The 135,839-nt window shown below is 41.8% G+C and overlaps 2 protein-coding genes across 4 annotated transcripts; both read right to left on the reverse strand.

The window, feature by feature from the left end:
• Positions 1-203: 203 nt before the first annotated feature.
• Positions 204-18,260, reverse strand: RASL10A (RAS like family 10 member A). The gene is made up of 4 exons (XM_089655443.1): positions 18,107-18,260; positions 16,941-17,260; positions 13,452-13,573; positions 204-3,182 (listed from the first exon to the last, which is right to left on the reverse strand). Exons 2-4 carry the CDS (start codon positions 17,205-17,207, stop codon positions 2,921-2,923), a joined length of 651 nt encoding a protein of 216 aa, XP_089511569.1. The 5' UTR covers positions 17,208-17,260; positions 18,107-18,260; the 3' UTR covers positions 204-2,920.
• Positions 18,261-35,495: 17,235 nt separating this feature from the next.
• AP1B1 (adaptor related protein complex 1 subunit beta 1) lies at positions 35,496-80,449 on the reverse strand. 3 transcript variants are annotated; one of them, XM_089655444.1, is made up of 23 exons: positions 80,303-80,449; positions 60,362-60,423; positions 60,172-60,277; positions 57,840-57,975; positions 56,564-56,809; positions 56,289-56,479; positions 55,156-55,377; positions 54,941-55,061; positions 52,127-52,222; positions 51,896-52,011; positions 51,544-51,709; positions 49,281-49,379; positions 47,537-47,796; positions 46,240-46,444; positions 45,932-45,952; positions 45,645-45,677; positions 44,890-45,024; positions 44,648-44,793; positions 44,406-44,535; positions 42,251-42,335; positions 42,046-42,132; positions 39,370-39,524; positions 35,496-35,939 (listed from the first exon to the last, which is right to left on the reverse strand). In XM_089655444.1, the coding sequence occupies exons 2-23, from the start codon at positions 60,396-60,398 to the stop codon at positions 35,865-35,867; spliced, it is 2,868 nt and encodes a 955-aa protein (XP_089511570.1). In that variant the 5' UTR covers positions 60,399-60,423; positions 80,303-80,449; the 3' UTR covers positions 35,496-35,864. The 3 variants fall into 3 exon arrangements, with proteins under 3 accessions (XP_089511570.1, XP_089511571.1, XP_089511572.1); XM_089655445.1 differs by lacking the exon at positions 80,303-80,449 and adding an exon at positions 80,139-80,197; XM_089655446.1 differs by lacking the exon at positions 45,932-45,952 and having other exon boundaries at positions 80,303-80,448.
• Between the last annotated feature and the right edge of the window lie 55,390 nt (positions 80,450-135,839).

The raw sequence follows: 135,839 nt of genomic DNA on the forward strand, positions 1-135,839 counted from the left end.
CTACAAAGATGCTTCCTCACGACTTTACAGATAAATGAACATATGTTGATGCATGCTTCACGTAAAAGATTGTTGCTCAAGCAATAATGTAACTGAAATAAAAATACTTGTGCTAATCCACTTTTTCATTTCAACACAGAAAATATTAGCTGTCGGTAACTAACAACTGAAATGTAATAACCCAGTAAAGAAAGTAATAATCATTTTCTGGCTTTTTGATGAATATTTATTTTTTCAAATATTGCTAACAAATCTTGTGAAAATGACTCAGATGCAGATATCAAATAACATCCTATAAATTTTCTATGCATATACTTTAGTATTCAAAAAACAGGATGACATATAATAACTATGCTTTGCTTAAAGTGATATTAAACCTAAAAACAAAAATGTATTAGGCCTGATGTACACAGGACGTTAAAAAAAACTTTCCTAGAAGCCGTCCTCCTGGCAGCAGCGTTTTTGCAGAAAAAAACGCCTGACGATTGTTAAAGTATATAACTCTTTTACAAACGTTTAGGCGTGTTTACAAGCGTCAAGTGCTTGGGCGTTAATTCATTTAATTGGCCAGAATGATCATTTATTCTGGCCATTGAAATGAATTAATGCTCAAGCGCTAAATGCGACTAGTGTTTAGTCGCATTTAGCCACGTCAAGTGTTCTTTCAGCCAAACCACTGCTGCTCCTAGACGCACTGGACCTGGGTTTTTTTCTCCTGCTGGTAAACGCTACTGCTACTAAAAGCTTCTGAAAGTCTATGTGTGTGTTGACACATAGGATAACATGGAGGGCCGTTTGGAAGCAGTAAAATAATAAACGCCTGATGCCCATAAAAGTGGCTGCAAAAACGCTCTGTGTGCATGAGGCCTTGTACTGCAGCTTACCAGTCCTTAGATGTGATGTCTACATTAGTTTTGTTTTTAAACTTTTTTTCCTTTATGTTCACCTTTCAGTCTGGTCAGTAATTCTGTTATTTTTACCTTCTTTTAACAGACCAGGCTGTCCAGCTAAACTGTCAGAGGGTTGAAACAAACCATTTAAAATGGACAGGGATGCTTACAATGGTCACCTTTTATTCATTTATGTAAAACTTTTATCCCAAAAGGAAAAGAACTGTTTACAGTAACTATAAGACATAAATTCAGTTCAGCAGATGACATGTATCAACCTTGTTGGCCTTATGTAGGCTATAGATGGGTCGAAAATTGGCCGATTTTCGCACTGTTAGTGGGTTAATTGGTCGGCTGTTTTTCGGGATTTTGGCACATTTATTGGAAAAAAATCAGCCGATTTTGCTGATCGGCCGATTTTCCCAGCAATGATAGGCAAATCGGCTGATCTTTTTACCGATAAAAAAATCTGCGCATGAGCCGTGACCTGCAATAAGAAGAAAAAGAAGAAGAAGAAAAAAAAGAAGAAAAAAAAGAAGAAGAAGAAGAATTCCAGGCCACTATTATATTTGACATGAAAAAGTCTTGTAGTTGGAACAATGTATCTATTTGTATACGAATAAAAACATCTGTATCCGAATAGAAATGGATACATTGTTGCAACCGCAAGACTTTTTTTCATGTCAAATATAATAGCGGAGCCCTCTGCAGGGACAGAAGTAATTAAATGCCGAAAATCGCCTGTTTTTTTTTACCATTGGTAGTAACGTCGGCCTATTGAACGACCGATTTTTTCGTTGTTTTTTTTTTTAAAAACTGCCGGTTTTCGACCTGTCTATGGCCTGCATTATTTATAAGGCCAACAAAGCTGAAACACGTCAACTACTGTACTGAATTTATGTTTCTTGCGGAGAATCAAAAAATTCAAGAATTTGAAGAGCATATACGGAGTTGCGGGTCATTTTCCTACATGATTATGCTCACAGCCATGTGACCGTCTATCATGAACCCGTCAGACCAGAAGGATTGGGATGCACCTACTGATGTGTTCACAGTAACTGCCTAAAAGTGTTAGCCTGATTTTAGCTTTCATTTTGGTAGTCAAGTGCATGTAAATCTGCTAGAGCATCTAACATTACCCTCCTCCCAGATTGCCTATGATGCTGTCATACTGGCCAGATCACCAGGTGAAAATAAAGGGAAAAAAGCTTAAGGGCCAGTGCACACCATAGAAACACAGTCCAGATGCGTTCCAAATGTTTTTCTGCATGCATGTTTTTGATGTTTTTTGGCGGGTTTATGATGCGTTTTGACGCATTCCGGTGCATTTTTTATGCTTTCTGGTTAATTTTCCCCTCTTTTTCAACATAACTAGGGACATGTGCATTTCAGTGCATTTTTGGTGCATTCTGGTGCGTTTGTGCTGCATGTTACCGCATTCCAGTACAGTTCTGTGCAGGAAAAATACAACTTGTTCTACTTTTTTTTCTGCAACCGAAACGCACTGGATCTACAAGCACTGATGTGAACTAGGACATTGACAACCATATAACCTACTTTCTGTGCATTTTGGTTGCAGAAAAAAGCACACTGAAATGCCTGTAGTGTGAACTGGCCCTAAAAAAAAAGAAAATGACTGCAGCCACCATATTTAAGGATTGCTAAGCTACAACATATTGTTTTGGGTTTAAAATTGCTTTAACATTATGTATAAATGACCATAAACCCCTAAATCTTGCTGGTATATAACAAATGGTCACTGGTATGGCAGTGCTTTACTTTGTGTTGATGGAGGAGCCCTTTTCTTTTTGTGTGACATGACAGATAGAAGATTACTTGCTTCTGTGTGTGTTCAGAGGTCTAGGATTTGGCTGTGGAGCCCTTGTCATGCAGACTGCGGCTTCCTCACTCCAGCACATGGCTGAGAAGACCTCATATCTAACACAGAAGCTTGAACCCCCTTATTCTATTAGTGATGGCTGTGTCTTTGTAACTTTGAGGCAATTCTGCTTCTGAATTACTGCTTCTGCTCACATAACGCTGCAGCGCTCTCTATGCAGTGCCCCCTGCAGGCAGATGCTGGGAGTTTTGCTTCTGCTTCTTGCAGTGGTGCTGATGAGAAGTTCCTTGAAGAGTAAAAGGATGTGCCAGTTATTGCGAGCCGAACACTCCAGGTATCCACATTTCCAATTCTTCTTCACCAGCACAGAGAGAACATGCCGTGGGGCGAATCGAAGCTTCTGCTTATCTCTCTTGTTTCCAACCACAACAACCACTGGGGGTTTACTTGTGCTACAGCAAATGACATGCAGAAAACAGTGTGAGATATTTGCTCTGACAGACACCAACTGAGAGGCAAAGGGCAATATGCATTATAGATGTGTTGTGATTAGAAGTTGTACTGTTTAAGGTAAGAGATATCATCAATAAACCTAAGCCGAGGGATCAAAGCAAATTAACGCATTTGCTATATGCCAATCATTTGTCTTCAGTATGTACCAATATTTTTTGCTTACTGCAGAAGGAAATTACAACACATATGTTTTTGTCTTCTTTCCAGTTACCTACACACAGAAACACATGCTAACATTATTATTTTAACACCTTGGGGTGTATTTATAAAATGTTTGCATAGCAATTCACCCAGTGAAAGCGTGTTTACATATGTTCTCTGAAAATGAGGGAAAAAATGAATGTTATTAGGCTATTTCCTGTGCTAGTTGAATGTTTTTCCTTGATTTAAACCAGAAAATACTGTGCATGACCACTAGATGGTGCTAAGTGTAATAGAAATTTAGTATGATACTTAAGGCTAACTAGTGGCCAAGGCAGTATTTTCCACTTTAAATCAATTAAAACATTTGACCAACACGGAAAATAACCTAATAATATTTGTTTTTTCCCATTCGCACATAATAGATGTACATACACTTTCACTGGCTGGATTGCTATACAAATCATTTTATAAATATATCCCCTTTTGTATGATATAGGCATAATAATGGTCACAGATGGGCTCTGACTCGTAAAACTTACAAATGCATAAACCTGAGACTTCCCATTCAGATAATAAATACAAGTTTCTTTAACCATAGACAAGCACATTATGTATAATATACAATATGTAATGTCCAATAAGAAAGTAGTTTTTGTCTAAGCCAATCCTTTATTTCTGCTAACAGCTATGTATTCCATTACTTAACACTCTGAATATAACTCATGGGCCAGCATGTCATGACATTGTAGTTGATATGTTAATGGGGGTGACATAACCACTCTTCAGATAAAAATCTACATGTAATTATTAATGGAAAAAAGGACTGCCAGCATATACACAACTGAGAATCAGATGGCTGTTTTTCAAATATTTCTTAGTCAAACCAATCCTAGGTGAGTTACAGCCATACCCTGACCTTTATGTGGATATTTAGATTGCAGATTCGGGCAGCACAGTGGCTAAGTGGTTAGCACTTCCGCTTAGCAGCACTAAGGTCATCAGTTTGAATCCCAACCATGACACCACCTGCCTGGAGTTTGCACATTCTCCCTGTGCCTGTGTGGGTTTCCTCTGGGTACTCTGGTTTCCTACCATACTCCAAAGACATGCTGGTAGGTTAATTGACTCCTGTCTAAATTGGCCCTAGTATGTGTATGTATGAATGTGAGTTAGGGACCTTAGATTGTGCGCTCTTTGAGGACAGGGACTGATACGAATGTATAATAAATAAGTAATGTGCTGTGCAAATTGACAGTGCTATATAAGTACCTGTAATAAATAAATAATAAATTGTAGGTGCAGTTCCTTAAGCTATAATAAACATTCTTTGGCATGACAATTATAATAAAAACAAAAATCACAATCTGAAAAAAAAAACATTGTTATGGTGTATGATACATACACTACAGCATTTCGGGTTTGTATTAACTGATGGAGTGTCACAGCTATCCCACTGATCTTCCATATTATATATTGTGACAGTGCTGTGCCTTGTTAGTGTCAGAAGGGTTAGATGTCACCTAGATGTCACTGGTTGAAGGACTCCAGAATGTCTGTTCTGAGCAGGGAAAACTGGTTTTCAGTTTTCTCTAGAATTGGTAACTACAGAATTGGGTTCTAAAGCCCTGAGGCTTTGGAGAAACTTGGGAGGAATGAATGCTCTAACCCTAGGTCCACATTTTACTGGAAGCTAGCCTCCTAATTGTGCAGGTATGTACAGATTTTTAGTATAGGTTCTGTCTATGGCTCAGGGCTCCTTCCCTAGTGACAAGCTGCTTCATGACCTTGGGCAAGTGTCTGTTCTGTCGCCTAATGGAGGTATTAAGAGACAGTTGGGTAGATTTACTAAAACTGGTTCACTCAAAATCTGGTGTGCCTGTGCATAGTAGACAATCAGCTTCTAACCTCAGCTTGTTTAACCACTTGCTCTCCAGAGGATTTACCTCCCTTCCTGACCAGGCCATTTTTTGCTTTACGGTGCTGCGTTACTCTGACAATTGCGCATGTCATGTTTCACATGACTGTCATATGCCTTTAAGTGTTCTTTGCATTTTGTCTCTGCTCCTCCCTTTCCTTTGGTTTAGTTCTTGCTGTATAGATAGCCCACCCCTTTTCCCAGAAATGCATTTCAGCTTCATGCCTCATGTCTTATGAAAGCAGATCGCATTATGATCTTTTGACCTATCTGATGTTCATTGTTGTAAGATTCTTTCATTTTATGGAATAAACTTCACAAGATCTACAAGGTGTCATCTGATCAAGTCACTATCTTAGTTATTCAACTAAGATTGGAGTAATCGCTATCTCATCACAACTGTAAGTTACAGAGATCACACTTTCAATGCTTAGATTGGAGAGACAGAACAGAGCGGTCATGCAACGCCACACCCAAATGAATTTTCCATCCTTTTTTTTCCCACGAATTGAGTTTTTCTTCAGTGATATTTGGTCACATGTGCGTGTTTATTTTTTGTGCTATAAGCAAAAAAAAGACCAACAATTTTGAGAAAAAACAATATTTTGGACTTTGCTATTAAACATGTTCAGTAAAAAAATTTTAAAAATCAAATTTCGTCATAAATTTAGGCCAAAATGTATTCTGCTACATGTCTTTGGATAAAAAATCCCAATACGTGTAAATTAATTGGTTTACATGAAAATTATAGCATTTACAAATGGCGGTATAGATACTGGAATTTTTTTTTCCTACTAGTAATGACGGCGATCAGCAGCTTTTAGCAGGACTGTGGCCGGCATTCTGACACTGGGGGGAACTAACTTGGTGTCACTGACATCCCCAGTGACACCAATTCAGTGATCAGTGCTAAAAAAACAACATTGACACTATACTAATGACACTGGACAGGAAGGGGTTAATGTGAGGGGCGATCAAAGGGTTAACTGTGTGTAGGGAATGTTTTACAAGGGGGCGGGGGGGGGTGTGCTTCACTGCAAGCACACTAATCGGGATGGCTTTGAAGTGGGATTGACGGTAATCACGGGACTCTGGCGGGCAATCAATGGCTGTGACCCGGTGATTGACATCCGCGGCCGCGAATGGTGGCGTGGGCAGGGCTCACGCGTGCCCCCTACCCGGTAATGCGAAATCACATATATATATAATATATATATATATATATACACACGTGATTTTGCGCACCCGTGCTACCGGGTAGCAGTATATCTGCTATACAGCGGCGGGTAAGCGATTAATTAAGCTTTGGCAATAAAACCTGGAAACTAATTGGTTTCTGTGCTGAAGTGCACCTAATTTTGCACTCTTCAGCTTTAGAAAATAAACCCTTGTGTGTAACTAGGCTGGAGCCTGTGAAGCCGCAAGTTGGCCAGTTTGTCACAAGTGAGATGAAAAAGTAATGCAGGCCATACATGGGTCAAATTCCGAACAAATTTTCTTTAGAAAATCGGACATTTTGTGCATTTTGTAATCCGATGGTGCCATCGTTGATTTCAAAATTCGAACAACTAAGCTTTCAATTTCACCTCATGTTGCTACAGAAAAGAATTTTCGTGGCCAAGAATTTTCTTTTCTTTCAAAGGTCAAAGCTCGTGCTCATTTCTTTTTCAATTACATCTCTCACACGATTGATGGGAAATTCATTTGTTTTTCAAAAAATTTCCAACATGCCCGATCACTCAAATTTGATGGTCGCTCGAAAATTGACCATTGCTGTGGCCCACTAAATGGTGTGAAATTCAAATGAAAATTCTTAGAAAAGATTTTCAAAAGAAAATTCTTTCGGAAGTCGACTCTTGTATGGCTGGCTTAAGTCTGTGCTAATATATATATATATATATACACAGTATATACAGTATATATATTGTCAAAAGTATTGGAACGCCCGCCTTTACACACACATGAGCTTTAATGGCATCCCAGTCTTAGTCTGTAAGGTTCAATATTGAGTTGGCCCACCCTTTGCAGCTATAACAGCTTCAACTCTTCTGGGAAGGCTGTTCACAAGGTTTAGGAGTGTGTCTATGGGAATGTTTGACCGTTCTTCCAGAAGCACATTTGTGAGGTAAGGCACTGATGTCGGACGAGAAGGCCTGGCTGACAGTCTCTGCTCTAATTCATCCCAAAGGTGTTCTATCTGGTTGAAGTCAGGACTCTGCATAGGCCAGTCAAGGACAAGATTGTAGACCTACACAGGGTTGTACTGGGCTACAAAACTATCGCCAAACAGCTTGGTGAGAAGGTGACAACAGTTGGTGCAATCTTTTGCAAATGGAAGAAACACAAAACAACTGTCAGTCTCCCTAGGCCTGGTGCACCATGCAAGATCTCACCTCGTGGTGCGGGTGAGGAATCAGCCCAGAACTACATATGAGGAACTTGTCAATGATCTCCAGGCAGCTGGGACCACAGTCACCAAGAAAACAATTTGTAACACACTACGCTGACAAGGATTGAAATCCTGCAGCTCCCGCAAGGTCCCTCTGCTCAAGAAAGCACATGTCCAGGCCCATCTGAAGTATGCCACTGAACATCTGAATGATGCAGAGGAGGACTGGTTGAAAGTGTTGTGGTCAGATGAGACCAAAATCGAGCTCTTTGGCATAAACTCAACTCGCCGTGTTTGGAGTAGGAGGAATGCTGCCTATGACCCCAAGAAAACCATCCCAACTGTCAAACATGGTGGTGGAAACATTCTACTTTGGGGGTGTTTTTCTGCTAAGGAGACAGGACAACTGCACCACATCAAAGGAATGATGGATGTACCATCAAATTTTGGGTGAGAACCTTCTTCCCCTAGCCAGGGCATTGAAAATGGGTCATGGATGGATGTTTCAGCATGACAATGACCCAAAACACACGGCCAAGGCAACAAAGGAGTGGCTCAAGAAGAAGCAAATGAATGTTCTGGAGTGGCCTAGCCAGTCTCCAGACCTTAATCCGATTGAAAATCTGTGGAGGGAGCTGAAAGTTCGAGTTACCAAACGTCAGCCACCAAACCTTAATGACTTGGAGAAGATCTGCCAAGAGGAGTGGGCCAAAATCCCTCCTGAGATGTGTGGAAACCTGGTGGCCAACTAGAGGAAATGTCTGACCTCTGTGATTGCCAACAAGGGATTTGCCACCAAGTACTAAGTCATGTTTTGTGAAGAGGATCAAATACTTATTTCCCTCATGAACATGCAAATCAGTGCATAATTTGTTAGACATGCATTTCTTTTCAATTTTTTGTTGCTATTCTGTCTGTCAGTGTTACAATACACCTACCATTCCATTTTTAGACGGATCATTTCTTTGTTAGTGGGCAAACATTCAAAATCAGCAGGGGATCAAATACTTATTTCTTTCACTGTACATCAAAATATATTTGTTAGCTATGCAAGCTTAGCTATGAAGGAGGTGGCTGATTCATAAAGGCTTCTTGTCTTGGCTGTGAACACTTTCCACAGATAAGCAGCAGCAGGAATGCACAGGAAGGAGGGATGTGTCAGGCTCTGCATTCCTCTTGCTGTTGCTTGTCTCCAGAAACTGGAAGGGGAGGGGGTTATATCTCAGTAGGATGTGAGCAGATAAGTGGGAGACTGGGAATAAGACAGGGAGTGCACCAGAGAGGGGCTCTTCATGCCCCATAGGCAGGTCAGGAGAGTGGAAGGGAGGGGGTGGAGGTTGAATGGTTGGTAGAGTTGAGGGTAAGGGAATTTTTGGTCTGGTAAAACCAAGTATTAAGGAATTTCGGTAAGTGTCATTAAATTAGCTTGTCAGGCTTTTCATACACCTGATGTCCTCTACCTGCCGGATCCATTTCTATTCCAACATAGGTGTAGAGGATTTCCACAATGATGAGATGCATAAGTGGTCTGTGTTAACATGACTTTTTTCTGGATTCCAAGTTATAGTGTAGGAAGAAAAATGCTGGCATTTTCAGGGTCTTCCGGTTGGTGAATATTTTAACAATCTCATGGATCGAAAATTAAAAGGCTTGTAAGGCTGAACAGGACCAGAAAATATGTAACAGGTCCCACAGCTCTTGCCTACATCTCCAGTAGGTCTCTGGAATGGCGGGATAAATGGCATTGAGGGTTGTAGGAGTACAAAACCATATACATGTAGGGATTTGCTGCCCTCTCCTGTTATCTGCTAATGGTGTTATGTATAATTATATATTAGCACTTCCTGTCTCTGGGGGAATGGCTCATAAAACTCAGAAAGAGGATGTAGAGAAAGAAGAGCTGACACCACATCCACATACAGGAGCTGCATTTGCATTACTGCAATACTGTATTTTATCCAGGCCAGAATCAAAGACTGTTAGTTAATTGTTCTGGCTGTTTAACTATAGCTTCCCATAACTTCTTGATCTGAATCCTAGTAACAGACAAGTCTCTGCCCTTTTGTTATTATCTCACATGCACAGTGCCAGATAGCAAGGTCTGTGCCACTGTATGTATGTACAGTCAGGTCCATAAATATTGGGACATGGACACAATTCTAACATTTTTGGCTCTATACACCACCACAATGGATTTGAAATAAAACAAACAAGATGTGCTTTAACTGCAGACTGTCAGCTTTAATTTGAGGGTATTTACATCCAAATCAGGTGAACGGTGTAGGAATTACAACAGTTTGCATATGTGCCTCCCACTTGTTAAGGGACCAAAAGTAATGGGACAGAATAATAATCATAAAGGAAACTTTCACTTTTTAATACTTGGTTGCAAATCCTTTGCAGTCAATTACAGCCTGAAGTCTGGAACGCATAGACATCACCAGACGCTGGGTTTCATCCCTGGTGATGCTCTGCCAGGCCTCTACTGCAACTGTCTTCAGTTCCTGCTTGTTCTTGGGGCATTTTCCCTTCAGTTTTGTCTTCAGCAAGTGAAATGCATGCTCAATTGGATTCAGGTCAGGTGATTGACTTGGCCATTGCATAACATTCCACTTCTTTCCCTTTAAAAAACTCTTTGGTTGCTTTTGCAGTCTGCTTTGGGTCATTGTCCATCTGCACTGTGAAGCGGCGTCCAATGAGTTGTGAAGCATTTGGCTGAATATGAGCAGATAATATTGCCCGAAACACTTCAGAATTCATCCTGCTGCTTTTGTCAGCAGTCACATCATCAATAAATACAAGAGAACCAGTTCCATTGGCAGCCATACATGCCCACGCCATGACACTACCACCACCATGCTTCACTGATGAGGTGGTATGCTTAGGATCATGAGCAGTTCCTTTCCTTCTCCATACTCTTCTCTTCCCATCACTCTGGTACAAGTTGATCTTGGTCTCATCTGTCCATAGGATGTTCCATAACTGTGAAGGCTTTTTTAGATGTCGTTTGGCAAATTCTAATCTGGCCTTCCTGTTTTTGAGGCTCACCAATGGTTTCCATCTTGTGGTGAACCCTCTGTATTCACTCTGGTGAAGTCTTCTCTTGATTGTTGACTTTGACACACATACACCTACCTCCTGGAGAATGTTCTTGATCTGGCCAACTGTTGTGAAGGGTGTTTTCTTCACCAGGGAAAGAATTCTTCGGTCATCCACCACAGTTGTTTTCCGTGGTCTTCCGGGTCTTTTGGTGTTGCTGAGCTCACCGGTGCGTTCCTTCTTTTTAAGAATGTTCCAAACAGTGGTTTTGGCCACGCCTAATGTTTTTGCTATCTCTCTGATGGGTTTGTTTTGTTTTTTCAGCCTAATGATGGCTTGCTTCACTGATAGTGACAGCTCTTTGGATCTCATCTTGAGAGTTGACAGCAACAGATTCCAAATGCAAATAGCACACTTGAAATGAACTCTGGACCTTTTATCTGCTCATTGTAATTGGGATAATGAGGGAATAACACACACCTGGCCATGGAACAGCTGAGAAGCCAATTGTCCCATTACTTTTGGTTCCTTAACAAGTGGGAGGCACATATGCAAACTGTTGTAATTCCTACACCGTTCACCTGATTTGGATGTAAATACCCTCAAATTAAAGCTGACAGTCTGCAGTTAAAGCACATCTTGTTTGTTTCATTTCAAATCCATTATGGTGGTGTATAGAGCCAAAAATGTTAGAATTGTGTCGATGTCCCAATATTTATGGACCTGACTGTATGTATATATGTATATATGTATGTATGTATGTATGTATGTATGTAGTGGTCACCTTCCAGGATATTAGTAGGTAAACCTGTTTATTGCAATAAAGTTTATATGCAGCTCCTGTTATTTTAGTTAACCCTGTTCCTACTGGTCTGGGATTCTATAGCTAGTTTTAGCTTAGGGCATCGCTAACCAGCAGAGGCTAGAGCCACCTTTCTCAACCAGGATTCCCAGGCACCCTGGGGTGCCTTGAGGTTTCTTCAGGGGTGCCTTTGCAAAATGTCTAAAAATTACCCAAAACCCAAGCCACCAGGTGGAACAAGCCTGCCTTTTAGTTACACAAAGTCACAGGTTTTCATTGTGCATCATTGCAACCTTCTAGCCGCCGGCGTCCTGACAACCAATTACATCATCAGTTGATAAGGAGGATGTCAGCTGCCTGCACAGCATCCTAGTTTGCCCCTCCCCTGCCCCTCCCCATCATTGCTGGGGTCACATTAGCTCAGTGATGGAGAAAAACAGCCAGAAGAGAAACACTGGAATAGTAGTCAGTAGCAGTGTGCAAAAGTGTATTTGCTTTGAAAGAATAAATCCCCTCTAACGTTGGGAGTCCTACATGTGTGGATGTTGCTGCATTGTATAAGCTATTAGAATAGTTTTTCACATTTTAGAATGGGGTGCCTCAAGAATGTCCATAATTTTAAAGGGTGCCTTGGGTCTGTTCATAATTTTAAAGGGTGCCTTGACTGAAAAAAGGTTAGAGCCATGTTAGGCATCCGATGACCACTTCTGTGCTATCCAGTGCCACAAAACAGTTTCTGCCTGTGAGAAGCTATGTTCCAGACTGGCTGGACAAAACTTGGAGGATCTCTCCATCACCGCTGACCTTATCTTCAGGTCTCCAACACAAAGATGGACACTGCATTGTGATCATCCTCAGGGGCCCCTGCAACTGAACTTTGCTGCAACATTCATCTGTATACCCGGGTATATGTGCACAATTCCACCAGGACTCCTATCGGACCCTTTGCTGAGAATACCTGTTTTTACTTTGGATGTATCTTTTTTATATAACAGCTGTATTATTTCCATACTGGTGTGCATCTATATGCTTATGGTTACTGTTATATGCTGGTTGCAGTATTTCCTCTGCTCCTAATTACTGTGATTAGATTACTGTTAATTTCCCAGGAAGGGAATGTCCTCTGTTCAAAGAGGCCCTGTCCTGGGAGGAGGTACTGCCAACTTTATTATCAAACCGACTCTTCCACCTAATGAAAATTTTGATTCTCTTATTTACCTACAGGATGAATGCACATTCTTGTTTGGGGAGGGTCATTTCTCATAACCCTTACCAAAAGAAGGCTACATATGTAACAAGTTTGTAACCTGATTCCTGGTATTTGTTATTTATGGAAGATTTGTAATACAACATTTGGTTTAGAGCACCAGACAAAATTGTTCAAAGATTTAAATTGTTCAAAGGAGATTTAATGGGTTTAAAAGGTATGTGATTCAGAGTTGTCTGAAGGAGGTAGGGTATGCAGGGTAAGATATTTTGTTGCACCTCCCCATTTAGTATCTCCCACCCAGTATATATGCTTTTATCTGGAGGGTGGTAGTGTTACATTTGTCTTATAGCTTTAACATGGTTATAATCTCTAACAACTTTATAATTTCCAGTAAAGTGGTATGGAAAATTATATGACCCAAAACAATGATGGTACTGTCCATTTGGAAGGTAGCCATACTGCGGGACTCTGGAATGTATTACTGCCAGTAAAGAGAAAACTATTGATTACCAGTATCTCATAAATTATTTTTTTTTATAAAGCAAACTGCACAATATAACTTTTGAATTTTTATGTGTGCATACATTTTCTTTAAAAATTTCCAATATCCTTGTATGGATTTTGCACTATACATTTTGTATTAATAAAATGTAGATGACACTTTCACCCAGAATCCATTAAAACTTTGGAATATTAGTGAGATCCTGACCTGTCCAAGATTTGCTGCCTCAGCTGTTTTACATGGTGGAAACTCTCAGGGCTGCAGATGTCAAACACCAAAATGAAGACTCTGCTGTTACGGAGCCCCCGAAAACGTGGATCCATCCACTCCTGTGGGACATAAATAAAAAGACAGGATAAGGTATGTCAATGCAACATGTTCACTGCTAAAAAACATTTGTGACATCTAAATCAAAGAGGACTTAGTGTACATAAAGGAAAATGGCTTCCATTCTTGAACATTGCAAGTAATCATCATCCCTATGCAATATATAGACCATATACATCAAAATATCTTATCAAATCAATGGGAGGTGTCCTGATTCAGATCACTAAACTGCTAGTGCCAAATCTGATTCCTTTCCCTGTCCTGGCTGACATTTAGAAGCAGAGCACCTGTACTAAAGAGACAGCAGCAAACTGAAACATGTACCTGCTCTGGGCACTGCATCAGTGCTGACTGGCTCCTTCTGATACTTCCCCCTTTCCCAGTCTAAGCTCTTCTGTACAGAAATTGCACTGGGGAATCCAGCTGTATTTCAGGTAAATCCCCAAATTTTCAATACTTTCCTTCCAAAGAGACAATGCTACTTCACATTGTCAGGAGGAGCCACATGTATTAACTGCCCCCCAACTGGAATTGTAAATGTGCCCCAAGAGCTTTATAAGACTATTCCTGTAACAGCTGGCTAATACTGCAACTTGCTGGGTAGGACACACTACATCAGATTATCAAGAACCCCAGGCTCTCCAGGACAAGGCTGCGAGGAATCTGAATCAGAGATGGTAATTGGCACCTCAGGAACACTTAGAGGTGGTGGTCTAATACAGGTAGTATCGGATTCTGTCTTGGGTGGTGCCAAAGTGTGCTTAGAACCTCTGGGACTGTCCACTCACAGGCTGGGGAGGAACATTTTGCACTTTCTGTTTATTGTTATTAATGGTTTAAAGTTGTTCCATTGATAAAGTAATAACCTGTTATATATTTTCATTGTTAACTCCAGGCATAATTTAAAGCCAAAACTTTGTATTTAGTTTTGAATAGTTTTAAAACAGGTTAATATTGTTATCTCTGTCCCTACTGGTCACATTCTCACCCTCTATAATTGTGTAAGTGAAAAGGAAAATGCTAAATTTTCACCAGAACATGATTAAAAGGGGAAATCTTCCAATTGCGACACTTGTTTTGATGACATATGTCTTGACTTAGAGGAATTTTCCTTACGTTAGAGACAGTTGCTTTCTCGATCCTATGTTTGTCTATGGGACTCCAAAGGGACAGAGATAGCAAAAAAAAAAAAAACAGGAGTAACAACCATTCCCCACACTATCCAAAACAAAAAAAAGTTGGCTTAGATGTATGTTAACCTAACCATTTCAAAAATGACATTTGGCCTGAAATTTCTGTACTTACCTTATGAGCACTGAAAGGTAATGACCTGACACCAAAAAAAAACAGCACATAGTAACGCAACTCTTTGCTCATACACATGCATGCTTGACTGATAAAAACAAGCCCTGATCACACAGTAATTGTATCTTACAACAGCTATCTCATACTTTTAGGCCCTGCTCAAAGCTCAAAAAGGCTCAACAATCAAAATCCCATTCATTTCAGTGGACCCTGTTCATAGCTGAGTGTTTTGTTGCTTGTAACAAAATGTGTGTTGCTCCAAACAGTACATGAGCTATTTTTAGGTAGAATTGAGCGGTTTTATTCCCATAGACGCCAATGAGAATGCCTGAAAACGCTTGATTTGAGTCGTTTCTTTTTAGCCTATGATCTCCTCCCCCTAGTGATTTCCACTGACTAAAAAAAAGCCTGATACTTGAATATGCATGAAATGCCTGTAATACTCTTCTAAAAACATCTGTATACACTTGCAAAAATTCTAAAAAAGAAAAAAAAAGCACATATACAAACGTCTGAAAATCGCTCTGCTCAGGTGTAAATGCAGCCTTAAATATGTTTCTTTTTTGACACATAAAGAGGAACTAAACCCTCCTTTCTTTCACAACCATGGAATTCATCTTAGCCTCTATTTGATCTGCAGCTCTCATGGTGCTACACATGTGATCAGTTATGACACCAGCCATTTGATGGCTTGACACTTCAGTTCAGAGCACAAGCAACTGTGAGAGCACAGGCAAACACATGAGAAGGGATCAGGAACAGGACTGCAGCAAGGAGATGGAACATGGGTACTATGAGTACTACTGAGTACTCCTCCTCAAGGTCCTGATGACAGCTAGGAGCATTATCCACGAGGCTATGAGGACATCTTAAAGAATATATCCAGGCTGGAATAGCTTTCCTTGGATGGTGTATACCCATAGTGGTATTAAAGTGCTGTTTCTTTTGCCATCTGGTAAGGGTATTCAGTCTTTACACTATAGAAGTGGGCACTACTACCAGCACTTTGATTTTTTGGATCACTAGAGTGTTTCACTAGCACGTTTTCTCACGTTGAGCACACGGATCACATATATGGTTACATATGATGTGAAGTGACACATATGTTGTATATTATTGTATATTATTGGTATAAGGATAATACACTATTTTAGCTTCTTTTTTGAGGATCACTTTGAAGTTTGGAGTCTTTTGGGAATGTGTCCGTAGAGAAGACTTGGATTTGCATCTTTAGTGTGTGACTTTAATATTTTTTGGACACAATTATATCGCCTTGGAATTTTGAACACTGCGTTTGTAATATTTTATTCGTTTTTTAATTTAGCTGATTTATTTGATTTATATTGATTTATTATTTTGTGCATAGTTTATGTAGTGTAGTATTTTGTTTTGTTTTGGCAATAGGGTGAGCATATTGATGTATTATCATTTATCATACATGGCATGCCTTGGATGTAACTGTTTTGGAAATCAGTTAAATTGTTGGGTTTTGTTCCACTTTAAATGTACACTATTGTCTAGAAAAATAAGCACTGAGCTTTGTTTACAGTAAAAAGTATATGGTCACAAAGAGAATTTAATGTGCAATGCTTTCAGTTTTTATGGTATCTTCTTACATTTAAATCAATGAATCCCTAGTTGATATGAATGTCCCTTTGGCTCACAATATTGGATATAAAAATTCCATCTGGACTACATTCTTCTGCTATTATAACTAAACATACCTTTAGTCAAATGTGCATAATCCAGAGAACAGGTCATTGGTGACCAAAATGTTGGAAAGGATTTAAATGTGATTAAGTGCAAATATATAAATAAATATATATATATTCATATCATATTTCACTTTACATTTTTTTATTTCCTGGATACAATGGCATAGTAAAAGAATCACAGGTCAGCACTACCACAGTATGTTTCTGAAAGGTTACAGTGTATTTATTTTGGTCTGCAGACATTTTAGCAACAAAGAACCACAGGAAATATTCCATATTCAGTAATTTGGCAGATTCCACATACTAGTTTGGTAACTTGTGAATATAACAAACCTCATACTGGCCTCACCTGTCCTGCAGATCCAGGGTATCTAGGCAGGTTGGGTAAATCCAGGATGAGCAGCTCATACATCCTCTCGCTGAGCACTGCAGAGGCTCTGTGCAGCTGCCTACTCTCAGTTGGGGTGTATTCCTCCTGGAACTCCTGGGCTACAAATTGCCGGATGATAGAGGTCTTGCCAACCCCAGGTGCTCCTAGCACTGCCACCTGCACTGTCTGCACCATCTTCATACAAGCACACCTGCACCTATCACCTGTTCTTACATCTGCAGCCATGAGCAGCTATTGTCTCAGGATCATGAAATCAAGGGGCACCCTCATTCTGACATCTGTAACAGCAAAACAAATGACATTTAGAAAAAAAACAGCAGTAGTACATAGAGGCATATGCCTAAAATCTCATTAAGACAGGTAAAAGAGAATGTACATTTCATAGCCTCTATGGGTAGAACCATTCATGTCCTGAGGATCTGAAATAATGATGGCCATAATATGAGTTTTTAGTAAAATGAGATGATATAATGATATGAAGATACCTCCATTTAGGATTGCCGCATCATCCCTTTAAAACCAAACACATTATTATTTACACAGGTTCTGTGGCTGATTAAGGTGGTAATTAAACTCACGTAGTGCCTTATCTGCATTAAATTAGTCTCAGAACCTCTGTGTTTGGTTTTAAAGGGATGAGGTGCCAGCCCTACCTCCATTACAGAATAAAAAAAAAAATCATTGTTGTCCCAAGTAAAGAAAAATGGCATTGTGTGCTTGAGCATTGACTGGTCAGACATGGATGACACAATAGAAGTGGTAGCACCATTGCTGTAGCGGCATAAAGGACTAGATTTGAAGTAATAATCAATGGGATCAGCCTTGTAATTTATCACAACGGAGGATGGATGGATGAGGTGCTGGCAGCTGCAGATGGGTTATTAGATGTAGAAGTCATCAGTCAAGGTCATCGCTGCCCTGGTGACCGAAAGCTTTGCCAAGGAATGAGTAAGGGTGCAAACATGATGAAAAACACGAAATAAGAAGTAACATTTTATCAGCCTTTCATCTCAATACGTCAAGACAAAAAAATAAAAAGATAAATAATGACTCTTTGTATGGATGGGTCTATATTTTGTCTACAGGATTAGTGATGGACACAATACATAGAACCATGTTCTTACCCCCTGTGCCTTTCTGCGCCCAAACTTGACACGCAACCATTAACCTTTAGCACCAGGGACAGCGACAGCACATCCAAGCCAGCATCCTCCTATGAACTGACTGTATACCTTTCCCCTCCTCCCCCTTGTTGTATTCTTGCTGAGCACAGCAGGATTGTGGGGCACGTGCTGCAGAATACAAATAAGCCCCCTCCCCCCTGGTCTAAACTGCGGCATCCTATCATCAACACTTCCTACTGAGAGACACTGATCATTTTCATTCTGCAGATCTGGTCCTCCAACTACTTCACAGTTACCCTTCTAGAGACCACTGCAACTACATTGTAAGAGACCCCTGCTCCAAGCACAAGTCTTCACAATCCCTTCTTAATTCTACTAGAATAGCACAAGCTTTTATCCAATCTTCCACTATTTAATCTGCAACTATATTTCCTCACCAAAAAATAGAAAACGTAAATGTGGTCAATTATAACTAATAATTTCTATTACAGTTATATTCTACTATATCTCTTGTGGAGTTCTATGGAGACACGTGAGTTTTAATTATATTGATTTCAGTAATAGGTATGGTTGCATTAAAGTGTTACTAAACCCAGGACCCTGCATTCACTATATCTGGTCTCCCACAGTACACAGAACATGGAAGTGCAATTATTTTACTAAATATAAAGTGCTAAATACCTTTTCTCATCAGCAGTATATATAGCAGTTTTGTGACACTATCCGTGTCCAGCAGAGCATTAGTTAATCTTGTAGGAGGAGTTTTCATTCTTCCCTGATCGTCCTATGAGGCTGCATATCCCTGGACCCTCTGTCTGGACAGCGCTGATTGGCCCTGTGCTGATCACATGCACTCTGCCAAGAAAAAAAATAACTGTCCAGCAATACACCAAACTGAGCATGTGCAACTTGCCCCCAAGGCTCTGTTCTATCAGCAGATAGATTGGGGACAGTAGAAGAAGGGCAGGATCAAAGAAGACAGCATCAAAAAGCCTTTTTGCACAATGCAGAGGATTAACCCCTTAGGTTCCACAGTGAGTATAACAAGCTTGCTTTACTGCATACACAGACTGATTTAACTTCCTGATCACTCACAGCTGACCTCCACTTGCCATGTGCGAGATCCAGACTGTAGGGAGACTTGACCTGTAGCCTCTTGGGTATGTGACATTATCTAGAGAGGCTGTAGGCAGGCAGGGGCAGAGGGGCACTGCAAAAAAAAAGAATTGGTAGCGGCCATCACCAAAAAAGGTACTCCCTTCTCCCCAAAAAAGGTGATTGTGTAAGAAGCTAAGGGGGAGGAAGTGGGTAATGATGAATGTAATATTTAGGTGAAGGTCTGCTTCAGTAGCTTTTGTTCCCTTTTAGAATCCATTGCTGCTCCAATGCAGCTTTCTTTGAGGGCCATTGTAGAGCCTACAATGTAAAACCATGGTTTTATGCTGGAGGTATAATATTAGCTTTCCTTTAGCTGAAGAAAGGTGACAAGTGACAGCCAGAGCTGTGGCCTCAAGGGAAACATCTAACCTTCCTTGTATCATAATGTGTAAAAATGAACTAATAGCTTCTCGAATAGGTATCAAATATCCACCAAGAAGAAAAAGCACAACAGTGTACATTTGCTAGAATAACTAGTACATCAGGATTTTTGTTCTGGTGTCTGCACTTTTCTAATACCAATTCCAAATATAAACCTAAACTATACTCAGTAAAGCAGATTTAAACTATTCACAGAAGGTGAATCTGACTTCATTTGACATACTACTTTCCAGGACTGGTTAGAAAGGACCCATAACATGTGATTGTTATAGTCTACTTTCTTTCTGCATTTGTGCTTACTGGGCTCCATAATGTGTGCATATGTTTGCTCATGAATGCATTATAAACAGCTGTTAGTACAAACCAGAACTGAATGAATTCAACAGAGCAGTATAATACATTGCATTGCATCATTATAATACTCTTAAAACGCTGACAGGACAATATAGACTTGCCTTTCTCAACCATTTTACCCCAGAGGAACCCTAGGAGTAATAACTTTCAGGTCTTGAAGAACCCCAGCTAAAATGAATTAATCGGGGTCAGTGGGAAGAATCTCTCTTAAATTGGTGGTAAGTGGGAAGAATTTCCCTTACAATGGTGGTCAGTGGGAAGAATGTCCATTACATTGGTGGTCAGTGGGAAGAATGTCCATTACATTGGTGGTCAGTGGGAAGAATGTCCTTTACACTGGTGGTCAATGGGAAGAATGTCCTTTACATTGGTGGTCAATGGGAAGAATGTCCCTTACAACGGTGGTCAGAGAGAAGAATGTCCTTTGCATTGGTGGCCAGGGAGAAGAATGTCCATTACATTGGTGGTCAGTGGGCAGAATGTCCATTGCATTAATGGTCCCCTTACAGTGATGATCTGAATGACAGACTTACAGACACCTAAAAAGATTATTGATGTCATGCTGGTGGCTCTGTCAAGTGGTGTTGGACCTGGACCCCATCAGGTGAGAAGTCAGTCAGCCACAGCTAATGGAACCCCTAACAACCTCTTAAGGAGCCCTGGTTGAGAATGGCTGGTATAGACTACATATGATGCATACCAACTCATCCAGGTTCTTGATATCATATATGGTACGTGGTGGTTGAACAGGAATCGGTGCCCGTGGATACTTGCGCTGTTCTAGATTCGGTTTGCCCCGACTAAGCTCTTCATTGATCTCTTCTTCCATCTGAATGAGCATTGGTGCTGGCATCCCAAATCGTGCCCCACATCGGGCCACCTCAAGCAAGCACAGCACAAAACTCTTCTCCCCTTTCCTCAGTACCAGATCATTAGTTTCAAATACTAGCACCTATGGTATGCCAAGTTCCTTGCGGCACCAGCTAATGAAGTTAGATACATTGCCCCTGGCCATGAATGAACCTGGAATGGCTCCTTTAACCTGGAATGTTACATCCTTTTGTGGCAATCTCATGCCAGAAGCAGCTTCTGGATACCGTGGTTTAAAATCTTGTGCCAGCCGATTGAGATTATTAGCATGCTGACAAAGTGTGTACCCGGTCTCCAGTGCGTCCATGAAAGTATCAGCATCCATATCCAGGTCATACAACATATTGAGCCAGTCTGTGAGATCTTCTTTCATGGCTTCAAGGTACTCCTCGCTGGAGCGAAAAGGTTGTATGCTTTTTGAAGCAGATGACTGAATTTGGCTTTGGTCTGCCATTTCTTCTCATTATTCTCCTCATTCATCTGCAGAGAAATTACAAAAAATATATTAGCACCATAGATATATTGTTTATTACAGCATATACAGTAGTTTTACTTTCCAATATTAAAGCTGAACTCTATTTATTCACCTAAAAATTAGGATCGTGGGGCGTTCACCTGATTTGGGGCCTCCCACACTGCAGTTCTAACGTTTCTCTAGAGGTGCCCCAATTTAACTGTTGCCAGACCCCCAGTGCACATTGAGATATCTTGTGCCCCCTCCCAACAGCTCCATTTAGCACTTATGTTGGTAGAGGATTTCAATTCTCTACCTCTTGCCATGATGTGTACTCCTATATTCTTGAAAGTCATTCATACTTTTGTGCATTGTTTACATCAAATCCTTAAAAAAAATAAAATACATGTATTGAAATGTAATAAATATATAGCTGTATTACTTATTATTTCTAATATTGAACTAGAGTTTTGGATCTGGTGTGGTTAATAAAATCAATAACAATACAACATATGCTCACTAGAATATCTCAGAAACATACTAACCAGCTGAGACAAAAAAAGCCTTATCATATTGTAAACTGTCTTATCATATTATAAACAATCTTCAACAGGTTGCATACACGTGCTGGCTTGTATCATGGGATGGTACAACCATAGACACTAGACGTTTTTTTTAATAAGGCAGTACAATGAGTAATGCTATGCAACGTGAAATGAATCAAAACAGCCTAAATTTCCAATAACTGTCCATAAATGTTTAAACAATGGGTTCTGATTGGCTACTATGGACTGATGCACTCTGTATACTGTGCTCTGTATTTTCAGGTTTATTGGTAAATATAGTCAGATTCACTACAGACATTGTTGCATGCCAAATATATACATACATAAAATACATGGGAGTGTTTCAGATTAGTTATTCTATATATTTTTTTTGTTCCAGGCACTGTAAATTGTTGGTTAGTCAAATCATTGAGTTTAAACACAGAAGAGAGAGATTACATATGCTAAGGCTAGGTTCATACTTGTCATTATGCATTTTTTATGTTTTTGATGCATTTTTTGATACTTTTTATTTTACATTAAAGTGTTACTAAACCCAAAACCCTGTATTCACTATATCTGGTCTCCCACAGTGCACAGAACAATTATTTTAGTAAATATAAACTGTTAAATGCCTTTTCTCATCAGCAGTTAGAGCAGTCTTGTGACTTCTATCAGTGTCCAGCAGAGTACTGGTTAAAGCTTGTAGGATGAGTTTTCATTCTCCTCTCACTGTCCTATGAGACTGCAGGACCCCTTACCCTCTGTCTGGACAGTGCTGATTGGCTCTGTGCTGATCACATGCACTCTCCCAAGAAAAAAAAAACACACTCTAGCCATACACACCAAACTGAGCATGTGCAGAGTATCTCCTAGGGCTCTGTAGTATCAGCAAATTTAAATTAAATCGATCCGCACTGCTGCCTTTACTCTAAAATCTTTGTTTTATTAAAAAACAAAGATTTTAGAGCAATGGCGGTAGCGCGGATTGATTTAATTTAATTCTGGAATATATAAGCAACTGTGGATCACGCACACGCTCAGTTCCTTGGATGAGCATTGGATGGGTAGTAGCAGCTTCTTTTCTTTTTTCAGTTGAAGTATCAGCAAATTAATTGGAAGAAGGGAAGGATCATACAAGACAGGATCAAACAGCCTTTTTACACAATGTGCAGGATTAACCCCTTAGGTTCCACAGTGAGTATAACAAGCATGCTTTACTGCATATACAGGCTGATTTTATTGTTGTGGGTTTAGTAACACTCTAATGTAAATAGCCAAAACCATGGACTGTGTTACTTTTAAATCTATATGTAATGCACATATATATGCATGTACTGTATATGCGCACATACATGCACCTACTTAAGAAAACCTTGCACTACACGTGTTACATACCGCTATGCACGTTGGGATGAGAGCAATAATTCTAGGCCCACAGTTAACTCTAAATGGATGACCTGTAGGGGCTTTTAAAGCCTCGCTTATGGAAAATTTAGGGTACTGAAGTTTCTTGCCATATCAGAGGCAATTTTAAGGCTTGACATGTTGGGGATCTATTTATTTAGTGCAACCTCATCTTTTGCCCTTTTGTGATCTAAAATTAACTTTGGTGCATTTTTTTACCCTGCCACCTCTACACAGAGAACTATGTGGTCAAAGACTGCTGATCCCTCAATTATTTGACTACAGTGGGCAGAGAGATGGTGACGGTCAGTCACGGCTCTCTGCTCAGCCCTCCAGCTTGGCTTGGCTGTGGAGGGTGTGGGAGTGGCTAATTCAGGCTCTTTGCAGCATGCTGAGAGGCTGAGTCAGCTGACAGTCAGACAATAATGTCGGGATCGCTGCAGAGCCTGGACCGGCTCTATGGTAACAGCTGACAGTGGACTTTAGCCTGCTCTTGGTTAACTCTTGGATAGAAGAACTAAGTGCACTCATGTGACCCACAGGTGAAGTATGGCCAAAAGAGCTTTGGTCATACTTCTCCTTTTACCAGTAAGTACAAAAAAGAGCTTTGGCCATACGTCTGCTTTACAGTAAGAACAAAAATGGTATTTTCTTTACTGCAACTGAATGACAGGTCAGATCCCCAGCCTGCTTTGTAAATACCACATTTAGTCACAGTCATATATGGGCAATGACATCTAACATCCCCGCCTGGTTTGTTGACATTCAGCAGCCAGCCAGTGAACTGACATTTGTGACGGCAGTAGTGAGAGGGGATCATCAGAGCACAGGTTGTTGTGTCCAGGAGCTTCGTCAAGTGTGACTGATGATGGATTCAAATTGCTGGACAATGTGATTGACATTGTGGGACAATGGGGGCCATTCAATATTGAGGGCATGTGGTCTGATTCAGGAAAGGAGTGGGGGACACTCCCTGCCTCTACTTTTCCTGGACAATCAAGATGCATGCCTCATCAGGGTCTGGTACAGATTTTGGGGGACATCACTCATCCAGGATAAGGGTCTAGTATGGATTTTAACCCCATGCTTTTTTTTTCTTTGGGCATGTGGCCTGGTACATTCAGGGGAATGGGAAACCCTTTCCCTTTCCTTTTCCTCTCTTTTCCCTTTCCCTTTTCCTTTCCCTCAATAAGGAACTGATATTGAGGGGAACCCCATGCGAAAAAAAAAGCATGGGGCTCTCCTCAAAATCCAGACCATGTATTTAGGGGTCTCGTATGGATTCTGAGTGCTATCCTAGGCAATAAAATCAAACAAAAAAAAAAGAATAAACACACACAGCTAAAAAATAAATAAATACACTGGTCTCCCAATGTAAATCCAACATCAATCATGTTGTACAGTGAAGTAGATCTACCATCAATCATGATGATCAATGCTTCGATGACCCATGTCATGACGATCCTCTACTGCTGTTACTCTTGTTGCAAATTACAGTTCCCTGAATGGCTGCTGAATGTCATCAAACCGGATATGGATGATGGTTCACGTTGTTAACCAAAGATGACCATGACTCTATATAGTCATTGATGTCACCTGGAATGCCTTCCAACTTATTTACAATTTGAAACAAGATACTAGTCGGTGTTGAAGCTATCATTTAGTGGCTGAAGTGATGCTGTTAGGTTAGCTCCAACTCATAGTCAACCTAAACTAAAAGCTCATCCCTAATAAGCTCCCATACCATACACTAACTTAAAAGTCTCTAAGAGGACAGCACAGGTGAAGTGAAGGGTTTCATGCATACACATAATACTCGTAAGCTGAGCGGAGTTAGAGAAATTGGTGTGAAAGATGTGACCTGTTCAGTCATGGTTTCGCATAAAAAAGTCACCACCCGAAGATAGTGGAGAATTGTATCAGTTCAAACTGGGATTTAAACAAGGGCTCTGAGCACCAGTGAAGTTCATAAAAGTAAAGACATGATTCATCTTGGTGAGAAGATGTCCCTTAAGGTGAAGGACTAGAGAGTGCACAGAAGGTATGGACCAAATGTCCAGGAATTACCTATCAAGGGAAAACACCGCATTACATGATCAGTAGGGAGCCATAATAGCATGAGAAGCTCCCAGTGTTTACACTGGTGAATGTTTCCAGAAAGGAAGGTACCAGGAAGGTCTTTGAAGCAGTATAAGCCATAGAGGAGTCTATATCTGGATCAGCAGCCTCTAAGCTTAGCCAAGCCTACAGCTGCAATCAGATTAGACATAACATCGAGCATGTCATTTTGACTAACACAGGACTAAAAACAGATCTCACAGGAGTAGGCTGTAAACGTTCCTAATCTGAGTCAGAAATAAAGATAGGAGCCTCAGGTGTACTTAAAGGCGAAGTGCCAAAAGGCGGAATGTTCTGAACATCTGCAGGCAAACTGATTGCACACAAACTGACAGATAGAAATGAAAATCAAGGCTTGGCAGATCTAGCAAAGGTAGCAGGCTCAGGCAGTGAAAACAGAGAGGCTGTGATGAGGATAAAGCTGCCAAGGCTGATTATAGGTTGGAACAGTTGCCATTTTTTTTCTACAGTTGGCTGCATTTAATGCTGGGACGCACTGAATGCCTTTGTTGTCATTTTGCTATAGCTGGGCATTACAGGCGTCCCTGTAGCTTTAAAGAGGGATGTGCTACTCCAGGCATACCTACCCTTAACCTATCTATTGATATTTACTATATTTTCAAAAGTATTGGGACGCCTACCTTTACATACACATGAATTTAATAACATTCCAGTCTTAGTCCGTAGGGTTCAATATTGAGTTGGGCCACCCTTTGCAGCTATAATAGCTTCATCTCTTCTGGGAAGGCTGTCCACAAGGTTTAGGAGTGTGTTTATGGGAATGTTTGACCATTCTTCTAGAAGCGCATTTGTGAGGTCAGGCACTGATGTCGGACAAGAAGGGCTGGCTCACTGTCTCCACTCTAATTCATCCCAAAGGTGTTCTATTGGGTTGAGGTCAGGACTCTGTGCAGGCCAGTCAAGTTCCTCCACCCCAAACTCTCTCATCCATGTCTGTGTGGACCTTGCTTTGTGCACTGGTGTGCAGTCATGTTAGAACTGGAAGGGATCATCCCCAAACTAATCCCTCAAAGCTGGGAGCATGAAATTGTCTAAAATGTCTTGGTATTCTGATGCCTTAAGAGTTCCCTTCACTGGAACTAAGGGGCCAAGTCCAACTCCAACCCCTGAAAAACAATCCCACAACATAATCCGCCCTCCACCTAATTTTAAACTTGGCACAATGCAGTCAGGCAAGTACCGTTCTCCTGGCAATCACCAAATCCAGACATGTCCATCGGATTGCCAGACAAAGAAGCGTGATTCGTCACTCCAGAGAACTCGTCTCCACTGCTCTAGAGTTCAGTGGCGGTGTGCTTTACACCACTGCATCCGACGCTTTGCATTGCGCTTGGCGATGTAAGACTTGGATGCAGCTACTCAGCCATGGAAACCCATTCCATGAAGCTCTCTATGCACTGTTTTTGTGCTAATATGAAGGCAACATGAAGTTGCCAGGCTATTGATTCTGCAGACAGTTGGTGACTTTTACGCACTGTGTGCTTCAGCATGTGCTGACCCCGCTCTGTCATTTTACGTGACCTACCATGGTATAGCTGAGTTGCTGTTGTTCCCAGTTGCATCCACATTGTTATAATACCAACAGTTGACCGTGGATTATTTAGTAGCAAAGAAATTTTATGGATGGACCATTCACTGAGCTCCTGAGAGCGACCCATTCTTTCACAAATGTTTGTAGAAGCAGTCTGCATGCCTAGGTGGTTGATTTTATACACCTGTGGCCATGAAGGTGATTTTTTACACCTGAATCCAATAATTTGGAGGGGTGTCCCAATACTTTTGTCAATGTAGTGTAGGTGCTCCCACTGTGGAGGCTCTGGAAATTTTAGAGTTAGGTCCACAGTACACCGAGGACCCTTGACACGGGACTGCGGCTTATGCATGTGCATTTGTGCAAACACAACCCTCTGTTTTTAATGCCAACTGTTAGACAGGGCCAAATTGGTTGTTTTGCAGGCTGGCTGGTAAGTGTTGCTGGGAAATCCTTTGTTTGTTTGTGATGGGCATTACCCTTCCATGTGCACCTTGCTGCTAAGATTGGCTATAGGTTGGGATGGTTGCCTTTTTTTTGTGATCAGGATGTACCTATATAAATAGGAGTCTCAGGATTCTGACCACAGACGTCGGTTCCTACAGGGAATCATCCCCAGCAACAGGAACATTGGACAAGGTCGCTTGCTGTAGCAGGACTGTCCACTAAATGTCATACAATACCTTGAAAAAAAGAATTCATACCCCTTGAAGTTTTCCACATTTTGTCATGTTAAATCCAAACATATAAATGTATTGTATTGGGATTTTATGTGATAGACCAACACAAAATGGCACATAATTGTAAAGTGTAAGGTAAATGATAAATGGTTTTCAAAATTTTTTACAAATAAATATCTGAGAAGTGTGGCGTGCATTTGTATTCAGCCCCCTTTACTCTGATATCCCTAACTAAAATCTAGTGGAACCAATTGCCTTCAGAAATCACCTAATTATTAAATAGAGTCCACCTGTGTGTAATTTATTTTCAGTATAAATACTGCTGTTCTGTGAAGCCCACAGGGGTTTGTTAGAGAACATTAGTGAACAAACAGCATCATCAAGGCTAAAGAACACATCAAACAGGTCAGGGATATAGTTGTGGAGTAGTTTAAAGCAGGGTTAGGTTATGAAAAATATCCCAAGCTCTGAACATCTTACGGAGCTCTGTTCAATCCATCATCCGAAAATGGAAGGAGTATGGCACAACTGCAAACCTACCAAGACACGGCCATCCACCTAAACGGACAGGCTGGGCAAGGAGAGCATTAATCAGAGAAGCAGCCTAGAGGCCCATGGTAACTCTGGAGGAGCTGCAGAGATCCACAGCTCAGGTGGGAGAATCTGTCCACAAGACAACTATTAGTCATGCACTCCACAAATCTGGTCTTTATGGAAGAGTGGCAACAAAAAAGCCATTGTTGATAGAAAGCCATTAGATGTCCCATTTGCAGTTTGCGAGAAGCCATGTGGGGGACACAGAAAACATGTGGAAGAAGGTGCTCTGGTCAGATGAGTCCAAAATTGAACTTTTTGGCCTAAAAGCAAAACGCTATGTGTGGCGGAAAACTAACACTGCACATCACCCTGAATACACCATCCCCACCGTGAAACATGGTGGTGGCAGCATCATGTTGTGAAGATGCTTTTCTTCAGCAGGGACAGGGAAGCCAGTCACAGTTGATGGGAAGATGGATGGAGCCAAATACAGGGCAATCTTAGAAGAAAACTCATTAGAGTCTGCAAAAGACTTGAGACCTTCCAGCAGGACAATGACCCTAAACATACAGCCAGAGCTAGAATGGAATAGTTTAGATCAAAGCATATTTATGTGTTAGAATGGCCCAATCAAATTCCAGACCACCTGAGAATCTGTGGCAAGACTTGAAAATTGCAGTTCACAGACTCTCTCCATCCAATCTGAGAGAGCTTGAGCTATTCTGCAAAGAATGGGCAAAGATTTCTCTCTCTAGATGTGTAAAGCTGGTAGAGACATCCCCAAAAAAACTTGCAGCTGTAATTGCAGCGATAGGTGGATCTACAAAGTATTGACTCAGGGGGGCTGAATACAAATGCAAGCCACACTTTTCACATATTTATTTGTAAATAATTTTGAAAACCATTTATCATTTTCCTTCCACTTCACAATTATGTGCCACTTTATGTTGGTATCACATAAAATCCCAGTAAAATACATTTAGGTTTTTGGTTGTAACATGACAAAATGTGGAAAATTTCAAGGTTTATGAATACTTTTTCAAGGCACTGTAATGTACTTGTAGGTAAACAACTAGGCCCAACTAGAGGCAGGTCATCATATACTCACAAAGCAGAGCGGACTGGGGTATATTCTGCGGGAGTTGAGCACGTCACTTAAAGTGTTGCTAAACCCAGGACCCTGCATTCGCTATATCTGGTCTCCAACAGTACACAGAACGTGGAAATGTAATTATTTTAGTACATACAAACTGCTAAATATCTTTTCTTATCAGCAGTTAGAGCAGTCTTCTGACTTCTATCAGTGTCCAGCAGAGCACGTTAAAGCTTGTAGGAGGAGATTTATTTCTGCTCTAGGAGAGAAAAACCCCTGGCCTCTGTCTGGACAGTGCTGATTGGCCCTGTGTTGATCACATGCATTCTCCCAAGAAAAAGAAACCTCACTAGCAATACACATCAAGCTGAGCATGTGCAGAGTGTCTCCACACTACAGTATATGTCTTATCAGGAAATAAGAGGGAGACACTAGAAGAAGGGGAGGATCAGAGAAGTCAGGATCAAACAGCATTTTTACACAATGCAGAGGATTAATGTTCCACACTGAGTATAACAAGCATGTTTTACTGCATATACAGACTGATTTTACTGTTGTGGGTTTAGTAACACTTTAAGGTGGGCAGTGAATCAGACCAGAGAATCCACATATTGCTTCTAAATAGGAGCAATAGCAGCAGTGTTTTCCACTAAAAGGGCAGGTAAGAGGGTGAGAGGTGCATGCATGCAGTGCTCTATGCTGATTGCATTACCCAAGGAAAATAGAGCAGGAAGGGTTTTAAAAAACTGGACTTGTGGTTAAACTGTAAATTCCACTTTTTGGAGTACATCACAGGACATGGGGTATCTTCATTATGACAGGGTTATGTTGCCACCTTCAGGACACTGACAAAAAAAGACAGGTAATACCCCTAGGCATAATCCATCCCCATTAGGTAAGGCTTCAGTTTTTGTAGCAAGCCTTAAACTGCAAAGCAGGGATGCACCAATACCGTTTTTTTTATAGGCGAGTATGAGTGACCATACTTTCAGTCAAGTACTCTCCAATACGTAGTACTGATACTTTGAAGTGCGAGTTGCGTTAATGGACACAAATTGCACTGCAAAGAATAGCTTGCGATTTGAACAGGAATGCGATTCCTGACCAAATCGCACGTGGTTTCCCCATTGCTCCTGTGTGAACTCAGGTTTGCCAGTTCACACAGGACTGGTGTGGGAAACCTCCTTGTGGGCATCCCATGCTGAGTGTCAGTGGTAGGAGAAGAGAGAAAATGGTGGGGATTTGAAATCCCCTTTGCTTTCTTTCCTCTTCTTGCAGCAATGACAGTTCAGGCTAGATGGCATCTGAATAGCTGCTGACCAATCAGATGCCGTCTAGCCCGAACTGTCATTGCTGCAAGAAGAGGAAAGAAAGTGGCAGGGATGTCAAATCCCCGACGCTTTCTCTCCTCTCCTACAACTGACACTCCACATGGGATGTCTGCAGGGAGGTTTCCCGCACCACTCCTGTGTGAATTTGGACTATGACAAGCCTGGGTTCACACAGAAGCAGTGGAGAAAATGCATGCGATTTGGACAGGAATTGCATGCTAAACTTTGCGGTGCAATTTGCGCCCAATAACGCAAATCGCACCGCAAAGTATTGGTTAAGGCATCAGGAATATTTTCATGAGTACTCCTGAAAATACTCAGTATCGACACCTGTACCGGTATTGGTGCATCCCTTCGACAAAGCACAAATAAAGAGGGCTTGGATTCCTGTGTCCTGTGATGTACTCAAAAGGATTTCTAGGAAAACCAAAAGTCCTATTTATATTACAGTACATCCCAGGACAGAGAGTATCTTCAGCAGCGTGCAAAACTCGCCAACCAAATTAGTACAGTGGGGCAAAAAAGTATTTAGTCAGCCACCAATTGTGCAAGTTCTCCCACTTAAAAAGATGAGAGAGACCTGTAATTGGCACCATAGGTAGACCTCAACTATGAGAGACAAAATGAGAAAACAAATCCAGACAATCACATTGGCTGATTTGGAAAGAATTTATTTACAAATTATGGTGGAAAATAGGTATTTGGTCACCTACAAACAAGCAAGATTTCTGGCTCTCACAGACCTGTACCTTCTTCTTTAAGAGACTCCTCTGTCCTACACTCATTACCTGTATCAATGGCACCTGTTTGAACTTGTTATCGGTATAAAAGACACCTGTCCACAACCTCAAACAGTCACACTCCAAACTCCACTATGGGGAAGACCAAAGAGCTGTCGAAGGACACCAGAAACAAAATTTCTTCCAAAAAACTTCCAAAAAAAAAAAAAAAAACCACACACACAACCAGTATTTTATAGAAAGAAAAACAAGGCAATTATTTAAGATATATATAATTATGCTACTTTAACAAACTAAATTTTCATGCAGTTAGGTACTTAAAAGTGGAACCTTACCCATTACATTTGATAATCTGTTTTTTTTCACAAAAGAACATATTAGATATGTGCAGTTTGTTTAGTTATGAATCGAAACTCAGACAAAATGTTTAGTTATATGAAGATTTGGATGTATTTGAATTTTTAAATCACAATAGTAGCGAATTTCAACAAATCTGACATGGAAATAAGTAACAGTAAGGTATAAAAGTGAAATAAGAGGATTCCTATTTAGGCTGCTTAATAGAATAGAATATAAAAGAATAGAATCGAATAAAACAAAATAGAATAGAAAAGAACAGAAAAAAAAGGAATAAAAAAAAAAAAAGAATAAAATATAAAAGAATTAAAATAGCAAATGAAAGAATAGAATAGAAAATATTAGATTAGAATAAGCTGAAAATAAAATAGAAAAGAACAGAAAAAAAGAGAATAGAAAAGAAAGAATATAGCTGTCTTCCAAAACTCCAATTTAAAAATTTGAATAGAATAGAATAAAATAGAAAGCCATCTTCCGAAATTCAAATTTCAAATAGAACAAAATAAAATAGAAAGACTATAGTCATCTTCTGAAATTTGTATAGAATAAAATAGAAAAAATATAGCAGTATTGCGAAATTCGAAATAGAATAGAAAGAATATAGCTCTTTCATAGTTTTCCGAAATTTGAATTTCGAATAGAATAAAATAGATATAATATATACATCTTTTGAAACAGAAATTTTTAAATATAAATAAAATAGAAAGAATATAGCCATCTTCCAAAATTTTAATAGAATAGAATAAAAGAGAAAGAATATACAGTAGCTGTCTTTCAAAATTTAAATAGAATAGAAAAAATATAGCCATCTTCTGAAATTTAAATAGAACAGAATAAAATAGAATATAGCCATCGTCTGAAGTTTGAATAAAATGAAATAGAAAGAATATAGCCATCTTCTGAAATTCAAATAGATTGTAAAATAACAATGACAAAACTAAATTGTTAGCTTAACAAATTAATACGAAACAAATGATTCCATTGTGCACATTGTTTAGAACATACTGTACATCCTACATGAATAATTATGCTATCAAAATTAGCGTTTGCTCTAAATTACCTCCTGCATTGCTCCTGTGTCTTCTTGTCGGAGACCGCCATTTTGTTGAAGCCCAGAGCAGTCGTTTCCTTTTTGCAAACTCTCCCCCTCTCATTGGTCTCAAACATTATGTCAATTTTTGTAATTAAAATGTGTGCATTTCAAGCCTTGATTGTATGTCTTGGCTCAGCTAGAAAGGAGGGTTGACAGAGCCTCTACAGTGCTGAGTACAGTTTGCAGGGTTGTTTCCAGGGAGATAAGACACTATCCCTGCAAGTAACTTTTTTTTGTGTTTTTCTGGCAGCAGAGTTTGTCCTGTCACCAATTCTGCTTTTCTCTCTCCCTAATTTGTGTTCCCCCAGCACAGTCTCTGTCATTCCTGATGCTTCCTCCCCACCTCATAAACAATAAATCTTAAGACTGTCAACAGATTGGCCTCTAGTGACTTACTGATTTGGCATAGTGCTAAGAAGACAGCACAACTGAGGCTGTGCACAGCAGGGATTGTACATAGTATAGGCACTAGCAGGCAGACATTTTTTGAGGATATTTTATGCAGTCTAATTAATTAAAACACTGCAAAGAATAGTACCCCCATAGCATGCTTTTGAAGGACTGGGTTCATTTTGGGTGAATTTGGATTACATTTCCCTATCCTTATTGCTTTTCACTTACTCATTCATACAGCTGCATTAATTTCAGTAAACTTGCTCTGTGTTCAGATCTGTTAAAAAGTAAAATCTGTGACTAAGGTCCTGTGCCTTGGCCTCTCCTCTTTAGTCTGGAGGACACAGCCCACGGTTGCCAAAGGTCAAATTTCGATTTGTCTGACCACAAAACAGTTTTCCACTTTGCAACAGACCATTTTAAATGAGCTTTGACCCAGAGAAGACAGCAGTGTTTCTGTATCACATTCAGACATGGCTTTTTCTTTGCATGATAGAGCTTTAACTTGCATTTTTGAATGGCACGGTGATTTGTGTTCACAGTGATTTTTGCAAGTATTCCCAAACCTATGCAGTGATATCCATCGAGGAATCATACCTGTTTTTAATGCAGAGCCTGAAGATCACGGGCATCCAATATTGTGTTTCAGCCTTGTCCTTTGCGCACAAGAGATTTCCCCATATTCTTGGAATCTTTTGATGATATGTACTGTAGATGATGATATATTTAAAGTCTTTGCAATTTTACATCAAAGAATATTATTCTGAAACCTGTAAGCTGATCTGGTTTCTAGCAGAGCTGCATCAGATTTTTGCACTCTCCAGTTTTAGTAAATTAACCCCTCTGACTCTCTATGATGAAATTTTTTATACTCATGTTAGTAACACTTTTTGCTGCCCTGTCCCAAATTTTTTGAGCGGTGTTGCTGCCATCAATTTCAAAATCGCCTTATTTTTTTTTTCTCAAAATAGTATATTTTCTCAGTTTAAACATTTGATATGTTTTCCATTTTCGATTGTGAATAAAATATGGGTTTATGAGATTTGCAAATTATTGCATTGTTTTTATGTAAATTTTACACAGGGTAACTTTTTTGGAATTGGGCTTGTACAAGAGCCAACTGCATCCTAGCAACAGAGGACGTTAGGCATTTTCTTGAGGGGGTGATAGGCAGCTTCCTTGAGAAGTCCCATGCTTCCTAGCAACAGTATCCCTCCACCCTTTTTTTTTCTGTAAAGGATAAATTCACCTTTTGAAGCATGTTACACTCATATTTAGGATGTAACATTTTCCAGGACCTTCTCCTACCCACCTCCCCAGTGAGAGGTGCTGTGCGCAGAATTCATTTACAGGAATCTGTGAATGAGAGAACCACTGCTGCAGATGGCTTGTAGTTCTCAATGAACTGTGAGGGCGCTAATGAGCGCCCTTGTAGCTCACTCAGCTACCCTGCAGCTTTCAAACTGACAGCCTGTACAGATGTACAGGCTGAAAGCCATGGGACTTTTCTGCAGGAAAATTACATTGCACCCGTGATCCACTGATCACAGGTGCAATTCTTTGCAAGTTCCTACAGGAAAAAAATTATAAATGCACATTTGTTTCTGAAGTAAAACCCCCCCAAAACTTAGCCTTTAAACCCCTATACATACAGCCTTCTTCTAGCTGTTCCTGTGATGTTACCCCTGCTTCTTTTTATTCTGAGGGCAATAGGGATTTGAGAAGTTGGCGAAGGGGGGGGTTGGTGCAGGCATTCTTCAAGGACAGATCAGTGCTCATGTAATGACATGTGAGGTGGCTGTGACTGGACTCACAAGAAAATGGGCAGAATCCCAGAGTCCCTCTGCCTTGAGGTGGTCAGTTGGTGCTGAACCGAACAGAAAGTTAAAGACAGCACTGTAGAGAGGGTAAGTGATGATTAGTACTAAGGGCAGCACAGTGGCTAAATGGTTAGCACTTCCACCTGGCAGTACTAGGGTCATTGGTTCAAATCCCAACCACGGCACCATCTGCCTGGAGTTTGCATGTTTTCCCTGTGCCTGCATGGGTTTCCTTTGGGTACTCCAGTTTCCTCCCACACTCCAAAAGACTTGCTGGTAGGTTAATTGGCTCCTGTCTAAATTGTCCCTAGTATGTAAATGTAAGTTAGGGACCTTAGATTGTACGCCCCTTAAGGGTTAGGGACTGATGTGAATGTACAATATATATGAAAATTGACGGCGCTATATAAGTACCTGTAATAAATAATCACAGGTTATAATAATTTACAGAATGTTTCCACCAATAGGCATCAAGTTATAGCAGAAAAGAAATAAGAATAAAAGAGTCACACGTATGAAAGTTTTTATTATATACATTTCAGTTCAAATTCTTCATTTTTTTTTTAAGTTAATAGGGTCCAACAGAACCTACCTCTTACAGAGATAATACAGCATCTACCATAAAAAGGAGTGAAAGCCACCAAACATACTCATGAGAGTAGGAAACAGTTTAACCCCTTTGCTGTTCAAGTGGAAACAAAGGGTTTAAAAAGGAGGCTTGTGAGTAAGAGCATAAAATCAATTTTCATCATTTGGTCCATACTTTGCAGATTAGAAAAGGAGCAGAAACATGCACACACGGCATTCTTTTGTCCTGTCTCAATGCAGGAAGAGTAGTGATCATCAAAAAGCTGGCATGGAGCGAAGGTCAAAGCTCAGTTCTTCAAGATGGCTTCAAAGGCTTGGCAGATGAACGAAGATACCTCAGGTGCCCGGCACTTTAGAGACAGCTGTATGCAAAAAATACAAGTAAGATTTTTCTTCCTATAGAACCAGAATACATCAATACTTTAAGCATGGTTTTTTTTTTTTTTTTTTTTTTTTAGAAATAAAGAAATTCAAGACATAAGCTTACTCTTTGCATATCACAGCCTACATTTGTGGATCTCGAACGGGTATGGATTGGCAGTATTTAAGACCTTAACCTAAATGTAACTTAAAACACATTGCAAGGCTTACTAGATTGATAATATTATTCAAACCTTTATTTCTAAAATGACAAAAACAGCACATGGGTACATTTGTAAATAAATGAGTATCAGAAGTGGGGTGAGAGATTACACATTATGAACAAAAAGCATGAAGATCATTTTACTTCAAATACCACTGATATTAGGCCAGAAAACTGTGAAACAGTTGTGGAGAGGCAGGTATCCTGAACAGACTAAGCTAGTTATATAGTATAGACATTACAACCTAGCAGGGCACACTAAAAACTACCAAGGGGAAACCGGAATTACCAGTAAATTTAAAGTACAACTTTAGTCAGAAGTTTAAGTACTGCTAGATCAGTGTTTCTCAACCCTTTTTTCAGTCAAGGCACCCTTTAAAATTATGGACAGTGGGGTGCCTCAAGACTGTCCATATTTTTAAACGGGCTTCCCATTCTAAAATGTGAAAAACTATTTACTAGTTTTATATAATGCAGCAACACCCACATATGTAGGACACCCAACATTAGAGGTGATTTATTCTTCCAAAGCAAAAACACACTTTTGCACACTGGTACTGACTAGTATTCCAGTGTTTCTCTTCTCCCTCAGTTTTTCTCCATCACTGAGCTAATGTGACCCCAGCACTGATGGAGAGGGACAGGGGAGTGTCAAAGCAGGATGCTGTGCAGGCAGCTGACATCCTCCTTATCAACTGATGATGTCATTTGTTGTCAGAATGCCAGTGGCTAGAAGGTTGTAATAGTGCACAATGAAAACCTGTGACTTTGTGTAACTAAAAGGCAGGCTTGTTCCACCCGCTGGCTTGTATACAAGTTTTGGGCAATTTTTAGACATTTTGCCAAGGCACCCCTGAAGAAACCTCAAGGCACCCTGGTTAAGAAAGTCTGTGCTAGATGACTTCAGGGTGGCTCCTTTTGCAAATATATTTATGTAAAACATTAAAAGTGCCCATACTGTTTAAAATCCAGTAATGCACTGTCTCACCCTGCTCTGCACATGCTCAGTTGCTCTCTATTTTTAGGCACTGCTGAATTTATAGAGGCCAATCTGACAGCCTCAAAGCTGAATCAAATCCTCCTATCCTTTATAGCCAAGGAAGTGGTTTCTGTTTGATCTGCAACTGCCATTGTGCTGCACATGTGATCAGTTATGACACCAGACATTTGATGGCTTGACAATTTTGTTGATGACAAAAGCAAATGTTTCAGTTAGAAATCCTGGTATTACAGGAATGTAATTTTTAGAAACTGGTAAATTGAAAGGTTTAGTTCTGCTTTATGATTTACTGCTGTTCAGGAGCTTTGAGCTTCAGCAAAATGGCAGCCTCCAGCAAGAAGAAACAGGTCAATGCTGGAGGCAGTTTACAGCACACAAGTTTGGTAGCATAATTATTAATGTGGAATGTATGTTCCTTGCTAATGAGCATTGTTTTTTAAGTTGTTATGGGTACATTTTGGCTTTAAGATGGAGAAAAAATTGTTGTTTCTTCTTGTCCAGCTTTTCAGGAGGAAGTCCTATATCCCAGTGTTTTGTGTCCTATAATTTACAGAAAACAGACTACAGATCCCAATCTAAATATAAACAGAAAAGGTTTTCTTCCAGAATGAGTCATACTCAGAGCAGTCTCATAATGAATGAAAAAACCCAGTGCTGGATGTCCTTGTTGGCAAAAAAATGATGCCATGTGTCTACAATATGGCCTGTCCAGTTATAAAATCTGGTACTCAGAATGGTTTGACAATCGCACAATGTTCTGGACAGATGCATTAACATCAATTGTTTAGCACTGCAAGACACCCTAATGATGTAACTGAAGTTATAGAGATATAGTGCGATATACTGACTTTATCCACAATGCATGTAAAAACAGACACTTTGGAGTTAATATACTAAAACGGGAGAGTGCAAAATCTGATGAAGCTCAGCACAGAAACCATCTTCCAGGTTTTTATTGTTAAAGCTTAATTGAACAAGCTGAAATTAGAAGCTGATTGGTTATCATGCACAGCTGCACCAGATTATGAGTGCTCCACTTTCAGTAAATCAACCCCTTTGTGTTGGATGAATGTTGAACAAATGCAATAGCATGCATTTACCCATGTAAATTTTACAATTTTCTGTATAATTTCCTTTAGATTTACCTTCAACTATTTAGTGCAAGAGCCTACCTAATTGGATACAATTGAAAGTTTTGTTTAGGTTTGACCTCCTATTATATGGTTTTTGGTAAATCTGAAGGCCAGGCTTAACCCCTTGATGCCGATGGCACACAAATATGTGGCCTCACGGAACTGGGCTTTTTTCTGTGGGGCCCCATATTTGCATACCTGTCTTTGTGCTGGGAGCCTCTCCCAGCACAGAGACCGCAGTGTCACTGAGAGCCCCGGGTCCCGTTCTAACGATTGGGACCCGGGACTCCTGATCGCTGTGATAGCCTCTGATTGGCTATCACAGTGATCAGCCCCCTTGTTTTTTCATATGAATGGAGAAGAGAGATACATTGTATCTCTCTAACTCCTGACATAGAGAGATAAAAAAAATGTTTGTAAAAAAAAAAAAAATAGATAAATATTAACAAATAAAATAAAAAATAAAGAAAAATACCTAGATCAAGGTTTGATCTACTTCATTACCAGGGTTAGTGTTTGGGTCAAAGGTCAGGATTAAAAAAAAAAACAACAACAAAACATTGGTGTCAGTTAGCGTTAATGTCAGTGTTTTAGGGAAAAAAAAAAAAACCACAAAAAACAAAATGTGCACTATTGTTTCTGGGCTGTACTACGGGTACAGACAACAAATAACATACACATATATGGTATTGCTGCGATCGTCAAGAGCTGGAGAATTTATTTTGGTTGTTCTATGGAGGTAGGTTATGGTCGTAACAAGAAACACACAGCTAAATAAAAAAAACGATTTTTGGGCCAGTTTTCCTTTGATAATAAAAAAAAATTAGGAGCTATCCATTACCATTTACCACCAAATGAAAGCCCAATTTGTCCTGAAAAAAACAAGGTATAATCCACCTGGATGTACAAAGTAGTTGTGATGATATGTACGGTTTTACTAACACATGTCAACGTTGCAGAATTGTGCTTAGGCATTTAGATTTGTTTTACCCTTAGGCGTGAAGGGGTTAAAATAGATCTTCCTTGCATTTTTGTTACACACATACTTCACTGTAAGATTTTGGTGCAATACTTACAGCACAGCTGGGGCTTCCAGGCTGCATCCTTAGCTCTGCCAGCACCCATATACCATTTGTGAGTTTGATGGACTGGTACAACATGTCCTGACCTTCCACTGTACGCCGGGCCACTGTGAACACATTGCTGGCCTGCAGCTTATTACTTATAGCATCTGCAAAAACATAGTATAGTGAGGCTTCAGAATAGAAAATATAAATTATTAAAAGCAAAAATAGATAATGGAACAGATACGTTTAATTACTACAAGAATTATTACAAGAGGTAAAGAAATGTAGGACAATATAAAAAACCAAGTAATTCAATGAAATGCATCAGATATGGGTTGGCAAAAATTGGAGCAAAAGTATTTGCACAATATTAAGTCCAACAAACAGTGGGGGAGAAAAACAAGCAAAGTAGACATTTAGGGAGCATTTTCATAAAACAGCCAATATCTACTTTGATTACTACTACTTTTAAAATAGAAATCCTTTTTTAAAGTGGACCTTGCACCAAAATCTGTTCATTCGATAGTAAGCCACCCCCCATGTAACCCTGCATTCCAGCTGTACAGAAGAAAAGCATGTAGGAAAAAAAAAAATTTAAAAACATAAAAAAAAAAAAAAAAAAAAAAAAAAAGAAGAAGAAGGTGCAATTACAATTCTATAAGGTTCTGGAATGTGGAGTATTCTAAATTTTGTAAGAAAGCACTCAAACACAGTACAAGAGCATCTTTTCTTGACCTTAGGAATCCTCAGTACTCCCATGATATTACTGGAAGGATTGGTGACCTTACCCTCATATAAGGGCTTGGGGCTTAAAAGGAAAAGTACAGCCAAATCTTGTTTGGCTGTACTTCTCCTGTGGATCACAGGAGTGCAGTTAGTTCTGCACTCCCGTGATCCGTTTTCAGCCGACAGCTGGCTGAAGTCTGCTGTCGCCTGACGTCACAGAGCCAGTCCACGCTGGGGAAAGATCCCGACAATATGGAAGGGATCCACCCAGGAGCCTGGACCAGCACCTGGCTCAGTCTCTTAGCGATCCACTGAGAGCCTGAGCCAGCCACTCCCATCCCCTCCACAGCCCAAGGCTCCAGTGAGCCCAGAGCAGACAGCCAATGGCTGACAGTCACCAGCTCTCTGCTCAGCAGTATTGAGAACTGAGCAAACAGCGGTCTTTGATCTCTTAGTTCTCAGTCTTTGAGTCAGCGGGGCACAGATGTAGCACAGCATCGAACTGATGCTGCATCCACCTAGGTAATATAAAAAATAAATAAATAAATACTTTTCTTTAAGGCAAGTATATATTCCTAACTTTCTGCAGGCTTTTTATTACCTGGGGTTGGGCACTAGTGAATAAGCAGACCTTGCATTTTAACAGCATAACACTGTTGGTTTCTGAAACATATATTTGTTTCAATCAAATGTTTTGTATTTTGAACAGTATTGTTGTTACATGTATGACCAGCATAAGATAGGACATCTAAACAGACACTTACAGTCATGCATGCAAACAAACCAGCATACTAACCAAGTCCACACTCACTGTCAAAATGTACTTCTAACAGAATGTACAGCAAGACTTAAAACGAGTCACATTTTTTCCCCAATTAAATCAGAAAAAAATGAGGGTTGGGTTTTATCTTGAGCACTGCACATGCATAATAGCACCTAGTGCTAACACGAAAGAATAGGGCCTGCACCAGAGAATGACATGTCTGTGCATTAAAGCAGAACTATACTGACCTCCATTCCAGCGTTTTAGTGTCCCAGTGCTCCCTCTCCGGCTGCTGACATCTTCAGCTAGTCTTCCCCTGGGTTCCAATCTGCAGCTGTTTTGACTGGCTGGGATGAGATTGTATGCTGAGCTGCGAATGCCTTAAATGTAACTGATTTGGGAAACTGTTAAAGCAGAACTAAATTCATTAATTTAACATTTTCCCAAAACATTTACGTTTAGCCCGGGTTCACACTATGCGGTGCGAGACACCGCATGTAATTCGCGCAGGAATTGCACTGCATTCCTTTGCAAATGACATGCAAATGTCTGTGCGGTGTGATTCAAGCCATACATTTTGTACTGGACTGGACCCTTTTTTAAATCCGCACTTGAATCGCATGGATATTCTTACCCATGTAATGCGATTTCTGCCAATCGCATCGGGTTTTGCAATCTGTTTTGGGGTGTCAATTTATCATTGACACCAGCACCAAATCACATGAACACGATGTGATTGCAATGAGGTGCGGGAAACGCACAGGATTTGCCGCATTTCCCACACCGTGAACCCAGGCTTAATGCATGCTGTGACTAATAACGGTCATATTTGCTTGTGCTCTCCAGTGAACTGTCGAGCCATCAAATGACCGATATCATAACTGATCACATGTGCAGCACCATGGTAACTCCAGGTCAAACAGAGGCTAAGATGGCAGTTTTCCTTGGCTGTATATCATGAAAGGGTTTAAGTCCGCTTTAAATTGATTGGCTTAGTTCCTCTTTTTTAGCAACAAACTCCACGCAACACTGAATTTGGATTCAACTCATTGAGGGCATTTGCAGAATGTCAAAGAAAAAAAAATATCCAGCAACACCATATGTAAAAAGGAAGCCAAACCATTTTCTGCATGTACTTCCAGTCATTTATAACATGGTTCAATCTTCACTTAATCATAGTTACTATTACCACTCACCAGAATTTGGGGGACACTCTCTAATTTGAAACTGTGCCTCGTTGTCATTGGGAATGTCCTTCCATGTGGCCAAAAACATCTGTCTCTCTGGAAAAATTAAACAAACGTCATAGTTAAACTTGCATGTGAACATGAAAAGAAGAATAATCTTGTTCACAATGTATATCACATGGGGTGACAGCTGTCAATTCTTAACAATTCTCACCCATTTTCCCATCTTCCACAAACAGAATGTGCAGCGGATATACTACACTGAAGTAAAACACATCAATGTTGTTCTTTACTGCCACCTACAGAAGAAAAGGATCATAGGGATCAAATCATAGTTTGTATATAATAATATCCATTTATACAGAATATACAGGTACATCTCAAATTTAAAATATTAAATATCAAAAAGTTAATTTCAGGAATTCAATTCAAAAAGTGAAAACTTATATTATATAGATTACACATAGAGTGATATTTCAAGCATTTCTTTCTTCTAATTTTGATGATTATGGCTTACAGCTAGTGAAAACCCAAAATTCAGTATCTCAGAAAATTAGAATATTAATTAAGAGCAATAAAAAATAAAAATAAAAAAAAAAAAAGGATTTTTAATAAAGAAATGTTGGCTTACAGAAAAATATGTCCATGTACAGTATAGTATGCACTCAATACTTGGTCAGGGCTCCTTTTACATGAATTACTGCATCAATGCAGTGTGACATGGAGGCAATCAGCCTGTGGCACTGCTGAGGTGTTATGGAAGCCCATATGTTATGGTTGCTTTGATAGCGGCCTTCAGCTCATCTGCATTGTGTGGTCTGGTGTCTCTCATCTTCCTCTTGACAATACTCCACAGATTCTCTATGGGGCGAATTTGCTGACCAATCAAGCACAGTGATACCATGTTCATTAAACCAGGTATTAATATTTTTGGCAGTGTGAGTAGGTGCCAAGTCCTGCTGGAAAATGAAATCAGCATCTCCATAAAGCTGGTCAGCAGAGGGAAGCATGAAGTGCTCTGGAATTTCCTGGTAGAGGGCTGCGCTGACTTTGGACTTGATAAAACACAGTGGACCAACACCAGCAGATGATATGGCTCCCCAAATCATCACTGACTGTGGAAACGTCACACTGGATCTCATGCAACTTCGATACTGTGCCTCTCCACTCTTCCTCTAGACTCTGAGACTTTGATTTCCAAATGAAATGCAAAATTTACTTTCATCTGAAAAGAGGACTTCGGACCAATGAGCAACAGTCCAGTCCTTTTTCTCCTTACCCAGGTAAGACAAGGAATGCGACAGTTGTAGCCCATGTCCCGAATACGTACGTGTGTGTGCAAGCGTGCGTGCGTGTGGTGGTTCTCCCCCAAATTTTTTAATGGCCTTTGCTTTACAATCCTCTCAAGCTTTGGTTATCCCTGTTGCTTGTGCATCTTTTTCTACGACACTTTTTCCATCCACTTAACTTTCCATTAATATGCTTGGATACAGCACTCTTTAGCAATGACCTTTTGTGACAAAGGCTACGTTCACACTAGCCTTGTGTGCAGGCGGCAGAGAGGCGTTTGGGAAGCATTTTTACCGCTTCCCAAATGCCTCTGCCAATTCTGCACATTACAGCACATGGTGCTGTTCTAACGGGAGCGTTTGCGTTGCGTCGCGGCAAAACGGACGCCTCTGGACGAGTCAGGAGGCTTTGAAGCCTCCTATTCTCGTCTATGGTGCCGCTCCGCAAACGCCCGGCCGGCGTTTGCGGTGCGGTTGCGGGGCGTTTGCGGAGCGGTAACACCACTCAAACTGCATTATAGGCGTTTGTGGGGCGTTATTAACGCTCGGCAAACGCCTAGCAACCGCCGCTAAACCGCGCATGCGGCGTTTGCGGAGCGTTTGCCGAGCGTTAAAAAACGCTCCGCAAACGCCGGACCAACGCTTGCCAAACGCTATAGGGGCGTTTGGCAAGCGTTGGCAAAACAGCCTAGTGTGAACGAGCCCTTACTCTGCTTGTGGACAACTGTCAAGTCAGCAGTCTTCTCCATGTTTGTGTAATCTACTGAACCAGACCAGGACACCTTTACAGGTGTTTTGAGTTAATTAGCTGATTAAAGTGTGACACGAGTCTACAACTTTGAACTTTTTCACAATATTCTAATTTTCTGAGATCCTGAATTTTGGGTTTTCACTAGCTGTAAGCCATAATCATCAAAACTGAAAGAAAAAATGCTTGAAATATATCACTGTGTGTGTGTAATGAATCTATATAATATATGAGTTTCACTTTTTGAATTACTGAAATAAAATTAACTTTTTGATATTTGTTGAGATGCACCTGTAGTCTGCAATGATTTAAGAAAATGTATATGGACTGACCTGCAAATTATTTAGAGGATCCATTTTCATTACAGATCCAACTGTATTTAATGGTAGGGATACCTCAGTAGATTGGTTGGGGGCCAAAGGTGTAAGAATCTGAAGTGGAGCAGCAGGTGCCAGCCCAAAACTGTTAAGCAGGAAAACAATAGGATCATCAACAGTTAAAAATGCAACACCCAAGTAAAATTCAGTCTCCATAAAAAAAAAAAAAAAAAAAAAATGGGGAAAAAATTCCATACCTATTACGATTAAATTGTATAGCAAAATCACTCATGACCTGGAGGGCGCGATTAGTGAAAATTAGATCCATATATACAGCACCAGATCTGCGGACAAACGTACCACTTATCTCCAGGCCTTTACCTTTCATGGCATGTAGCCATACCTGAGAATAAACAAAGGAAAAAAAATTACATTTTGCAATCTGCCTACTGCAGATGAGCGTACTGCAGGAGGTAAAAAAAAAAAAAAAATCACTCACTGATTTTGGAGCCACATAAGCACCTATAACTGCTCCTGTTCCAGGTCCCAAATCAAATAAGTCACCAAGCCCTCCAGAAAGGGGTGCACCAAGGGAGGCCGGTGCCACTGGAGGAGCCATGAAGCCTGTTGGTAGCTGTTTAATGCAGAAAAACAATAATTCATAAAGTTAATGGGTGAGAATACTGAAAAAAATAATAAAAAAAACTAGAAAGGATTGTATAACAAAGCAGGGTATGACAACTAATGCCACCTTTCAGAGCAATACTGAGTTGTACCACATACATTTATGTACAGACTAACAAGTGTAAAAGAAAGGCAAACAATACACAAAGCATTAAAGTCTAAATTTATGTTTCATGAACTTTAGATTGTTTATTTGGGTCAAGGTCATCCAAACAATTTCCTTCACAAACACATGCAGTGGTTGTCAGCAACATATGAACTGTATGTGGCCTAAGCTACAAACAGTACACAGCGCTGTGTTCTGGCAGTGGGACAGTGCTTCTGGAACAAAATCAATTTGGGCTAAGCTACATACAGTTCATACAGCGCTGACATGCGATAGTGAAAGAATGTTCACTAAAACATTCAAAAAAATGTAATATATTATATAGATTAAGGTGGCCTATGTGAAACTGTTTTCAAAGGTGCAAGATCTGTGCATTTCTTATTATTCTGCCAAACATATAAAAGGATAGCACATAAAGCCCTTTTCCAACAATGGGAAAACAGAAGTACAGTACAATGACTTACTGTGAGGTTTGGACCTGTATCTGCTCCTCCCAGCTGTAGAGACAAAAAGAAAAAGATCACTCAAAACAAGAAATGGTGTTTGACGTGTAAAACATCTGAAATGAAATCGGTAAAAGTGCCGTAACTTCCCTAGAATGTGATGAGAAATTCTGGTGTGATTTTATCTGCTAAAACGTCAAACAATTTGGTGGATGGTGCATTTCATGAAAACCTTGGAAGCTTGCATTTGGGGTTCCACAGACCCCACAAACCCATGCAGTGTAGACATTAAGGACTCCCTAGCATACCCCTTCTGTGTCTTCCACAATCTTTGGAGTTCAAGCAGATGGGAAGGGAGGCAGAGCACAGGCAACCAGAAAGAGGCAGGGAGACATACACAAAAGCCGCAGAACAGCAGGCAGGAGCAGCATAGGAAAGAACATTGACAGAAAGAGAAAAGAAAAATGAAGTAAGGGATCAGCCTAGATACACTATGTAAGATAGATGTATTATTAGACATTTCTGTCCCCAACAACAGTACAAAATATACAAAGTGTCATATCACATTTAAAATACAGTACTGCACTGGAGGGAAAGATCATCTCTATTTACATACCAGGCTGTCCAGACCTCCACTCAGGAGATCCACACCACCCAGAGGTACAGAGCTTGTAGTGAGGGTGGGTCCACTGATAGGAGGGGCTAAATCCAGGTTTAAAAGGTCCCCAAGAAGATCGCCTTGGGAAGGAATGACTGCAGGATGTGTATCCACCTGCTGCTGTCCTACAGGTGCCACCTCTGGACTTTCTGCACTTTCACTACTGCGATAAAAAACAAACAAAAAAATTACTTTTCTATATGCTCTTTCCACATAACGAATACCAATCTGTATGCCAAATCGAACAGGACAGAGATCAGAATATTGATCTGCTATGTAAAATCTACCAATTGAAATTTTTAGGCAGTATCACATACTGAAAGCTATTTCTACTAAGCTGTAAGGTTTCACATCAATATACACCTCAAAAATATACACCCTTTCCACATTACCAATACTAATCTGTATGCAAATTCTAACAAAAAAAAGATAATATTGATCTGCTGTATAAAAAATATTGGGGGGAAAAAAAAAAACAAAAAAACTTACATATGTTGTTCTATGCAATAAAAATATAATTGCTTGCTGAAAGCAATTTCAGCCGGGCTCTTTACTTTTACATAAGTATACATGAGTACAATGTACTCTTAAAGGTGTAGTATCTTGGGATTGGAGTGAGTATTATCCTGGTCTGTGGGCAGGAAAGACTTCTCTGCATAGTTCAAAGGATATGTTCACCTTTAAAAACTGGTCACACCCATATTTAGGGTATAGCATGTAACATGTGTAACATGTAAGCAAAGAAGCCCTTCTTCATAAAAAAAGAAAAACCAAAACAAAAAAACAACAGGTAAGCTTTATTATAAGCTCATCTGTAGGTTACAAGTCACCAAGTGATGTTTACTATCACTTTAATACATGTTTAACAGGTTTATGTCAGCCCAGTACACATGTTCTATACTGAATCAATGACAGTCAGCTGCTGAAAGAAAATTCCAGCTCTCATTTTCTCCAAAATTCTAGGGCCAGTAGCCACTAGTTATTTTCATTATTTAGAACTTATACTATGCAATGATGAAACATTTCAATGCACCCAAACAAATAAAAGAAAATCACAGCTGGAAAAAAAAAAAAACTTAATAGGGAATAAAATCAGGCAAACATTGTATTATTTACATCATCAACACAAAACAAAATCACAGCTTTATAAATTAAAAGAATCAAAACACTGCCAAACATATCCAAATTCTTCTAGGAATTGGACTGAATACCAGCTTGGTATCCAATAAATACTCGAGAGTCCGAAAATACTTACGAGCCTGTCCGTGGTGGCAACCTTTTGGGCACAACACCACGGCTACCCTCCACAAAAGCACTTGGAGGCTTGTGGTAGACAGAAGCTAGTGTACCAATGTAACAGATAAGTTCCTCCAGCAATGTGGGCTCAATTAGGTCAGTCTCCTCTGAGATCAGAGGCTTTTCTGCCAGGACCACCTCTTTGGCAGCAACTGGGTCAGTTGACAACAGTCGCCAATAGATGTAGCCACGATCTCTTAAGTCAGGGTTATCAGAATCCTGTCATTAAAGAGAGAAAGATTGAAATCAGTTGAACAGTAGTTATTTATTAGATTCTGATAACCTGTAATATTACAAATACAACATTGCCATTATCAATTTACTCAAATTATTGCTCTGTTACTGAATAAAAAATCCATGGTGCATCAATTACCAAAAGCTTTCTATTGTCTAAACAACTTCTGTAAGTCTACCAAAACCTACTACACATTTCTCTTTTGGTAGATGTCCATTTAAAGCCCAGAAAACTCCAATAACATTATTGGGCACAGTTCCTCATGCTGAGAACTGTGACTCAGTATCTATTAGTGATAGTCCTCAGACTTATTACTGGAAAGCAGTCAGTGTAGTTTCTGATCATGTGATCAACATGACAGCTAATTATGCAGAATAGTGATGTTTGACTTCTTCACCCTCCAAATAAACTCGTACCTCTTTTACTATGCACAGAAAAAGGAATAAAATCATTATAGTAAGTAAAACTGTGTATTTGTCAGCTATAGTAAAAATGCATTAGGATAAAAAATGTCCTAGTGTTTGTACCACCAACCCCATCCTCACCCCCAATCTAAATCCTTACTTGAGTTCTCACTCAATCCAGCACTGTGCCCATCAGTAGCAGCTCCCTCCTCTCTTCCTGCATTCACAGGACAGAGACGCAGCTGCCAAATCCATTTGCTCCTGCTCCTGTCAATCAAATCCTCTGAGCAGAGAGTGGGGAGCAGGGCTGAGCTGCACTGCGTTTATAGATGTACACAGCCCAACTGGAGGGGAAATAAAGCCTGCAGGTGCGCTCCAAGAAGAAACTTCTTTCTATGGTGGCGCATGAAGAAGAGGAGAAGCCAAGATTGCCGGTTCAGGGCTGCTCTATGCCAAACCATTGCACAAAGCAGGTAAGCAGAACATGTTTCTAAGGGCTCCTTCACACTTGACTGTTTTACCAACTCTTGGCAAACGCCCCTATAGCGTTTGGCAAGCGTTGGTCCGGCGCTTGCGGAGCGTTTTTTAACGCTCAACAAATGCTCCGCAAACGCCGCATGCGTGGTTCAGAGGCGGTTGCTAGGCGTTTGCCGAGCGTTAAAAACGCCCCACAAACGCCTATAATGAAGTTTGAATGTTGTTACCGCTCCGCACCATAGACTAGAGTAGGAGGCTTCAACACCTCCTGACTCGACCAGAGGCGTCCGTTTTGCCGCACCACGCCGCTACCGCTTATGTTAGAACAGCACCATGTGCTGCAATGGGCAGAATTGTCCGAGGGGTTTGGGAAGCGGTAAAAACGCTTCCCAAGCGCGTTTCTGCCACTAGCAAACAAGGTTAGTGTGAACGTAGCCTTAGAAAGATAAAAAATAAGCTTTACAACCTCTTTAAGAGCCAGGGACTCATTCAGCCCACCAAGCTCTACATACAACTAAAATGTCACTTTTTGGATGGATCAACCCTTCAAAATGGCCTGAATCCAACATCCTCTTCATTACACTTACCTGTGTAGCTAAACTAAGTACTTGCTGCACCAGCTCCTGTGTCTCTGTTGGTTTCTTTAAAAATAGCTTCACAATGGCAGTTAGAAGTTGTAGCTGGACCTTGTAAGAAAAAAAAAAAAAAAAAAAAAAAAATTATATAGATCAGTTGCAAATTTGTCAAATCTGATGAAAGACCACAGTGTTGGGCAATATGAAGCAATGCATAATTACTCTTCCTCTTATATGGTTATTGTGAATTAATCAGTAGGTAAAATTCAGCAATTTTTTTTCTCCTCCTCCAGACTGTACAGAAAAAAAGACATACACTATACTGAGAAAAGTATTGGGATGCCTGCCTTTACATACATATGAACTTTAATGGCATCCCAGCCTTAGTCCGTAGGGTTCAATATTGAGTTGGCCCACTTTTTGCAGCTATAACAGCTTCAACTCTTCTGGGAAGGCTGTCCACAAGGTTTAGGAGTGGGAATGTTGGACCATTCTTCCAGAAGCGTATTTGTGAGGTCAGGCACTGATGTCTGACGAGAAGGCCTGGCTCACATTCTCCGCTCTAATTCATCTCAAAGGTGTTCTATTGGGTTGAGATCACCCCAAACTCGCTCATCCATGTCTTTTTGGACCTTGCTTTGTGCACTGGTGCGCAGTCATGTTAGAACAGGAAGGGGTAATCCCCAAACTGTTCCTACAAAGTTGGGAGCATAAAATTGTTCAAAATGTCTTGGTATGCTGATGCCTTAAAATTTCCCTTTACTGGAACTAAGAGGCCAAGCCCAACCCCTGAAAAACAGGCAAGTACCGTCCTCCTGGCAACTGCCAAACCCAGACACTTCCATCGGATTGCCAGACAGAGAAGTGTGATTCGTCACTCCTGAGAACATATCTCCACTGCTCTAGCGTCCAGTGGCGGCGTGCATCCGACGCTTTGCATTGCACTTGTTGATTTAAGACTTGGATGCAGCTGCTCGGCCATGGAAACCCATTCCATGAAGCTCTCTAAACACAGTTATTGTGCTAGTCTGAAGGCCACATGAAGTTTTAAGGTCTATAGCTATTGACTGCAGACAGCTGGTGACTTCTGCGCACTTTGTGCTTCAGCATGCGCTGACCCCGCTCTGTCATTTTCCGTGGTCTACCACTTCGTGGCTGAGTTGCTGTTGTTCCCAGTTGCTTCCACTTTATCATAATACCACTAACAGTTGACCGTGGAATATTTAGTAGCAAGGAAATTTCACGGATAGATTCATCACACAGCTGGCAACCTATCATGGTACCACGCTTAAATTCACTGAGCTCCTGAGAGCGACCCATTCTTTCACAAATGTTTGTAGAAGCAGTCTGCATGCCTAGGTGCTTGATTTTATACACCTGTTGCCATAGAGGTGATTGGAACACCTGAATCTGATGATTTGGAGGGGTGTCCCAATACTTTTGGCAATTTAGTGTATGTCTTGAGAGCGTTCACTTTACCTTTGTAATTGGAGTATGGAGGTTATATATTCATATCATTTACAATGTGAATTAAAAAGTAAAGGACTGTAGGGCATAAAATCTCACTTTACAGGGGTTAGACAAAAAAATGGAAAAACTGCATGATTTGAAGGTGTGAAAGTGACAACGTGAGACAGGCTGTGTATTTGGTCACATCTAGGAAAGAGTTTAGTGGAACAAGGCAGTTTTTGAGATGGACAAATATGCTGTGAGATTGCACTAAACTGTTACTATTACGATCACAATATATGGGGTAGGTTATGTGCAATATGTTATCATTATATTCTATCAGTATATCTGTTCCTCTATATCCTATGGTCTGTCACAAGTGTAGGTCATCTCAGATGACAGAGACCTGTCCATCATTTTGCTGTATGACTAGTCACATATTTTAATAGCCATACAGATATGCAGTGAATGGTTTAATGTAGAATATATTGAGTGGGGATCACTTATGTTTGTGCAAGAACGTTTGTTCTCCTTATCCTATAGGTACATACATATAGAGTTATAGCCAAAAAACATACTATTTTATATTAATTCTTAATAAAAGTTATATTTTAATCAGTTGGCCATTGGTGTATAGGCACACGCACCCTCGTCCAATTACAAGTCATAATTGCCACATAAGATTTATTTACCATTATATAAGGCTTAGTTGTCTTGCCCACAGAAAGGTAGTTGGGCTTCCCCTAATGACAGGTTTGCTTTCAGCCTTCTCTTATAATATTTGTTAGGTAAGAACCCTTTAACAACATGGAAAAAAATGTCTCACCTGTGTGCTCTCATCATGGAAACCCTCTAAGAAACTTTCCAGCAGCTCATCAGCATTGTCAATGCGCTCGGCATACTCCCCCACAATCCATATCATGGCTGCTCTTGCCTCTGGCTCATCGAGTGAGTCCAGGTTCTCACACAATGTAGAGATGACACTTTCATATCTATAGAAGGAAAAGGCTTTACTAAAATGATTCAAAATATCATTCAAATGATGCTTCTTTTATCTGCTGATAATGTGGACTCACAAGGTCTGTAATAACTATAAGGGTTAAAGCCCAAAAGTACATTTAAAAGCAGATGTCCTAAAAATTGAGAAATGAGGGGTCTGCTTATGAAGATAGACTTACTTGTTTGGATACTTCCTAAAAATGTCCTTTATCACTACGATAGCTTCTTGGACCACGTAATTTACTTTGGTCTGAATAAGATCCAGTAGTGTACTAACACAGCGTTCTGCAGATTGCTAGAAAGGGACAATGAACATAAATTTGTTCATTTCACTATTCACAAAAAGTTATTGCTTCTTTTTGCACTTTTTATGAGCACTACAAATAACAAGAACAATTTAACTGAGTTACCTCAACTTTAATGGCACAGCGTCCAATTGCTCTTACAGCTTTCCTTACAAAGTCCACATCCACTTCAGTGGCATATTCCTTCAATTCTGCAAGAACCTAAAAATGTAACATAACTTGTGTTATTGGCTAATATATACTGGTCAGCTGTAAATTTATGACCACCCACCTAATATTTAGTAGCTCTTCATTTTATTGCCAAACCAGACCCTTTTTCTGCAAAAACAGCCCTGACCTGTCAAGGCATGGACACCACTAGACCTCTGAAGGTATGGTGTGGTATCCTTTATGTCCTGTAAGTTGGGTGGTGTGGGGCTCCATGGATTGGACCTATTTTTACAGCACATCCCACAGATGCTTGTTTGGATTGAGATCTGGAGAATTTTGAGGCCAAGTCAACACCTCAAACTCGTTGTTGTGCTCCTCAAATTATTCCTGAACCATTTTTGCAGTGTGACAGGGCACATTATTCTGCTGAAAGAACCACTGGCATTAGGGAACAGGGATGTACTTGGTAAGCAGCAATGTTTAGGCAGATGGTACATATCAAGTAACATCCATATGAATGGCAGGACACAAGCTTTAGATTGCCCAGAGCATTACACTGTCTCCACCAGCTTGTCTTCTTCCCATAGCTCATCCTGGAACCAACTCTTCCTCAGGTAAGCGATGCACATGCACCCAGCCTTCCACATGACGTAAAAGAAAATGTAATTCAGCAGACCAGGCCACCTTTTCACATTGCTGTGGCCCAGTTTTGATGATCACATCCCATCACAGATGCTTATGGCTATGGACAAAGGTCATAAAGTTATGGCTGATCTGTGTAGATGAATTATGTGCAGTATTTTGGAGGAGATTATGGTCCATTTTTGGTAAAATCTAGTTATTTTATTAGAATATTCACCACTAATTGTAATGTAACTTTCCCATTTTTACATGCTTGCTGTACAATATGTCTAATTAGTGCATTAAATATGCAGACTTATAAATACCACAAGAAGATCTATATTTCACTGTAACAATACAGCTCTCTTAAAGCAGAACTCCAGCCTTACCTTTAGTTTTGCACAATTGTACAGGGTCCTCTCCTGTATTGAAACTGCCTACAGTGTGCATTAGAAGCTGTAGGAAGTGAAATAGAGCCCACCTCAATTCCTCAGTAAAGGACATCCTGCATCATCTAGCCCTTTCATCTACAGCCTGTCTTTTGCCTGCTTCTTTCATTTTGTGGACTTTCAGTCATGGTTCAGTATCACATGTGGATGTTATCTATAGGAGGCTTCATGTGAAGTCTGTGTAGGACCGCTCACTCCTACCGATTGAAATCCACTTATCAAGGAATTCTAATATTTGCATAATATGCAAACGTTAATCCAATGGTTTTATCAGGGGCCCATGCTCTTAAGAGGAGCACTGAAGTAGGGTGTAGTGATGTTTCAGGAAGCTATTTACAATACCTGCTCATCCCTCCTATTAGCCATGATCTGCCCACAATGCAGCACATCATTAGCAAGTTGATGATGGGTAAAAGAGGAACCAAGGAATGTAAAATATAAACAGATTCATGTTTAGCTTAATAAACTAATGTAGTAGCATCATAGCCATATGTAGTGCCCTCCTATGTAGCTAGGGGGAGCTTGATCCTAATTGTTAGTAATAAGGGCTTAGTAGCAGCCTGGGTGTGATAGCCAGGTTGGTCAAATTTGGGTCAGAGCTGAAAGGCTCTGCAGACCAGCCCTCTGGAATTTCCCCGTTCTAGAACTTTGGAGAAAGGTCTAGAAGTAGTGGGTGGATATGAGGAGTGGCTGGTCTGTACTCTTAGAGGACCCTGGCCAAAGGAGGCTTGGAAAGAGGCCAGGACAAACTTAAAGAGTAACTGAGCCTGCTCAGCTACAGGAGAGTAGGAGGAGAGTTCAGGTGGAAGATAGACAGGATGTGAGGCTGGAGGCAGGAGCCTTAAAAGGGGCCCAGATAGAAAGGGGCTCACCTGCAGGCAGAGAAGCTTGGAAGGAGAAAAGCTTGGGACTTCACCGGCCCCCTGAGAGAGGACCACCTGTGAAACAGAGAAGGAGCGGCCCAGCTCCGAGGCCTGGTAGCAGTCACTGACCTACCAGCAGCACAGGAGAAGGACTGAGTGAGTAGACCTGCACCTGCTGAGTCAGATAGGGGAAGGAGCACTCTGGTGGGAAACCAGATTAGTCACCAACCAGGACTGTCTTAAAGTGACAGGCACTTGATCCCTTACTCAGGAATTCCTCCAGGCAGCCAGATAGAGGAACATCTGGTACTACAGGAGATGCTGGCTAGCTCCCCATGAAGTTTTTTTTTTTTTGTTTAAAGACTTGTACATAGCTCAGGAAGTTGTCCTCTGTGTTTAGTTTTTTTGGTCATCCTGTACACCCCCTTACCCCATCAGAGTTCTAAAAACCCCTAAAAAAAAAAAAAAAAAAAACCATCAAAAAACAAGCTCAAGGACTGATTACTGACTCCTGGATGCAGGTCTGTGAAAGTACATGTTGCCTGGCTGTGCAGGACTATAGGAGGGACCCAAAAACTTCAGCAACGCCTAAGGGGGTAGTGCTAAACATATATAGGTTTTAGTATGTCAGACCTAAATGAGATTCAAATAGAGCTAAACAGTAAATCAAATCTACTTTGACCATTACAAAGCCGGAATCATAACCTGCACATGTAATGTGCAAATATGGCTGTTCTGTTGTACTATGTAATGAAAAATTTTGCAAGATTTTAAAAAACAATGCTTCCTTTGTCATGCTACTGTCCTGACAGTAAGGCAATAGCAGCTTTACTAACCTGTGCAATATTTGCTGGCGATGCTAGCCTGATCATGATATCAAGCTTTTCTAGTTTAACATATATCGGGTCATTATATTTAACAAAGAAAACTTTCATCTCATGCTTCAAGATCTCTGGTCTGTGAAAAAAATAACACAAAACAGAATAATCATCAGCTTTTAGTTTACAGCAAGAACGTATAATGCTGCTCAGCTTAGGTGAACACATCTTACCGTTTCTGCACAATGAGGTTAATGTTACGCAACGCCACATACTGCAATTCAGGCTCAGCAGAAAGCAGTGTGACTAAAGGAGGGGCCAGCTTCTTCAATAATGTCCCATAATAGTCTAAATCTTTGGAAAGCATCTCCATCAATTTCATCAGCACCTTTACTGCTGACAGCACCACAGCTGAATTTGCATGCGAAAGGCGTGGTGTTACTCGTTCACATACACTGTTGGAAAGATAAATATAAATGGTAGCTGTATGATTCTCCCTCGACCATAAATTAAGTCTCTAATCACCTTTAATTACAAATATATATTTTATGTTATTTCTAATGACAGCAGCAAAAATTTACAGTATAATATAAAAAACAAAATCCCACAGCTGCTAAGCATGGTTTGTAAAAACTGCATTACACAAAAAAATCACTATAAAACTATCCAGATAACTTCCTATAAGCTCCAACTGCCATAACCCATAAAGAGAATGTTGAATTTTTGCACAGCTTTGTGGCTAACCCTCAACAGCATGTTATAAGGCAGGTATAAGCCAGCAAAAAAAGAAAGGCACAGTTGCTGTGATACAATACATTTATTCAATGATTTACATGAAAGCTGTGCTGTATATCAGGGGGTTGGCAGAGCCACATATGTCTCAAGGGTGTCAGCCATTATTCAAAAGTTTTAACTGGCTACATTTGGCTATTTCAGCGTCTCCATATTTCAAAGCAGCATCCAGTTTCAATTTAACCATGCTCCTTAAGATATATGTAAAGCACAAAAACAGTTTCTAGTTTTGTATAGAGAAAGGAAGTACTGGAAATCCTGCTGGTTTTTCCAGCTAGGGTTCTGTTAAAGAATAATACTAACAAGGATTTCATCTGTCTGATGAATGTTGTCCGGACAGGACACAAGGGAAAATCTCTCCAATGCAGCCCCAATATAGTAGTAAAAACCTTTTGGGGATTTAAACCCTTCCCCAAGCTATCCAACAAAGGAAAAAAAATTAAGTTGGGCAAAAATCATAAGGAAGAAACGCATAATCAGAAAATGTTGTTTCGGGGTTCATGAATGTGTCTACTTCACCCTCCAACTTGCTAACAATGTTCCCTGGCATGACATTGTCATTTTAATTCTTTACCTCTGGGCTTCACGATCATCCTTGGGCACATAGTTTGCCAAACAATCCAAGATAAAGATCTGACCCCATTCAGTACATTCATTTAGAGCAGTCAGCAGCTTGTTGATTGACTGAGGATTCAGGTCCAATAAGTTACTACTTGGGTGGGATTCAGCAATCTCTGAGAGAGCTGCTACAGCATTAGCCACAACCTAGAACAGGATGGAAACACTAAACAGTCTACCACATTAAGGTATAGTTTTATAAAAACACAGTTGCACACAAGAAGTACGCACCATTGGATTGGAATCAGAGATAAGATCTTTCAATGTGTCCAGGAAACCCTGGTCTTCCACTAGCTGAGCATTGATGTCATGCAGTTTGGCTACACACACTGCTGCTGTCTTGCGCACATATGGGTCCTCATCTTTTAGGCACTTACGAAGTGGTTCACAAAGATACTCTGTGATTTTGTCCACACGTATACAACCCATAGTGCGTACAGCTAATGCACGGATTAAAGGGTTGGGGTCTTCACAGTCCTAGAGAACAAAAAAAAAAAAAAAAAAAACAGCATAAAAACAAAGTGTAGTATATAACAAGAAAAAGAAAAGAAACAATCCAGTTACATTTCAGTTGACTCGTACTGGGGAATATGTATGCCATCACTGCTGGTTTTCCTTCTAAAAATGCAAAAATGCTCCTTGCCTTCATGTCATGGGGATCCAATGTATTCAATATTCTCAGACTTCAAATGCTGCATTCTTGTTCTGAGCCCACGACTAAAAATATTCAAGTCACAGACAGCCATTATATTGCTCTTAAAACAGGTGTAAAGGCCAGCTTAAATTATTCCTAAAGCCTTTTCCCCATATTTTCACTTGATGATTCTGCTAGCAGTTCAGAACTGGGCAGGGCTGATAAACTTGGCTTGAGAGAACACTGCAGAGTGCTCAAGAACTTATAAGTTCACTGTTACTGGCAGGATCATACTGATCATTTCAGGAACACACTTCCTAGGGTGAGAACACGCACTCACTGCACTAAATCTATGGAGGAGCAGTGCTGTCACACTCAGGAAAGGCAGGAATGGTGTTATACCATAGAACACCTCCTCTTTTCCTTATCTACATAACACAGGAGAAGGTTTCCTGTAGTTCAGAGGTGAGCTCAGCAGGGCTGATAAACACTGCACAGGAACATAAAAGCTCACTGGCCTTTTTACTAAGCAAATATAACAAAATACATTCAACTATATATTTAACAAACGAAAAGGGAACAATGAAGAAGTTGTTAGGGTTTGCATAAGCAAATGAGCAAAAGTAATTACAAAACTAGATGTTCAGTCTTATTTAGCATCTTTTACATTGTTTGGTGCAGCATTTGGGCAAAACTTTACAAGATAATGTGCAGCTCCAAGAAATTAATGTTATTACAAGTTTCAGTTCTTCCTTGTATGCCTAAAAGGTAAATAGGGATGGTACTGGTTACCGGTTAGAATAGAAGAATCGAACAGACCAGTGATTTAAAGTAACTTAGAGAATATTATACCTTTCCATCTAACAAACCTACCTTTACAAAAGTGTTGACAGCCATGATGGCCATGTCAGGCTGGCTTTTAGCATAGTTCATCAAGTACAAATAAACCAGCTTCTTCAGCTCTAAGTTATCTGTCTGCATGCAGTTCACAACATCAGGGAACAGGGCACTGCCACGAGAGCAAAAAAGTAAGCTATACTGTGCATTAAGAAGAAAAATAAAAACATACAAGTGACATATACAAGAAAAACAAGACAAAAAATACACACCAAAAGAATTATTCAATAAATAGTCACCAGTATTGCCTATGGTCTACCTGCATTTGATCCTACCAGGCACTAGCATTCAGAGGTATCAATGCCTTAGATCTCACATTGTAGGTATACAGCTATGAGTCTATAGGCACATAAGTGCACAGGCAAACTCATATGCTAGTAAGTTCACGAATATCTTGCAGGATGAATTCAAGAGAAAAAAAAAGGTAAATATTTCAGAGTACTGCTCAGAACAATTCACATTCCTAAACAGTCCCTATAACTTTGGAAACCTTCACTTTTAAACCCCAACCCAAAAATGTAGTATAATGCAGCTTACCAATTCTATTTTCCATTTTTATTCAATCTGATGATCCAGTCAATAACACATGTCCTGTTTTAGGACAGTGTTAGATGTACTAGCAGATTTAGATGGACTTGACTAACAAATTAAATCCATACTAAACCCTCCTATGCGTTAGAGGCAAGGAAATTGCCATCCTTGCCTATATTTGATCTGCAGGTTGCCATGGTGCTGCACATGTGGTCAGTTACGACACTGGCCATTTGATGGCTTGACAGTTTGGTTAAGAGCTAACATAAGCACTTGTAGCTGTAACAGTTGTCATTCAAGGTAGGTCTTTAATGTGACTGTTTTGGGAAACAAGTGTGCAATCCAATCACACAGGTCCCTGCGTTAAAAATGGCTGTGTGTATAAGTGGGCACTGCAGCGACTGTCGGCTGGAATCGAACAGGATCAGCAAGGGAGAATGTCACTGGCACACCAAGGATCACCAATATGGGTCCAAAAGTTTTAATAAATGATCACCTAGTTACAGCAAGGCAACGTGGATCAGGGTCACATGGGGTCACATGCCTGATGAAGGGGTCCGAAACGTTGCTTTGCTGTAACTATGTGATTGTTTATTAAAACATTTGGACCCATATTGGTGATCCTTGGTGCGCTAGTGACAGTCTCCCTTGTTTTGGGAAACAGTTAAAGTGATTCTAAAAGGTAATTTTTCAAAATAACAAACATGTCTATACTTACCTGCTCTGTGCCATGGTTGTGCACAAAGCAGCCCTGATCCACCTCTTCTCGGGCCCCCCACCGGTGCTACTGGAACCTCCCTGCTTGCTATGGAGGCACTCATGCAGGTTTTATGCCGAGCCCTGCTCTTTGTGTCCTTTGACACACACAGCAAGGCTCAGCCCCACCCACTGCTCTTTCCTCACAGGCTGTGACTTACAACAGCAGGAGCCAATGGCTCTTGCTGCTACCTCCATGGCCAGTGGGGAAAGAGTGAACGGAGAGAACAGCTGCTCTTGGGCACAGCGCTGGATTGAGCTCGGGCTCAGGTATATATTGGGGGGGGGGGGGGGGGGAGCAGAACACATAAGGTTTTCACCCAAAATGCAGAAAGGTAGAAAAAAAATAAACTTCTGCCTTTAGAACCACTTTAAATGCGTTTAGTTTGGCTAGCTGGGTTTACTTGGCCTACAGCTAATAGTTTTTTCTTTTAGGGATAATGGTTTTACATAAATGAATAAAAGCTGACCATTGTAAGCATCCTGACAGTGTTAAATTGTTTGTCTCAACCCTCTAATTGTCATTTTTATTGGACAGCTTGGTCTGTTGAAGGAAGTTAAACAGTGACAGACTTACTGGCCGGATCACCAGGTGAAAAAAATCGTTAAAAGGCTCTAAAGGAAAAAAAAAAAAAAAAAAGGGAAAACAAATGCAGCCACCATATCAAAAAAGGATTGGTAAGCTGCAATATATTCATTTTAGGTTTAACGCCACTTTAAGAAAATGTGACATCAGGTATTGACTAAAGGACTGCTGAAGAAGAAAATTTAAATTAGCAGATCACCGTTTTCCAAAATGCCTGACTTAGCACAGTCAATCATGTATGCAATGACTGACAACCCGGATGTTAGTAAAAGCCAAGTCATCTGTTCAGACTAAGAAACCTCTTCCATTTTCCACTAATCAGCCAGAGTGGAAACTATTCTTCCTTCACTGGATGAAACCATGCAGAACAGAAGACCTTATCAGCCAGCTTCAATTACAGCATAACAACTGTGAAATCATACACCTCCTACTCACCTGACATCCTTCCCCACAGTCATAGAGGCAATGACTTTCTTTACAGCCTCCTTCTTCTTTTCTTTCTTGTCACTGTTCAGTTCTGCTTTAAGCTCAAAGATCTCACCTGCAAGTGTGAAATGTAAACTTAGCATCTGCAGAAATTTGTAAAGAAAACAGTTTTTATTTCAGACCTCCCAAAATCCCTTACCTTTCTTGGTGGTTGTGAAATACTTTGAGTCCGTCATGTTTGCTCTGGGCTCTCACACCTAGCTGTAAGGAGAGGCAAAATGTCAGTGAAATGAACAGGGAATCGTTATTCCAAGCTGTCAGCTGACTTTCCAGGAAGGAGAGAGGCTACTACCCCCATTCAACAGGAAAAAAAACAGAGACAAGGTCAGAAGGGGAGAGACACAGGATTAGATAAAACTGTGGCTATGGTAAGCAGCATATCCTCCACCCAAACTTATCACTTATTTTACAAAAAAATTCATGCTGGGCAGAATGATAGAACTAATCAGAAAGAAAAAGACAGAACCAATGAGAACATACTTGTTTGTGAACTTGTCCTTTCATTCATTAAACAGTCAATATGAGGAAGAAACGGTTGGCTTTTCAATTGAAATAAAAATAAAGTATCCGTGGTTCTGAACACGGTTTGGAAATGAGTCATTTACTTTTCATAAAGAACCTATATCATGTATAAAAAAGCTGTGGGATGCACTTGATATAGGCTTTTTTTCTGAAAGTTTGAAAAAAATAAAAAAAATAAATGCAGAACTGAGCCTTCTTACAAGCACTTATTAAATAGTGAAAGCTAAGGTGACTTACATTTTAATATGAAACAGTTATCTTAATAGAGTATATGAAATGGCCAACATGTTGCCAGCTATTTCTGTATAATATGGTCAATATGCTGCCATATTTCCTTCAAAGGCCAACTCCAGTAAAAGTAAAAACCCTCCCTTGCAGAGGTGCTGTGCCCACACTGCAATGGTTAAATGCTTGTTTATGTCTGGGGACTGGGAAAAGCACATGTACCTACCCGATCCTCAGCTCCCCCAGCAGATGGCATTCTCCCATGCTCTGGCGGTGGACTGTTCCTTGTGTCCTTCCATCCAGTGCAGGGACATGGACTCTACATGGGTCTTGAATACTTCAGACGGCATCCGACAGCCAAAGTGTAGGGAAGAAATGACTGTAGGGACCAGTTTAGCAGTATAAAACAGTCTGTGGGAGCAGAGGATCAGGTAACTCCACTACAAGAGAGCGTTTCTACTCTTCATGGAGTTTAGCCTTATGTGATGAAATTTTGTGCCCTTCTGCATCTTCTAAATTTACACAAGTATTGAATTTTTCTTTTTTTCCCACGATGATGCCACTATTCATCAATTCTGATGGGAAATCTAATGTACATCAATTGTGTGCCAGTAAAGATGCTTTGAGAGTCAACTCCCTCAGGATCCCACAACAAGACCTACTAATGTCTGGAAAGACCAGGAGTAAAGGAAATATGATTTACAATTTTCTCCCAAAGTTTAGTTTTTTTTTTACTTCTGCAATGCAGTATTTTGACAGCAGGGGCTGAGAGGCAGCCACATAAGCAGATCTTACATTTTAGTGCAAGGTCCGCATTAATTGATTTTAATTCCCTAAAGGACAAACTGGCCTAAACCATTTGAATGATTCTCCACCTGAGACATAATAGAGAAAATGCTTGGGAGTGCCAATCTTCAAGTGAAGTGACAAAGACTGTAACGAAAGGATGCAAAATGTGTCAGTAGTGGCAGAAGATTCAGCCAAGTCACTTCACTTGACGTTCCATATTTTACCTGCAATTTTTTGACATTCTTGATATGTAATGGGTTTATGTCAAATACAATGCTTGTACGTGCAGCTCCATCATATGATATATTTTGTAATTAACTGGTTTTCTGCACAATTCAGTGTCTACCAATAGTTCAGACCTCATTGGAGGCCCTGCTAGCCTGATCTCGGGTTTACTGAACCAATAGGGTATCTACAGGCTAGAACAGACCGCATTGGAGGCCCTGCTAGCCTGATCTCGGGTTTACTGAACCAATAGGGTATCTACAGGCTGGAACAGACCGCATTGGAGGCCCTGCTAGCCTGATCTCAGGTTTACTGAACCAATAGGGTATCTACAGGCTAGAACAGACCGCATTGGAGGCCCTGCTAGCCTGATCTCAGGTTTACTGAACCAATAGGGTATCTACAGGCTAGAACAGACCGCATTGGAGGCCCTGTTAGCCTGATCTCAGGTTTACTGAACCAATAGGGTATCTACAGGCTAGAACAGACCGCATTGGAGGCCCAGCCAGACTGCTTTCAGGTTCAGTGAACAAATAGGGTGTCTGTGCTAGTCCAGACCTTATTGGAGGCCCTGACAGTCTGATTTCAGGTTGCTGGAATGGATCTTCAGGCTTTTGTTATCTGAAAAATATTAATCCCAGAAAAACCAAAAAAGTTTCCTGTTATGCACATATATTGTATTGCCTATAGGATACCATTGCTTAAAAATGCACCTTGGGCTCAAATCTGTTTTTCTATCTTTCAGGTCCCATGTATAGATATTACAACTATTATTAAGCTATCAAAAAATACATTAATATTTTTGCCGACTGTCTACCATGCACCAGATTCTGAGTGCACCAATTTTAGTAAATCTCCCCCTAAGTGCCGGTTCACATATATGCAGACTGGATGCGGTTTGAACCGCAGCCAATCTGCATGACATGTGAAAATACATTGCTCCCTATGGTGCCTGTTCACATATGTCCGGTGGCACTGGCAGTACGGATTCAGTGCGGTTTTAACCACCTCCCGTCCGGCCGTTGTATATAAAGGGCCGGACTGTGGTAGTGCAGGGTCGGGTGGCCGTTTATAAACTGCCTCCCCACCCCCTGCTTGTGCGCGGTCCCTGGGAGCACGCAGCGCCACGATACGGTGCCCACTGTGTCCTCCAGACACAGTGAAACACTGATCGTCGTACGGGACCTCTGTGCGAGGTCCCGATCATGTGATCACTGTTTGGCCAATCAGTGATCGCATGCAGAGTAGTAAGCAAGATGTCACTTCTGATATCATTGCTTACTACGTGTGAAATCTGTGAATGATCACAGAGGTCACATGGTACAAGGCTATTCATAACAGCCTTGTACCATGTGACAAGCTGTGACCAATCAAAGCTCACACAGTATTTCTCAATGGCTGCAGGAATGCAGCCAGAGAGAAGGAGAAAGGATTGCTTTTACAGCCTTTATGTAGTATGTCATATGCCTTTATCTAATCAGTGTAAAAAAAAAAAAAATCTTCATGGTGGCACATGGTGTACTGCTAGAGTGACAGTATGTAAAAAAAAAAAAAAAATTTTTTATATATATATATATATATATATATATATATATATATATATATATAGAGAGCGCGAGAGAGAGAGAGCGCGAGAGAGAGAGAGCGCGAGAGAGAGAGAGAGCGCGAGAGAGAGAGAGAGCGCGAGAGAGAGAGAGAGCGCGAGAGAGAGAGAGAGCTCGAGAGAGAGAGAGCGCGAGAGAGAGAGAGAGAGAGCGCGAGAGAGAGAGAGCGCGCGAGAGAGAGAGCGCGCGAGAGAGAGAGCGCGCGAGAGAGAGAGCGCGCGAGAGAGAGAGAGCGCGCGCGAGAGAGAGAGCGCGCGAGAGAGAGAGCGAGAGCGAGAGAGCGAGAGCGAGAGAGCGAGAGAGATAGATATAAGCTAATTAGGTTTTTTTTTTTTTTACTAAAAAGATAACGGAATACATTTTGGCCAAGATTTATGATGAAATATTGTTTATTTGCAAAATTTTATAAAAAAACACTTTCTTTTCAAAATGTTTGGACTTTTTAATTTACATAGCAAAAAAAATAAAAATCCCAGTGGTGAATAAATACCATCAAAATAAAGCTATCTGTCTCAAAAAAAAAATGCTAAAAAATTCATATGGGTACATTGTTGCATGACCGCGCAATTGTCATTCAAAGTGTGATATCGCTAAAAAATGAAAACTGGCCTGGACAGGAAGGGGGTGAAAGTGTCCGGACTTGAAATGGTTAAAAAAAGAGTCCTGTATGATTTCTGAGCAGTGCGGTCTGGTTCAGGTGTGGCTTCTATGGGAACCGTTTCTAAACCACACGTGTGTGAACAGGATAAGATCCTGAGCTAATCCTGTCCTGAACCTGATGTAAACCTGACATGAACCAGTGAACAACTTCTGTATCAATTAGCTGTGAAACCTGAGCTTCAATCCGCACATGTGTGAATCAGCTCTCAAGGTTGAACTAGGCTACTTTCACACTGGAGGAGTTTTCTTGTGCTTTTGCGTTAAAAAAAAGCTCCTGAAAAAGCTCAAGAAAAATTATTCCCTATGTATGTCTATGTGTGTTTTTACACTAGTGAGTTATATTTCTGTTGTGATGTAAAAACTCCTGCTTGTAGCATCTTTGGAGCATGTTTGTTCAGTAAAAAAACAAAAAACAAAACAAAAAAAAAACAAAAAAAAAAAACAAAAAAACAGCAGACCCAAAAACGACTCTTCCCAAATAAATGGAAAACACCGAAAAACCGCCTCAGAGAAACATTGTTGGTGCAGATTTTAATAGTGGTGCACCGAAATGAAAATTCTGGTGCCAAAACTGAAACCAAAAATTCAGGATGCACTTGGCCGAAAAACGAAATCGACAATTTTTAAAAATTATGAAAATTATTATTATTATACAGGATTTATATAGCGCCAACAGTTTGCTCAGCGCTTTACAATATAAAGGGAGACAATACAGCAACAATACAGTTCAATACAAGAGGGATAGGAGGGCCCTGCTCCTTGGAGCTTACAATCTAAGAGGGAGGGGCATCAGAATTTACACTGGTTCACAAAGACAAAAGCCGCCAGCACCATATTCTGATACAAAGAATAAACAAAACATGCATATAAAGTGCAGCACTAAAAATATAAATCCTGTATAATATCTTAATTAAGATAAAGGGAAAAAACACTGAAGTGAATGAGTCCCAGTGTCAAAGGGCACTGTAAAATGTCCTTAAGTGCAATCATCTGTCTTCAATTACTAGACCTGTATTTTGGGGGGTCAAGATGAAGGATTTCCCCCATTTCCATTGTAGTTACCCCCATATTGTTGCTTTCGTAGAGGTTTGGATCTATTATGCGCAGAGACATTATATTCTGTACCTCTTTGGGGATAATTACTTCTAGAGGGATGTTGTCCTCTCCAAGGAGATGGAAAAGATCTGTTCCCACCCTTCAAGTGTCCCTGAAAATTGTTTCTCCTAAACCCCTGCTCTCCTCTCCTAGATGGTGAGAAGTACCTCATTGTACCATAAGGAGAGGAATTATTCCCCTGTGAGTGGACTCTCCCTCTAGAATGATTTTGCTCCCTGCTAACCGGAAAATGTCTGTATGCAGGCCTCCCATAACCTTTAGGTCCTGGTCCTCCAGAGTCTCAATTGTCATGAGCCCTCTGAGGGAGTGCACCAGGTATACGAAAAGGTACAAGAGCCTCACATCTGTTTGCATCTTTTCCAAAAGAACTATTGTTCCCTCGTGGGGGTCCACTAAAGTTCTCCCCACGATGTTGAGCGGTGTAGTGATCTACACAGCAATTATTACCCGTCTACAGGGGGTGTGGGGTTTGTCCATTCATAGCAACACCTTCGGGAATTTGCCACTTGAAAACTACATTATTTTTTATAGTCCAACAAATCTCTATTGTATTTTTTTTTCTTCTTTTTCACTTTTTGGTCAACCTCCTCCTTAAGGAGGACTTTAAGAGATTCTGATTTAGTAGCATAATCAGCATTCTCTTTCAAAGGTTTATCCTTTACCAAGTTAATTTCTTCAGCAAGTCTACCTAATTTGCGTTTCTTTTTGGCTATCAAAAATTTTTTAAAAAACTAACACCAACTTTATTAAAATAATCAAACCATTCCTGTACCTCTACTGCTCCTTTCTGGGAGGAAATATCCCATCTAAGACTTCTAGGGACCATATTCTCTACTATATATTGTTTACAAAACACTATGTCCCATTTGGTATGGATCTCAGCAATTAAAAGGTTTTTTTAATCTTAAACAACCATTAAGATCATCACACCCTTGATGTTAACATTCTGTTGAGTTTTAAACTCAAATATATCCATAATGTGAGTAACCAACAAATGTAAATGAAACAACCAAAATTGAAAAATGAACTGAAAAAACCTGCAGCAGATAATTTGTATCAAAGAAACATATGTGAAAATGGTATCAGAATCCACGCTGGTTCATAAAGACAAAAGCCTCCAGCACTATATTCTGATACAAAGAATAAACAAAACATGCATATAAAGTGCAGCACTAAAAATATAAATCCTGTATAATATCTTAATATAAAGAAAAAGTGAAAAAAACACTGAAGTGAATGAGTCCCAGTGTCAAAGGACACTGTAGAATGTCCTTAAGTGCAATCATGTGCCTTCAATTACTAGAATGATCAGACATATCCAAGTGCAACATGTGTCACCCCACTCAGTGCTCAAGGAAGGCTTACCAGATGAATTTGATCATCATGGTATAGAATGGTCAAATTGGGCACAAATGCAGTCATATGGCAACTGCTCTAGCCTCCTCACCAGCCTCCAACCGCATGGATCATCCATGTCAAGCATGTAATAGGCATGTACATAGAATAAAAGAGCTTCCCATAGTGTAAAATCCTATGCAAAGTTTATTCAAGGCAAAGTATTTCACTTACATGAAAGAGGATCCAATAAAGCGTGTTCCCACTTCCAAAATAGTCGCAGGCGTGCGTGCATGCGTGGTGACGTACACCCTAGCTCCCGACGCGTTTCGTCAGAAATTGGTCACACTTACTAAACAACATGGTTGCTATGACACAGCCATAGACAGTGGGGTGACACGTGTTGCACTTGGATATGTATGATCATTCTAGTAATTGAAGACACATGATTGCACTTAAGGGCATTTTACCGTGTCTTTTGACATTGGGATTCATTTATTCACCAGTGTTTTTTTTTGCTTTTTCTTTATTTTTATTAAGATATTATACATGATTTATATTTTTAGCGCTGCACTTTACATGCAAGTTTTGAAAAATTAATACATTTTTCAAACGCAGATTTTTTTTTTTGCTAAATACACTAATGATTAACCCCCCCCCCCCCAAAAAAAAAAAAACATACTCCAATTTTTTTGTAAAATATTAACCACATGCCGCCCAGCCACTGTAGTAATATCGTGGCAGGGCAGCACAGCTGGGCAAAACCACGTTTTAAAACGTGTGTTTTCAAAACAAGTAGGAGGCGCGCCACTGCCCTACCTGTCCCGCCGATCACGGCCGAGGATGTCAGTCGCCGGGTCACAGCCGGTCGTTACCGGCTGTGTCCCGGCGATTAGCGGCAATCACTGACAGAGAGGAGGGCTGCAGTAGCTCTGCTCTCTGTCAGTTCCCTGACAGCTCCTGACAGGCTGATTGGGAGAGAAGAAGAGTTTCTCTCTCCTGATCAGCGTTTCCCTGTGCAGTACACCCCCGCCCCCTAGTAAAACACTCCCCTCACACAGTTAACCCTTTCACTGAATAATAAAGTTAACCCCTTTCTCCCCAGTGCCATTAGTACAGTGTGTTTTTTTTTTGCACTGATCACTGTATTGGTGTCACTGGGGATCTGATCGCCGCCATAAGTCACTGATCGCCGCCATTATTAGTATAAAAAAAAAAAAATCCCAGTATCTTTCCTGCCATTTGTAAACGCTATAACTTTCACGTAAACCAATTAATTTACACGTATTGGGGTTTTTTTTTTTAGCAAAGACATGTCGCAGAATGCATTTTGGCGGAAATTTATGACTAAATTTGATTTTAAAATTTTTTTTTACTGGACATGTTTTATAGCAAAAAGTCCAAAATATTGTTTTTTTTCCCTCAAAATTGCCAGCCTTTTTTTTTATAGCGTAAAAAATAAAAAAACGCACAGGCGATCAAATACCACCGAAAAAAGCTCAATTTGTGGGGAAAAAAAAAGGATGTAAATTTCATTTATGTACTGTATTGCATGACCGCGCAATTGTCCGTTAAACTAGCGCAGCGCTGTATAGCAAACAAATGGCGTAAATTGCAGTATCTATACCGTAGTTTGTAGACGCTATAACTTTCACACAAAGCAATCAATATACACTTATTGGGATTTTTTTTACCAAAAACATGTAGCAGAATACATTTTGGCCTAAATTTATAACCAACTTTTAGTTTACTATATATTTTTTATAGCTGAAAGTAAAAAATATAGTTTTTCTTCAAAATTTTTGGTCTTTTTTTGTTTATAGCGTGAAAAATAAAAAGCGTACAGTTGATCAAATACCACCGAAAGAAAGCTCTATTTGTGTGAAAAAAAGTACGTAAATTTCGTTTGGGTGCAGCATTGCATGACCGCGCAATTATCAGTTGAATTAGTGCAGCGCCGAGTAGCAAAAAGTGGCCTGGTCATTAAGGGGGGTAAATCCTCAGGAGCTCAAGTGGTTAAAGATGATATGCTGAGTAAATAGAGAACCAACATGTCACGCTTTAAAATGGCACATGCTCGTGGAATGGCGTCAAACTATGGTACTTAAAAAAAAATCTCCATGGGTGATGCTTTAAAAATTTCTACAGGTTACCAGTTCAAAGTTACAGAGGAGAAAATGAGGACTGAAGAAGGAACCTACTGAGCATGCTCCGAAACACATTACCGCCCCCTTCACCTCCTACATCCAACTCTGCTCTCCAAGCCTCATTTTGATACAGAGACACATCCTAGGCCTTACTTCCTGATCCTATAGACAGAGCTGCACTGAGCGGCTGGATGTCTCACCTGGATCTTACTACACCACATGATGAGTCTTTTTAACTATTTATCTGGTAAGTGCAATTTATCTATTGTTCACTAATAAAATTGTCTATACTGCACTTAGAGGCGCCTTCCTCTCTTTTTCAAGTCTCAGAGGAGGTCTAGTGCTAGAATTATTGCTCTTGCTCTGACGTTCGTGGAGATACCTTACATGTGTGGTATGAACACCGTTTACATATGTGGGGTGGTCTACGTATGCGTTCACCACTACGTGCAAGCACAGGGGTACTTCAAACATTTTTTTAATTTCTTTTTTTTTTACACTGTCCCTTTGAAAAAAATTTTTTTAATCACTTTTATTCCTATCACAAGGAACGCATGCATCCCTTGTGATAGAAATAGAGGTCCTCTTTATAGAGAGATATGAGGTCAATAAGACCCCACATGTCTACTCTACAATGTAAAGCATTAGCTCAAAAAAAGCATTGATCTAGTGCTTTAGAAAACAAAATTTAAAAAAAAAAAAATGTTTACAAGGTGCCAGAACCGGAAGTGACGTAGTGATGTCGCGCCAGTCCTCCAAGGGCACAGAGATGAGTGGAGTCCATCTTTCCTCATCTCTATGCCCAGCACCGGGATCGTTCGATGGGTTCTCAGGTAAGCCTATGAACCACCGAGCGGCGGTGCTGAGGGTGGCGATGGGCGGAGCTATTTTCAGCACTTGTATCAGTGCTTATTTTCATATTGGTCAAAGGCTGATAGGGGTGTTTTTGGCTGAAAGTTCGGTGCATCCCTAGTTTTTATGCCACGTGTCCTTTAACAAACACTGAGAAAGTGCAGTAAAAATGCAGAAAAATGCATGTGTTTTTGCAAAGGATCAGTGTAAAAGTAGCCTTAGTCAAAATTCGCCCTGTGGATGGCCTTGTTGCCACCACCCAGTTAGACAAAAGAATTTAAAGTTGAATTCCAGCTCCATTCTGCGGAGCTCCATATGAAGCTGCTCTGGTCCATTCTCTAGAGGCAGCTTCTGTGTAGAGAGAAAAATTTGTCAACAGTTGAGAAATGAATAGATGTCACCCACAAACTTACTATGGGGCATCCATTGTCAGCTGCCTCTCCTGGACACAGAAGCTGCAGTTGACAGCCAAGCCTTGCACCAGAGCAACTTCAGCATAAGCAAGTATAGTGATCTCTTCTTTACAGGGTTAGATAAAAAAGCCTTAGAATGGGGGGGGTGAGAGTAGGTTTAGAGTTAGTTGGGATTGGAATTCCACTTTAAGGAGCCAGGTGGTAAAACTGCATTTGATGCAGTCCCTGTTTGGCTTCAGGTATTTAAGCAGCTGTGGATGTTGCAGATCCTTAAAACACAATAGCACACAGTAGATTCGTCCAGCCAAGCTGTTTAGAGTTGCTAGAGGAATCAAATGATTCCTCCAGAGGGCTGGATGAGAGACAATTCAGATTGTATGGCTAAGCATAAACATGCATTGAACATGGCTGAGGTAAGGGTATGTCTTAGTTTAAACAGTTTTGTGCTAAAAAGTGTGCCTGATTTACATCTATGAAAGTTTTAGGTCAGCCTTTCTCAACCAGGGCACCCAGGCACCCTGGGGTGCCTTGGCAAAATATCTAAAAATTGCCCACAACTTGTATACAAGCCAGCGGGTGGAACAAGCCTGTCTTTTAGTTACACAAAGTCACAGGTGTTCATTGTGCACCATTACGACCTTCTAGCCGCCGGAATCCTGACAACCAATGACATCATTAGTTGATAAAGGAGGATGTCAGCTGCCTGCACAGCATCCTAGTTTGACCCTCCCCTGCCCCTCTCCATCAGTGCTGAGGTCACATTAGCTCAGTGATGGAGAAAAACTGAGGGAGAAGAGAAACATTGGAATACTAGTCAGTACCAGTGTGCAAAAGTGTGTTTGCTTTGGAAGAATAAATCACCACTAATGTTGGGAGTCCTACATGTGTGGATGGTGCTGTGTTATATAAAACTTATAATAGTTTTTTACATTTTAAAATGAGGCACCCTTTTAACAGTATGGACAGTCTAGAGGCACCCCATTTTAGAATGGGGTGCCTCAAGACTGTCCATAATTTTAAAGGGTGCCTTGGAACTGTCCATAATTTTAAAGGGTGTCTTGACTGAAAAAAGGTTGAGAAACGCTGTTTTAGGGTATGACATATAAGAAAGCATTAAGGAATCAAGTAAAAAAAATTAAGTATATATACAGGGGTTGGACAAAAAAAAAAAATGGAAACGCTACATGACTGCAGCTGTGAAAGTGAAAACATATTTCCCATTGAAAGCGGAAGTAATGTAACATTCTCTTGTTTCCGCTATGTGATGAGACACCTAGCTAACAGGTGCGAAGCCTCACTTTCATTCACTGAATGCCCTACTAGTAATATGGAGTCATGTCAGCTTACTGAGCTTCAAAGAGGGCAAATTGTTGGTGCCCGCTTAGCTGGTGCCTCTGGGACTAAAAGGTGCCAATTTATTTTGCCGTGTCGCGAGGTACAGTATCAAATATTATGATGGCATACACAGTTTCCAGGAAAACATTGTCTGAGAAACATAACTGCTGTGGACATGGTCAATGGACTAAAAGAGACAAAAGGACATTGCGCAGGACTGTGACCCAGAATAAGAAAACAACTGCTGCAAAGGTGACTACAGAACTCAATCTCTATAAGCAAAACATTCACAAGCAAACTGCAATTGCTAAACCCCTAGTGACTGGTATTAATGCTCAGAAGAGGAGAGAGTAGTAAAACACCCATAAATCTTGGACCATCAAATCAATGGAAGACTGTAATATGATCCAATGAATCGAGGTTCACACGGTTCCCGTCTAACGGATGTGTTTATGCGTGGAGACCACTGCAAGTGACATATCACAAAACCATTATCGTCAATTTTGGAGGACAAGGTTCGGGCTCGTTCTCTGCATTCGGCATCTCTGCGCAAGCTGTAATGATTTTTGCATGAAAAGTAGTATCAGATACCGTTATCCACCATCCATGATCCAGAGCTCAGCAAAGGCCCTGTCAAACTGTTCAATGAACCAATAGGGTGTTTACGTGCTAGTCCAAACCTCAGTGGAGGTCCTGCTAGCCTGATCTCAGATTTAGTGAATCAATAGGGTGTCTATGGGCTAGACCAGACCTTATTGGAGACCCTGACAAGTTTGGACTCATTTTCCGCCTTTGGTATCTCTGCAAGAACTGCAACAATTTTTACTTTGAAGAGTGGTATCCGATTTCATCATACACTTTCCAAGACTTATATTTGTCAATTCCCACGACAATTCAGGCCGTCTTAGAAGCCTAAGGTGGTCCAACACCATATTAGGTAAACCATTTTGTTTTTTACCTGGTGTCTCCATATATTTGTTTCTGGGTACAACTAAGGCTCTCATTTGGCAACTCTTGCCACTATTACCCGACTCCTGGAAGCAGTACTAGTACTAGAGCAATAACACCACTATCTCATATGACAAGCTATGTTCTATCCTGAAATGATATGCCTACTGGAATAGAGCAAGAAAGCTCTCCTATTAAAGTATTACTGAACCCACAACAGTAAAATCAGTCTGTATATGCAGTAAAGCATGCTTGCTATACTCACTGTGGAACCTAAGGGGTTAATCCTCCACGTTGTGTAAAAAGGCTGTTTGATTCTGTCTTCTCTGAACCACCCCTTCTACAATCTCCAATCCATCTGCTGATAGTGCAGAGTTTTTTTTTGCCTTTGGGAGGGTGCATGTGATCAGCACAGGGCCAATCACCACTGTCCAGACAGGGGTTATGCAGCCCCATTGGACAATCCTACAAGCTTTAACCAGAGCTCAGCTAAACACTGGTAGAAGTCACAAGACTGCTATATACTGCTGATGAGAAAAGGTATTTTGCAGTGTATATTTACTAAAATAATTGCATTTCCATGTTCTGTGTACTGTGGGAGACCAGATAGAGTGAATGCAGGATCCTGGGTTTAGGAACACTTTAAAGAATTCCACACTTGCATGATGTCTGCCTGCACACACTAACATAATTGTTGATCCTTTGGCTGGGACTGTGAGCATATATACAGTGCTCAGCATAAATGAGTACACCCCTTTTAAAAAGTTAAATTTTAATCAATATCTCAATGAATACAAGAACAATTTCCAAAAGTTTGACATTGAACATTTGTTTAGCTCATTACATGAAAGTAAGGTTAATAATAACTTAGATTACAAAATCTTTAGTTTTACTCAAATTAGTTACACAATGTTGTACAACGTTATGTTTTGTATTGCCTGTTATGCTTTGACCAGTCTGCGACACGGGAAGCACCATACAGTGATATGTCCGACCTTGGATTCATGTCTGTACGTATATTGTTATGGCTGCTTTCTTCTAATAAAAATATTTTTTTGGAAAAAAAAAAAATTAGTTGATGCAAAAAAGAATACACCCCACAATAGAAACTACTACATCTAGTGTTTTGTATGACCTCCATGATTTCTAAGGACAGCACCAAGTCTTTTCGGCATGGAATTAAAAAGTTGGCGACATATTGCAACATCTATCTTTTTCCATTTTTCAAGAATGACCTTTTTTAGAGCCTGGATGCTAGATGGGGGTGATGTTCAACTTGTCTCTTAAGAATTCCCCATAGGTGTTCGATTGGGTTCAGATCAGGAGACATACTTGGCCTTAGATGTGTGTTTTGGATCATTGTCATGTTGGAAAAGTGCACGACACAGAGTGATGGTGGCATCTTCTCTTACAATATAGAGCAGTACATCTGTGAATTCATGATACCATCAATGAAATGCAGCTCCCCGACACCAGTTGCACACATACAGCCCCACAGGACACTGCCACCATCATGTTTCACTGTAGGCACCATGCATTTTTTTTTGTACTCCTCACCTTTGCGGCGCCATACAGATTTGAAGCCATTAGTTCTATAAACATTTATCTTGGTCTTATCACACCAGAGAAGAGTCCCAGTAGTCTTCTTTTTCAGCATGGGCCCTGGAAAATTGTAAGCAGACTTTTTTGTGCATGGGCTTTAAGAGAGGCTTCCTTCACGGATGACACCCATGCATGCCATTCCTCTGCAGTGTACGCCATATTGTGTCACGGGAAAATCACCCCAGTTTGGGTTTCTACTTCTTTAGCTAACTGAAGTGAACTAGCATGGCGATTTTCTACAACCCTTCTCATCAGAAGACGCTCCTGTTGAAGTGTTAACTTCCATGGACAGCCTGGATGTCTCTGTGAGATGGCTGCAGTTCCATCTTTGTATCACGTTTGCTACAGTATTCTGACTGATAAGTAAAGCTTTGCTGATCTTCTTGTAGCCTTCACCTTTCTTGCGTAACAAAATTATTTTCTCTCTCAGGCCTTGTCACATTTCTCTTCCATGTAGTGCCATTGCTGACAGCATGAAATGGGAAGGGGTTTTCATTAGGAACACCCTTTTATAATCAATGGTCTGTTGGACACCTGTTTAATAAATTAGACTCCCCTGTAGTTGAATTCTTGTTAATTAGGATTTTATTTTCTAAAATTTAACTTTGTTCCAAAGACTTTCATTGGGGTGTATTCATTTTTGCAACATGGTCTTGAAAGAATTTGTTAAAGCGGAGTTCCAGTCCCCATAAAATTTCTTTAAAAAAAGTTCCCCCCATATTAATAACAACCTGCAGTTAAATATGATCCTACTGTCTTTGATTAAATCATGCTAGTTATTAAAATAATGTATATATTCTTACATTGATCTCAAAAGCAGGCAGGTTCCATGATGGATGTGGGCATCTGAAGCCCACTGCTATGCACATCCTGAATTTGGTGCTGCTGGCTATCCCAGCGTGTACCTCTCAATCTCATGCATGAGCAGTATGGACAGAGTGCAAGGGAAAATATCACCAGCACACCAAGGATCACCAATATGGGTCCAAAAGGTTTAAATGAACGATCACATAGTTACAGCAAGGCAACGTTTCGGAGTCTCGCAGGAGCCCTTCATCAGGCATGTAATGTAGGAACGTGTGCGTTTGGATTGTACACGTGCAGTATGGACAGAGTGCAGCGCAAGTTGTTTGTAACAGGTTGCCATAACAATGGTGGAAGTTCATGCCCCGTTGTTATGGCAACCCGTCAAACGACAATAAACAAAAGGAATTATTTCTCCATTTTTAAATGGCGCTTGTCTCCACCTGGCATCGCGTCATTTCTGGTTTTGAAATAATGCGATGCTACAAGCGGAGGAAGGTCATTGATTCCTGGGATTGAAGACTCATTGATCTCAGGTATCAAAGAGGTGGCAGGAGATGACATACCTTGCCGAGATGAGGTAAAACGGAAGTGCGGTGTAATAAACAAAAAAAAAAAAGTATGTAAACCTTGGGGAAAAAAAAAAAAACATACCAAACTGTTACTGCCATACATCAAGAAACATTTTAAGGAATCTTAAAAAAAAAAAAAAAAAAAAAAAAAAAAAACGGGTGGAACTCCACTTTAAGAAAAATACTTTTTCGTGTGTGCAAATTAACAAATCTCATTTGCAATCAACGACCCGCATTTGTGGGAGTATTTTGTAGTATAGTGTCCCACAGAAAATGTTGATTCTGAAAGGAAAGTAAAGGTTTTCTGACAAATCTGTTGGGGTGTACTCATTTATGCTGAGCACAATATATCTGTTGAAGACCAAATATGGTACCAAAATCATGGTTCTGAAATACACCATCAGTACAGTAAAAAGGAATTCTGTCAAGACTCTTGTGATCTCCAGGAGCTCTGTTCTTAATAGGTGCATTTGTGTTATTCTATAATCAAGCAGTAATCCTACTACTACTATTACTTCAGCAGCCCTCAATACAAAATAGTCCAAAAACTGGGACTAACAATGAGGAACTAATATGTTTACACAGCTACGTTTCAGTAAAAGCTGGTAGGACAAGCTCAGCCACTTCCTCAATGAACAGAGACTAGCACAACCAGGTCTTGGAACTCCCATCTCATACATTATTATCCCCACTAAAGAAGTGACATTGTCCAAAATGACTGAAATTTGAAATACCTCACCGTACAAAAGGTTGGGCAAATCCTATATGCTGATCAGCCATTGCTTCTGAAAAATAAGATAGTGGCACACATTTTGGAGCCTTTTTCAGTACAAGCATATGTACATCCTTTGGCTGCTCAAAAGTGCCTGCTGGTTCCTAGATCAGAGTTCTTTCACAAATATGTCCAACTCTGCTGTCCAAGACTTTACCTTCGCATGTAATGATAGTATAGATGACCATCAGAAACGGAGTGCTCTACTCCTACAGAAGGACACAACCCCAGAATACACTAATCCAGCTAAGCATGGAACAATCTCTGTAGTCATTATAAAACCAATCACAAATCGGTTCGAATCTCGGCCAGTTCAGCAGGGACTGGCTAGGATTCTAACCATCTATGGCCAGGCTAATTGTACCAATTCAATTGTTGTACAACTTAGGTACAACCATCCAGTCAGATTTTTCATGCGGGTATAGCCGCTAGCAATAATCACTGTGTTCTCCCGGCAGGGACGGCTACCCCCTGCCAGGAGAATACTATAGCTCTGCGGGAGGGATTCAGTCAGAGTTGATGGGGGAAAATAGAGCGATTTTTGCTGGTAAGAAAATCAAATTTTCTATGGCCTGCCTAAGAGTCCCATGCAAAGTACACTGTACTTGTTTCTTTACAGAAAGGTATAGCCTATCTAAAATGGAAAAAGTTTTGCCTTTAGTTCTGCTTTAACATTACATAAAGGGAAATATAGGCTAGAGCACGGCTTGAAATTTCCACTCGCCTGCTCGCCAATGGTGAGTGGAAATTATGGTGGGGCCGAGTGTGTCCCCCAGGGCCGTCTTGCTGAGCAGGCTCGGAGCTCAGGCCGGATCTGTCATTGGCACTGGGAGCCATCAGACTGCTCAATAGCTGAGCGCAGTGAAAGCAAAGCAAGGAGTATGTGCTGTGCTCTCTGCCTCCCCCTAGAGTGCAGTACCCGGATCTGTGAGTGAACAACGAAGTACTGCAACTTTTTATGGGGGGTTTGTGTGTGTGTCTGTGTATGCATGTACAATTGTACATGTGTCTGTGTGTATCTGTACATGCGTCTGCGTGTATGTACATGTACGTGTGTGTGTTTATGTATGTACATGTGTGCGTACATGTATCTGTGTGTATGTGTGTCTGTACGTGCCTGTGTGTGTATACATGTGTCTGTATGTGTGTGTACATTTCTGTGTGTGTGTGTGTGTTGGTGGCGAGTAACTCTAAGGCCTGGCTAGTAGCTCAGGACTTGAAATTTTAAGCCCTGGGTTAGAGTTTAATAGGATTGTTCAGCAAAATAAAAATGTAATCAGAAATTTTTAATTGATACTATATGAATGACAGCAAGTAACAAATATGTCTAACAAACAGTGATCCAAATTTGGCTATAAAAATGGAAATACACTTTAGGGTCACCATACACAGTACAATCTTATCATACAATCAGCTATAGATTTACCAAAGCTATGTGAAAGGCGGATCTAGCTAATCTATCCAATCAATGTATATCCAATCAGGCAGGCTCTACAAAGTTGTTTGGAGATTGTACAAACTCCTTCCCGCCTCCCGACCCTTTAAGAGGCTCTAAATGCAAAGACGTGGAGGCGGGCACTCCAATCATGTGACCGCTATGATTGGCGGTCACAGCGCTCACATGATCAGAAAAGCTCCCAATCGCAAGTATGCATTGGGAGCTTTCCAGTACCCCCAGGTAACTGTGCTGGGAGTGCATGTGCTCTCAGTACAGAAATGTTTACACGTATGGGACCTCTCAGCGTTCAAGCCCACCCACTAAGAGGCTGCATATATGCATACGGCAGGTGGGAATAGGTTAAATCTGAATACCAGATCCAGTTATTTTTGCATAGTTACAAGCTTTGACCAATGCAAGTATATATATGCCATGGCTGATTCTATTGGAAGCAGAGAACAACTGTAATAGACGCCACTATTACAATGAGTGCTGCTGTCTTTGGGGTCCTGTGCCAAGCGGCTGCCCTGCTGCATAGTAACCACAGGGGGTCGCTCCCTTGACATGGGTGCCATTCAGAGACTGACTTGTTCTCTGGTTGGATGAGGTGCAAAATTTTGTGTCATTGCCTGCACCTCATCCAATAAAAGGATGCTTTGCATTTATTGAGAAATCTGCAAGTCATTCTCTGAATGGTGCCCATGCCAAGTAAGTGTCCACATTCATCGATGGTTACTATGCTCCAGGGCAGACACGGCATGGGATGGTAAGGTAAGTGAGGATAGCTGTAGTAGTGGTGACTACTACAAATGATTTGCAGCTTCCATGGAGAGCCTATAGATAGGAAACATGCATACTTAGGGTACATTCATACCAGGTGTGGTGGGGCAACTAGACTAGTGCAGTCTTCATGCAAGCCACGGTAAAATGCCTTGACCCCTATGTGCCCAGTTTGAAGTGGCGTGTGATGGAATAGTAAAAAAAGAAAAAAAGGAGTACATCTGGTTGTATTATCTTTTTAGCTCAGCAAAGTGCGAGAAAGTCCACTGCCTCACACCACACAGTGACCAACCATGGAACTCCACTGAATCTGAGCACCACAAACCCTACTTAATTCATTTTTAATATTCAAAGCAAATATGCCTGTTCATCCATTTCTCTATGCTTCATCTTTAGGTTTTTAGGCTGCGTTTACTTCCTGGAATCCATCTTCCCTTAACTTAGGCATGCAGGCACAAGGATGTGCTTAGCTAAGAAAACCCCTCCTGCTCTCCTGAAGACTCCTGAGTGGTATGACATCATCTGCCTAGGCATGGAAAACAGGAAGTAACTGATGAAATGGTAAAAAAAAAAAAAAAAAAAAAAAAAAAGTTTAAAACAAGTAAATCTACTTTCCTATTTACTGATGTTAGCAGCAGAAAGATTATAAATGGTCAGTATTGATTGGGAGAGTGAAGTTCTGCTTTAACTTGTTAATGCCAACTGTACGCATATATGCGGCCTCTCAGTGGGTGAGCCTGAACACCGAGCAGCTGCATATGTGCCACCCTGTTAAAACAGCTTACCGTGCTGGCATCATGGTGGCCAGTGGGGATTGGTAAGCTCCTGAAGCATACTTGCGAACGGAAGCTTGCCAATCATGTGATTACTGTAACAGTCAATCGCAGTGGTCACATGACCATTATGCCCACCTTCACTTCCTGGCTTTTAGAGCTCTTAAAGGGCCAGAAGGCGGTCAGAATAAAGGTTCTAAAGCAGAACTTCACTCTCTCAATCATCATGGACTATTTTAATCCTTATGCTGCTAGCATCAGTTAATGGATATGAAAGTATGTCATACTTGTTTTAAACTTTGTTATACATTTCTTCAGGTACTTCCTGCTTTCCATGCCTAGGCAAATGAGATCATACATCCCAGGAGTCTTCAGAAGGGGAGGAAGGGTTCTCAGCTCAGCCAATGCATGAGCTAAGGGCAGATGGATTCCAGAAAGTAACTTCCACATTAATCATCTGCCCTTACTCAAGATGGACACTGCCAGAAATGCTAGGGATGTTTTTCAAAGTGATTTCTCAGCAAAATAAAGCAATGAGACATGAATGGATGGGGGGAGTTCTCTTTGAATAGGAAAAATGAATTAAATAGCGCCTTTGGTTTGTGATGCTCAGATACAGTGTAGTTTAAGGAAATGTCACACAAAGTTTGTTTAAAAAAGAAAACAAAAAACAGTGCAATGTGTTATGATTGGTGTGTTGGCACCACAGTTATCCAATCAGATTGCACCGCACACTAGCCGCTGGTGTGAATGGACCCTAACATTGGTCCAGTGTATCTATACAAGCCATATGTAGAATTGAGGTTTATCCCCCCGGCTGTAGATGTGTACTAGTGCAGTCTAAGAATGTCAGAGATGTGGTCTCCCTCAGTCCGTGTTTACTATGTATTAGCGCTCAGAGCAGCCTGAATGAATGAGGAGAGCAGGGAAGTGAATGGACAATGTCATTGTATGTCAGTGTCACCCCTACCACAGATAGCCGGCGACCCCACACTGTCACTAACCTGTCCTCCTCAGCTCGGTGACCCCACTCCACTGACAAGCCTTTCCCACCCCTCCCCCGTCCCGTCATCAGCTGGTCGCCCACTTCCGGCTCCGGCCTCCCCCCCGTCCCATGGAAGGCCCGATCCCCGGCTAGGAAAATAGCGGCACAGGCTGCCGGGCTGACCTGAGCGGAGGACGCGGTGTCCGGTCCCGGGGCTCGGATGACGAGGATGTTAAGTGTGTAAATCGGACTCCTCCTCCCTGCACTTCACCGCAAAGATGGCGGACACCTGCTGCAGGAAGTGACGCCGACGAGGAGCCGCCGTAATCCACGTCTACGAGGTAGAGTTACCATAGGAACACGGCAAGCTGGACCGGGCGAATGATGGGGCTGTGCTGAGGGAGAAGGCGAGCAGGACGGGAATGGGGCGAGCGGGATGTGGGTGGTGTGCTCCTCCTAACACTGGCATGGCGGGAACAGGCTGCTCCTCATGGCAGCCATCCCTCCTCAGGGATGTGTGCAGTTCAGAGACATGTGATTGGTTGTTCAGGGTTAGTGCACGGCTTATAATGGGGGTGAGGTCCTGTGTTATGTGCTGGGATGGCTGGACTGGGGGCACACTGAGGCCTGTGGGAGCATGATTTTCATTTAGGCCTCATTTACACAGTCAGGTAGGCCTCTGTTTAGATGTGGCTAAACACCACCACAGTGCAGAGAAGGCCTCATTCACACTGCCTGTGTTAACCTTGCGTTTGTGGTGGGCCTCATTTGCACTGGCTGTGTCAACCTTGCATTTAGGTGTGGGCCTCATTCACACTGCCTGTGTCAAGCTTGCGTTTGTGGTGGGCCTCATTCGCACTGGATGTGTCAACCTTGCGTTTGTGGTGGGCCTCATTCGCACTGGATGTGTCAACCTTGCGTTTGTGTGTGGGCCTCATTCGCACTGGATGTGTCAACCTTGCGTTTGTGTGTGGGCCTCATTCGCACTGGCTGTGTCAACCTTGCGTTTGCCTCATTCGCACTGGCTGTGTCAACCTTGCGTTTGTGTGTGGGCCTCATTCGCACTGGCTGTGCCAACCTTGCGTTTGTGGTGGGCCTCATTCGCACTGGCTGTGTCAACCTTGCGTTTAGGTGTGGGCTTCATTTGCACTGGATGTGTCAACCTTGCGTTTGTGTGGGCCTCATTCGCACTGGCTGTGTCAACCTTGCGTTTAGGTGTGGGCTTCATTTGCACTGGATGTGTCAACCTTGCGTTTGTGTGGGCCTCATTCACATGAGCATACCTATCTGTACACCTGTGTGAAGGGCTGTCTGTGCTTACACAGGTGTTCTGTGCATGCAGGCATCCCCATTCACATCTATTGGGATATGGCGGCTGCATGGACACAGTCGCTGCTTCCAATTTGACAGCTGTGTGCGCTCTTCTCCTTGAACACAGACAGTGTGCCTTTCAGGGACCCACACAGCTGTGAAATTGGGAGCAATGCCTGCGTCTGTGCAACCTCTGCATCCCAATAGACTTGAATGGGGCTGCCTGCATGCACAGAATACTTGTATGGGCAAAGAGAACCCTTCGCACTGGTGTACAGATAGGTACGCTCATGTGAATGAGGCCTTGAAGGGCTTGTTCACCCTTGTGCAATGACCTATGGTTTTCAGCACTAGAAAACAATATGTCTCCAGAGGGGTACACAGAAAACAATCGTTTGTACTTGAATACAGCCTAAGGCTGGCCATACACTATACAATTTTCTGCCCAATTTCCTTTTAGATTTACCTTCAACTATGTAGTGCAAGAGCCTGCCTAATTGGATACAATTGAAAGTGTTGTTTAGGTTTGACCTCCTATTATAGGGTTTTTGGTAAATATAAATCAAAACTCGCAAGAAAATTGTATAATGTATGGCCAGCCTTAGTGCTGATTCACACATGTGCAGTGTGGATTGAAGCTCAGGTTTCACAGCTAATTGATAGAGTAGTTTTTAAGCAGTACAGAACAGGTTTAGATCAGGCTCAGGTCAGGATTTTATCCTGTTCACAACTGATGACATGCGGTTTAGAAACCGTTACCTTAGAAGTCAATAGCCTGTAATCCGCCTCTGAACCGGACCGCACTGCTCAGAAATCAGACATGGCTCTTTTTCAATCCACACTGCCAGTGCATCGGACATATGTGAACAGGCACCATAGGAAGCAATGTTATTGCACATGAAATAACTGAATCCAATCCCCATGTATGTGAACTTGCACTTTAACATTGATCTGGTGCGCTTCTCCTGCAGCATGGGCGTAGTGCACCATACCCCCATTTTCATGCGGGTTAGCTGCACTTCATCATAGACTTCTATTATTATTATACAGGATTTATATAGCGCTAACAGTTTGCGCAGCGCTTTACAAAATGAAGGTAGACATTACAGTTACAATACAATTTGGTACAAGAGGAAACAGAGCGCCCTGCTCCTTAGAGCTTACAATCTAGGAGGAAGGGTTGAGTGATACAAAAGGTGATAGCTGTGGGGGGATGAGCTGATGGAGGAAATAAAAGGCAGATTACTAGGTAGAAGCAGGATGGGCTTCTTTAACCACTTGCCTACCAGGCACTTATACCCCCTTCCTTACCAGGCCAATTTTCAGCTTTCAGCGCTGCCGCACTTTGATTGACAATTGCGCGGTCATGCAACATTGTACCCATATGAAATTTTGATCATTTTTTCCTCACAAATAGAGCTTTCTTTTGGTGGTATTTACTCCCCGCTGTGTGCTTTACTTTTTGCGCTATAATTAAAAAAGTGCAAAAAATTTGAAAAAAAAAGTTTCTTTGTTTCTATTATAAAATTTTTCAAACAGGCATTTTTTTCTCCTTCACTGATGTGCGTTGATGAGGCAGCACTGATGGGCACTGATAGGCGGCACTGATAGGCAGCACTAAAGGGCACTGATAGGCAGTACTAATGAGGTGTCACGGATAGGCGGCACCGATAGACAGCACTAATGAGGTGTCACGGATAGGCGGCACTAATATGCAGCACTGATAGGCGGCACTGATAGGTGATACTGATGATGGGTACTGATAGATGGCACTGACTGGCATCACTGCTGGGCACTGACTGGCGGCACTGACTGGCACAACCCCTGGGCACTGGTGGGCAGCACTGGTGGGCGGCACTGGTGGGTGGGCACAGGTGGGTGGCACTTCTGGGCACATGTAGGTGGCACTGCTGGGCACAGGTGGGTGGCACTGCTGGGCACAGGTGGGTGCACTGCTGGGCACGGGTGGGCGGAGCTAGTGGGCGCACTGCTGGGCGGAACTTGCGGGTGGCACTGCTCGGCAGTACTTTCCTCACGATCTGACAGTGTGAGGAAAGTGCAGCCGAGAACCGGCACTTGCATTTCCCTCTGATCAGCGTGTCATTGGACACCGCTGATCAGGTGGTAAAAGGCCGCTGTGATTGGCCTTTTACCACATCACGTGATCAGCTGTGTCCGTAGGACACAGCGATCACGGAGATCGCCGGGTGCGCGCCCCCTGGGGCGCGCAGGAGAGCGCGTTCTGGGAGGACGTCATATGACGTCCATCCAGAACTGGCCGGCCGCGGTGAAGCCGTCATTCGGCTATGCGCGGTCGGCAAGAGGTTAAAGAGGTTTTCAGAGATCGTCTAAAGGTAGATAGATTAGGAGATAGCTGGACAGATTGGGGTAGGGAGTTCCATAGGAATGGAGAAGTCCTGGAGGTGAGTGTGGGAGGAGGTGGCATGGGAACTAGCAAGCAGGAGGATTGAAGAGAGTGGTTTGGTTGATATTTTGAATCCAGGTTCATGATGTAGCTGGAGGCAGAGGTGTGGATGGTTTTGTAAGTTTTTGGTATTTTGAATTTTATTCGTTAAGCCAGTGGAGGGATTGGCAGACAGGGGTAGCAGACACTGAACAGTTGGTAAGGTGGATGAGCCTGGCAGCAGAATTCATGATGGACTGGAGGGGTGATAGCCTATATAAAGGTAAGCCAATGAGGAGGGAGTTGCAGTAGTCGAGGCGAGAGAGAACCAGGGAGTGAATTAGGAGCTTTGTGGTATCATAGGTTTAAAAGGGGCATATTCTGGAGATGTTGCCAAGGTTGCGGCGGCGGCATGATTTGGACAGGGATTGGATGTGGGCCTGAAAGGATAGTTCAGAATCCAGGGTTACCCCTAGCATCCTGGCATGCGGGGATGGGGTGGGGGGAATATTATGAGCTCAGTTTTGGATAGATCGAGTTTTAGGAAGTGGTGTGACATCCAGTCTGATATGTCTGTTAGTAAATCAGTGATACGTGAGGAAACTGATGGGGAGAGCCGAGGAGTAGAGATAATAGATGTGTGTCATCAGCATAGAAATGGTATTGGAAACCATGGGAAGCCATCAGCTAACCCAAGGAAGAAGTGTAGATCGAGAATAGGAGAGGTCCAAGCACAGAACCATGGGGGATCCTGACGGTAAGAGGAGTAGGAGAGGAGGAAGTAGAGTTGTAAGTGACACTGAAGGTGTGGTGAGATAGGTAAGATTCGAACCATCAAAGAGTACATTCACGAAGTCCAAGTAAATAGAGTTTTTTGAGGAGGAGGGGGTGGTCAACTGTGTCAAAGGCAGCAGAGAGGTCCAAGAGTAAGAGTACGGAATAGTGACCATTGGTTTTAGTGGTTAGTAAGTCGTCTGTGAGTTTTAGGAGAGCAGTTTCTGTGGAGTGTTGTGAGCGAAATCCAGACAGACGGGCTCGAGAAGGTTATTCTCAATAAGATAGCAGCCCAGCCAGTTGTAGACTACACGTTCAAGGAGTTTGGAGGCAAAAGGGAGTAAGGAGATGGGTCTTAGGTTGCTAAGATTGGTGGAGTCCAGTGAGGCCTTTTTAAGTATGGGGGTGACCAGCACATGTTTTAGAGAGTTTGGGAAGATGCCAGTAGAAAGGGAGAGATTGAAGATATGAGTTAGAGTGAAGGATAGAGCCAGAGGTGACCGTAGTATTTGTGAGGGGACAGGTGGTTAGGTGGGCTTTAGAAAAAAGTTTACCAACCTCCTCTATTATGTCCCACAGTTTTGGTGCACTTTCTGAAAGCACACCTAAAGTCTTTCTTGCAGGAATTTTGGTGGGCTTTCTGAAAACGCACCAAAACCATGAGACATAATAGAAGTCTATGGCAAAGTGCAGCTAACCTGCATGAAAACTGGGGTACACTGCACTGCACCGCACCCATTCTGCGAGAGATCGCAAACAAAAATTTCCAAGTTTCACACTTCCCAATCAGCCTGCAAAGCAACCAAATTGCCCGGTCTAACAGTTTACATAGAAAGCTTTGCACACATTTGCAAATATTTACGTAAACTGCAGTGCCCACGTTAAGAGGCCTCTGTATAAGGTTCACACCAATATGTTTTTTAGTGCTTTTTGCAGAAACGGACTACAGTCCATTTAACATGGTTTCCTATGGAACATGTTCACATCTATGCTTTTTTGAGCTGTTGTGTTTTTGGAAAGAGTCAGGGACTTTTTTCATAAGCAAAAAGCGGTGTTTATGCTACAATAGAGTTCAAGGGAGAAGCTGCTGAAATGCATGGTAGTGCGTTTTTGCAGCGTTTTGCATTTTTATTCTGCCCAGCAACAAAAAAAATTCAATTTGAACAAAAAAAAAACGCATCAAAAACGCAAAACTAACTGCAAAACGGACAAAAAACAAACTGCTTAGGTGTGAACAGAGTTTTCCCACAAAGTATGAACAATGCCCTAGAGGACATTTCCAAACACATATAAGTGCAGGTAAAGATTTTGCAATGTTGCCGCTCACCGGCATTTAGGACTGGACTTTTTTTTAGTTCAGAAAAAACAGAATTCTGAGAGGGGAATTTATTAAAACTGGAGCAGCTGTGCATGGCAAACAATCAACTTCTATATTTCATTTTCAAAGCTAAAAGCCTTATTCCAGGTTTGAATTAATTTTACAATATAAGCTTAGACCAAGCTGGTCCAAATTAATTACAGTGGGTATAGAAAAGAATCCCCCCTCCCCCCCTTTAAAATCTCAGTTTGTTGCTTTACAGCTTTGAATGAAGACAGTTTTTTGTTTTATCCAGCTGTGTTTACTCAGTGCATATTATAACATCCATGTGAAAGATGTAGCACCAACATGTCAGAAGAAAATTTTAAAAATAAATAAAAACAGCATCGAGTTGGAAAAAGATTCACCTCCTCCTAAAAATAACTTGTAAACTCAATCAAGTGTAGCTAATCATCTTCTTAATGGCAAACAAAGCCGTTTGACTTCCAACTGTGATCAGCTGTGGTCATTTTGATTATCTTAGCATGAAAAGAGCTTTCCTGGAGCATTTCAGTCCTTGGTAGTGTAGCTGAAGCAAACAATCAACTATGGGTGGCAAGGCACTGTCAAAAGATCTCTGGGATAAAGTTGTGGACAGTCACAAGTCAGCAGATGGACACACAAACATTTCAAAGACTTTATCAATACCTAGAAGGACAGTGAAGTCTATTATTAGAAAGTGGAAGGTATTTGGTACATCACACAACAAACTCTTCCCTGGATCAGGACGTCGCTCCAAACTGGATGAAAGAGCCAGGAAGAAACTGGTCAAACTGGCTGCCAAGAGGCCTACAGCAACTGAAGCAGGAATTTGACAAAGAGTGGTCATTGTGTGCATGTGACAATATCACAAATTCTCCACAAATGTGGCTTGTATGGGAGGGTGCAAGAAAAAAGCCACTGCTCAAGAAAGGCCACATGTAGTCATGACAGAGCTTTGCCAAAATGCACCTTGAAGGTTCTGAGGCCACATTTATAAAGGTGTATGGTCAGATGAGACTAAAATTGAATTATTTGTCCTCAGCTATAAATGATATGCCTGGCAGATATCCAATACAGCTCACCATCCAAATAACACAATTCCTACAGTAAAGCATGGAGGTGGTAATATCATGTTATGGGGCTGATTCAATGCAGCAGGAGACTGGAGCACAGGATAGAAGGAAAAATGGATGGGGCAAAATACCATCAAATTCTTAAGGAAAATCTGCTGTCCTCTGCCAGAAAGATGTCAAAGGGAAGAACGTTTACCTTCCAACATGACTGACCGAAAGCACATGGCGAAATGACCACATGGTGGTTGTGGGAGAAAAAGGTGAATGTTCTTGCATGATCTAGGCAGTGCCCGGACTTAAACCACCATTGAAAATCTATGGAATGACTTTAAGATTATAAATCGCCATCAAATTTAACTAAACTTGAAAAGTGAGTGGGCAAATATTGCAAAGTTAGTAGAGACAGATCCCAACAGACTAAAGGCTTTAAATCAAGGAAAAGTTGGTTCAACAAAATACTGACACAAAGGGGTGATCCTTTTTCCAAGTTGTGATTCTGTTTTTAAATGCGTTAAAATTCTTTTTCTGACATGTTGACACTGACATCTGTCATCCAGTTTGAAGTGATGTCCTGATCCAGGGAGGGTCTGTGTTGTACCATATACCTTCCACTTCTTAATAATAGATTTGTGTCTGTCCACAACTTTATCCCGGAGATCATCTGACAGTGCATTGCCACCCATAGTTCATTGTTTGTTCAGTTGCACTGTCTGGGACTGCAATGTTCAAGGAAAGCTCTTTTCATGCTGAGCTAATCAAAATGACAACAGCTGATCCCAGTTGAAAGTCAAATGACTGTGTGCCATTGAGAAGGTGATTAGCTACACTTGATTGAGTCTACAAGTAATTTTTAGGAGGCGGTGAACCTTTTTACAACTCGCAATTCTGTTTTTTTAATTTTATTTTTATTTTCTTCTGACATGTTGGTGTTGTATCTTTCACTTGGATGTTATAAGTTGAATAAATACAGCTGGATAAAACAAAACTGTGCCTGCCTTCATTTCAGGCTGCAAAGCAACAAAATGTGATTATTTTAAAGAGAGGTGATTCTTTTCTATGCCCACTGTATTTCTTCACTGATACATGCATTCATTATCAGCACTGTATTAACTGTATGTAGCATCAGCCACACACAGTATACAGCATTGTGATCTGATAGCAGTACTGGGGCTTCCTGTCCCAATTCCAGAACAAAATCAAGTTGGGCTGAGTGCTGCTCAGCCATTGAAAGTAAGCATTGTATGTTATGAATGAATAGAAGAGTTCCTCTAATGACATCACAATCTCCACCTCAGCCAGTTAGAGGATGTTGTTTATCCTTTGAGATAGCAATAAAAGTGATCTAAAAAAAAAAAAAAAAAAAATGAAAGCAGCAGTGTAAAAATAATAATAATTAAAAAAAAAAATTAAAGCACCCCTGTCCCACCATGCTTGTGCGCAAAGGCGAACGCACACTTTGGTATCTAAATGGTGATCGCACCACACATATGAGGTATCTCTGGGAACGTCAGAGCAATCGGCGAATAACACTGACAAGGGAGAGGTCTGTATGTAAACACACATGGGGAATTGATCAAAATTGGTGCAGAGTGGCTAAAAAAGGGCCGCTTCACACCACAATTTCCACAATCCTGATGAGTTTCTGAATGCCCTGAAGGAAGACTAGAGGATGATGGAAGCCCTGTCAGCGGTGACAGTGCACCAGTGAAGGGCTTCATTCTAAGGTAAGTATTTCATAATGTGCTAGTATCCCATGTGACCACTCAGATAAAAACAGCGGCAGCATTGTCCATTGATTTTTACAGGGTGAATATCTGAGTCGATGCTGGCCACAGTTGTTCACATGCACTGTGTGCATACAGCTAGTTTCTCCGTCACCAAAAATCGTTGATTTGCACCAGCCACCACCCGCCGTTGCCCATGTGAACGAAGCTTAATGCCTCCAAAAAGCCTGAAGAAGCAGTGGGGAAAAAGTGTTTTGGTTTGTTTTTTGTTTTTTTAGTACATTTTCAGAGAAACAAAGCTCAGAGGGTATACAAAATAAAGACCCATTCTGGGTCATACATATATATAAAAGCATGAAAACTTCTGCTAGGGTTTTTGTTTTGCTGTATGTGTGCAAGTGGGGAAATTTTCCTTTACTTCTTTTTTCTAAGATAGGCAAGAGGAAATTTCCTAAAGTAAGGAGAATTCTCTGCTGGACTATTGTCCCTGAAACAGGTGCCCCTCTTAGAAGATTTCCCCTTACCACTTGCTCGGGGGATAACTCTAAAATGTTGGCCTTTATTCCTTGGTTTAAATGTTTACAATACAACAATAGGGACAAAGACAGCAATAACAACTTGACAGAGGGTCTCATCCTTTCCCTCCTTCTCTAACAAAATAATCTAACATTTATTTAGTCCTCATTTTTTTTTGTAAAATACAAGAGACTGGGGAAAAATGACAGTACCTGAAACTGCAGCATTTTAAAAACCTTTAGGGCTCATTCACACCATGGTGCAGAGACATCAGTTTTTTTGCACCTGTTCTTCATGGGCACAACGAAATCCGTTGTTCTCTATGTGCCCTGTTCACATCACAACACTAGTATCACATGCAGAGTTTTTCTACACAAGAATCTGCAACTTGCATAAAACTCATTGACGCGTGCATTAAACCTGATGTAAACTGATGTCTCTGCAAGTGAAATCTGCACGTCATTTTCCATCAGTTTCTCTGCACGTATGACAAGAACGAGATCTTACAGTTCATCTTTTTGATGAATTACTCTTCTCACTCTGGCATGCTTGATGATACCTAATATGTGTTATGCCTTTTGCATTTATATACAAATGCGCACTGCAGGTAGACATTTTCTAATGTTTTTTTTTTAAAAACACTTTTAGTTTTTTTTTTTTTACTTTATTACTATCATGATGTCTCTCCTGCTATAAGCCTAAGCAGATTGGTGAAACCTGACCACAGCCACCTGGGAACTGAAGACTTTGAATGCTGAAGGTATTTACCCTCTTGCATTGCAATCCCAATCCTGCAATGTGCACAAGAGCAGAAGATCTCCCAGTTCTCTCCCTTCTCATTGGCTGAGACACAGCGGCAAGAGCCATTGGCACAGCCAGTGAGGAGGGAGTGAGGGCATGGCCAAGCCACGCTCTGGGTGTCTCATAGACACACAGAGGTGGCCAGAGCAAGCAGCTTGCTCTGGGGGCACTCAGCAGGGGGTAGGAGCCAGGAGGGGACCCAAGAAGAGGAGTATCTGGGATGTGCTGTACAAAATCATTACACAGAGCAGGTATGACATGTTTGTTATTAAAAAAAATAAATCTGAACCTTTACAAAGATTTTAAACTTGGAAGTGCTCAGAGCTGAGCACTTCCAGATTCACTGCAATGGGGAAGTCATTCTCTGATAGTCATCCTGAAGCAACATTTGCTATTCTCAAATGTCTTTATGAGGAGGTGTTCTTTAGGTTAAAGAAGAACTGGTTTCCTGTTACAAAGAGAGAGATGCTTACGCAGCACCTTGGTCATTTAGGAATAATCTTGTATGGTTATTAACAAATATGACCCAAACAAAGTATTTGAAATGACAGGAAACCTGGAGTCCTTCTTTGTAGCAGTACTAAAGCCTAAACATTTTTTTTACCTTAATGCATTCCCTGCATTAAAGTAAATACGCCCCACTATCGACCGCACGCACGCACACACACACTCTTAAACACTTACGTGGATCCATGTCACCGCGCCAGCGCTGTCTCCAGCACCACTCCCCTCACTTCTTGCTTTCACAGGAGAAACTGAGGGCAGCAGAGCCATTGGCTCCTGCTGCCATCAGTCAAATTCCTGTGAGGAAGAAGTGGGGGTATGGCTTACCAAATACAGTATATTACCTCGTTTTTTATTTAAAAAAAAAAAAAAAAATGTAGCCTTTAGTATCACTTTAGGTTTATATAGACATTGAAAGCAAAGCTTTCAACATTTGAACATGAAATTCCTTTAAAGTTTTTGCACATATTACTAATTTGTATTGCATTTAGGAATCATTGGTAAAGCATTTTCTGAAGCTTTTAAAACGCCTTGTAAAACAGTTTTTTTTTTTTTTGTTTTTTTTTAAAGAAAACCATTAAAGCGGATGTGAAGGAGTGATTTGCTTAGAGGTGTGGTTGTTTTGCAAGTCTTGGCTGTAGCCTGTGGGTGTTTTTTGAGATTCCTGTGGTGGTTTGTGCTATTTCTGCTCTATTTATTTTTTTTCTTTTCTTTATTTTTCAGAAACGACCATCTTTTAAAAGATATGGATTCCTATACAGTCCTTTACCTGATGTTAGGTTTGGTGCAGCTAAAGCTGCTTTTGGAGCAAACAACCCAGCGGAGGAAGAAGAGGCCAAATCGTAGGTACTGGGTGCATCCCACTGTCTCCCGTCGACTTACCAAAGGTCACTTTCATACCTTGTACCATGAGCTACGCAGGTACCCGCAGAAGTTCTATGATTATGCTCACATGAGAGTGTCAACTTTTGATGATTTGCTGGAAATACTGAGACCACGCTTAATGCGAGCAAGAACCAATATGAGGCTTCCAGTTTCTGCAGAAGAGCGTCTGCTGGTAACACTGCGGTAAGTTGGGTTTCCTCGTTTTCAGTTGCTAGATTCATTGTTCAAGTGGAATTAAAGGTAAAAATACTTATCTCCATTCCCTCTTCAGTGCCAGCATCTTCTCCCTGGCTTCTGAATGGTGCAGGATGGTGTAGTTTCTGTACAAGCACAGGAGGGCAGTTGTCCTGGTACACAGGCAGAGTGCCACGATGTAAACTGAGCACATGTCTCTTTTGCAATTAGGACCCTGCCTGTTCAATTTTTTTTTTTTTTTTTTTTTTAGGCTCCTTTCACACTGATCAGTTTTTCACTTAACCACTTGACCTCCAGGCCTTTTCTTGACATTTTTGTTTACATGTAAAAATCAATATTTTTTGCTAGAAAATTAGTAAGAACCAAACATATATTTGTTTAAAGCAGAGGCCCTAGAGAATAAAATGGTGGGTTTTGCAAATTTTTTTATGTCACACGGTATTTGCGAAGCGGTTTTTAGGGAAAAAAATACACTTTTTTTTTTTTTTCTTTTAATTTTAATACAAAAACACACAATACATAACCTAATTTTTGTAAAATATAAAAGATGATACGCTGAGTAAAAAGATAGCAAACATGTCACACTAAATATGCGCATGCCCGTGCAACAGCGACAAACAACGTAAATGTTACTATCCATAGTCGATGCTTTAAAAGCCTTTACAGGTTAGCACTTTAGATTTACAGTGGAGGGTTAGTGCTAGAATTACTACCCATGATCTGACATTCGCGGTGATGCCTCACATGTGGGATGATCGCTGTTTGCATGCGTGCAGGACCGTTGCGTGTGTTCGTCTTTGCACAGGGGCACCTTAATTTTTTTTTATTATTGATTTATTTTATTTTTACACTGTTGCTTTACATTTTTTATCACCTTTATTGCTGTCACAATCCCAGCAATAGACACTTGACAGGTAATCTTTATGGAGGGATCTGGGCCCCAAATCCCTCATCTGCACTTAAAAGGCATTCAGCACACCAAGATCCGTGTTTTTGTATTCTTTAATTGTTTTTTAAAAATAGCTCTGTTTCATGCTGAGTAAACTGGAAGTGGTGTCAGGTCATCGCTTCCAGGCAGGGCCGGGGTTAGACTATTTTCCCGAGTCATCTTCTAGGACAGCTCACTTGAGAGATAGGGCTCCTCCCAGGAAACACCCGCTCCACCTTTTTTTCCCCTTATAGGCGTCCTCTCTCCCATTGGCCCCCAGTTTTAGTGTTTCCTCCGGCCAGGAAGGAGCTACGCCCGTTTTTTATTTTTGTCTGGGCTCTCTGGCGGAGTACAGAGGGTCCCTGGCTGAGGCCCCCCCCTTCCTCCAAGCGAGGCAGGGGCCTTGTGAGGGGGGGGACCTTTCAGCCAGTTTCACGCTGGAATGCCCGTTGTAGGGTGGGGGCGTCGGCCCCAGATGGTCCCAGCGGGGCTCTCCAGGGGGGTAGAGCCCGCTCCGCCGACCGAGGCATTGGTGCCTTTCCCTGCGGGGTTTCAGGTAAGTCTTACCTGCTCCTGGATCCCGGCAGCATGGCCAGGAGGCTCGGCTGCGGAGGGTCTGGACGCTGCGATCGCGTCACTTCCGGGCGCTGGGTGTCGTCACTTCCGGCGCAGGAGCAGGGAACGGCCGCCGCCATCTTGGAAATGGGCGGCGGACCGTGGAAGGAACCCGTGCAACGGCCGCTTCTCCACCGGCGGCCGTGAGAGGGGGGTCGGCGAGGGGGGATCGCAGGGGGGGGGGCGGAGCCCACCAGCCCCTGAAAAACCGCCGCACCGAGGCAGAGTCTGCGGCAGCTTGGAGGCAGATCTGTCAGGAGCGGGGGAGGCCTGCAGTAAGGTAAGGGCCTTTGTTTGGCAACTCTCTTTTGTTTATTTCAAAGCTTCAGGGAACAGAAGCCGGGACCGGCCCAGGATGAGCCCCAACCGGGCACTTCTGGCACCCAAGGGGGGAAAAAGAGGAAGCTGGTAGCGCCGGTAAGGGACTGGGAAGAGGCCGAACAGTCGGACACCTCAGACTCGGAGGAGGGTGAGATTGAGGCTCAGGGCCCAAAGGCAGACAGGTTCCTTTTTCAGGTGGAAGACACGGAGGACCTGTTAAAGGTGATCTATGAGACCCTGGATCTGGAGGAGGAACAGCAGGACCTCTCTCTCCACGACCAACTGTACGCAGGGCTACAGGCAAAAAGCAGCCGTACATTCCCAGTACACCCTGCCCTATGATCCACGATCAGGAGAGAATGGGAAGAGCCAGAGAAGAAGGCTTTCCTTCCCAAGAACCTCAAGAGACGTTTCCCCTTTAAGGAGGAAGATGCCTCGGTTTGGGAGACTTGCCCAAAGCCAGACGCCCCTCTCTCGAGGATCTCGAAGGACACGGACCTGTCCTTTGAAGACGGTGGGTCCCTAAAAGACCCGATGGATCGGAAAGCGGATGCCTTCCTGAAGAGGGCATGGGAAGCGTCCGCAGTGAATTTTAAACCTGCAGTGGCAACGACCTGTGTGTCCAGAACCCTGGATGTGTGGTTGGGGCAGCTCCGTTCGCATCTGGAACAAGGCACCCCGGGGGAAGAGATTCTGAAGTCCCTTCCGGTGCTGGAGAAAGCGGTAGCCTTCATCGCGGACGCATCAGCAGAGACCATCAGACTCTCTGCTAGATCTACAGCGCTCATAAACACGACAAGGAGGGCTATCTGGCTGAAATCTTGGCAGGGGGATCTGGCCTCCAAATCTAAACTCTGTGGCCTGCCGTTTGAAGGAAAACTCCTTTTCGGCCCGGAGCTAAATTCAGTCCTGGAAAGGTCGGCCGACAGGAAAAAGAGCTTCCCGGTCCCCAGCAGGCAGGTTGGACGGAAGGGGTTTCGCCCATCCAGGCGATACGCGTCGAGGGAAGCTAGGTTCCAAACCCAGCGCCCAGGCTGGGGCGCGAGAAGAGGCAGGAACGAGCCGAGAGGCAGGGGAGGTTTCCTTTTCAACCCCAGCCAGAATAGACCCAAAACCCAGCCGAAGTGACTGGAGAGGCCAGGTGGGAGCGAGGCTGGGGCACTTCCACGCACAATGGCTAAGGATAACCCAGAACACCTACATTCTAGAGGCCATCCACAGGGGGTACAGAATAGAGTTCACAAGGGCCCCCCCTCAGAGATTCTTTGCAACACCCCTGCCAAAGGACAGGGCCATGGCGGATGCGCTGGTGGACCTCCTACAAGATATGCTCAGTCAGAACGTTATCTGCCAGTTGAGAGAAGAGGAAAGGGGAAGTGGATTCTTCTCCCATTTCTTTCTAAGGAAAAAACCGTCAGGTACTTACAGGATGATATTGAATCTGCGGAAGGTGAACGAGTTCGTGAGGCCCAGCAAATTCCGTATGGAATCCATATACACGGTGAAGGAACTCCTTTCACCTGGGGTGTTCATGGCCTCGATAGATCTGCAAGACGCATACCTGCATGTCCCGATAAGAGAAGATTCCAGGAGATTCCTGAGGTTTGCGCTGGAAGGAGAAAAGGGTCCGGTGCTATTTCAGTTCAACACACTCCCCTTCGGCCTGTCGTCGGCCCCGAGGATATTCACCAAGATTTTAGCGGAGCCTTTAAGAGTTTTGAGACTGGAAGGGATAAACATCATCCCCTATTTGGACGACCTGCTTTTATTTGCGGACACAGAGGGAGGCCTGAGATCGCACATCGAACGTACGATAGCTTTTCTGGAAAGTTTGGGGTGGCTTATCAACAAGGAGAAGTCACAGCTAACCCCCTCCAAGAGGATTACGTACTTGGGGTACGTCCTGGACTCCGCACAGGCCCGATCGTACCTAACATCAGAAAAAGCCCTCAACCTGCGGCAGGACACAAGGGCCCTCCGGAGGATGTCGGCCTGCACGGTCAGAACCGCGATGAGAATAATCGGGCGGATGACAGCAGCAATACCAGGGGTGCAATGGGCGCAACTTCACTCCAGGGTTCAGCAAAATCACACCCTTTCCCACTGGGACGGCAGCCGAGCAGGTCTGAGTTCCAGGATCCGCATCACGCACGAAGTGAAGGAATCGCTAAGGTGGTGGGGAAGCATCCTCACCTTGGAACGAGGAAGAAGTTGGAGGCTGGCCAGCCCACTGCGGATCACCACGGATGCAAGCATGACTGGTTGGGGCGCCCATATGGAAGACGGCCTGGCCCAGGGCACGTGGGGTGCAGTAGACTCCAGCAGGTCGTCGAATTACAGGGAGCTGTTGGCAGTTTTCAAGGCACTTACGACCTTTCAGGAAAAGATAAGGGGGAGAGGTGTCCAGATTCTCTCCGACAATACCACTGCAGTGGCGTATTTGAACAGGCAGGGAGGCACAAGGTCCCCAAGGCTGATGGAGTTGGCCGGATCCCTCCTGAGCTGGGCGGAGGAAAACCTGGAGTTCATCACGGCAGTACATCTGAAAGGGGACCTGAACCAGTTGGCGGATCAGCTGAGCCGAAGAGAGGTCATCCAGACAGAATGGTGCCTCAGCCAGTCAGCGTTCGATCAGATTTGCGCCAGGTGGGGCTCCCCCTCTATCGATCTATTTGCCAACGGCCAGAACACAAAGCGGGAAAGGTACTTCTGCCTGCAGAAGGACCCCAAAAGCGAGGGGATAGATGCGCTAGCCCAGCAGTGGGAAGGAGACCTCCTTTATGCCTTCCCTCCATTCAGACTACTGCTGAAGGTGATACAGAAGATCCAGTTGTCTCGAGCCAAAGTTATTCTGATCGCGCCATTCTGGCCCAAGAGATCTTGGTTCTCCCGGTTGAAGGAGCTCAGTTTAGCAGACCCTTGGATGATACCACCCACACGCGATTTACTCACCCAGGGGAGGGTGATGCATCCTCATCCAGAAAGGCTGTCCTTAGCGGCGTGGCTTCTGAGCGGGACAGGCTAGCAGAAAAGGGGCTCTCGGCAAGAGTGGTCGCCACCCTCTTGGATGGCCGGAAGAGGTCGACGAACGCCTTGTACGACAAGGTCTGGAAGAAGTTTTCCGCCTGGAAGGTCAGAAACGAAGCACCGGGCACGCCCATTCTGCATACAGTTCTTGAATTCCTTCAAGCCGGGGCGGATAAGAATCTGGCCGCCAATACCCTCAAAGTACAGGTAGCGGCTCTGTCGAACTTTCTCGAGCTGAGGTTGGCGGCAGACCCATTAGTAATCAGATTCCTGAAGGCTATCTCCAGGCGCCGTGCCCCGTCCTTGCCGAAACTTCCAACATGGGACCTGGGCACAGTCCTGAAGAGCTTTCAGCGGGGGCCTTTCGAACCGCTGGATGAGTGTTCGCTCAGATCTTTGACTCTTAAAACCATCCTCCTCACGGCACTAGTTTCTGCCCGCAGGGTCAGCGAGTTGCATGCCCTTTCAGTGATCGAGCCGTACTGCACCATCTTATTGGATAGAATCATCCTCCGCACGGACGCGGCCTTCCTACCTAAGGTCACGTCACACTTCCATAGATCTCAGGAAATAGTAATACCTTCCCTGGAGGCCGATCCGGACAGCACGGAGGACTATAGCAGGTTAGACGTTAGAAGGTGTTTGATCACGTACATCGAACGCACAAAGACATGGAGACACTCGTCCCGGCTTTTCGTCCTATTCCAGGGGCCAAGGAAGGGGGACGGTGCCTCCAAGGGCACCATCGCCAGATGGATCAGGGAGACAGTTTCGGAAGGTTACAAGTCGGCAGGCCTGTCACCACCGCCCGGCCTAAAAGCCCACTCCACGAGGGCCACTGCGGCCTCCTGGGCGGAAAAAGGGGGGGCCTCCCCCGGACAGATCTGCAGAGCCGCAACGTGGTCCAGTTTCGCCACCTTCACTAAGCATTACAGGCTGGATCTGATCGGCAGCAAGGACCAGGCATTTGGCAGGAAGGTCCTACAAGCAGGGTGCCCGCCCTAATGTACGTATTTCTATTCTACTCCTCTCAAGTGAGCTGTCCTAGAAGATGACTCGGGAAAACGCAGTTATTTACCTGTTAACTGTATTTCCAGGAATCTTCTAGGACAGCGTAACTCCCCCCCGATTACTGTTTGATCACACAATTATGTGCAGGTATGTTGCGAACCTATGGGGGATGTCTTTATTACCGGTTTTCTTCTTTGTTTTCTCCTAGGCCTTCGGTCATATTCTTATACTGGGGGCCAATGGGAGAGAGGACGCCTATAAGGGGAAAAAAAGGTGGAGCGGGTGTTTCCTGGGAGGAGCCCTATCTCTCAAGTGAGCTGTCCTAGAAGATTCCTGGAAATACAGTTAACAGGTAAATAACTGCGTTTTATGCCCTAGACCAGCTACTTGCGCCTAAAATTTTGAAAAACAGTAGAAAATATTAAATCAGCAAAAACTGCAAAATTTCTTTTAAGTAGTAAAAATAAATACCATAAGATGCCACCAGCACAATATTAAAGACAAAATCATTGTCACGGACGGACTGTATCTGTGGCTGGCAGTGACAGGGTAACAGTTGCAGTGAGTGGAGGATGATGGATCCACACTCTGAAAGATCCCAGGCTGGAATTCCCCAGGCAATAGGGGGAGATAAAACTCTTTGACAGCTGGCAGCCCAGCCCACACACACAGAGAGAACACTTGAATTGAGCGATGCCACACAGTGACAGATCCCACACAGCACACCACAACCAACACTGACACAGATCAGCAGGCACTAGAAGAGAAGGCTGTGGGATCGTGATGATGTCATCACTCACTGACACATTGCACATGTGATGGCTGGCTGGCTGGCTGGGTCACACTCACACAGACACGAGACATCGGAGTCAGACATTACCTTCCTCCACAGGTGCAGCTCTGCCTCTGCTGATGAATGGGAAGAGAAGGGCTGGAACTCCACAGTGATCAGCAGCCGCCAGCCGGCTTGCAGTAAGGGATGGAGTCTGAGAGGAACGCTAGAAGGGAGCAGCAACTCAGCTGATACGCTGGCCATGGACACCCAGCATCTTCCTCTGTCTTCTTCCTCTGTCATTTAGTTAGCTACTCCGATTGCTTCTACTGGCTCTAAAGCAAGGTACTGAGATAATGCCTACAGGCATCCTCTCATTATAACCACTTAAAATCCAGCAACGTATGGGTACGCCGCTGGTCCGCAAATGGTTAAGAAAAAAAAAGTGGAAGAAAAATGCATCTCTTTCAATCCTTTGAAACTCTTCACACCAGTCTGTTGTGTTTCAGTTGTGGTTTGGCTGCATTCACACTGCAGAAATTGCAGAAATCTGGTAAACGCATAATCTTCTGTTTTTTTTTAAAAAAAATCTGATCAAAAATGATTCAGTGGGAAAGAGCCCTAACATGCACCAAAATGCAACAAGCAGGATTGACAAATGAAAATTTACCTGATTGGTGTGAAGCAGGGGTGGGCAACTGTGGCCCTCCAGCTGTTGGTGAACTACAAGTCCCATCATGCCTCTGCCTTTGGGAGTCATGCTTGTAACTGTCAGTTTTGCAATGCCTCATGGGACTTGTAGTTCTACAACAGCTGGAGGGCCACAGTTGCCCACCCCTGGTGTGAAGAGATCCATTACGATTTAAAGGGATGCATTAGGCGTTTTTACTGTGTTTTTGCAATTGAGCAGTGTGAAATCAGCCAAAAACGCAACTGACTGGTATGAAGAATTGCATAGGATTTAAAGGGATGCATTTTTAATGTGTTTTTCTTCAGATTTTTTTTAAATTGCAAAACTGATCAGTGTGAAAGGGCCCTTAACTTCTTCCCGACCATGCTATAGCTTAAAAATTGCTACAGTGTGGCCGTTTAGTTCTGGGAGGGCATCCATAGATGTCCTTCTAGAATCCTGCCCCCTACGTTCCCTGGGGTGCACAATGGGCGTGCTCTCTGATAGCTGTGTCTTTTGGACAGTGCTGATCACAGATCATGGTAAAGGGCCAATTACAGCAGCCTTTTACCATGTGATTAGCTGTGTCCAGTCACAGCTGATCACATGTAAACAGATTTGCTGCTTATTATCGGTGACTGTCAGCACATAGTCTACACTGATCATTAGTGCCCATCAGTGCCTGTCTGTGCCAACCGGTGCAGCCTCATCAGAGGTAACATTTTATAACTGAAACTAAGAAAAAACAGTTTTTTGTTTCAAAATGTTCTTTTTCCGTTTTTGGTTTAAAAAAAAAAAAAAAAAAGTGGTAATTAAACACCACCAAAAGAAAGCTCTATTTGTCTCAAAAAAAATATAAAAAAAATTCATATGGGTGCTGTGTTGCATGATTGTTCAATTTGTCATCCAAACTGCAATAGCAATGAAGTTGAAAATTGGCCTGAGCAGGAAGAGGGTGAAAGTGCCCAGTATTGAGTAATTAAAGCAGAACTAAACCCTCCTATTCTTTACAGCCAAGAAAGCTGCTATCTTCGTTTAATCTTCAATTGCCATGGTATTGTGCATGTGATCAGCTATGACACCAACCATTTGATGGTTTGACAGTTGGTTGAGAGCACAAGCCAATTAGTATGCTGGGAATTTAACTGTTTTTGAAACTGTTAAATCAATGGGTTTACAGTAGTTCTTCTTTAATGTTAGATTAGTCATTTAAAGTGGAACTATCGATAACCGTTATAAAAGCTGTAACATTCCCGGAACATGCCTGGAATGTAACTGTCACATTTACTTGTGCTCTCCACCAAACTGTCAAACCATCAAATGGCTGGTGTCATAACTGATCATGTGTGCAGCACCATGGCAGTGGCAGATCAGACGCAAAGATGGCAGCTTGTTTGACTGAAAAGGATGGAAGAGCTTGGTTCCGCTTTAAATGAAAGCAGTACTAATTCAAACAATTTAACTGTTTCCCAAAATGGTTACATTCAAGGTATATCTATGGTGATAACTGTTACAGTTGCTATTGTGCTTATGTCAGTGCTCCACTGAACTTTCAAATTCTCAAATGGCAAGTGCCATGTGCAGCACCATTATAACTGTAGATCTAAATAGAGATTAAGATGGTAACGTCCTTGGCTTTAAAAGGTATGTAGGTTTATTTCCACTTTAACTACTTCCTGGTATTGTTAAGCCGACAATCGGCTTCCTAGTAAAAGTAATCTGAGTGACTTTACAGGTGCCCAATCACCTTATAGCACCCGGAAGTGGAGAGCCCATTCCTGGGCTCTCCTGTTCCACCAGGGAGCCCAGGACCGCTGTCAACAGTCGGGTCAGTTGTGCAAAGAGAAGATGGAGGAACATGTGTTCCCTGATCTCCTCTGTGACAAGTGAAGCCAGAAGCAATGAGTATTTTGTTACTTTCAGTTTTGGTGCTGTTTGTCCCTGGCTGGTACAACCAGCGTCTGGTCAAACACACTGGGGTGGATCTAATAAAGGCAAGATTTTACACTTTGCAAGTGCAGTTGCACTTATTTTCCCCATAGATTAGTGAATGTGGTAAAACTCTGCTGATTTTCAGGATCCAATCTTGTACGTGTGTGTGTGTGTGTGTGTGTGTGTGTGTGTGTGTGTGTGTGTGTGTGTGTTTCCTTGGACCTAATTGGGTATTCTTTACAAAATGAAGCTTCACCACAATTAAAACTCTCTGGGTAAATTGAGTGCAACTGAACAGTTTACTTGCCTTTAGTAAATTCACTCAGCTGATGCTTTTGAATGGCAGAAGAGATATGAGAGGTCTAATAGATCCCTGATGTTTCCATAAAAAACCCGAGAGGCAAACTGATATTCCCTGGATCAACTTTACCTATAAATGTTAGTATCCAGTTATATTCTGTGTATCTAAAGGTAATTTTTTATTTATTTGTTTTTAGATTTGGATAGAGTGGAGAGGGATTAGAAAACCTGTTAGTTTTTATTGCTGTCTGTGTCCCCTTTAGGGAGAAGATTCACCCTGTCTATTTGTCCAGTTTTCCGTTATCATCGTTGTAAAAAAAAAAAAATTGATCCCAAATTTTGGGGTATGACATCAAAAGAGTTAGAGAGAGTAAATCTTCCAGTGGGGATGTGACGGAACGTGGCGTCCGACCCCTGCCCTTCTCACCAACTCATGACTGAAGGACCAGCCGATCTCGCACCGCGCTGTCACCTGCATAACAATACCACGCTCAGCTGCACCCTGCACAAAGATTTTCCAGCTCGCTGGACTAAATCTGTGCTAGCAGCCTGAGAGCGATTGTTACCATGTGTTAACCCTTCACACTGTCACCACCACCTTTTTACAGAGGAGGAAATTCACAAATCCTAGCAATCACACTATGATATTAGCATAAGCGTCTGTAACACACACTGTCACCACAGACAGATATATTCAGAGGATTATTACATACAGTAGCACTCCTTCAAGAGACAGGGATACTTTAGTTTGCATTAAAAGCTTTAGAGACATTTTCAACACTTTTCAAAATACGATTTATTACTAAAAAAGGATCAAAATGGTACAATTAAAATATATACAGAAAAAGATGTCACAAAGACATAAAGAGAACAATAATGCAACAGAGAAATAAAAGAAAGGAGTTAAGAAGGCAGAATACTTGCAACGTCCTTGGTTTAAGCAGAATCCACTTGTCTGAACAAAAAGATTGCCTCGGCTCTCAAGTTCGTTAGATGTTTCCTGATTGATGTTAAAACGAGAGCGCTCTTCTCCAGCCTCTGTCTTTTCCTATGATATTAAAGGGGTGTCGCCTGAGAACAACTGACAAATCCTCCAGTTTGGGGATGGGTGCTAGGCGGCCCCTAAGTTCATAGCCAAGTCCCAACTGCAGTTTCATACTAATATTAACTTCTAGCATGTACAGGTGGTATTCTAGCAACTGGCAGATTAATATTCAGAATTATATTTCAAACCCAAGGATACCAAACACAGCATACCCTTGTCACCCAGGAGGGAAGAGACTGCTTTCTTCTCTCTCCTAGATGCTAATATAGTCATGTATTATCTTTTTTTGACTCGCATAAAAATGATCTATCCAAATAAATACCTAATATTAATGTGCTCAGTTCCTGCTGAACTTGTATTGAATTGTATGTGAAATGGTTACATGTGGAATAGATGTTTTATGGCATGCCATGCATCCTAGAGCCCTAAGGGCCTAACAGGTCATGACTGACTGAGTTATTGTTGTACGATCAGGCAGAGGAAAGTGGTTTTCAAAGCAAACCTCCTGCACCAGACTAATTAGTGGTTTACAGTTCTGAAGCTCATGTGTCTGTGTTTTATTTAAGATAAGAGGCCCTTTTGAAGTCCAACTTACAGCTACAAATTCCATTTCAAGAGGAAGGAGAGGAGAGACAAAATGGCTGATGCCTAACAAGATGGCTGTCACGTACAGCATCCATGTCTCTATTGCGCACAATCGTCACAGGGGACACTAGTCTAATATTTGGAGGGATTTCCTCTCACTTCCTGTTTGGGCTACAAGACAGGAAGTTAAGGGAAATCTCTGCAATGGTACACAGATGGCAAAAAAAACAAAAAAAAAAGTTGGTTTATAACCCTCCCTTAGTCTATCCAAAATAGAAAAAAAATATAAAGTTTTGCCTTTTAGTTTAACACTTTAAGTAATATAAAATTAATTTCTTATGTTGGGTACTTTTCTTTTTCACAGGTTTCTGGCAACAGGGGAATCCTTCTCTGCCTTGCATTTCCAGTTTCTATTAGGCAAAGTCACAATACATACTATTGTGCATGATACATGTGATGCTATTTGGACTCTTCTGAAGGATGTTGTAATGCCAGAGCCCACTGAGGAAAGATGGCTGGAAATCAGCAAGGAGTTTGAAAAGAACAGCAACTTTCCACACTGCATTGGCGCATTGGACAGCAAGCTTATTCGGATTCAAATGCCCCCAAATAGTAGCTCCAAATTCTGCAATTATAAAAAATATTTCTCTGTTTTGCTGATGGCTATTGCTGATAGCAATTACAATTTTGTTGCTATTGATGTTGGGACATATGGAAGCTCTACTGACTCCCAGGTTTTCCGAAACTCTGCTATGGGAAAGAGGATTATGGATGGAAGATTTCATATTCCCGGTCCCAGGCCTCTGGAGGAAACTGGAGATCCCTTTCCATATGTAATAGTGGCAGATGATGCATTTTCTCTGTCTACCTCCATCATGAAGCCTTATCCCAAGCGGGGTCTGGATGTCAAAAGAAAAGTTTTTAATTACAGGCTAACACGAGCGCGACGTTTTGTGGAGTGTACCTTTGGTATACTAACCAATAAATGGAGAGTGTTTAGAGGTGCAATTCAAATGAACCCCAACAATATTGATACAATTGTCAAAAGTGCATGTGCTCTCCATAATTTTGTGTGTCAGAAGGAGGGGGGATATACTTTTGACGACTCCCTTACCCATGATTTAGAGGATGTTTCCTGGCCCTCGGTTCGAAGTACCAATGAAGCATGCAATGTTCGGGAGAGATTTGCTAATTACTTTATGTCACCTGCTGGAGAGCTTCCTTCGCAGTATTCCAAAATTTAAACGCCCTTTTTTTAATTTTATTAGGTTTTTTTTGATGATCTCTTATAAACCTTATCCTCTACTGTTGTGAAGTTGAAATGTATGACATTTGTTTGACTAGCTAAGTATCTTTTGGAATGTTTCTTCTGAATGTCAGTTTAGTATTGGGCAAAGTAGGGATTGGTTAGAAACTTTGTCAGTTTACTTTTTATACCTGTGTCCATAGTGGAGAGATTTGTGTTCTCTTTTGGCCAGGTATCCATTTGTATAGAAATTGTGGCCACAGACAGGATTCACAACCTGACTGAGGGTATAGCCGTTTTTTTTTTTTTTTCTTTTCAACAGTAAAAAAAAGTTGGCTATAGATCATCTGTAATAGGAATGGGAATTGCTAGTTGTCTGGATGTTTGACTGCAGCATTTTAAACTAGCAAAAAATCTTGCAGCCTAAAGCATACCGACGACTAACATTAAAAGGTATGACTTAACAATTGATAAATAAGACTTCAGAAATTTACAAGATAACGTATACCAAAAAATATAATGCGACCCTCCTGTCTGTCTGGTGTAGAAATATTCAACTCCCCCATAGCAAGTAAACACCACCATTTTTGGTCACGTTGTATTCACAGTCAATGCTATTGTACTTTATTGTAACATGCATTTTGTATCCTGTATTGTGCCCCTCGGAGATCTTGTAAACCCTTGAAGGGAGGGGGCTACCTCCTACCTCTGTACATCTTCTGTTTATAAGTTTTGACAACTTCAATAAAAGTTTATTCTTTAAATAAAATGTTTCTTTACTAATGCTTAGTGTATTTTCGTATTGCAAAATTGATTGTTGAATTAGCGTAGGAAATAATGTAAGGCTGTGGTAACTACACTCATGTAATCATATGTAAGTAAAAATATAAAACATCTTCCAAGCTGTTGGAGTATCTGCCCAGTTATTAACCAGTGAGTTGACATATTTTTATAAGTGCTTGATATGGGATTAAATGGTTTTATTTGTACATTAACATGGCGATAACAGAAGGGCCTGCACAGTACCTTCCCTGCCAATAGAGATGGATGGAAGGCGGTCCTTTCACCCTATTTTTCCTCCCATCTTCCATTCTTCTCCTTCCTTTTTCTTTTTTTCCCCTCATTAAACTCTCAACTTTCCTTTCATTTTCTTTCATAACCCATGCACCCTTTTCCACGACACCATTTTTTCGTACCACAATGTAACCACAGCTTACCATCCCCACCCCATCTTCACCACACACACACTATACTTTCTACCCTCATTTTACCTAAAACTTCAGCCCAAGAAAAACAGGGATGTCTGTTGCAGACACGTCTTTTATTTATATTGTGCAGTCACCACCCCTTGAACATGCATCTAATTGTTAAGATGGTAGAATGTTTGTGCTGTATCAACTAACTGTATCAACCAACCTGGAGTCTGGAAGAACCTTTGTCAAATTCTGCCCCCTTGTATATGATGCTCTTGCTCACTCCTTTATTAATCTGGGAGGGAATGTTGTCATTAAAGAACACAGAACAGAAATAGGAATGCGTCAAATTGACTGTATGCAAACACACCACAAAATATATTCTCATGGGCACTAAGTTTAAACGACTAAAAATAAAACCTATGTGGCTCATGTCCAAAGTTAAAAAAAAAAAAACTTTAAAAAGAAAAGGGCATTTAAAAAAATATAAAAATAAAGAAACACTATCATCATTTGAAAGTTACAAGGAATATACCAGAATATGTAAAAAGGTAATCAAGACTGCAAAAATTGAAAATGAACTTTCTGTTGCAAAAGTAAATAGGACATACCCCAAAAAACATGCCATATTCAGCAGTCTGTATACCAAAGAACATGGGGAAGCTCAAGTCCTTAATGGGGATAGTATTGGCACAGCCCCAAATGATCCACAGTGGCTCAAAATAACCATGGGCCAGAAACATTTAGACAAAATAAAGGTGAAAAAAGCACCTGGGCCAGATGGCTTACATACAAGGGCCCTTAACCACTTGGTAACCACGCTATAGCCGAATGACTGCTACAGCGCGGTTACCCAGTTCTGGGAGGGCGTCATATGACGTCCTCCCAGAATGCACACCCGGCAATCTCCATGATTGCTGTGTCCTACGGACATCACCAGATCAGAGTGCCCTGACTGATGGCACTGATGAGAGGCACTGCAGGGCACTGATCATCAGTGCCGATCTCTGACAGTTGCTGGTTATCGGTAGCACTTTCTTTATGCTGTCACAACGTAAGGAAAGTACTGCCGATAACCAGCAGCTGTCACAGAGGAGATCGGCACTGATTATCAGTGCCATCAGTCAACGTCTCCCATCAGTGCTACATCATCAATGCCCACCAGTGCCACCTCATCAGTGCAGGCTATCAGTGCTACCTATCCATGCCACCTCATCAGTTTCTATCAGTGCAGCCTTGTCAACGCACATCAGTGAAGGATAAAAATTACCGGTTTGCAAAATTTTATAATAGAAACAAAGAAAAAAAATTTTTTCACATTTTTTGCTCTTTTTTTGTTTACAGCGCAAAAAATAAAACCCAGTGGCGAATAAATACCACCAAAAGAAAGCTCTATTTGTGTGAAAAAAGATAAAAGTTTCATATGGGTACAATGTTGTATGAGTGCGCAATTGTCATTCAAAGTGCGACAGCGCTGAAAATTGGCCTGGACACGAAGGGGGTATAAGTGCCCGGTAGGCAAATGGTTAAAAAGCTGAGCTCTTTTATATTTAAGCCATTGTTTCTAATTTTGAGAGACCCTTTAATGACTGGTATGGTACCACTAGATTGGTGTAAGGTCAAAGTGATGCCTATATTTATAAAGGGGTCAAAGTCTTTACCAAGTAACTATATACCTGCTAATTTAACTACTATCGTTGGGAAGATACTGGGGAGCTTAACCATTAGGGGATCGCCTGCAGTACGTATACTGCTACAAGGCGGCCCCTGTGCGCAGGATCATGTATATAAACATGATCCTGTAGTTCAGGGTAGGGGGTGCGCGCGAGACGCGCGGCACCGATCGTGGCAGCTGGTGTCAATCACCGGGTCCCAGTTGGTGATTATCCGGCGATTGCCAGCAAACAGACGAGGAGGAAGGCTGCATTGTTTTCAATGCAGCTCTCCCTGTCAGTTTTCAACACACTGTTACGGATTGCTGGACACAGACTTCTGGAACAGTGTGTAACAAAGAAGCACACCCCGCCCCCTAGTGAAACACTCCCCTCACACAGTTAACCCCTTCCTCCCCAGTGCCATTAGTACAGTGTTAGTGGGTTTATTTTTTGCACTGATCACTATTGGTGTCACTGGGGATGTCAGTGACCCCAAGTCAGTCTCCCCCCCAGTGTCAGAATTTCCACCATAAGTCCCTGATTGCCTCCATAGGTCGCTGATCGCCACTATTATTTGTATAAAAAAAAAATCCAGTATCTATACCGCCATTTGTAGATGCTATAACTTTCACGTAAACCAATTCATTTACACGTATTGGGATTTTTTTTTTAGCTAAGACATGTCGCAGAATACATTTTGGCCTAAATTTATGATGAAATTTGATTTTTACATTTTTTTACTGGACATGTTTTAAAGCAAAAAGTCCAAAATATATATTTTTTTTCTCAAAATTGTCGGTCTTTTTTTTATAATGCAAAAAATAAAAAAAACGCACAGGCGATCAAATACCACCAAAAGAATTGTGGGGAAAAAAGGACGTAAATTTCATTTTGGTGCAGCGTTGCATGACCGCGCAATTGTCAGTTAAACTAGTGCAGCGCTGTATAGCAAAAAAATGGCAAAAAATTGCAGTATCTATTCCATAGTTTGTAGACGCTATAACTTTCACACAAAGCAATCAATATACACATATTTGGATTTTTTTTACCAAAAACATGGAGCAGCAGAATACATTTTGGTCTGAATTTATAACCAACTTTGAGTTTACTATATATTTTTTATAGCCCAAAGTAAAAAATATAGTTTTTCTTAAAAATTTCCGGTCTTTTTTTGTTTATAGTGCGAAAAATAAAAAGCGCACAGGTGATCAAATACCACCAAAAGAAAGCTCTATTTGTGTGAAAAAAAGGACATAAATTTCGTTTGGGTACAGCATTGCATGACCGCGCAATTATCAGTTGAATTAGTGCAGCGCCAAGAAGCAAAAAGAGGCCTGGTCATTAAGGGGGGTAAATCCTCAGGAGGGCTAGTGGTTAACTGATGTAAACTGAACTGAAATAAATGGAAGTGAAAACTGAAGTAAACTGACATATACTGATGTAAACTGAGTATGTTTTTCCTTTGAAAAAATGTGACTGATTGGATGATGCCCGTATGAAAGCGGCCTTAGTGTTCACAGATGTACATGTTTGTATTGAAAAAAAAAAAACACGCACACAATATACTTATTTGCATATATTTTGCAACAATGCGAAAGACAAATGCGATGTAGAATTATACAATTTGCAGTATTATCTATGTGTGTGTAATTCATTTCTTTTCTTTTCACAAGGGAACAAAAATATCCCGCTGAGAAGATTTGGGCATTTATTTAGCAGAGTGTGTTTTAGGATGCACAGAATAATAGAAGACAAAAGAGTATTTTAACAAGCACAGTAATGGAATCCTGTGAAGCGGAACTGCAATGACTCAGATCTCCTTGAGACTGCTTGTCCTGAATGAAAGGGGAGAATCACCCCTTAGAAGACTCTAGCAGATCTCCGACGTCAGTAAGTACAACAGAACAACGTCATTGGATATCTATTTGTGTTAGATGTCAGCTGACTTAAGATATCCAACAAAATAAGATTTGACAAATTGATCTTATACAGCAGAAGACGTGATGCTGCAATGTCACTCTCCCTGACATTGAACTAGAAAAATCCTAGCAAAAAGACATCTAAAAGCAAATGTCATTTTCAGAAATGTAAAGAACACTGTTATTAGAACAAAATAGTCATGGTTAAATAATGCAAGAATATGAATACCCATTACATTGTGAAAGATTTACATTGTCTCCTTAACTGGCTTTATTTAATGACTTTTGGCTGTGAAGGATCTGTTTATATAATGACAAATGATCACTGAAAAATGATTTGCCACATTTATAAAACAAGTTTGCTCGCACTTTTGCCCAATGGAGTTGGATTCACCACTGTTCACCCTTCATCTATGTTTCCCACCTCTCACTTACTTTTTTTTTTTTTTATATTCCAATGGTTTTTATTAATTTTTAAACATTATGAAACAGAGGCAATAAAACTCGCCCACACGGGCTATCAATTGCACAGAAGAAAAAAAGCAAAATAAAAGGAAAACGGTGCTCTAACGCCAACAGGGCAAAAGGTACACCCACGCAGGGGCTATCAATGGCACATAAGGTACAAAACATTAATGCAACTGACTCTAACAACTAAAGGCAGCAGTCCAGTCACACCAAAAACAGAGAGAGAGAGAAAGGGGGAAAAAAAAAAAGGAGGCAAAAAGCAGGGGTCCAAGAGCGCCAGTATCGAACGCCATTACATCCCCAGGCTAGCCGGGGGGAGTGTGGGAAAGGCATATTGCAACCACGGCTCCCATATTTTCAAAAATTTACGGTGGGAGTCGTTGCGGATACTCGACATCTGCTCGTTGAGCATCATAGCAGTCATACGATCCCGCACCCCCTGAAGAGGGACAAACGGACTCTTCCAGGCCTGGGCAATTGTTCTAGTGGCCGATAAAAACAAATAAGAAGCCAGCTTCTGCTGGTGAGCCAAGAGGCCCGGTATGGGGCAATGAAGCAAGACATACCGGGCATCGCGGCGTATGGAGAGATGGAACAAGGTGAAAAGGAGGCCAAACACACGAGACCAAAAATGAAACCGTCTCGGGCATGACCACCAGATGTGCAAGACATCTCCACGATGGCCACAACCCCGAAAACATTGTTCACTACAGGCAGGGTTAGCCCGGGCCAACCGAGCCGGAACCCAATACCACCTTACTTTGCCTTTTAACCCTAAAAGGTCACCAAGGCTTATGTTACATGTGTGTTGCTATCTGAAAAGCGATCTGCAGTGGTTCGCTTTTCAGAGAGTGATGCCGCTGTGGCTGACAGGTATTCAGGAGCTAATACTGCTGCCTCCTGAATGCCTGTTTTTTTTTTTCTGACAACCCAACAGGGGTTTTGTAATTGGAATACTTCACTGCAACTATGAACCTAATGTTTGGTTTGCAGTTGCTGCATGGCTCTATTCACTTGAAAGAGTTGCGTTCAGCAGTGGTACTGCCCGCTGAACAAGGCGAGGTATTATTTTTGTGTGCAACCCTGTCCTCTGCCTTTGCAGTATAAGGGAGGCAGTAAAACTTTAGCTCGACTGCCTAGTTTTACCCTTCTCTGACCGCAATTGTGAATAAGCCCTAAGTATGGCTGAACACTGATTAAAATTTGTCCAGCAGAAACTGGCTACATCTCACTGTGTGGGCTCCCCTGCTCGGCAGAAGTCAAATGCTGAATAAACTTTGGCTAATGGCACATGTTGGAAAATCTGTCATCTCTCAGTGGCTGCAGCAGCTGATCAATAGATTCTGACCACAGCACCAGGCAGGGGAAGGGGATTTCCCCATTCAACTAATTTATGTGGACGGGGGAATCTGTTAGTTGTCCATCTTTAGACTGTCAGAGCTGGTCATGTTTGGCCAGCTTCAGGGCTCTTTCACACGGGACGGATCCGTTAGCAGATCCGTTTGCTCAGCGGGGGATCTCTCTGCTGATCCCCGCTGAGCAAGCAGATGACAGCTCTGTGCCCCCTCCGCTGCTGCAGAGCCGACACAGAGCTGCTCACTCTCCTCAATGGGCGGTCTGATGAAAATGGACCGCTTGTCCGTTTTCATCTGATCCTACAGATGGAAGGGGAATTGGATCCCCATCCATCCCTTTTTGGCAGATCGGATGTAAACGGACACCGCCGCTCCATAGAGGAGAATGGAGGTTCCGATTGGGTCTGCCTAAAAAATGGGCAGGCAGACCCTACCTGAACGTTCATATGAAAGAGCTCTAAGGGCCATTGCGCACTACAAAAATGTACTCCGGATGCATTCTGGATACGTTTTTGCTTACAGTTCACACCACACTCCGGTGCAGTTTGCTATATTCCAGTATGGTTCTGTGCAGAAAAAATGCAGCACGTTCTACTTTTTTTTTCTGCATCGAAAACTGACTGGAAGTGACTGCACTGGTGGGAATCAGGGCTATTGGAATACATGGAAAACACTGCATGCATTTCTGATGCAGAACAAAAGCGCACTGAACTGCATCTAATGTGAACTAACCCTAAAAGCCAAGATTTAGGCTCTTATAGAGAAAGAATAGCTAAAAAAGTGAGCCGAAATCTGCATTTTAGACCTCAGCTTGCACAATTTAGAGCAAAACCTGAATATTAGGGTTACATAAAGCCATATGTGACTGGCTCACTTTAAAACATTAATATTTTGCAAAGATATCTCTTTTAACTGAGAGTTTAATACATTTTATCTGAGAATGTAAGCGTTAAATTGATTATGCATTGGAAATAAGCATTTGCTGGGAAGCCAAAGCATTAAGAGACCATTTTAAATAAGCTGTTCTATAATAGATGTTTTTTTTCTAGACAGTGAAATACTCTTTCTGATATATGTATAGGACTGTCATCTGCTGCAGCCATTTTTCATAGATTTGGGGCAGGGGGTACAGTTTGTGCAGGATGTTGCTATCTAGTATGCAAGCAGGGCTGTGTATGTGATGAGAATGCTGCAGTAGTGATGCAGAGGGAGAACGAGCAGGACAGCTGCAAGATTAGGGGAGGGGGTCCTTTATGCATCAAAGCACCTTGGGAGCGAGGTTGTATGAATGGATTAGGTAGAAACAAGGCTTAAAATAGAAATGTGCTAACATTTGTATTCACCAGGCAGCATCACTATGTACATTAGACTGAGGAACGAATCTTTAACTAACTGCAATCACAGAGGAGTTAGCTGTGTTACAGTGAAAAGCAGCTGGAAGGATGTTTAAAGGAGAACACTACCCAAAACACAGAATTCAGTAATTTAAGGATAAGTTCACCTTTTAACAAAAAAATAATAAATGCACATTTTTTTGCAGGTAAAAAAATGTACATTTATTGTTTTTTATTCCTGGAGCCTGTAAAGCATTGCACCAGCGATCAGGAGATCACTGGTGCCATGCAGGTCTCCTGCAGACCTGTCATTGTATCTGTGTGCCCATACATCTCATACGAACAAGCAGATACTACTGACAGGAAGATTCAATGAGCTACCATGGCGCTCCACAGCACGGTGGTAGTTAATTGAGAACCACAAGCCCACAGCAGCAAAGGAGGTCAGAACTTGTAGTGTTCTTATTCACAGAATAGTGAGTGACACGGCCAGGCAGGCAAAGCCCCGCATGGCCCCTTATATAAAATTGTGACAGCTAGCGGGAGGGAGAAGATTCCCTGCTAGCTGTTGTAACAGGGATGGGGGGGGAGCCCTGAATCCTTTAAAGCCAAGCTTCAGGCAATTACTTGCTTGTTTTGTCTAATGCAGAGGAGAAACACTTTTACTTACCTGATCCTTGACAAATGGCACTCCCCCACGCTTCTCACTCTCTTTGTGTCAAAACATCCAGTGCAGAGCTATGGACCCTGCTTTGGTCTTGGGCTAGAGTATGGAGAAAGAGGCTGCAGGGACCAGTCTAGCTGCACAGAAGAGCAAAGGATTGGGTAAGTACATTTTTTTTAGTTCCTCTAGACCAGAGGTCTTCAAACAAAGGGCCAGTATACTGTCCTTCAGACTTTAGGAGGGCTGGATTAGGGCCAGCGAGGATAGAAAATATCCTGGCCCCAGCATCAGTGAGAATAAACATGGCCTCAGGATCAGGGGTGTATTTACCACAAGGCAAACAAGGCATTTGCAGCACTGCCCCTTGGAAGAAGGGAAGGAAGAAGGGACACACATGGAATGGAGACCTGGTGGGTTCTGAGAGATGCTGCGGGTTTCATGACTGTGTATGCACAGCCCGACTCTTGTTCCTGGGGATGTCCAGAGCTGTGAAGGTGAGTGTCTCTCTCTCTCTCGCCATGGGGGATGGTGGCTGATGTATGGGGGGCAGTGGTAGTGGAAGGCTCGGGTGGATGGCAGGGGTGCTCTTGGTCAATGTCAGGCTCTTTCTGCGGAGGCGCCAATTTTTGTGTTGCCTAGGGCAGCACACAACCTAAATACACCACTGCTCAGGGTTGATGGTCAGTAGGAGGAGTAGTGCCCCATCATTCGTATTAGTGGGAAGAATAGTACACCATCATTGGTTTCAATGGAAGAAGTGCTGACCCATTATGTGTCTCAGTGAGAGGAATAGTGCCACAAGGGCCAGATAAAGGGTAGCAAAGGGCCATATCCAGCCCTTGGGCTGCAGTTTAGAGACCCCTTCTCTAGACCTAAACAAGCATTCAGCCCGTGCAGTGCAGCCACGGCCCCACTGCAAGGAATAATTTTTCTGTTTGAATGTTTTTATTGTTTGCAAGGTATAATTTTTTAGCTGCTTGGAGCTGGGCTTTAATATTTAAGCTTTATCAAAATGTACCTATTATTTTGTGTATGGTGCAAACATATAATGAAGCACTTATACCAAAGTATATATTTATAGCGTACACCTACCCAAGGGTCATGTCTGCCTGCACAGGGATGCACATTTGTTTTGCTCATCCCTATGCAGGCAGTCCCATTCATGTCAGTTGGCACACGAACACAGTGGCTACTTCCAATTTGAAACCTGTGCACAACAGCACCCACATGACTGTAAAATTGGGAGCAGCGGCTGTGTTCCAATCCACATGAATAGGACTACCTGCATGGGGAAGCACGGAACACTTGTACAGCCTTGTGCAGGCAAACACAGCCCTTGCACTGGCGTATGCTATAACACGCCTTTGTGAACAAGGCCTGTTTAGGAGAAAAAGGCCTGCTTCTGATTATTCTGTGACATAGTAGTCAGTAAAGCGGAGTTCCACTCACCCTGTCAAAAAATAAAAGTCGTCAGCTACAGAAACTTACCTGTCCCTCGGTCCTGCAGTGTGTCCCCCGCAGCCCGTTTCACCGGCCGTCCAGTATTCGAGGAGGCTGGCATCTTCAGTGTGGGCACCCGACTGTGACAGCTTGCGGCTTCATAGCCGGGTACCCACTGCACATGCGCGAGTAGCGCTGCACTTCATGAATGGTCCTGCAGTCTTCTGGGACCTGTTGCGTAGACTACAGGGAGGGAGGGAGGACACCTTCTGCTTCCGATCGCCTAGGCGATCGGACCGGAAGTGGGAGTGAGTGCCTGTCAGATTTGGGTTCCCGCTCCCCCCCCCTTCCCCAAAGGTGCCAATCCTTAATGGGGAGCGGGGGATCAGTCCTTAAAGCGGAACTTCCCCTTTTTGGTGGAGCTCCGCTTAAAGCACATGACATCCTTTTGCCAACACTTAACCCTACTCCCTTCCTTTTCCTCTACTTTATTAGTCAAAATTGTTCTAAACTGAAACACTGGGATTTGCACCTTGCTGTCAAAATGCTCCTGTGTAAAATGCCACTTGTAGATAATCTGCAAAGGTCATTGAGAAAAAACAACAGTGTAACAATGTATTGTTGCATTTTATTTTCTATTTCATTCATGTGTAGATCAAAGATGTGATCTTTGATCTGCATATGACATTGTGTAAAAAAAAACCTTAACAGCATTTCCTATTGATATCCGTTTATCATTTGCATTGTTTTGCGCTGTTTTGTATTATCTTTGTAATGTGAAAACCTTAATAAAAAGGATTGGAAAAGAAAAAAAACCTTACAAGAAAAAATAATGAAAAAGTTATATTGTATTCCTGTTTAACCCCTTATTCATCCTTAGCCCGTAATCATTTCTTATGAATTCCTTCCTACTCTTCTCCCCTTAGCTATTACTCTGCTATGGGTTTTCCAGTAATAAATATTAAAAAAAGTTTTATTCCTTTCAAACTTTTGTGTATTTTTTCATCATCACATAAACAATGCACAAAATTGATTTTTTTCAGTTGCAAATAACTTTACCATGCTTTGTACTTATTATTTTCTTTAATTATAGACTTTTTATTCACATTAAAACTAACAATGATCAAAGTAGAAAGAAAAGAGGTTTTCATTTTTTTTCTGTAGATTTAATAGAAAATTAAAACATTTTTGAAAGGCAGTAATGCCAAAAGAAATCACGTGTATTGTGTGTTATGTAACACTAAAACCATGGTGCATTGTGTGCTGTTCAAAATGAATGGCACTGCAATGCAGCGCACAGTGTATCCTGCTTTGTGGTAAAGCTTGTTATACAGCGCATTACCTCAATTCACAGATATGAATCCTGCCTCAGCCTATGAGCTGACCTGTTCATTTTCTAAAAGTACACTACATGAAAATCCTGATTTGCTAGAAATCTATCTAACTGCAGTTTTCTATTTTGTATCTTGAAATGTTGCATGAAAAAGCATGTAGGATGTTGATCTTCGAATGTTTCTGAATTAGTGTGGAGGAAGGTGTTTGACCCTGCTGCATTTTCAAGATTTGATTTGATAAGGCATAATATGAGACAACTTGCACTAAAGTATCAACATTTTCTGAACAAGCAGTAAAATCACTTTAAAACAAACCCTTATTCACATCTATGGTTATAGGAATTGTGGGGAAATTAAATTTAAGATTGAAAAGTTAGCAACACAGGCCCTGAAGTATCAGCTATTTTCTATGGAGAGCAAATCTTGGCGGTTGCCAGTTCTCTGATGTACACAGAAGCCTTGGGGGAATTCAGCAAAGCAGTTAGAATTTTTTTGGCAGCATGGCTCTCTTAAAATGGCCTGTATCTAATTCAGGGAAGCCTTGCAACAGTTTCACATATGTGAACCATTACCACCAATTTTAGAATCTATCACTATGGCTGTGACAGATTCTGCATTCTCGAGTTCCCCGGGTGGGACAGGAGAGCCCGAGAAAGTTGTGGAAGACAGTGGTGGTGGTGCTGGGGGGTTTGACATCCCCTACCACTGCTTGAAAAAGCAATCCAGTAGCTAATTAGCTGCTAGGATTGCTTTTACATGAAAACTGACTGCCGGCTAAAAAAATGATACCAACAGCTGCAGGCTTCATCTTGGTATGCAAACAAAAAGGAACAGCGAGTGCTTAGAAACAGGAGCAGATGCCACTAAATGGTTACAAACCTGATTAAATAAATGAACCGAAAAACTGTGCAGCGTTTATAATAAAGGGTATCAAAAAATTCCTTTGTGTACATAGAAATTCATACAGCAAATAAAATGAATATAACTAAATATGTACAAGAAGTGCATAAATATTCTGACACATAAAAAATATGCAAAGAGCGTGTGCACAAAATACGTTGAGAGGGACCTTACATGCTGACGTCACGCTGCTGTGTCAGGGTCTCGGATCAGCCACCATCTTAGTAAGACCGGCCATAGATGTTTTCTTTTCCACATTGCTTTTATGGTCTGATTTTAACTATCTGATCCATTTGGTAATTAAATACTACACTATATACTGCATTTTGGGCTCCATGTGGTGAGCAATTTCCAAACAAGGTTCATCTCTGGCTGCGGTCATATCCACTCTGAAGAGCGATCTGTGGAGGTTATACTAATGGAGGATCTGCACTGAGGATATCTCACGTTTGGTTTGCTGCATTGTGAAGCACTATTAGTGGAGATTTCTAAATGGATGTTTCCCAATTTTGACATTATTTGAACTGTCGCTTTTAATTAAAATGACACAAATGTCTGCGCCTTCTATGTGCTAAAATAAAAATAAATAAATGTTAATGACTGCTACTATGAGTACTGCTGCTAACATCAATTGTGTTCCCACAATGCAGTATGAATATAGATGTGATGTAGCGCTGCTAGCAGAAAATTGTGAATAATAAAATAATATAAACATCAACCCATCAAATGCTGAACAATCACAGTGAGTGAACTAATGACAAAGTGCTCAGAAATAAATAAATATATAAATATATGATGAATAAATATAAATAAATAAATATGTGATGTATAAAGTTTATTCAATTCCAAGTATTGGTGCTCCGACACCACAAAATTGAGATCTGTGCTTCACGTGAATTTCATGCATAATACCTGGGCTCCCACCTCCAACGCATGTTAAATCTGTGTGTTTATTGAAATATCTCCATTTTTGATCACTAGGGACTGTCCACTTCTCCTCTCCTTTGGTAGATGTTAAGGTAGCCTTAAGGGTTCCACCGTTTATGTTGTTAACAGTTGCCTCGCCCAAAAGAAAATATGCCTCATATAGTGTAGTAAATCAATAAAACTTCTGATGTTTATTTAGGGGACGAAGTCATGTGACAGTGACGCAACGCGTCGGGCATCAGCAGAGGCAGATGACTCAGAAATAAAGAAGTACATGCACGATCTCCTGTTCTTTACAGCGAGTTGTTTTATCTTTAATGTAAGTGCAATATTGTAATAAATATCGGAAGTTTTATTGATTTACTACACTATATGAGATGTGTTTTCTTTTGGGAGAGGCAACTGTTACCAACCTAAACGGGGAAACCCTTAAGGCTACCTTAACATCCACCAAAGCAGAGGAGGAGTGGACAGTCCCTAGTGGTTGAAGGAGACAGTGATCAACAATGGAGATATTTCAATAAACACTCAGTTTTAACATGCGTTGGACATGAGAGTTTTGAGAGCACAGAGGTGGCACTATTATGCATGAAATTTACTTGAATCACGGATCTCAATTTTGTGGTGTCAGATCACGCAATATTTGGAATTGAATGAACTTTATACATCAAATATATTTATATTTATTCATCATATATTTATATATTTATTTATTTCCGAGAACTTTGTCATTAGTTCACTCACTATGATTGTTCAGCATTTCATGGGTTGTATATATGTCACATTTAATGGCACAGGCACTTTACATTTACCTTACTGGTGTTTTTTTTTTACCACGCTCTTTGCATATGTTTTATGTGTCGGAATATTTGTGCACTTCTTGTATTTATTTAGTTATATTCATTTTATTTTCTGTATGAATTTCTATGTACACAACAGATTTTTTTGATGCACTTTATTATAAGTGCTGCACAGTTTTTCAGTTGAAAAACCCTGGTATAACCGCTCAAAGTCCAGCAACGTACTAGTACGTCACTAGTCCTAGTTGGGCATATATGTAATGTTCTTTTTTTTTTGCAGCCTGTAGGCTGATTGAAAAAAAAAAAGAACCTAACAGATTCCTCCATTCACATAGATGAAGAAATCTGTGACAAAAAAAGTTAAAAAAGCATAGGAGCGATCCACCCACTGACCACCCCAGGCCCCTATGCTTGGGCATTCTTTTTTTAACTGCGGACTAGAAATTTCATCCAGCAGTGCTGCACACACTGACATATATTCTGAAAGCATACCCTGCTGCTGTCAGAATAAACATATCAGTGCTGCAGCTGAATAGCGTGCCTGCAAAGAGCTCTACGGGCCTTTGTTCGAATTCTTAGTGGCCGTGGAATACTACTAGTGCTAGCTACCACACAAGCTTGGACTGCACTTATGGGACTCGCCACGTCACCAAGTGATACTGTAGAGCTGGTATGTAAAATGCCAGGATGTATTAGAGTGCTTGTGCTTGCCAGTTAACCAAAAGGTAGTGCTGCACTAGTACTTGGACCCTGCTACATATGAGGCAAGTCATGCATTCCTAGCACTTTAGCTACATGGGTTCGGGTACACCTGATCTTAGCAGGGACCTCTTCGCCATCGTCTGAGCTACCTATCAGGGTGCCGCTACTCTCTGCAGGTTCGTATTCTGGGGTGGATTTTGTCAGTGAGGACTCCCCTCTGCTCTCATCTCACATATTCAGAATCATGTAGGCCTCTTTACTAGAGTATCTTTCTTTGGACATTTTGGCCACTAAATTTACAGGTATCTAGTGTGATTCATGGGAAACAGAGCTAGAAATAAAATTCACCTGCTAGTGCTAGCAGAGATCAGGCCTGAGTCTGCTAATGCCACAGTTTTGTGTGCAATGTATCACAGGTGACAGTGATCAGAAATTACACTGACACTGCACTTCTTGTTGGTGGGGGTGGGGTGGAGGGGCTCAATGCTAGTGTTGGCAGAAAATGGGGATGAACCTGCTAACACTGTATTTTTGGGGACACTATACTAAGGGGACACTAGCATAGTTCTGTTTGTGATCACTATATTGATCGGTACAAACACTATACTAGTAATGGCAGTAATCAGCGACTTATAGTGTGATGTCGCTAGTAGCAGTAATACAGCAATCAGTGAAAAATTCTAAATACTGATGCTGTACTAATGGCACTGGCTGGGTGACAGGAGTGATCGAAGGGTTAATAGGGGCGATCAGAGGGTTACATGTGCTAATCTAATGTGTGTAAATTGTGTTGCTTTTACTCACAGTATGATGTTCTCTCTTCTCTCCCTGGACCGAAAAGGATCCAGGAAGAGAAGAATCAGCTTCTCCAATCGCTGCAGGAGATCAGCAGTGTCACAGGCAAAATTAATTGGCCAGGACAAACTGATGAACTGATCCTGCAGTGAATGACAAGGGGGTAAGCTGGGGGCATGCTGCTTTGTCCAGAGCTGCTGCAGGCAGTACACGGCGCATGGGTGGCAAAAAGTTACATAACATTTTGTAACATTATACAGGGTGCTGTGATTGACCCAGGTACCATGTGATAACATGTGAGCCAATCACAACTTACTAGTATCAGAATCAAAGCTGCTATGAATGAATTCATTAATAACAGCTTTGTTGACATTGTGATCATGTGATCGCATGGACCCCACTCAGCACCCCCGTGTCAGTACAGGCGAGCGACGGATGGGTACATTGCTCTGCCTGTACATGCTGCCCACCCACAGAAAAAGTACTGAGGGCGGTGGGCAAATGGTTAAAAATAGATCTATGTTTTTCCCAAGCATTTTTAAATCCAATCACTGTTGACTGACTCACTATTGCAAGCATCAACCACTCTTTAGGTAAAATATACTTTCTAAGATCAGTTTTGAACTTTCCTCCTGCTAGTTTGAGATCATGTCTCCTTGTTGTTGATCATAGCTTCACATTAAAAATACTGTCCTCCTGAAACCTATTCATACTCTTAATGTATTTGAGGGTTTCAATCATGTCTCCCCCCTCCCTTCTTTCCTCCAAACTGTACATATTAAAGTAGAACTAAAGACAAACATTTTTTATCATTTTGGATAGAGAAGGTGAGGATTATAACCCCCCATCAGTTTTTTTTGCCATCTGTGTCCCATTGGGGAGTTTTACCTTCACTTCATGTTCCATAGCCAATACAGTAAGTGAGAGGAACTCCCTCCAAAATAAGGGAATCCTGGGGTTTCACCAGGGTCACCAAAACTAGTGACCCAATTAGTAGATTTCTCTTCTGTTAATGTTCTGATGACAAACCAAAATTTGTGATTTTCTTTTACTTTCAATGATAAGGGTAAACAGGACAAACGGAGAGGGCGAATCTCCCGAACAAAAAACTGGCAGGGGTTTTAATCCCTCTCCACCCTATCCAACTCAAAAAAGTTTTGCCTTTAGTTACACTTTAGATTCCTGAAGTCTCTCCTGATATGTTTTATCCCTCAGACCTTTCACAACCTTTTGTTACCTGTCTCTGGATTCGTTCAGTCTTACCAAGATATTTTTGTAAGTGAGGGCTCCAGAACTGGACACAGTATGACTAAATCGCAACCAGTGACTCCTCCCCAGCTCTTCTCCACTGCCAGCTAGAAGATTTCCCAGCCAACCGTTGAAAGTAAAGGGGTGGGATGCGGGCTAACACTATTACCCACATATGGAAGTGGCCATATTTGGATGATGATGACATCAGCATCCAACCATTTGTTTATATTCAGAATGCATAAAGGGGGGGAGGTGCAGCGCTAACTTAATAAATATACACTTAAATAGTTACACAAACCAATGTTAAGGTGCTATTAAAGTGCAAAACGGTGACTAAAATGAGTATAGTCCATAACGTGTTCAAAAGGTGTTCAAAACCCAAGAGTCTTCAAAAAGCTCCAATGCCTGGATTCGTGGATGAGGTGATAAAGGTATAAAGATTGCGCATTCACCAGATACGCAATCCAAATGCGCATTCAAAGCAGATAATCCTAGGGTCCTCATATGGATCTGGTCAGATCTGGTCACAAAAGCCCCTCGTCACTCGATGGTGTTTGCCACGCATAGAAGAAAAAAGGGGGGGCCACTCTGCAGATGTAAAGGGCTCCCAACGGAGCTGTTGGCAGTAATTCAATAACAAGTCTGGGGTATGCGATATCCGAGCATCCGGAAGGGTTGCCGCAGATTGACCTGCAGATTTCGGGATCTGCACAAGCTACATCATCTGTGAAGAGGACTCTGCTGATCATCCCAGGAAGAACCATCAAAAAGAATGGCAACACCTTGAGGTAAGCTGCAAGAAGAGAGCCGCCCTTAGCATGAGAGAGGTTCTTGGCAGACAAAGATCTCTGGACAATCACCTGTGGATAGCAGAGAGATGGATAGTTTAATTTAATTTTGTTCACTTATTGATTTTATAAGTTGTTTTAAGCGCTCACTTGTCTTGAGATTTGTTTATATTCAGCTGTGGCCAGGGCATCCCCAGGACCGGAAGATGAATGAGGCCATAGGAGATGAGTCACTCATTGTTATAATGCAAACAGTATCCTATTTAGCAATGGGCTGACCATGTATTGAAGATGGAGTGTCTGTGGTATGCACACTCCAGCCTCAATGCAGCCCCCTCCATGTGAGAGGTTCATTTACCTGTTTACAACATTTTTAAAGCTGAACTCCAGGCTAGTGTAAAATATACCCATGCAGTGCCCCCCCCCCCCCCCCCCCCCCGCCCACACACTGCATGGGGTAATTGCTCCTTTTGCTTAGGGGATGATGAATAGGTTGAATTACTTACCTTAATATTCTTCTTTCTTTGATGTGGTGCAGGAGGGCCTTTGGCATCCTTGCATCAAATGCTGGTCCTGCATTGTACATGGGAGAGCCTACAACCAAGATGGTGGAGGAAAGAGGCTTCAGGGGATCGGTCAAAAGTGTGGAGGAAGCCTATCTGCATGGGTAAAATTCACAGCAACATGATTAAGACTCAAAGGCATCTTTGTGCTTATCTGATACTTGCCTGCTTGTCAAAACATTATTTATAACTGAATTCTTTAACTTTTGTATGCATGTTCTAAAATGCAAAAAGATTTTAGTTTGGAAAATGGCATTGCCCTGGACTAGAATAGAAAGTGAGGGGAAATCTCAAGGGAAACAGAGGGCAATAAATACATATCATAGGAACCAGGGGCGGACTGACCATTTGGAAACTCGGGCACTGCCCGGGGTCAGTAGGGGGCCCCATGAGATGCCCCTGGTACCTTTTTCATAGGCATTTTTGAGTTTGGTCAAGGACACAGGGGTCCCATGATCCCCTATTGCCCGGGGGCCCCATGAGTTGTCAGTCCGCCCCTGATAGGAACTATTTCCAACACTATTAAAACCTTTGTAATAAGTTTTGCTTGAGGAAATGGTTTCAAGCATAACATAATACTTACTTTGGCATGACTTCACTGTTTAGTCACCACACAGCCTTTGCACAGAAAATGTCTTAGCCCCGTACTACACTTTAGTGACGCTCTCTCAATTCTTTCCTATGGCTGGGGCAATGCTTATAGTAGCCACAGCCTACGACCCCAGCCATAGGAATGAAGGGGGTGCCGCCTTTGCACAGCAGGCACAAGACCCCATTGGGGGATTTTTAATGCAAAACTCCTGAGATCGTCACTGTGTAGACGCCTGGGACTGAAGGCAACTATTTTGATATGTGAGTTACAGTGAAGTAATGGGGAAAGCATTAATGGACAACTGTCCTTTACTATTATTCTACCATCGACAATCTCAACGGAAATGTGATACTTTTATTGAACCGCTGTATGTCCAAGCTCTTTCTCATATATGATATGTAATATTGAGATTTTGAGTAATGTAATGTTTAATGTTGATAGGGTCCATTAAGTATAATGTTTATTTCTATAGTCCATCATCTAATATAATCTGAGGTTGATGATGAATTTATGAAATTTGATGCATGGCTTGAGTGGTATTGATTCAACATTTTCATGCACAGTAAAGCTGTCAGTGATAATCTTTCAGAAAAATGCAAGTTCTGTAAATGAAGACATAGGTAAGCTACTGCTTTCATGATTCCTCTAGTGCTATACTATTTTGATAAATATTAATATAGTATAGCATAGATTTGTTTAGATGCATAATGCTTTTTTAGCAATGTGCGATCATTGGTGGATTTTCATTGTATATAATTTGCGGGGCAGGATTATAGCTGATCTTGAGGTTTCATTTCAATTTAGGGGAAATGTTGAAGTTAAGTGTTAAAGTGTTTGTTACCATAAAATATAAATGTTATGAATATGTCTCTTTAAAATGTCTTGGAGCTCCCCACTGACCGCTGACATCTTCAGCTGACTGGCTGGCTCCTGGGTACCAATCTGACGTCACTCTCGCATGGGACTTCATTCATCTTGACATTGCCAAATTTATACACATGTGCAGCTCAGTGTACAGGGCGTACATCAGGTAAGGAACTTTAATGCAGAAGAGACATAGTATGTACCTTCTTCATTAAAAATCCTCTCTGCCATTTTTTCCATTTTTTGAAACTTAAAGTTCCACTTTAAATAACAGAACTTTTATTTCTTCATATAACTATTTAAAATTATTTTGAGCTCTGCATATAATACCTGGTTGATCTTTCCAGTTCCTCTTCTTCCTGGCTGTAAACCGACCATGCTAATCATGGAAGTCGATCCATGCTAGCGAGGTCAGTTTGCATGCCTTGTACTACTGTTCAGCAATACATGCATGCTGTGCAAGTGCACAGCATGCCTATATCTTCCTTAGTCTGTTTTGAGCCACACTCCCTCTTGATTGAAGAACATTCAAACCACCGGATTGTTAGTTTGTGTTCCGTTTTTGTAGAAATGCTGATCCTTGTCAGCATACATCATTTCTGGAAGTGAAGTTTGATCCACACAGGTAGTCACGCCCACCCACCGCTCCATGATGCACTGAAGAGGGATAGCAGTCACGTGGCTTGAATAAAAAAAGATGAACAAAAAGATATCTAAAGTGCTTTTTTTATATTTTATAAAAGTGGATTTGTACAGGACATACTTTGATAGGATTGTATATGTGGATTTAGGAAAGTGGTTTTACAACTAATTTAAAGCAGTTTTAAACCCAAAAGCAAACATTTAATATATTGCAGCTGACCAATTCTTAGATGCAGTGGCTACATTTGTTTTCTTTTTAGGCTTTCTTTCCTTTATTTTCATCTAGTGATCTGGCCAGTAAGTCTGTTTTTCAACAGAACAAGCTTTCCTGCAGATGTAGCAGTTAGAGGGTTGAGACAAACCATTTAACACTGACAGGGGTGCCTACAATGATCAGCTTTTATTTATTTATGGATAGCGCTCGCCCCAAAGGAGCCGCTTTTTCCCTGCACAGGTGGGCAACAAGCATTTTCCAACTTCCACTTAGAGTCAGTAACCAGTCCATGAGCTTGTTTTTGTTGTTTTATTAGGGGATAAACAACTTAGATAGGGTTTAGGGATATATGAGATGCCCAACTTGACTTGCAGTAATAACAAACGTCCTAATTTTGTACAAAAAAGTAAGATCCTGGACTTTCTACTCTAGCCAGAGTGGCACAGTCTCTTGATAAATCAATAGCACAATCTTTATGAGGAGCACCTGGTACCCTCTAAGTGAAATCTCTTCAGACCCCAGCTAGCAAATGCTAATCCACCTGGCTGTCCTTGAAGTGTATCCTGGAACAAAATATTCCAAGACAGGAATGCAGCACTGTGCCAGGGAGAACTGTTAAGTATTGCACCTAGCAGCCCTCTCTCCTGTAGGCCCAAGGGGTGTAGAGGTACTCGCACTGTCCTTGTATCCTGTAGCCTTGGGTAAATTTTCTTTCTTTCCCCGCTTACAGGCTGTCCTTCCCTGATGGACTGTAAGGCAGTAGTGCTCCATCGGTCAGCTTCTTCCCTTCCTTCCTCCAGTCTGCCTCAAACCCCCTCTTCTCCCAGGGTCCCCTCCCAGGCTACAGAGCACCACCTTCAATAATTCATCTTCCACCAGTCACCCCTGCTGGCCAGGCTTTCCCATATTTATGGACTGGTCTTCCCACACTGCCAGGACCTCCTACCTGGGATTGGTCAGACTTTCATGAATATGCAGATCCAAGTCTCCACCCCTCTGCCCACTAGCTTCTGGAAGTTTCCATGGACCTCTAGAATCAGGGGGAGGCGATAGAGGCCCAACCTGCTGAGTGATCTAGCCTAACCTGAGCATGACACATACTCAGACATGCTCACTTCAACTACTGAGTGAGCCATTACATTTTCCTAACTCTCTAGCACCACTTAACCACCTGCCGACCGCAGATAGCCGAATGACGGCTACCCTGCAGCGGTCCAGTTCTGGGAGGGCGTCATATGATGTCCTCCCAGAACGCGCAGGGGCGCGCACCCGGCAATCTCCAGGATCGCTGTATCCTAAGGACACAGCTGATCACGTGATGTGGTAAAAAGCCAATCACAGCGGCCTTTTACCACGTGATCAGCCGTGTCCAATGACACGCTGATCACCGGGAAATGCAATCGCTGTCAGAGCGTGAGGAAAGTACTGCTGAGAACCGGCAGTTGTCAGAGCAGGGATCAGTACCAATCATCAGGGCACTGATGATCAGTGCCCTGATGATCAGTGCCCAGTAGTGCCACCCACCAGTTCCATCCAGCTGTGCCCAGCAGTGCGCCCACCTGTGCCAAGCAGTGCACCCACCTGTGCCTAGCAGTGCGCCCATCTGTGCCCAGCAGTGCACCCACCTGTGCCACCCAGCAGTGCCACACACCTGTGCTCAGAAGTGCCACCTACCTGTGCCCAGCAGTGCCACCCACCTGTGCCCAGCAGTGCCACCCACCTGTGCCCACCAGTGCCACCCACCAGTGCCCATCAGTGCAGCCCAGCAGTGCTGCCAGTCAGTGCCACCAGTCAGTGCCCAGAAGTTGTGCCAGTCAATGCCTAGCAGTGCCACCAGTCAGTGCCCAGCAGTGATGCCAGTCAGTGCCACCTATCAGTGCTGTCTATCAGTGCCGCCTATCCGTGACACCTCATTAGTGCTGCCTATAAGTGCTGCCTATCAGTTCCCATCAGTGCCGCCTATTAGTGCCCATCAGTGCTGCCTCATCAATGCACATCAGTGAAGGAGAAAAATTACCTGTTTGAAAAATTTTATAATAGAAACAAAGAAACTTTTTTTTTTTTGCATTTTTTTTGTTTATAGCGCAAAAGGTAAAGTGCCCAGTGGCGATTAAATACCACCAAAAGAAATCTCTATTTGTGAGAAAAAAATGATAAAAATTTCATATGGGTACAATGTTCCATGAGCGCGCAATTGTCATTCAAAGTGCGACAGCACTGAAAGCTGAAAAATGGCCTGGTAAAGAAGGGGTTATAAGTGGCCAGTAGGCAAGTGGTTAAGTAAAACCTTTATCCCAAAAGGAAAAAAATGTTTCTGTAACTTCTTAAAAAGTGTTAGTTGGAGTTTGGCTTCAATTTGTTAGTGTATCTAAATCTGCTATTACATCTAACACTCCCCTCCCCCCAGATGCTGTTGTGCAAAGGTGCCCCTGCGCTCCTTCATCCAGAGTGGTCTCTCACTAATACCGGAGGTATGTTATTCGTCAGATCACCAAGTGAAAACAAAGGGAAATACCAAAATAAAAGAAAACTGATGCAACCACCACATCTAATGATTGGTAAGCTGCAATATATTAAATTTTTGGTTTAATACCGCCTTAAGTTTAGGTGTGTTTTAGTTTAGATGTAGATAACATGAAGTGGAATGTTATTTAAAACATTTTTTCTAATTTATTGCATGTGGAGCAGGTGAGGGAGTTGTTTTAGTTTTGTTTTCCTTTCTGTGTACCCACTGGGGAGATTACCTTTGACAACCTGTCCCAGAGATATTGTGGAAAGTGAGATGAAATCTCCTCAAAGTGAGGAGAAACCCCACCTTTGAAAGGTATGACTGGACTTTCCCAATAAGAAGAGGTTTCTCTACATTTCTGATCTTGCAAATTTCTAAAAGTGAGAGTGAATCTTCTCAATAGGACCTATTCATGAATAGAAAAATTCACAAAGATTCTTTCTCTTCCCCATGTTACCCAAGAAAACCATTGCCTAGACTTTCACATTTAGATTAGTTTTTTGGACACAAATATAGTCAGGAGCATTAAAACATTCTTCTTATGTCAGGAGTACCAACAACCCATTATTACAGTCCACTAAGCAATTTTCAATACTTCAAGGTAGCTCATAATACATAAAATATCAGGTAATAGTAAAAAGGCCATGTTTATTAATCAAATTAAAAAATTTAAAATTCTGGAGCTTCTTTTTATATATATATATATATATATATATATATATATATATATATATATATATATAACATCACAGTAATGTTTAACCTCAAATTATTGTTGACTTTGAATCTCCAACAATATTCTCAAGAATTAACTTTGAAAGATCTTATTTCTTTTTAGTTTTCAATAGGGATCTAGTAAGGAATCATTCCCAGTGTGCTTCCCAGATAGTAAATCTACAATTACAAATTCTTTAGTTACAGGAGATCAGCAGGATGTGGATTGTTCTAAAGCTATAACATGTTTATGAAAAATGTGTTATATACATGTCAAATTATCTATAAATCAAATATAATATATACTGACTTGCATCAAAAACTCATTTAATAACACAAATGCCTGATCAGCACATCCAGCAGCCCTTGATATCCTCAGGGAGCACGGGGAGAGCACAAAGGTCAATTAAAGACCTGAAAGGTTTATGTTTTAGTTTTCAGATATGATAAATGTTCACCATAATATGACCAGAATGTAAGCACCAGTAGCAAATACATATTAGTAAAGAAAATACACCTTTTTTTGCTGAAAACTGATATGATGAAAAAATGTAGTGGTAATACTGTCAAGATGAACAACAAAAATGAAAGGACAAACTAAAACAACTACTGTCTTATTTTGCACATAAATGTTGAGAACAGTATAAATAAAAGGCATTTAAAAAAATAAAGATAAATATATTGTATACTCTCATTATATGCATTAACGATAAACAGTTATCAAAATACAGTAAGTACTGAGTGTTAATTTTCAAAGCTATGTTAGGAGTTAGATTTCAAAAAGCCCCTTCTATTGCTCTCAGCCGCTTCCAAATCTCCAAAGTCTTGGTGATGTTTAGGCATGGCTACTACAGTGATCACCTCTAGTTTCCAGGATCTGTGGCAAGCCACTGCCCCGCCGCTTAGTAAACACAGCATGTCGCTTGTTCAGCAGAGGCGGGGTGGTGGTGTCATGTTCCGTTCTCCACCCTGTTCAACCAGAGAACGCTGTGAATTTATTGCCAAAATGCAAAGTATTTTCTGCATAGAACCGTGCATAGTGAACGATCCCCGGTGATCAGTATACAGCAGGACAGCCTATTGGCTAGCAGCAAGCACTGTAGTAGGGGTGCCTGCTGCTGTTTGTTTACTGCTTCTGCAGGGATCTCATGGGTATGGTACACTGGTCTAGAAAAACACCATACCTAAACTTCATATTTATAGTGGATGGATATATTTTTTTTTCATAGAATAAGGATATCATTTAGTGCATGTGTCAAACACAAGGACCGCTGGCTGAATCTGGCCCACTAGGCCATTTCATATGGCCCTGGCACCTCTTCTGCAGCTGTGGCACCCACTTTGTCTCAGCAGTCAGCAGCAGAGAGGAAAGAACTCTTCCACCAGATCCTGCGCTTCTCTAGGCAGCAGTGGAGAGGCTTGTTTCTGCCCCACCTGTCTCAGCAGTTGGCAGCAGAGAGGAGGACAGAACTCCTCCTACAGATCCTGTGCCCCTCTGTGAAGCCTCAGCACCCCCTCACCCTCCCCTGGTCCCAGCGCTTTCTGCTTCCAAGCTCCACCCCCATCTTCTTCCAAGCAGCAGCACAAGGTCAAGGGGGTGCACTTTTATATAAGGGAGGGTGGGGGACTCTTGACTTCTGATGGTGGGAGGCTTTTGACATCTGATGTAAGGGGAAGGGTGTGGGTGGCTCTGGACATCTAGCCTTACAGATACAATCAGTCCTCTGAAGGCAACCATAATGTTGATGTGGCTCGTGATGAAATTGAGTTAGTGCTACTTTAATTTAAGCACGTAGAGGATGAATATAATGAAATGCTAGGGTTATAAATTAGAAACATAGCAGCGCACATTTAAATTCACATTTATTTTTGTGATGCACAAAAGGTGAATATATTGGCTAGCAGGCCAACATACAAATCCAGGCCAGGTAGAAGAAATCATACAGTGAAGGAAATAAGTATTTGATCTCCTGCTGATTTTGAATGTTTGTCCACTCACAAAGAAATGCTCAGTCTAAAAATCGAATGGTAGGTGTATTGTAACACAGAGACAGAATAGCAACAAAAAATTCAAAAGAAATGCATGTCTAACTGATTATGCACTGATTTGCATGTTCATTAGGGAAATAAGTATTTGATCCCCTATCATTCAGCAGGATTTCTGGCTACCAGGTGTCTTTCATACAGGTAACAATCTGAGATTAGAAGCAGTCTCTTAAAGGGAGTGATGCTAATCTCATTTTGTTACTGTATAAAAGACACCTGTCCACAGGAGCAATCAAACAATCAGATTCCAAACTCTCCACCATGGCAAAGAACAAAGAGCTGTCTAAGAATGTCAAGGACAAGATTGTAGACCTACACAAGGATGGACTGGGCTACCAAACTATCGCCAAGCAGCTTGATGAGAAGGTGACAACAGTTGGTGCACTGATTCGCAAATGGAAGAAACACAAAACAACTGTCAATCTTCCTATGTCTGGTGCACCATGCAAGATCTCACCTCGTGGAGTGTCAATGATCATGAGAACAGTGAGGAATCATTCCAGAACTACACGTGAGGATCTTTTCAATGATCTCCAGGCAGATGGGACCACAGTCACCAAGAAAACATTTGGTAACACAGAATGCCAAAAAAGATTGAAATCATGCAGTGATAGCAAGGCCACTCTGCTCAAGAAAGCACATGTCCAGGCCCGTCTGAAGTTTGCCACTGAACATCTGAATGATGCAGAGGAGGACTGGTTGAAAGTGTTGTGGTCAGATGAGACCAAAATCGAGCTCTTTGGCATCAACTCAACTCGCCGTGTTTGGAGGAGGAGGAATGCTGCCTATGACCCCAAGAACACCAACCCAACTGTCAAACATGGTGGTGGAAACATTCTACTTTGGGGGTGTTTTTCTGCTAAGGGGACAGGACAACTACACCGCATCAAAGGGACGATGGATGGGGCAATGTACTGTCAAATCTTGGGTGAGAACCTTCTTCCCTCAGCCAGGACATTGAAAATGGGTCATGGATGGATGTTCCAGCATGACAATGACCCAAAAAACATGGCCAAGGCAACAAAGGAGTGGCTCAAGAAGAAGCAAATGAATGTCCTGGAGTGGCCTAGCCAGTCTCCAGGCCTTAATCTGATTGAAAATCTGTGGAGGGAGCTGAAAGTTCGAGTTGCCAAACGACAGCCACCAAACCTTAATGACTTGGAGAGGATCTGCCAAGAGGAGTGGGCTAAAATCCCCCCTGAGATGTGTGCAAACCTGGTAGCCAACTACAGGAAACTTCTGACCTCTGTGATTGCCAACAAGGGATTTGCCACCAAGTACTAAGTCATGTTTTGTGAAGGGGATCAAATACTTATTTCCCTCATGAACATGCAAATCAGTGCATAATTTGTTAGACATGCATTTCTTTTGAATTTTTTGTTGCTATTCTGTCTCTCAGTGTTACAATACACCTACCATTCGATTTTTAGACTGATCATTTTTTTGTGAGTGGGCAAACATTCAAAATCAGCAGGGGATCAAATTCTTATTTCCTTCACTGTAAGTGGAAGTATACTGTATGATAAAATCACTGTGCTATATAATGCTGCAGTAGTATTAAAAGAGCAGGCAGCTGTAGGCTTGGTGAGAACAAATAGAGGTCATACTCTCCATCTCCCTTTGCTGTCTTGTAAGGTTTATGCTGTAGAGGATAATGCAGAAATATAGGCAATGTTTATGTTGCATGCTGGAACACCTAAAAGCACCTAAAAGCACAGTCTTTAAATTGTATTGTGGGTGAAAGCTGCACTGGATGAGTAAAGACAAATCTGATTATCTCTATAATAAGAAGACTCAACTAGATAAAGTTCACATACTGGAAAAAAGAGGTTTAAAAAACACTGAGAAATGTTGTGGATCCTAAATCTCTCCAAAGTGCTGGATCATCTTCTTTTTTTAGATCTTAGATTTTTTTTAGGATCTTGCTGGGAAGCCCATACTATTACCCTTACCTAAGTACTGAAATATGGTGTTTTCATGCAGGTGGGGAAGACGGCGGGACACTAGTGAATCAGGAGACTGTGCATTTCCTGCAAGATCCAACTAAATTTAGAATTATTGAGATGCCAACTTTCCAGGTTAAATAAACTTTCAGACACTAAACTTAAAAGGTAAGTTCACTTTTGGAGTATGTTACACCCATATATAAGGTGTAACATGTAGCTTGCTCCAGCAGCCCCCCAGCACCCCCTGATACCCTCCCCCCTGCTCCCCTCCCCTCAGCCGCTGTCACTTCTCAAAAACAGCATGGCTCTGCAGGACTCTGCCCACACAGCCACATCATTCATTCACAGAGTTCTGTAAAATAGTGAACTACAAGTCCCATCTTCCACTACGGCAGACTGTTTGTAGTTCTCAAGGAACTGTGAGGGCATTGATGAGCGCACTTGTAGTTCATTCACAAGCCATGCAGCTTTCAAATACACAGCCCATACGGGCTGAAAGCCAGGGGTGTATTTACCACAAGGCAAACAAGGCATTTGCCTAGGGTGGCATTTTTTTTTGGGGGGGCAGCACTGCCCCTCAGAAGAAGGTATGGAAGAAGGGACACATGCAGCATGGGAACCTGGTGGGTTCCAAGAGAGGCTCCAGGTTTCATGACAGTGTATGCACAGCCCGGCTCTTGTTCCTGGGGATGTGCAGAGCTGTGTTTTTCTCTGTCTTGCCGTGGCGGATGATGGCTGGTGTATGGGGGGCAGTGGTAGTGGAAGGCTCTCCTGTGGGGGGGCAGGGGTGTTGTTGGTCAATGTTAGGCTCTTTCTGCAGGGGGGTGCCGATTTATGTGTTGCCTAGGGCAGCACAAATCCTAAATACACCACTGCTGAAAGCTGTAGGGCTTGTCTGCAGGAGCCTGACATTGCAACCCTGATCCACTGGTCACAGATGCAATCTTCTGTGGGAAAAAAATTATAAATGCACATTTTTTTCCTGCAAAAATGTGTATATCTTTCTGGAAAAAAATGTTCGTTTATTATTTCTTCCCAAAAGGTGAACTTATGCTTGTTCACACTTGACTACATTTACAACTCTTACCAAAAGTTCCTATAGCTATAGTATAAGCATTAGACAGGCGTTAATGAGCTGGGCGTTAGACAGGTGTTAATGTTCTTTAGTATGGGCGTTAGACAGGCGTTAATAAGCTTTAGTATGAGCATTAGACTGGCTTTTTATAAGTGTTAAAAATGCTCCCCAAACGCCTTATATGCAGTTTTGAAGCATGTTATAAGCGTTTTACAAGCATTAAAACCAAATCACAAATGCCTATAATAAACTGTAATGTTATTAACGTGCCGCGACCACACCTCAAGTTCCCCCGCAAATGCCTGTAAGAGTGTTTGAGGAGCGTCACCATAGACTTGAATGGGAGATGTTGAAAGGCTTCAAACTCCCTCTGACTCAACATGAGGCTTCAAACTCCTCCTGACTCAACATGAGACTTCAAACTCCTCCTGACTCAACATGAGGCTTCAAACTCCTCCTGACTCAACAGGAGGCTTCAAACTCCTCCTGACTCAACAGGAGGCATCAAACTCCTCCTGACTCAACAGGAGGCATCAAACTCCTCCTGACTCAACAGGAGGCTTCAAACTCCTCCTGACTCAACAGGAGGCATCAAACTCCTCCTGACTCAACAGGAGGCTTCAAACTCCTCCTGACTCAACATGAGACTTCAAACTCCTCCTGACTCAACATGAGGCTTCAAACTCCTCCTGACTCAACATGAGGCTTCAAACTCCTCCTGACTCAACAGGAGGCTTCAAACTCCTCCTGACTCAACAGGAGGCTTCAAACTCCTCCTGACTCAACAGGAGGCTTCAAACTCCTCCTGACTCAACAGGAGGCTTCAAACTATTCCTGACTCAACAGGAGGCTTCAAACTCCTCCTGACTCAACATGAGGCTTCAATTTTGAAGCAAAGCAATACTAATGCTTCATGTTTTGGTAATGTGAACAGCACTGTGTGCTGCTCATAGTATCATTTGCATAGGCGTTTGAGGAGCGTTAAAAACACCCCTCAGACGCCTGCTTTCAATGTCAGTGCCAAAGTAGGCCTAAAGTTGTAGAGCAGTGGTGTTCAACATGGTCATTTTAAATGGGCTCAAGTGCGGCACTCAACATGTCCAGAGGGCCACACAATAGTAACGCAGAGTTCTAGTAAGCAGACACCTCTGGTGCAGAGATGCTCATCAGGAACTGCTGACATCTTTTTGTAACAGATGAGAGATGTGATTTGTGAATAAGGAGCCATTTTCTGCTGCCAGTGGGCCACAGACAGAAAGCCAGCAGGCCACGTGTTGAGCACCATGGCTGTAGAGTCTGTTCACTTAGCTTAATGAATAAGATGTTCACATCTATCATCCAATTGTATGCAAGCAAAAATCTTGTAATTATTAGATCCCCTTACACATTATTTGTGCTTTAAATGAAGCATAGCCTAACCCCCCTATTTACTAAGCTAAATGAACCTTCATGAAAGAAGTGAGACTGCTGCCACCTGGGAATCTGACTCTTCTCCACCTTGGTGGGTGCTGCAAGAAAACAGCCTTGCCTGGCTGTGAGAGCACAGTAGGGGTAAGCAAAAAAGCAGCTGATGTTCATTGACTCTAATAAACCCTCAGTTGGACCCAATGCTTGGACATGACTCCCAGGGAACTTGTTTATTCTTTAATGATCAATCACTTTGTTAGGTGAAAAATGTCTCTTCACTTTACTAAATCAACCACACAAAGTTTGTAAAGACAAATGATCTAGGTGAAGTAATAGACTGGCAGTTTGGCTACTTTATCATCATAATGTATTTCAGAAAATGCAACCTTTTGCACTTTTAGGCTCCATGTACACTGCAGCTGATAAAGGCACGTTTAGTATCTTTTTTGTGTTTTTTTCAGCAGCCCCTGAACTCTCCCTAATGTTTTCCTATGTGTCCATGTACACATCTTCGTTTACAGGGAGTTGAGTTTACAGTCTTTTTTTTAACTCACCAAACTTGCGTTCAGAAGTAGATTTTATCAGCGTTTCAAACGGCAAATGCTTGTAAACGCGGCTAACCGCGTTTGGAAATTTTTTTAAGTCTTTTTAACTTTAATTTACAGATGCTGTCCAGAGCCTTTTTTCATCATGCAAAATGCATGCAAAGTGTTTTCCCGGTACTCAAATGGACCCAGCACACCATACTTTGAGGTTTCGCATGAAAGAAAATATGTTAGACACTGCTGCAATAATTTCTGCACAGAAATGAGCTGGAACACATTCAAACACCAAAAAAAACCCCAGCTAATCTCAACAAATACTGCTCTCTCTGCTTCTGCTCTTTCTTTCTCTCAAAATATCTGAAATTGTTAATTTTTTTACTGTTTTTCAGTGCATTCTGGGCATTTGGGAAGGTCTCCTGAGGTTATCTTTAAAAAACACTTCTAAACGCAAACGCTCATAAACGAAATATGTAAATGCGGCTAAACAGAAGTTTTCAACCTACGTTTTCCAGCAGTTAGTTTCCGCCGTTCAGAAGTGTCCCGTGTACATGGAGCCTTAAAGTGTCATTTTATAAGATGCTAAGTCCTAAAGCAAATGTTCAGTTCTTACCCATGTGTACACAAAATGAACCAAGAGCAATACTAATACACTAAAATCAATAAATTATCCTGTATTAACTGCGGATGATAAATGAGAGAAAGCAGAAAAGAGCTATCAAGCTGTAAATTATGCCCAACCAAACAAGGGACAAAGATTAAGAGCTTGAGAGTGGTGGCAGCGCATGCTGGGATTTTTAGTTCCACTGCAGAAGAAAAGAAATATTCCCTTTTTGTGATGCAGATAGGTTTTGAGAAAGCTGGGGAGGCAGCAACACTGTATTTGCAGAGCAAGGCTTTCATACTGACAAGCTGACAACTTTTTGTCGTTTCATCTTTTCATGACAAAGATTTTAGGCTTCTTAAATAATGTACAGAGCAATTCATTTTTTGTTTAGCCTAGTTGTCTGTATAATGGAATTTTAGAATAGTTGTATTATTTCTCTGTTTTTTTTTCTATTCTTAATATGGAAGACAAGCATATGTTATTATAAAATATTGAA

Source organism: Staurois parvus, unplaced genomic scaffold (genome assembly GCF_062004578.1).
Source record: "Staurois parvus isolate SC_StPar_1 unplaced genomic scaffold, SC_StPar_1.0 ptg000840l, whole genome shotgun sequence".
NCBI classification, from domain to species: Eukaryota; Metazoa; Chordata; class Amphibia; order Anura; family Ranidae; genus Staurois; species Staurois parvus.

Coding starts and splice junctions, on each gene's coding strand:
- RASL10A (XM_089655443.1), bottom strand. CDS start 17,207: ATGGCTGCAGATGTAAGAACAGGTGATAGGTGCAGGTGTGCTTGTATG. Junction 13,574..16,940: donor ACCCTGGATCTGCAGGACAG/GTGAGGCCAGTA, acceptor TATGTCCCACAG/GAGTGGATGGATCCACGTTT. Junction 3,183..13,451: donor AGGCAGCAAATCTTGGACAG/GTCAGGATCTCA, acceptor CATTTGCTGTAG/CACAAGTAAACCCCCAGTGG.
- AP1B1 (XM_089655444.1), bottom strand. CDS start 60,398: ATGACGGACTCAAAGTATTTCACAACCACCAAGAAAG. Junction 56,480..56,563: donor TCTCTGATTCCAATCCAATG/GTGCGTACTTCT, acceptor ATCCTGTTCTAG/GTTGTGGCTAATGCTGTAGC. Junction 52,012..52,126: donor GCTGTGCCATTAAAGTTGAG/GTAACTCAGTTA, acceptor GTCCCTTTCTAG/CAATCTGCAGAACGCTGTGT.